We start from the raw sequence: 144,179 nt of genomic DNA on the forward strand, positions 1-144,179 counted from the left end.
GCTTTAGGTGTCGTATCCTAAATAGCATTGCCAAGACCAATGTCAAGAGTTTTTACTCTATTTTTTATAGGAATTTTATGGTTTCAGATCTGAGGTATAAGCCCTTAATCCATTTCAAGGTAATTTTTGTGAGTGGTATAAGATAGGGGTCCAATCTCATTCTTTTGCATGTGGATATCAAGTTTTCCCTAAGCCATTTATTGGAAAGAATATACATTCCTTATTGAGTTCTTGGCTTCATTGTCAAATGTTAGTTAACCATATCTACATGAGTTTATTTCCAGGCTCTCTATTCTGTTCCATTCATCTATGAATCTGTTTTTATGCCAATACAATACTGTTTTAATTACTATAGCTTTGTAAGAGTTTGAAATCAGGAAATGTTCTTTCTTAGGATTGCTTTGGTTTTTTGTAGTCTTTTGTGGTTCCACGCAAATTTTAGGATTGCTTTTCTTACTTCTGTGAAAAATTCCATCAAAATTTTGATAGAGATCATACTGAGTCTATACATCACTTTCAAGAAATGAACATTTTAACAGTATGAACTCTTCCAATCCATGAACATGGGATATGTTTCAATTTACTTTGTCTTCAATTCCTTTCATCAGTGTTTTTGCTATACAGAAATTTCACTTCCTTGGTTAAGTTTATTTGTATTTCATTGTTTTTTATGCTATTATACATGGGGTTGGTTTATTTTTCAGATAGCTCATTGTTAGTGTTTATAAATACAACTGATTTTTGTGTGTAGGTTTTGCCTCCTGAAATTTTATTGAATTTATTATAGTTTAACAGGTGTTTTGGTAGGGTCTTTAGGGTTTTCTTTATAAAAGATTATGTCATCTGCAAACAGATGGTTTTGCTTCTTCCTTTCCTATTTGGATGGTTTTTATTTCTTTTTCTTTCCTGACTACTCTGGCTAGAGCTTTCAGTAATATGTGAAATAGTAGTGATGAGAGTTAACACCCTTGTCTTGGTCCTGATCTTAGAAGAAAAGACTTTAGCTTTTCACCACTGAGTATATTAGATGTAGGCTTGTAATATATGGCCCTTATTATGTTGAGGTATGTTCCCTCTATATCCAGTATGTTGAATTTTTATCATGGAAGATGCAAATGCTTTTTTTTTTTTGCATCTATTGAGATGATCATGAAATTTTTATCTTTCATTTTATTAATGTGATTTATTACAATTTATCAATTGGCATATGTTGAATCTCAGGTATGAGTCCCACTTGATCATGGTGTATTATCTTTTTATGTGCTGTTGAATTTAGCTTGCTAGTATTTTGTTGAAAATTTTTGCATGTATATTCATCAGGGATATTGGACTCCATAGTTTTTTGTTTTGTTTTGTTTTTTTAACAGCTGTAGCTCTTTCCCTCCATTTTAGGCCTATCTTCTAGCTATTCCTAGCCTAAAGAACCCTATTGGCTTTTCTGCCCACATATTTATAAATATTCCCCAGATTGGGATATTGGGATCCTGGCTAATACAAGTGCCCATGAGCTTGGTGTCTTTGAGAAAGAGTAAGATGAAGTGCCTGGTGAGGAGATAAGAAATGCAGTTAGAGAGGATGGGGCCAGATCATGATGGCTTTGAGGGTTGTGTTAAGTTTGGACTCTGGCATTTTTTTTTTTTTGAAATAGAAAGATATATTTTAACCAAAGGACAAAAAATATCCATCTAGACTTTTTTTTAAAATGGTTACTTGGGGGGGATCCCTGGGTGGATCAGTAGGTTGGGCGTCTGCCTTTGGCTCAGTTCATGATCTCAGGGTCCTGGGATCAAGCCCTACATTGGGATCCCTGCTCAGTGGGTAGTCTGCTTGTCCCTCTCCCTCTGCCCCTCACCCCAGCTTCTGCTCTCTTTCTCACTCTGCTCTCTGTCTCTCAAATAAACAAATAAAATCTTTTTAAAAAATAAAATGCTATTGGGAATGCATGTGGGGAAAGTGGGAGCAAAAGGAACAATTAGGTGGTCTAATAGTGATTCAGGTGAGAAATAATAGTGCTCTGGATAAAGGTAATTATAGAGAAGGTTGATGAGAAGTAGTTAGATTTAGGATAAAATTTGAAGATAGTACCAACTAATTTCAAGGAACAACTTGGAATTTTTGATAAATTTATGTGGGGCATGCGGGAAAGAAGAATCAAGGAAGACACTTAGATTTTTGGTCAGAGTAACTGTGAATAATGAGACTGTTAACCAAGATGACAGAAGATTCAGGGGAAAGCACACTAAAAATCAGATAGGAGATTTACAGTTTTGTTTCATATATATTTGGAAAGATTTGCATTGTCTATTAGATACCAAAGAAGATGTGCTAATTTGGCAATTGGCTTAAGACCACCTACCAACTTTGGAATCACTGAAATTTGATTTTGAATCCTGACACCACTATTTTCTACCTGTTGATTGCTCTTTTTCCTGTGGTTCTTGTGTTTGCCCCAGTGACATCCAGCCAGAAGATGGTGGAAGAGAGAATAAAGGATTTTTTGAAAATGTTTTAACAGGGTAAACCATTTAATATGAATTCAAACCAATATGAGTGACTCATATTCCTTTGGATTGAAAAATCTAACTATAAGTGAGGTTGAGAAATGTTGTCTCACTGTGGACCCAGGAAAAAGAAATGAGTGTGGTGATTAGTTAACAGTCTCGTTCAAATTCACCCTTCTTGTTACCAAATACCCATTTTTATCTTTCTCCCCACTCATAGAACACAGCCTCTCTCCCCACAGGTAAGAGCCCCAAAATCCCATCTAGTTACAGCTTCCAACTCTAAGCTGAGAATATCTGGATGAAATGTAGTCATCACCAACAGGTTTGAATATGGTCCAACTTCCGAACCAAATGATAACATTTTTGACAGCCTATCCATACAATTTATAGTTACATAGAAGGCACAGGGCACTTCTATTTGTAAAGAGAAAAGAATAAGAATTGCAGAGCAATTATTGATACAGTAGTTGGTGAAATCCTACAGGGCAGGTATCAGGAGATCTCTCTGCTCTCACATTGCACAGAGTTCCTCCATTAGACTTAATTCTTTCCCCTTAGAAATGCCTTCTTGTACTGTCTTCCATAATCCCTAAATTCTTCCTTGTCAGTGACCACATCTGTGGACATGAAGGAATCATTCTATAAAAGGATTGACTGTGGGGGAAAAAATTTAAGGATTCTGAAAGTGATGAAAATGGAAAATTCTTTAAGAACATTTTTATTCTGTCCTTCAGCCCATTTACAAAACAGCATTGTAATCTCTGAGAGTGACTCAGTTAAATTCTCAGCATAGTTGTGATGTGATAACTGTTTATTTTGTTTTGTTTTGTTTTTGGCCCTAAATCCAATAACAACTCAGAACAAAGGGTCCTTCAGTCAGACTGACCAAAGCCCAAATAGATGAGTCCCAGAATTAGTAACTGATAAAAGAGATATTTCAAAGGGATCACACTGAACCAGAAGTGGGAAAGAGTTATCACAAATATACCATCTACTTCTGTATTATAGTTGTGCTCATCAAACACCGATTTTATATCAGCAATAATTTGTAAGCTGTATTAAATAATATTTTAAGGCTTATAAAATTCAGAATATATAAAATTTAGGAAAGCCTTCTCACTTTTCTTATTTATGGCACCTTAAAAAACTAGTGTATCTTAACAATTACTTAGCTCATTTGACTGGCATATGGTTGTATTCCTACCAAACTATGAAAGCACATACAATATAAATTAAATAACAACCAATTATTTTGCAAAATAAGTAATACCTTTTTATAACTCTTAAAAAATACATGATATTTTAAAATTATTCATAAAATGTACCTATGTTTAGAATCATAGACTGGTTACAACTGTAAGAGACTATATAAGCTACTCAGTTCATATTTTCATCTTATACTTAGTCCCATAATATGTTATCTTTTAGGAAGAACAGTACCACCAAACTCTTCATCTAGAAATACATTTATGTGAGGAATTATAAAAAGACACATCGTTGTTATAAATTAGATCCAAATATATGCATCATAAAAGGCAATTAGTTTTTTATGTTCATAAGGCACAAATATTAGTTAATTAAAGCATTCAGATATTTGAATGTCTTTGAAGCATCAGATAAAGACTTAGAAACTTGTAAGTGAACAAACATAAATGATATTTATGATATCATGTGGGTCTATGTGCAAAAGAAGAACTGAACCATAGCAGTAATTTGTTGATTTTGAGCATGTCGGTAGATCAGCGAGGTTCAGCACACAACTTATTTGGCATTATTATACCAATCACAAAAATAGTGAAAAGGAAGAGAAAATATAGCTGTGCTCAATTCCATGTGACCCATTGCCACCTGAAATACAGGTGCACTATCTACTTCAGCCATTTACAGACACTTAAAATGTCATTGATAGATTCCATTTAAAAACTAGAGGTTTCTACCAATCAGCAGGGTAGGAAGATCCTGAACTCTCCTCAGACATACCAAACCTATAGCAGCATATGCATCAATTCTCTCTGAAAAATAAATTTGCAAAATAGATGAACTGCTTCTCCATAACAAAGGATAAAAAGACCACACTGAGATTGGTAGAAGAGGGAAAGACATGGTCTGGCCATAAACCTCACGTCCAGTGAAGTAACACACAATAGGGAGGCATCTCACTAGTTCAGAACTTGTCCCAGAAGAGCAAGAAGTTGGTATACCCCAACCCCTGGCACCTGCACCAAAGGTATAAGCCCCCAAAATGTCTGGATTAGGTAACCTATGGGACTGATGTCCAAGGGACCAATGTGCTAGAGGAAATGGAGTGTCCGCTTTCAAAAGGCTCGCATGCAGACTCACTGGCCATGAAAGCCAATGATAAAAAACAGCACTTTGAAAAGTACCAAAATAAAATTCAGAGGAAGATGGAGATAGGAGGATGCTGAGCTCACCTCCTCCCACAGACACTCCAAGATCTGGGCAACTCATTCTGAAAATGACCCAGAGACTGACAGACTAGACCTTCAACAGTTAATAGTAGAAAAGAGGCCCCACTGAAAAGAGTAGGTGGAGCAGAGATCCATTTGGGAATCAAACTCCAAATGAGACTAACCACAGTTGAGAAGGGAGAAGATCAGACCCCACACCAGGTACTCCAGGTACTGTGGGCCCACAGGGAGATGAGTCCCCATAACATTTAGCTTTGAAAATTCGTAGACCTTGGGACCACTGGGTGGCTCAGTCAGTTAAGCATCTGCCTTTGGTTCAGGTCATGATCCCAGGGTCCTTGGATGGAGTCCCATGTCAGGATCCCTGCTCTATGGGGAGGCTGCTTCTCCCTCTGTCTCTGCCTTTTCCCCTGCTTGTGATCTGTCTCTCTCTTCCTCTCTCTCTCAATCTATCTCTGATAAGTAAATAAAATCTTTTTTAAAATTTTCTTAAAGGACTATTAAACAAAAGAAAATTGATAAGGCTTAACTTCACGAATTTTTAAAAACAGTGGGGCTTAACTCCAAGTACGTTAAAAATCAGTTCTACCATAAGAGAGTTGGCGGGTAATAGGAAATAATCCTTGCCCTTAAAGAGCCCACATAATAACTAATCATTCAGAAACACAACATAGAAGTGGCAGTTTGAACACTGAATGGGGCATGTATATGTGAAAGAAATTCATTTACTAATCTCAGAATGCACAGTGGAGGAACAGGGATCTTCAGGAGACTTCAAGTACAAAACTGTTGGTGGATACAATTTCTCTTCCCCTCCCACAACCTAGATAATCAGACATTTGCAGGAACCAGCATGAACACTCCACCTATCTTGATACACTGTGTGCTCCCTCCCCAGGTTCCCTAGCTGTCCTGTCCCATACAACCTGACAGCCTCCAAAGCAGCCCCTGCCCTTGTCACACCTGGCAAGCAGCCCCAGCAGTGACTAGTGTCACTTCAAAGTGACTCTTGTCCCAGAGAGAGGGAGAAATAACCCCACACACCAGGACACCTGTAGTTCCAACAGGTAAGCCTCTTACCTGGTTGAGCAGATTAGTGCCCAGGAGGCTGTGGCAAAGGAACTGAGTGCAAACATCTAATCTGATTGCCAGTTCTGCTCACCAACAAAAACCCCTCAAGAGGCCACATAGGGAGAGCCCTGTCAGTAGTGAAATTGAAGCTGTGGCAGACAGCTAGCCTGACTGCTGACACCACATACCTGTAAGCCAAAGGCTACCTCAGATAGGCACCCCAACAGTGCAGGGGCCCAAACCTGCCCAGTGCACCCTGCAGGTCACTGGAGCCAAGTGGACTTAAGGCAAAGATGGCTTAGTCATAACATTAAGGCTCATGTCATCTACAGAGGAAATGCTCCTGGAGTGCTAGGTTCTGGTGACTAGAGGACATTGTGCTACAGGACACCAAAGACCTCTTCTACACAAGACCACTCCTTCCTATACCAGGAGACAGAGCTGAACCTATTATATAAAAACAAACACAGAGTTAGAAAAAAATGAGGATATAGGAATAGGTCCCAGATGAAAGAACAGGACAAAATCATAGCAAAAGAGTGGAATGAAACAGAGATAAGCAATATGCCTGATAAAGAATTCAAAGTGATAGTTATAAAGATACTCACTGGATTTGGGAAAACATTGGAGGAGCTCAGTGAAACCTTCAACAAAGAGATAGAAAATGTACAAAGGGACTAGTCAAAGATGAAGAATTCAAAAATAGAAATAAAAACACACTAGAGGGAATCAGCAGCAAATTATAAAATGCAGAGGAATGGACCAGCAATATGGAAAACAGAATAATGGAAAGCAACCAAGCTGAACAACAAAAAGAAAAATAATAATAATAATAAATGAGAATATAGTAAGAGAACATCATCATGGTATTCTCATTGTAGAGATACCAGGAGAAGAGAGAGAGAATTATCCCAGTCATGCTTACGTAATAGCCTAAATAAGAGCAGCAATCTATAGCCCATATGCCAAAATCCACTCCACCACTTCTTCTGGTAAATAAAGTTTTATTGGAACGCAGCCATGCTCATTTCTTTATGTGTTGTCTCTACAACTATACAACAGTATAGTAATTGTGACAGAGACCCTATGGCCCCAAAAGCCTATTTTGGACCTTTATCTGGATCTTTATAGTTTGCTTTCTGAAATAGAAAAGAATTAAAATTACGGGTGGAATTTTGATCGGAATGGCATTAAAAGTATAGATTGCTCTAGGCAATATAGACATTTTAATAATGTTTATTCTTCCGATCCAAGAGCATGGAATGGTCTTCTATCTTTTTGTGTCTTCTTCAATTTCTTTCATGAGTGTTCTGTAGTTCCTAGAATACAGATCCTTTACCTCTTTGGTTAGGTTTATTCCCAGGTATCCTATGGTTCTTGGTGCTATAGTAAATGGAATTGATTCCCTAATTTCCCTTTCTGTATTTTCATTGTTAGTGTATAAGAAAGCCACTGATTTCTGTACATTGACTTTGTATCCTGCCACGTTGCTGAATTGCTGTGTGAGTTCTAGTAGTTTGGGGGTGGAGTCTTTTGGGTTTTCCATATAAAGAATCATGTCATCTGCAAAGAGAGAGAGTTTGACTTCTTCATTGCCAATCTGGATACCTTTTATTTCTCTTTGTTTTCTGATTGCTGTTGCTAGGACTTCTAATACTATGTTGAACAAGACTGGTGAGAGTGGGCATCATTGTCGTGTTCCTGATCTCAACGAGAAGGCTGCAAGCTTTTTCCCATTGAGGATGATATTTGCTGTGGGTCTTTCATAGATAGATTTTATGAAGTTCAGGAATGTTCCCTCTACCCCTATACTTTGAAGCATTTTAATCAGGAACGGATGCTGGATTTTGTCAAATGCTTTTTCTGCATAGATTGAGAGGACCATGTGGTTCTTCTGTATTCTCTTCTTAATTTGTTCTATCACATTGATTGATTTGCAAATGTTGAACCATCCTTGTAGCCCAGGGATGAATCCCACCTGGTCATGGCGGATAATCTTTTTAATGTGCTGTTGGAACCTGTTTGCTAGGATCTTGCTGAGAATCTTAGCATCCATGTACATCAGTGATATTTGTCTGAAATTCTCCTTTTTGGTAGGGTCTTTGCCTGGTTTGGGGATCAGGGTAATGCTGACTTCACAGAAAGAGTCTGGAAGTTTTCCTTCTGCTTCAATTGTTTGAAAGAGCTTCAGGAGTATAGGTATTATTTCTTCTTTGAAAGTTTGGTAGAATTCCCCAGGGAATCCGTCAGGTTTTGGGCTCTTGATTTTTGGGAGGCTTTTGATCACTGCTTCAATCTCGTTACTAGATATCAGTCTATTCTGGTTGTCAATTTCTTCCTGGTTCAATTTTGGGAGTTTATAATTTTCCAGGAATGTATCCATTTCATCTAGGTTGCTTAGCTTATTGGCATTTAACTGTTGATAATAACTTCTGGTGATTGTTTCTACTTCCTTGGTGTTAGTTGTGATCTCTCCCTTTTCATTCATAATTTTATGAATTTGGGCTTTCTCTCTTTTCTTTTGGATTAGTGTGGCCAATGGTTTATTGATCTTATTGATTCTTTCAAAAAACCAGCTTCTAGTTTCATTGATACATTCTACTGTATCTCTGGTTTCTACCCCATTTTCTCAGCTCTAATCTAAAATTCCACCGGTATTCTTCAAAGACCTGGAGCAAATAATCCAAAAATTTGTATGGAATCAGAAGAGACCCCAAATTGCTAAGGAAATGTTGAAAAACAAAAATAAAATGGGGGGCATCACGTTACCTGATTTCAAGTTTTACTACAAAACTGTGATCACCAAGAAAGCATGGTACTGACATAAAAACAGACACATAGACCAGTGGAACAGAGTAGAGAGCCCAGATATGAATCCACAACTCTATGGGCAAATAATCTTCGACAAAACAGAAAAAAATATACAGTGGAAAAAAGATAGTCTCTTCAATAATGGTGCTGGGAAAGTTGGACAGCTATATGTAGAAGAATGAAATTCGACCATTCTCCTTCACCGTATGCAAAGATAAACTCAAAATGGATAAAAGACCTCAATGTAGACAGGAATCCATCAGAATCCTAGAGGAGAACATAGGCAGTAATCTCTTCAACATCAGCCACAGTAACTTCTTCCAAGATATGTCTCCAAAGGCTAAGGAAACAAAAGCGCAAATGAACTTTTGGGACTTCATCAAAATCAAAAGCTTCTGCACAGTAAAGGAAACAGTCAAGAAAACAAAGAGGCAGCCCACGGAATGGGAGAAGATATTTGCAAATGACAGTACAGACAAAAGGTTGATATCCAGGATCTATAAAGAACTTCTCAAACTCAACACACACAAAACAGACAATCATATCAAAAAATGGGCAGAAGATATGGACAGACACTTCTCCAGTGAAGACATACAAATGGCTATCAGACACGTGAAAAAATGTTCATCATCACTAGCTCTCAGGGAGATTCAAATGAAAACCATATTGAGATATCACCTTACACCAGTTAGAATGGCCAAAATTAGCAAGACAGGAAACAACATGTGTTGGAGGGGATGTGGAAAAAGGGGAACCCTCTTACACTGTTGGTGGGAATGCACGTTGGTGCAGCCTCTTTGGAGAACAGTGTGGAGATTCCTCAAGAAATTAAAAATAGAACTTCCCTATGATCCTGCCATTGCACTACTGAGCATTTACCCCAAAGATACAGATGTTATGAAAAGAAGGGCCATCGGTACCCCAATGATTATAGCAGCAATGGCCACGGTCACCAAACTGTGGAAAGAACCAAGATGCCCTTCAACGGACAAATGGATAAGGAAAATGTGGTCCATATACACTATGGAGTATTAGGCCTCCATCAGAAAGGATGAATACCCAACTTATGTAGCAACATGGATGGGACTTGAAGAGATTATGCTGAGTGAAATCAGTCAAGCAGAGAGAGTCAATTATCATATGGTTTCACTTATTTGTGGAGCATAACAAATAGCATGGAGGACAAGGGGAGTTAGAGAGGAGAAGGGAGTTGGGGTAAATTGGAAGGGGAGGTGAACCATGAGAGACTATGGACTCTGAAAAACAATCTGAGGGGTTTGAATGGGTGGAGGGTGGGAGGTCGGGCTACCAGGTGGTGGGTATTATAGAGGGCAGGGATTGCATGGAGCACTGGGTGTGGTGCAAAAATAATGAATACTGTTATGCTGAAAATAAATAAAAAATAAATTTTTTTAAAAAAGAAAAGAATTAAAAGTCACTATTTTTAATTTTTGAGATGGAAAAAGAAAAAAGAAACATCTGTCTGCAAGTATTTCCAAGATATCATACCCAAGAGGGGACCTGGAGGCAAGTAACTTCAGTTATGGATCCTGAAACTTCAAAGAAGCCTTGAAGGAGTTTCACACCCAGACACCCTCTTTCCCCTCCATGAACTAAAAGCCCAATTCCCCACCTCTGTTTGTGTTCCTAGGATCAGATTCTGAATTTGCCTTACATCTGAATAAGCCAATGTTCTTAATCTGCTCCCCCATAAAATCTTTAATAATTGTTACACAGAGCGACTGACATGGTTAATCTCAATGATCATAAGACACAATGATTAGTTCCTATACTATGCCCAATAATATTTACTCAATAAGCCCCACAGTCCTACTGAAAGGTCTGTGCTCTGAACTGCTAATAAAATACCAGCCACTTGGGGGTGATATGGTGTGTGGAATCAATTTTAGTCCATATTTTTAGGCCATCTTTTGGCTACCAAATAAGGTCTTCATCTAAAATGCAAGATTAATTAGTAGCTCAGATACTTTGGAGCCCTCTGCTAGTTGTTTTTGTAGTCACTTAGAAGCATGGAAAGACGCAAATTCTGACTATATAAATCAATCTGCTATCTTTACCAGGTTCACAGAGGTCCTGTGACATCCATCCTACCAAGTGGCAGGTTACAAATGCAGTGGCCAGGACTGAAAACAGTCTATATACATGAAAAAAAATAGGATTTGATACAAGGCAATCGGTATTCTCTGGCCCGCACATCTATCTATCACTTCTTCCATATCTACTTCTTTCATGGACCCTCAGTGTTAAAATCAGAAAAGCCAGGTGGTTGTTAACAAGTTTTGTCACTAAATAGTATCCACTTATCTACCTCACTGTTAAGTTTTTATTTGATCACAAGAAATACTCAGTATGTTTCAATATAAGTTTCATAAATTAAATAATGCATTCATTCTTTCAACAAATAAGCATTAACATTCCTACACTATTCCCCAGGCACAGGACAGAGTGATGAACAAGAATATGTCTCTATCTTAGGGACTCCTCCATTCAGGTAGTAGACATTAAACAAATAAACCAATAAATACAATTTCAAGAAATGGTAAGTGTCATGAAGAAAATAAAGCAGGATACAGGGCAAATATCATTTTAATGAAAATGGTTAGAGAAGGGATCTCCAAAGAGAATGATGAGAAATTAAGTGCAAATAAGGGTGGAAAGCATTAAAAATAAGGCTGAAGACTACTGGGTATTTACCCCAAAGATACAGATGTTGTAAAAAGAAGGGCCATCTGGACCCCAATGTTTATAGCAGCAATGGCCACAGTCGCCAAACTGTGGAAAGAACCAAGATGCCCTTCAATGGACGAATGGATAAGGAAGATGTGGTCCATATACACTATGGAGTATTATGCCTCCATCAGAAAGGATGAATACCCAACTTATGTAGCAACATGGACGGGACTGGAAGAGATTATGCTGAGTGAAATCAGTCAAGCAGAGAGAGTCAAATATCATATGGTTTCACTTATTTGTGGAGCATAAGTAATAACATGGAGGACAAGGGGAGATGGAGAGGAGAAGGGAGTTGAGGGAAATTGGAAGGGGAGGTGAACCATGAGAGACTATGGACTCTGAAAAACAATCTGAGGGTTTTGAAGGGGTGGGGGTGGGAGGTTGGGGGAGCCAGGTGATAGGTATTAAGGAGGGCACATATTGCATGGAGAACTGGGTGTGGAGCAAAAATCAATGAATACTGTTACTCTGAAAAGAAATTTTTAAAAAAAGAAAAAGGAAAAAAATAAGGCTGAAGTTATTGATAGGACAATGGGAAGGAGTTTGAATTTTATTTTAAACATGCTAAAAAGCCATCAGAAAATTTGGAGCAGGAAAATGACAACTGACTTGCACTTTAAAAGTATTATTCTGGAGGGAAAGGCAAAATGGCTGAAGAGTAGGGGAACTCATTTCATCTGGTCCCTTGAATTTAGCTAGGTAACTATCAAACCACTCTAAACACCTACAACTTCAACCTGAGATATAAGAAAAGAATTGCTGGAATTCTACAAATAAAAAAACCACCACTCTTTGCAAGGAATGAGGTGCAGAGAAGTGAATCTAAGGGTATATCAGAAGTCAAATGGCAGGGGGTGGGAGCATCTAAAAGCTACAACCATAAAGTGATATAGCCCTCGAGTTCAAAATCAGAACTTTTTGAAATCTGCTCTAGTAAGGCATCCCTGCCTGAAAGGTGCTCAGGTAGTGAAGCAGAGCAGAATCCTAGGTGGGACAGTGTGGTCTCAGGATCCCTGGGTTCTCAGAAAGAATGGAATGCTTGAACTGGTAGAATCCCCAAGCACTGGAGCAGGGAAACTGGCTATGGTCAGCGAGTCCAGGAGGGGGATCTCAGCTTGGTTTGCCATAAACCACAAACCACAGCAGGACTGGGCAACCACTCTCCATGCAGGGGCCCTGCAAAGGGCAGAAATGCCACAACAACCCTCCACCTTCCCCTGGGAGAAATGGCACCGAGGTTATCACAGGAGGCTGCAGAGTTTGGGGCATATCTCTTGGACATCATTGCCTATTTTCTTCCCCAGATCAGGGAAGTTCTCAGCTATGATTTGCTTGAATACACCTACCATCTGGCCTCTCTTTCTCTCTTCAGCCTCAAGCACCCAATAATTATTTACTCATTTAGTTGTTCTTCATGCAATTAACAAAAATCTGATAATTTTTAGTTATCTACTCAAGTTTACAAATGCATAGCATCTCTAGCTAGTGCACTAATGTCACTGCATCCTTATCTTTAGAGCAGAGCCCTGGCCATGATAAATGGGCAGAAAAGTGAAGCCAGAATACTGCCTCTTGTGCTTTTGGGGGAACTTGCCTTTCTAAAGCAAATCTCTTGTGTCCATTTTGGTGACTAGAAACTAAATTGTCTCTGGCTCCAAGGCTCAGACATCCCACCCTCTAAGGAATATGCACCCACCCCACACCAAACCCTGCCATTTATGAAAAACAAGGCTATCTTCAGCTATAGCTTTGAGGGGGAAACTCTCTGGGCCTGCCTCAGCTCCAGCAATCTTATTAATGATCCACCAACTGCCCTCAGCCTATTCTTACCAACTCCTTCCTCCTCCTTCCAAGGTTCTTTTTTTTTTTTTAAGATTTTATTTATTTATTTGACAGAGAGAGAGATCACAAGTGGACATAAAGGCAGGCGGGGGGAGGAGGCTGGGGAAGCAGGCTCCCTGCCAAGCAGAAGGCACAATGTGGCGCTTGATCCCAGAACCCTGGGATCATGACCTGAGCCGAAGGCAGAGGCTTAACCAACTGAGCCATCCAGGAGCCCCATCCTCCCAAGGTTCTTTTAAGAAAATCAACTTTTCAATAGTCCTCCCCCACTATATTGTTTTTAATATCTTTGCTTTTGCCAAAACTCCAATCCTTTCCTTTATATCTTCCAGACATCCCTCCTTGCTTCTCTTTTTACCAATAAAATGTGCTTGCTTTCCCTACTGTTAATCAAGGCAAGATCTGGAAAGGAGTAGAGAGGTGAACTGAGTCAGTTAGCCATCTTGAATCAGGTAGCTGTTCAGCATTTAAACACACTAAAGTCCCTTTTGTTTAAAAAACACTTAGATTTGACTTTTAAAATAGTTGACTGCCTGCACCTTCTTTATTTTTTTTTTTATTTTCAGCATAACAGTATTCATTGTTTTTGCACCACACCCAGTGCTCCATGCAATCCGTGCCCTCTATAATACCCACCACCTGGTACCCCAACCTCCCACCCCTCACCACTTCAAACCCCTCAGATTGTTTTTCAGAGTCCATAGTCTCTCATGGTTCACCTCCCCTTCCAATTTCCACCAACTCCATTCTCCTCTCTAACTCCCCTTGTCCTCCATGCTATTTGTTATGCTCCACAAATAAGTGAAACCATATGATAATTGACTCTCTCTGCTTGTCTGATTTCACTCAGCATAATCTCTTCAAGTCCCGTCCATGTTGCTACATAAATTGGGTACTCATCCTTTCTGATGGAGGCCTAATACTCCATAGTGTATATGGACCACATCTTCCTTATCCATTCGTCCACTGAAGGGCATCTTAGTTCTTTCCACAGTTTGGTGACCGTGGCCATTGCTGTTATAAACATTGGGGTCCAGATGGCCCTTCTTTTCACTGCATCTGTGTCTTTGGGGTAAATACCCAGGAGTGCAATTTGCCTGCACCTTCTTAACTCTCTTCCCTTCCCTTCTCATGACAAATGCAGTCAGGCTTCTGTCCCCAGAAGTCCACCAAAAGTGTTACTGCCAAGGTCACCCAGGAGCCTCTTGCCATTAAATCCAATGCCTGATTTCTCTGAAGCATTTGACAGTGTAACCATCATCACCTTCTTGAAATGCTCTCATCTTTCAGCTTCTCTAATAACAAACATTCCAGATTTCTCCTCCCACCTTTCTTTTCTTTTCTTTTCTTTTTTAGATATTACTTATTTATTTGACAGACAGAGATCACAAGTAGGCAGAGAGGCAGGCAGAGAGGAGGAAGCAGGCTCCCTGCCAGGCAGAGAGCCTGATGTGGGGCTCTATCCCAGGACCCCAGGATCATGACCTGAGCCAAATGCAGAGGCTAACCCACTGAGCCACCCAGGCGTCCTATCCTCCCACCTTTCTTAGAGTACTTTCTCATCTGTTCTCATCCTCTTCTTCAGTGATTCTAAACTCTCTCCTCTTTTTTCACCCACTCACTCCCTGGATTATCTGACCCTCATTCTCTCCAGTGGCACTTGGATATGTATATTCAGGTGAAATCTTATTCTTGAGCACATCAGTCTACCATTGGATATCCCATTGGCACCTCAAGTTCAACTTACACAAAACTAAGCCCATGACCTTCCTCCACTAAATCTATTTTTTTCTGGTTTCTTATTTCATCAAATAGCTCACCACACTCCCAACTTCCAAGGCCAGACACCCACATTTCATCCTAAACTTCTTCCTTCATTCCCCATAACATCACTAACACATTGCCACCTTGATATTTCTTAAATCCTCCTGCTTCCTTCCATCCCCAATGAACATTGCTGACATTGCTGGTTCCATACCCAGCCACTATGCCAACTCCACCCCTTTGCCATTCACTGCTTGTGCCTCAAGGGAAATTGATCTCACCCCTTGCTCCAGTAGCTAGTCTGATAAATTAAATATAATCCCATTCCCCTCAGCAGTGATTAGTGTAGGAATTAGCATAGAATATATTGTGGCCATGCAGAGGTTTGCAGAGAATTTTGATTTGCAGGAAATTTCTCACTTGTCTCAGATGCTTCAAGAATTTATCTTCTCAGGGACACCTGGGTGGCTCAGTGGGTTAAAGCCTCTGCCTTCGGCTCAGGTCATGATCCCAGGGTCCTGGGATCAAGCCCCGCTTTGGGCCCTCTGCTCAGCATGGAGTCCACTTCCCTTCCTCTCTCTCTTGCCTGTCTCTCTGCCTACTTGTGATCTCTGTCAAATAAATAAATAAAATCTTAAAAAAAAATGTATCCTCTCACTTCCTTTGGAAATTTCATGTGTAGGAGTTGAAGTTTGAACCTGTTGCAGCAATTTTGCTGACACACCCTAAGAATAAAATAATTAAAGAAAAGCAAGGCCAATAAATTCATTTCTTGCCTGTCCAGACAGTGGATCATCTCCATGACTAGGCCAATGATAACAGATATAGAGAACTATGTTCTAGAAAATAATCTAAATTTTCCTCTATAAGAGCACAAAACCAACAACATTTGTAAATAATACAATGCTATCTAAACAAGTCAATTCAATTTAAAAACCAACTCCCAACAAGAGAAATTCAGCTAGTCAGAAGAGACCAACTGAGGAGAGACAAAAATTAAACTGAATTGTTCTAAACTTACTGGACAACCAAACGAACTGTCTTTCAGCATGTATCTTGTCCAGGTGAGTAAATGGTGTTTATTTTATAATAAAATTTATAATCAGAAGCAGAACAAAAATGACTTGCATTTCTTTTCTTTTGATTGAACAGACCTGTACTATGTATAAGTAGGTCAAGCACCATCAATATGTACCTATGACTTACTTAAATAAACAATAGCATCATTATGCAAAGAATGCAGTGTCTTGGGTAGAACAAAAAAACCTGAATAACAGGTTCTTGTGGGAGTCAGGTGTCCAGGGATTGAGAAAAGAATAGTTTAGTATAGATTTTAGTTTAAGGCAAAATCCTGGACCAAAGGATGACAACACAGTTTGGGTACTTGGATAAGCATCCCGAAGCTTCTGAGACTGAATTTGGAAACTGATGATCAAAAAGTCTCTGTATTAATTCTGTGCATGAATTCTATGTTGTTAGCAGGCAGAGTTTTCACCAGTAGACTGGAATTATCATTGGTTCTAGAACTGTATTAATTACTGAATTTAGTAGCCTATATTCAGCCTGTGCCAACACAATAACATAAATTGAAGAAATGAAGTACAGAATGAGGTAAGGCAAGGGACCCACTGTCTTTTATAACACATTAGATACTACATTTGATGCATCTTTCACAGTGTTGGACTGAAATGTATACATACATGTTCTCAAACAAGAGACTCCCCAAATGTCCTGAAGGCAATGAAGGAAGTAAACTAGCTTGCAACCATCTAGAAGACAGTTGTTCACATAAAAGGACACTATCCCTTCTTAAAATTCCAACCATCCCATTCGTCTTCCCCCCAAAACAGCTTGCATTGTTTATACCATTTTCTTTTTAACCATTAGTCCAGTTCTTCAGAAATGCTTTTCTCTTTTTGCCCAAATTTTAAAGTCATACACCATCTCCAAATACCACACACAATTTTAGATAGGAAGGTATTGCAATAATTACCAATGTTTCTTCTTAGGACTACATAAAGTCCACTTAAAGGACAAATATTTATTGAGAACCTACTATGTGCATTACATAGTGTGAGGCCATCCCAGGTGTGAAGAAACATTAAACAAGTCCGACATGGTCCCTTCCTTCATGGCTGCAAGTGGGGAGGTTCTTGATCTTATTAGGAATCATTATAATTACAAACGAAACCAATATTTTAAAAGTATATAGGACCTAATAAGGATGCAGTTTGTTTTATACTAAAGTTATACATGTAGAATGAAGACAATAAATTTTCTTACCCTTAAATAAAGACAAGCTGTGATAAAGCAGAAAGATAAGATTTTAAAAGTTTGAATCCCTTGCTCCTAACAGAAGTTCCAAAGTAATAAAAGTTGAAATGCTTGCTTTTTTCCTTTATTTTGAGGCAGTGCACATGAGTGTACTTAATCTTAGCTTAAAGATCCCTAAAACACTGGATATGGAACTTTTGCTTTCCTAAGCCACATCAACCTGGGGAAGAGCTATCAAGGAAAGGGGGTGATGATTCAGAGAGTGACTAAACGAACTTTGCCTCTGAACCACTTTATTACACCATGGCTTTGGGCAACTTACTTGTCTCTTACCCTGTGTCCTCCTCTTTGAAATAGGAACAATAACCTCAATGAAGAGTATGGGCCTTGAAACACTGAAGTATTTAGGAAAGAAATGATCATATCTATAATTTGCTCTAAAATATTACCCAAAAAAGGGGCACATGTAGGAAAATGGAGAAAAACAGGTTAAACAAAACCAGTCATGTGTTGATAATTGTTGAAGCTGGGTGATAGGGGTACATGAACATTCATGCCTATTTAACATGTTTAAAACATATGTTTATAAGTTTCCATAATAAAAGTTAAAATAAATATATATAACACTTGGGATGCCTGGGTAGCTCAGTTGGTTGGATGACTGCTTTTGGCTCAGGTCATGATCCCGGAGTCCGGGGATCGAGTTCCGCATCAGGCTCCCAGCTCCAGGGGGATTCTGCTTCTCCCTCTGACCTTCTCCTCGCTCATGCTCCCTCTCAGTGCCTCTCTCTCAAATAAATAAATAAAATCTTAAAAAAAAAATATATATATATATATAAAACACTTAATACATGTTCTAGAGTTAAACTAGGTTTAATCCTAACTCTTCGGTTTATAATTTTTGTGACTTAAGCAAGCTATATAACCTCTAAATTTGTTTCCACTTCTACCCTACACCAACATCCCGAATTTTGAGACTTCTCTTCTGAGATCAGAGTGTGTTCTTTTCAACATTTATTATTTCCACACTCTTAAGAAACCCTCTCTTTGCTTTCTTTGCATCTCAATTATATGAGTCGCTCTTTCTTTCCCTATCTTCGTCTCCATTTGGTTTCATTACCTAACTTGGGCTCTACGGTTTGGCCTTCCAAAGGTGCTTTAATCACCATGCTGGAATCCCCCCTTTACTGTTTGTCAGGTCCAGTTTTTGAAACTATAAAGTTGTACAGTTCTCTTTTCCCTCAACTCCACTTTCCATTTCCCCCTCCTATTTTGAGCTAGTAAGACTTGCTAGATAGAAATTATAAAAATTAGGCGATTCATAGACCTGTACCCCCGGGGGTTAATTTAAAAGAAATTATATGTTAATTTAATTATATGTTATATGTTATATGTTAATTTAAAAAGAAATTATAAAAGTTATTGTGAGACTCATGACGTTCTTCTACCTAATTTCAGTTGAAAACTCATTGCCTCTTTGCATTCCTTTCAGTCTTTGCTTATGAACTCCTGTCAAACTTTTTTCTGCAGCTGTTTCAAACATTTTCTACTCTTTTCAAGTCTCAAACCTACTGGAAGCCAAAGACCTTGCCTCCCACTTTATCGAAATCAAACTACAAATGCCCACAACCTATTTTCCAGTAGGGGTCAGGATATCCCCCCTGTACTTGAGACTTACACATCCAACTGCCTTTGTGACCTCTCCCTTTGGATTTCAATGGCACCTACCAATATCCTACACAATTACTGATGTTCCTGAATGCTTTTTATTTCCCTACTTTTCCTTGAGAGAAGAGACTGTATTTATTTATCTTTGGATCATCCAATTGTATACAACACATAATTAGTTAAGTAATTAACAAAATTCCTGATCTTCCCCAATCCTACTCTTCCCACAGTCTTTGCCAGTTCAGTAATTGAAAATATCATCCTTCTGTATGGAACCATCCTTCTGATGGATGGATGGATGGATGGATGGATGGATGGATAGCAGATGGATGATGACCCATCCATCTGCTAAGATTAAGTACATTCATGTGCACTGCCTCAAAATAAAGGGAAAAAGCAAGCATTTCAACTTCTATTACTTTGGAACTTCTGTTAGGAGCAAGGGATTCAAACTTTTAAAATATTATCTTTCTGCTTCATCACAGCTTGTCTTTATTTAAGGGTAGGAAAATTTATTGTCCTGGTTCCATGGGTGTTTGCTTTTCTGCACCACTCACCTCTGCCTGCCCATGCGCTGAGCAGGTTCTCACTACAAAGGGATTGTGGAGAACCCCTAGGGCATGAAGTGAGACGTACAGGAGCACAGGCCTGGCAACATGCCATCAACCTATACCTGTGCAGAGGTGGTTGAAGCCTGCATGATATCAATGTCTGCATCATGACAGAAATTAGACTGAGGCAGAAAGGATTTGAATGCTGTATGTCAAGAACTGAGGGTTTGTGATTTTACCCTACTCATAAGCTCACTAAGTAAGCCTGCCACAGTTTTACAGATCCTGACAGAAGATACCAGACTCCTAGGTCAGAATCCAAGGACTTTTTAAATTTACAACAATAGCAATAGCCAGAGTAGCAGTGTTTCTCTAAACCCCCAGCTCTCATAGGGCAGCGCAGAGACAAATTCTTAGCAGTGGGCTATATTATAAATGAGGACCTGAGCTTAAAAAGCCTCAATTCTTTAATGGTCAGTAAACATGCCTGACATCTTCTTCAGTAAGAGACACCATCTCTATCTTTTAAAAACTTTTCACTATTGGGATGCCTGTCTGGCACCCTTTTAAAAGAGAGATTGACAACCCATAAAATTACATAGGGCCTGAAAGATAAAGGTCCAGAAAAGTAAGTCACATAGAAGCAAAGATACAAATGAATGTGGCTTCACTTAATAAAATTTCCATGCCTTTAGCCCTGGAAATGAGATTCACCAAACATCAAAAACCGAAAAAAAGAAAAAAGAAAAAAGAAAGAAAGAATCTGACCAAGAGCTCTGACTCTCTACCCTGGGTGCCCCTTCTCCCATGAGGATCTCTCACTCTGCTTCCCACTGCCACAACTACAACACTGCAGGGACTTGCCCCTTCTCTTCATAGTCTGGTCAACTGCTTGCCAAAAATTCCTCCTTTGCTTCTCCTGATTATAGCTGAGACAAGCCTTGTTCTAAAAAGACTACAAAGGGTTAAGGAAAAAAATCTCAAAGTTTAAAAAGGAGAAAACCCCAAGGAAAACAGATGAAGCATAGAAGGCAGGTCAGTTTGCACAGATTAGTGTGTTCCTAAAATAGTCCGTTAACTCTGAAGGTCACAAATTATGGCCAATCTCTGTGTAACTGAAAGTAGCAACACTCTAGGCGCAAACAATATTACAATATTGCCAGAGGCCCTCAGTTTCTCAGTCTCCACAGGGTAGGTAATTTCATTTCTGCAGAGATGGCTGATTCCTTTCCCCATTTAAAGCCATAACTGGGGCTTCTGGCTGGCTCAGTCGCTAGAGTACATTCTTTTTAAAAAAGATTTTATTTGGGGGGTACTTGGGTGCTGGGGTGCCAGGGTGCCAGCAGTCAGTTAAGCTTCTGGCTCAGGTCATAATCCCAGGGTCCTGGGTCAGGGTCCAGGGATCAAGCTCTGAATCAGGCTCCCTGCTCAGTGGGGAGGCTGCTTCTCCCTCTCCCTCCGCTGTTCCCCCGATTATACTCTTGCTCTCAAATAAATAAATAAAAGCTTTAAAAGAAAAAAATTTAAAGATTTTATTTTTAAATAATCTCTATACCCAACATGGGGCAAGAACTTGCCATCATAAGATCAAGAGTCACATATTCTAGGGAAGACAAAGAAACAGATGGAGCACAGGGGATTTTTGAGGCAGTGAAACTATTCTGTCAAACACTGTAATGGTGGATAAATTTCATCATACATCTGTCAAAATGCATAAAATGCCCAAAACAAAGAGTAAACCTTAATATAAACCATGGGCTGTAGTTAATAATAATGTATCAGTATCAGTTCATTAATGGTAAGAAACCCTACTAATGCCAGATATTAATAGGATAGATGATGTTGGAGATTCCAGTCTGGGTCTGAAGGCCTGGGAATAAGGAGCACTGGTCTGGTCCAGGAGATCAGTGCCCCACTCAAACAGTCAGGCAGGAAGGGCTGAAATCTTTTCTCTACATTTTTATTCTATTCAAGCCCTCAACAGGTTGGAACATGTCTACCCACATTAGGAAGGGCAAAGTGCTTTACTGAGTCCACAAATTCAAATGGTGAGTTCATCTGGAAACATCCTCCCAGACAGTCAGAAATAACTTTTAGCCAAATATCTAGTCATCACATGATCTAATCAAAGTTGACACATAAAATAACTATTGCACTGAGTATACCTTTTTTTGAGAGCCCTGACTTTCAAAACTAAATTAATGTTTCACATGGATGGGAAAATAAAAATGTAATATAAATGGAAACAAATTACTCTCACCATATCTCAAATGAGTAATGAAACCACATTAACAAAAAAAGTGACCCAAGTAAATTTTGAACATAGTATTTTATCTATGTAAAGTAGAAAATTTTGAAATCTACATAGTAGGTTTATTTCTCACAGTAGTATGGGCTAGAAATTCTGAAACCATTTTCTCTTAATTCAATTAATGAGCAAGAAACTAAATATATGGTAGATAATGAGGTCAGGTTATTCGCTATGAGAGAGTTAATGAAAGTGGAAAGGAGGAATCCAGAATGACTCCTGTGTCTTGGAATGGAACTTGTTGTATTCATATGAATTCAATTTTCACTAAATAGACAAAGAAATACATATCAACATATGTATGCATAAATATATGTACTTATAGATATATACATATATAGACACATATGTATCTTCCCTAGTTCTGTATTAGTTTTCTTTTTTTTATAAACATATAATATATTTTTATCCCCAGGGGTACAGGTCTGTGAATCGCCAGGTTTACACATTTCACAGCACTCACCAAAGCACATACCCTCCCCAATGTCCATAACCCCACTGTATTAGTTTTCTATTGCTGCTATAACAACTTATCACAAATTAGTTATTTGAAACAACATAAATCTATTATCTTAAAGTTCTGTAGGTCAGAAATCCAAAATCAAGGTGTTGGCAAGCACCTTCTAGACACCTCAGAGGAGAATCTGTTTCCTTACCTTTTCCAGGTTTCAAAGGCCACCTATACGCCTTGGACAACAGTCTTCATCCATCTTCAAAGGGGGCAGCACAAGGTCTTTTCTTCTCCCTGACTTCTTACTTTCCTCTTACAAAGACCTGGTGATTATACCAGACCCACTCAGATCACCCAGAGTAATTCTACTATCTCAAAATCTTGAATCTCATCTGTAAGGTGTCTTCTGAATGAAAAGTAATATATTCATTGTATACCACAATGTCTGTATACATATATGTACCTGTATACACACACACACACACATGCATACATGTATTCCCTAGTTCTTACAGCTGAGAGGGTCTAGGAGCAATAACACCCAGTAGCAATAATTGCACACTGTTTCCCCAGATTCTGGCTGCTAAACACCACACTCCATTAAAAGGAACTAGAGCGCCTCAAAGAAATGACTGATTCCAGGACTAGATCAGGGAAAGTATAAGGTCTAGAATATCTTTTTGCAACAGAAAGTAAGAAAGGGCTCTAACAATGATATGGACATGTCTAAAGAACAGAGGAGTTGGCTTAAAAAGTTTCCTATTAATGAAATCTAGTACAATTCGCACATCAAAAAAATAAAATTAATATTGAATTATAATCCACAGAATTTTAAAAAATGAATCCACAGTGTTAGAAATAAATCAAATTAAATAGTAAATAAATAGAGGTGAAGGAAAAGTTCCTACATTAGTAGAATGTCTAAAAAAAAAAATGTAGGAAGAACAATGGAATTAGAAACTTGCCATAAAAGTAATGAGTGGAGGGGAAGCAAGATGGTGGAGAAGTAGGAGACTGAAATAGCATTAGGTCCCAGGAGTTCAGCTAGGTAGTTATCAAAACATTCTGAACACCTACAAACTCAACAGGAGATAGAAGAGAAGAAGAGCAGCAATTCTAGGAACAGAAAATCGACCACTTTCAGGAGGAAGGACTTGAGAAGAAGTGAATCCGAAACATGAAAAGATAGACCGCAGGGGGAGGGGCGGGTTCCCAACAAGCAGTGGAGCAGCGGAGCACAAAATCAGAACTTTTAAGAAGTCTGCATCACTGAGAGACATTGCTCTAGAGGCTAAGCAAGGATGGAGCCCTCATGGGAACAGTGTGGTCTGAGGACCCATGAGATCACAGAAAGACCAGGGATGTCTGAGTGCAGCAGAGCTCCCAGGTATCAGAGTGGGGAAGCCAACTATAGAGATGGAGATGAGCAGTGGGCTCTCGGGTCAGGGTTACCTTAAACTGTGATCTGAGGCACAGTGAAGCCACTGCTCTTCAGGCAAGGACCTGACAAGTGGCAGATCCAGGGAAACTCACCTTCCTCCTCTGGGAGGATTGGTGCGGGAGTGCATGGCAGGAATCTGCTGGCTTTGGAGACTCCAAATGGGGCCATGCACCAGAGATGGAAACACTTGGTCACAGGCCAGGTGAGCATGGAGTGCAGCCAGAGACCAGGGAGACAGGAGCAATTGACTGCTTTTCTCAGGGAGCACTGAGGAGTCGGGCCCCAAGCTATCAGCTCCTCCAGGCCAGAGATTGGGAGGCCACCATTTTCATTCCTGTCCTCCAAAGCTGTAAAGAAAGCATTCAGGGAACAAAAGCTATGGAGAGTAAACCTGAGCAGACTACTTAGCCTGGCTCCTGGCAAGGGTGGTGTAATTCCTCCTCCAGCAAAGTGATTTGAGAATCACTACAACAGGCCCCTCCCCCAGAAGATTAGCAAGAACATCCAGCCAAGACCAAGTTCACTGATCAACGAGAACTGTGGAACTCCAGAGCTGGGGGTAAGCAACACATAGATTTCATGGCCTTTTTCCTGTGATCCTTTAGTCTTGCAAAGTTAAATTTTTTTAATTTTTTAATTTTATTTTATTCTTATTCTATTTTTTAACTTTTCCTCTTTCCTCTCAACGTTTTTTGATTATTTTATCTTATCAATATCTTTTTTAAAACATTTTTAAATTTTCATTATTATAGTCATATTTTATTCCTTCATTGTATTTAACCTTATTTTTTGTATACATCTAGGTTTTTTTTCTTTAAAATTCTGGGAAATAATTTCTTCTAATAGATCAAAATGTACCCTAAATCTACCTCCAGCCTGATCACATTCTCTCCTCTTTTTTTTCTTTTACCAACCGACCTATCTTATCAATTCCTTTTTTAGAATCTTTTTTAATTTTCATCTTTACAATCATATTCCATCCCTTCATTATGTTTAACTATAAATATATATATATATATACACTTTTCTTTCTTTGAAATTTTGGGAGGTAGTTTCTTCTAAGAAACCAGAGTATACTCAAAATCGACGGGTTGGTTCTGTTTTATTCACCATTCATATGTATGTGTGTGTGTGTGTGTGTGTGTGTGTGTGTGTGTGTATAAAATTCCCACCCCCCATCAAAATCCTTGAGGAGAACACAGGCAGAAACCTCTTTGACCTCAGCCACAGAAACCTCTTCCTAGAAACATTGCCAAAGACAAGGGAAGCAATGGCAAAAATGAATTATTGGGACTTCCTCAAGATCGAAAGCTTTTGCACAGCAAAGGAAGCAGTCAACAAAACCAAAAAATAACTGACAAAATAAGAGAAGATATTTGCAAACAAGATACCAGATAAAGGGCTAATATCCAAAAGCTAGAAAGAACTTATCAAACTCAGCACCCAAAGAACAAATCCAATCAAGAAATGAGCAGAAGACATGAACAGACATTTCTGCAAAGAAGACATGCAGATGGCCAACAGACACACGAAAAAGTGCTCCACATCACTCAGAATCAGGGAAATACAAATCAAAACCACAATGAGATACCACCTCACACCAGTCAGGATGGCTATAATTAACAAGTCAGGAAACAACAGGCATAGGGAAGGATATGGGGAAAGGGAAAACCTCTTACACTGTTAATGGGAATACAAGCTGGTGCAGCCATTCTGGAACACAGGATGGAGTTTCCTCAAAAAGTTGAAAATAGAGTTACCCTACAACCCGGTAATCGCACTACTAGGTATTTATCCTAACAATACAAATGTAGTTATCTGAAGGGGGAAAATGCACCTGAATGTTTTTAGCACCAATGCCCACAACAGTCAAACTATGGAAAGAACCTAGATGTCCATCAACAGATGAATGGATAAAGATGTGGTGTACACACACACACACACACACACACACACACACACAACGGAATACTATGCAGCCATAAAAAATGAAATCTTGCAATTTGCAACAATGTGGATCAAACTAGAGGGTATTATGCTAAGTGAAATAAGTCAATTAGAGAAAGATAATTATCATATGGTCTCTCTGATATGAGGAATTTGAGAGGCGGGGCAGGGGGTCATGGGGGAAGGGAGGGAAAAATGAAACAAGAAATGACTGGAGGAGACAAATCATTAGAGACTCTTATTTAACTCAGGAAACAAACTGAGGGTTACTGGGGCGTTGGGGGGTAGGGATAGGGTGGCTGGGTGATGGACATCTGGGGGGGTATATGCTATGTTGAGTGCAGTGAATCGTGTGTGACTGATGATTCACAGACCTGTACCCCTGAAGCAAATAATATATTATATGTTAATTAAAAAATTAAAATATAATGCTGACTGGCTAGAGTACATTCATGTGACTCTATAATATTTTTGTATCATGGAGAGGAAGGTATTACACTAAAGGTCAAGAATCCTAAATTCTGAAGTAAATGGAAAGATATTCCATGTTCATGGATTAGGAGAAAAATATTATTAAAATATTGATACTACTCAAAGCAATCTACAAATTTAAAATTTAAAACATTCTCAATCAAAATACAAACAGCATTTTTCATACTACTAGAGCAAACAATCCTAAAAATTTGTACAGAAGCACAAGAGACTCTAAATAGCCAAGGCAATCTTAAAAATAAGAACAAAACTGGAGATATCACAATAATAGATTTCAAAGTATACTACAATGTATATCAAAACAATATGGTACTGTCACCAAAACAGACATAGATCAATGAAACAGAATATAAAACTGAGAAATAAACCCACAATTATATGGTCAGTTAATCTGTGACAAAGCAGTAAAGAATATGCAATGGGAAAATTAGTCTCTTCAATAAATGGTGCTGGGAAAACTGGACACCTACCTGCAAAAGAATGAAACTGGACCACTTGCTTACACAAAATATACTCAAAATGGATCAAAGACCTAAATGTGAGACCTGAAACCATAAAAATCCTAGAAGAAAGCACAGATAGTAATTTCTGTGACACCAGACATAGCAACATTTTTCTAGATATGTCTCCAGTGGCAAGGGAAACAAAAGCAAAAATGAACTACTGGGACTTCATCAAGATAAAAGTCTTCTGCACAGCAAAGGAAACAGTCAACAAAATTAAAAGTCAACCTACAGAATGGGAGAAGATATTTGCAAATGACATAACTGATAAAGGGTTAGTATCCAAAATATAAAAAGAATTTATAAAACTCAACACCCCAAAAACAAATAACCCAATTAAAAATGAGCAGAAGATATGAATAAACACTTCTCCAAAGACATACAAATGACCAGACACATGAAAAGATGCTCAATATCACTCATTATCTGGGAGGTGCAAATCAAAACTACAATGAGATATCACCTCACACCTGTAAAAATGGCTAAAATCAAAAACACAAGAAACAAGACGTGTTGGTGAGAATGTAGAAAAAAGGAACACTTGTGCACTGTTGCTGAGACTGTAAACTGGTTCAGCCACTATGGAAGAGAGTATGCAGGTTCGTCAAAAAATTAAAAACAAAATTACTGTGTGATCCAGTAATTCCACTATTAGATATTTATTTATCCAAAGAATATGAAAATGCTAATTCATAGCATTATTTTTAATAGCCAAAGTATGGAAGCAGCCCAAGTGTCCATCCACAGATGGATAAAGATGAGGCATATATATATAATGAAATATTACTCAGCCATAAAAAAGGAATGAAATCTTGCCATTTGCAATAACTTGGATGGATCTAGAGAGTATAATGTGAAATGAAATAAGCAAGTCAGAGAAAGACTAATATCATGTGATTTGATTCATATGTGGAATTTAAGAAACAAAACAAATGATCAAAGAAAAAGAGATGTACAAAAAAATAGACTCTAAGCTATAGAGAACAAATGGCTACCAGAAGGGAGGTAGGGGAATTGATGAAATGAAGGCTGGGAATTAGGAGTACACATATTATTATGAGCACTGAATAATGTATAGAATTGTTGAATCACTATATTGTACACTTGAAACTAATACAACACTGCACATTTATTATATGGAATTTTATTTTTTTAATTAAATTTATTTATTTTCAGCATAACAGTATTCATTATTTTTGCACCACACCCAGTGCTCCACGCAATCTCTGCCCTCTATAATACCCACCACCTGGTACCCCAACCTCCTACCCCCCCACCACTTCATTCCCCTCAGATTGTTTTTCAGAGTCCATAGTCTCTCATGGTTCACCTCCCCTTCCAATTTCCCCCAACTCCCTTAATTGAAAAAAAAAAGAATCCTCAGTTCTGGTTCCAATATTCTCACTAGCCATTTTATGGCCTCTGACCAATATCTTAAACTCTGGCCTTAGTTTCTTATGCCCATTTATAAATAAATGGGCAAGATTCACACTGACTTTAACAAATATAGCTGAGGATCTAATGGGGCAAAAACTAATTTCTTGAACTAAAACTTTCTAATGTACTAACAAAAGAAAAGATCAGATGTCACTCAGAACCCTAAGTAACAGGTGTATTGTAATGAGGCCCTTCTGGAAATAATGCCCCACCTTTGTCATCTAAATCATATGAGGAAATGATAGTACCACGTCAACTCATGAGGAAGTTATATTTACTTAAACAGGGCCTTTTAATATCCTCAAATTATATTATTTGAATAGTGCTGGTTGACACAAAGCAGTCTCCTTCTAGCATTCAATGTGCCCAGTAACATAGCACATATTATTGACAAATATGAAGACAAATGTCCCTACTTTATATTTCTATGACACATTCAAGGTGATTTTTATTTTCTTTTTGAGATTTTCCTGTATTTTCCAGATGTTCAATAATGAACCTATATTACCTGTACAACTGGAAAGAAACACATCATTAAACTGGTCAGAGTCTCATTATGCTACTATGTGTCTTAAAAACATGAACTCATCAGTCCAAAGAATGTGAAATATAAAAGATAGTTTTTCTAAAATCTAAATATGGGGGCGCCTGGGTGGCTCAGTGGGTTAAAGCCTCTGCCTTCGGCTCAGGTCATGATCCTAGGGTCCTGGGATCGAGCCCCGAATTGGGCTCTCTGCTCAGCAGGGAGCCTGCTTCCTCCTCTCTCTCTGCCTGCCTCTCTGTCTACTTGTGATCTCTGTCAAATAAATAAACAAAATCTTTTTTTTTAAATCTAAATACATATTTACTATGGACTTAAGAATATCAGGAGATCTCAAAGGGTGCACAATTTATAAATATCAATTTATAAATATCTTTAATTCACTTAAGAACATATGAAAGATAAATATATTTGGGGGATTTCAGTGCTCACTATAACTAGTGAGATAAGAAATTAAAGAATTTTTTTCCTTCAGAGGAACAAGAGCAGAAGTTATCAAATGGTCAAGGATATTATGTCCATCTCTGTCATCTCAGAGAATAAAATTCTTGCACAAATGATATCCAGAAAGACGGGTGGCAGTGAACTGGAAGTGAGTGAGGTATTTAGTTGTGAGGTGGCCTGGGGACATTGTTAAGGATGCACTGACCCTTGTCCCGCTGAGGACTCCATGCTGCTCTACCTAACCTACAATTTATAGACAGTGTTACTCAACTCAATGCCAATAGAGGGGACAGGATGAGGAATGCAGGATTGAAAGGAATAAAAGAAGTCTCTTTTTTTTTTTGGTGTCAGATGTGAGAAAAACAGAACTGTACTGTAACAACACCAATTCTTCTGCAGCTATTCACATAGCTGCATTCCTGGAATGTAACTATTTCTTGCTGTGTTTCTCTGAAAGACCTCTACAGGACTGGAGTGAGCACAGTGTCTTGTGAACCTGCTGTTTTACTGCAAGTAATTTACCTATAGAGATGATGCTGCTTACCTTCAGTCATGAGGAACGAAATCTGAAGAGGGGTTAGATTAGAAGAGCTGAAAAAGGATGGAATGATTTAGCACAAGAAGGATCCGTTAGCTGTAAGTACATAGTTAGAGCATCTCAGGAAGTTTCCATGAATGGCAAGCAGAAATGAGCATTAGTGGAACAGAAATGGAGATTAAACCAGCTGACCTCTAAGGTACCATCCAACCTGGAGAGCTAAGCACCAAAGGCCTGTGTTAAAAGAACATGGCCAACTACAGAGCCAGCTTGAAGGGGTTCTCATAAATCAAAAATGACACAGTTTGAACATCAGAACAAAGAATAGCTGCAATAGATTGAAATTCATGTACCTGTTCTTTTAAAGATTTATTTATTTGTTTATTTTAAAGAGAGAGAGTGGGTGGAAGGGGCAGAAGGAGAGAAAGAAAGTCTTAAGCACACTCCATGCTGAACATGGAGCTCAACCTGGGCCTCAATCCCACAACCCCGAGATCACAACCTGAGCCAAAACCAAGAGTCAGATGCTTAACCAACTGCACCACCCAGGTGCTTCCATCAACTGTTTTTAAATCCAAGAATGTTGAATGGTTACAAGAGGGAAAAAAAACTAATTTGTCAATTTGGGATGATTATTTAGAAATCCATTGCTTTGAAAACTAGTTAAGTAAAGTGAGAATCAAACGCTTACCCTCAAGATAACAAAACAGTTAATGATAGGAACTTCTTCCTTGAGGAATCATTTCAGCTAATACATTGAAGAATGATAGGATCTGAACATCACCATTTTGCAACTCCTAATGATCTAGGCAGTGATCATCAATGACTGCTCACATCACAAGACAACAGATTTTATATATCTCCTGATGGAAGTACATAACATCCCTTATCAAATACTCTTCACATACACATGCACACACACACAAACTAAGTCTGATCAAGCCTCTAAATTTAACTAGTACTTTATAGGAAACCGAGGAAAAGAAATATAGTAAATGGGACACAATACAAAATACGCAATACAAAAAATCCAACTGTAATGGTGGGAATGCAAGCTGGTGCAGCCACCCTGGAAAAGGGCAGGGAGGTTCCTCAAAAAGTTGAAAACAGAGCTACCCTACAACCCAGCAATTGCACTACTGGGTATTTACACTAAAGATAAAAAAGTAGTGATTTGAAGGGGCATGTGCACCCAAATGCTTATAGCAGCAATGTCCACAATAGCCAAACTATGGGAAGAACCTAGATGTCCATCAACAGATGAATGGATAAAGAAGATGTGGTATATCTATACAATGGAATACTATGCAGCCATCAAAACAAATGAAATCTTTCCATTTGTGACGACATGGATGGAACTAGAGGTATTATGCTAAGCAAAATAAGTCAATCAGAGAAAGACAATTATCATATGATCTCTCTGATATGAGGAAGTTGAGAGGCAGCATGGGGGGGTTGGGGGGTAGGAAAGGAACGAATGAAACAAGAAGGGATCGGGAGGGAGACAAACCATAAGAGACTCTTAATCTCACAAAACACATTGAGGGTTGCTGGGGGGAAAGGGGTAGGGAGAGGATGGTTGGGTTATGGACATTGGGGAGGGTATGTGCTATGGTGAGTGCTGTGAAGTGGGTAAACCTGGCGATTCACAGACCTGTACCCCTGGGGCTAATAATACATTATATGTATTTTAAAAAATTTTAATTTTTTAAAAAATCCAACTATAAGAAAATGCTTAGGATAAACTACTCCTTTTCTTTAATAACTGAAAGGAAAAGGGAAGAGATGGAGTGGCCTATAGATTAAAAGAGACTTGAGAGACATATAAATCCAATTGCAATGTATGGCTCCTAACATTCCAAGAAAATCAAACTCTAAAAAGAATATTTTGTTTGCTGCCTGGGTGGCTCAGTGGGTTAAAGCCTCTGCCTTCGACTCAGGTCATAGTCTCAGGGTCCTGGGACTGAGCCCGACATCAGGCTCCTGCTCAGAAGGGAACCTGCTTCCTCCTCTCTCTCTCTCTGCCTGCCTCCCTGACTACTTGTAATCTCTATCAGAAATAAAATCTTTTTTTTATAAAAAGAATATTTTGTTAAGAAATTTAACAAATATGAACATGGGGCATGTGGGTAGTGCAATCAGTTAAGCACCCATTCTTGGTTTTAGCTTGGGTTGTGATCTTAAGGTTGTGAAATTGAACCCTACATCAGTCTCTGCTCTCAGTGCAGAGTCTGCTTGAAATTCTCTTTCCCTCACCTTCTGCCCGTCCCACTCATGCTCTCTCACTCTTTCTCTCTCTCTAAAACAAATAAATCTTTAAGAAAAAGAAAGAAAGGAAGGAAGGAAGGAAGGAAGGAAGGAAGGAAGGAAGGAATCTAGCAGGGGCACCTGGGTGGCTCAGTGGGTTAAAGCCTCTGCTTTCGGCTCAGGTCATCATCTCAGGGTCCTTGGATGGAGCCCCACCTCTAGCTCTCTCAGCAGGGAGCCTGCCTCCCTTCCTCTGCCTCTCTGCCTACTTGTGATCTCTCTGTCAAATAAATCAACAAAATCTTATCAAAAATAAAATAAAATTTAAAAATAAAAAAAGAAATCTAGCAAATGCGAACATTAATGGGATATGCTATGGTATTAATAATTTATTTTTATATGATAATAGTATGGTTTTACTTACCTTAAAATGTTTGTCTTTTACAGATACATTCATAAATATTATAAATTAATTATATGCTCTCTGTGATTTGTTCCAAAATAATGTAGGATAATTAGGGAGGTAGTAAATGTGAGTAAAAGTGAAATAAGATTATGCATTGTCAATTATTGAAGACGGGTGATTTATATACATGAGGGGGTAAGCATATGCTTGAGAGAGAAAGAGAAAGAAATAAAAGGATGTGGCAATCTTCCAGGCTACCACAATGGAACAAATGTCCCAAATAAACAAAACCAACTAGAATATCATCAAAGAGTACACAGAATAGAAAGAGAGAGATAAAAGGGACATAACAAGAACAGAGGCACTTTCAGAAGTGTAGGGGGCTGAAGCGCACGGGTGACTCAGTCAGTTGAGCACCTGACTCCTGGTTTTGGCTCAAGTTATCTCAGTGTTGTGAGATAACGCTCCACATCAGGCTCTGTGCTCAGTGGGGAGTCTACTTAGATTCCTCTCTTTCTCCCTCCATTCTGCTCCTCCCCTGCTTGTGCATTCTCTCTCTCTCTCTTCCCCTCAAATAAATAATTAAGTAAATAGTCATCTAAAATTTAGAAAAGGGAAGTATAGGGGTCTAAGGAATATCATATTTTTTAATACTAAATACTTATATTTTATTGTATGTTAAGATAGAACAATATACTCCCCTTACATGAGATACATCTTTACTGAAAATTAAGCCCTGTTTATAAAGTGATATGAATTAGAAGTTTACTGAGAAAATCATATTTTTAATTTCACCAGACTTGTTATATTTTTACAATAAAGGCATAGCAGTGTTTTAAAAACAGAGGGTTTTATTATTATTATTGTTTTTATTATTACATGTACAGAGAGTTGATAAAGGGCATCTATATCAAACCTATAGCTAAAGAGAGTCAATTATCATATGGTTTCACTTATTTGTGGAGCATAGCAAATAGCATGGAGGACATGGGGAGTAAGAGAGGAGAAGGGAGTTAGGGGAAATTAGAAGGGGAGGTGAACCAAGAGAGACTATGGACTCGGAAAAACAATCTGAGGGGTTTGAAGTGGCAGGGGGGGTGGGAGATTGGGGTACCAGGTGGTGGGTACTATAGAGGGCACGGATTGCATGGAGCACTGGGTGTGGTGAAAAAATAATGAATACTGTTAAGCTGAAAATAAATAAAAAATAAATTAAAAAAATAAAAAATAAAAATAAAAAGGCCATTAAAAAAAAACCTATAGCTAACATCATAATTAATGTTCAAAGACTGAATGCCTCTCCCCCTAGGTTGGATGGAGGCAAGAGTGTACAGTATGAGAAGTCTTAGCCTGTGCTATAAGAAAAAGTAAATAAAAGGCATACTTATGAAAAGGAAGAAATAAATTTGTCCCCATTCTTAAGATGACATGATTGTCTATATAAAAAAATCTAGGGGGAAAATATCTATGAAAAACCTTCTCAGGGACGCCTGGGTGGCTCAGTTGGTTGAGCAGCTGCCTTCGGCTCAGGTCATGATCCCAGCGTCCTGGGATCGAGTCCCACATCGGGCTCCTTGCTCCACAGGGAGCCTGCTTCTCCCTCTGACTCTTCCTTCCACTCTGTCTACCTGTGCTCGCTCTCACTCACTCTCTCTCTGACAAATAAATAAATAAAATCTTAAAAAAAAAAAAAAGAAAAAGAAAAACCTTCTCAAACTAGTAAGTGCATTAGAAAGCTTATAAGATATAAGATGTTGAGAGGCAATTCTGGGGTGCCTCAATGGCTCAGTCAGAGGAGCATGAGACTGCTTTTGGGGGAAAAGAAAGAAAAGAAAAAGAGAGGCAATTCTTCTTGGATTTCTCATTATTCTGTGCATCTTTCAGGCAGAGGCCCTCACAGTTTTTGAACTAGACTGTTTTTTCAAAGATCTTGAGCAGCTGAAATAAATGGTGTCAGCAATGGGGATCTAGAACTTTTAGAGACTCAAAAACATTAGATGCATTTGGTTCAGCTCCAAGCAGCCACCACTCTACTCAGAACAAAATGTAATATAAAGTCTTGTTTACTGGCATGTAGCTGCCCTTTCCTTCTCAATCCTGATCCCTCTCTTCGCATCCATTCCTTCTACCCAGATGCTTTTAAAAAAAAAAAAAAGACTAGGGTTGGGTGCCTGGGTGGCTCAGTTGGTTGAGCTATTGCAGCTCAGGTCATGATCCTGGAGTCCTGGGATCAAGTCCCACATCAGGCTCCCTGCTCAGCAGGGAGTCTGCTCCCTCTGACCCTCCCCACTCTCAGGCTCTTTCTCTCTCTCTCTCTCAAATAAATAAATAAAATCTCTTTTAAAAAAATAAAAATAAAAAGACTAAGGTTTAAGCAAAGATCTTCCTCTCTGCAAGTTGAATATATAAGTCTGTATGTGCCCACCTGAATATGCTAGGGAACCTCAAGAGTGAGAACCTCAAATTTTTATGACCATCCTACCTGGACCCTTGTAAGGGCTCCATCAATTGATGGAGTCTGAACAAGGTTCATAATGCAGGAAGGAAGCTAAAGTGACCTTATGGGAGGGGCCTTCTTAGTTGATTCAACTGCTACTGTTTCTATATCTGAATTTTAGGTAGGAACTTATGGGTTGTGTGCTGGTGGCTCCCCAACCCATAAGTGCCAGAGGGCATCTTCCCAATAAAAAAGAGCCTCACATAAAAATGGGTTAGTGGGAGAAATTCTTCTACCATTTGCTACCAGTGGGTGGGTTAGGATTTAATGCAAATCCCTCTCTTCTCTCATGTCCAAAGGCATTCACCATAAAGATGATGTGCATTTGGGTGGTTAGCAAGTTAGAAGCCTCAATTTCAATGGCCCTGATGGGGAGTAACACATGCCTTCTAACAGAGAAGGCTGGTAAATCCCAGTAAAAGTCAGGGGGTTGGTAACAAGTAAAGTTTCTTGGAACTATGAATCAAATGATTCCTATTCACAGAGCTCGATCCTTCTGAAAGTCAAGGAAAAACTGTTGTCTCTCTGCTTCCCTCCCCCAAAATGGAAGCCTTATTCGGCTCTTTGGAAGCAGGGGATAGTACATGCTTCATTTGGGCATTCTACTGGCCCTTTCTATAGCTGTCCCATAAACTGATATCATTTGAGCATTTGAGTGTAGTACAAAACAACAGACTTCAAGGAAGCTCTATGGCAGGCTTTGGCATTCTCACTACCTTGGGGTTCCATATCTCTAACAACCACTTTGGACCAAAAGTCTCTGTGACTGACGATTTTGTTGACAAAAGCTTCTGGGAAAGGGAGGCAGCCTCCATGAGGAAGTGCCTCTGGGGTTCTGGACTCAGTGCCCCCCATCAGGGTTACCAGGTGCATCCCTTCTGAAAAGCAGCTATTAGCTTGCTACAGAGCTGTGGTCAAAACTGAATGAATGGCCCATGTAAGCATTATAAGTCTCTGGCCCAATATCTCATTTTTGGATGACTCAACTCAAACTCTATGACTGAAAATGTGAACAAGGCTCACAAAACCAAGGTTTTTGATGATACATCATCAAATGTAAAAGATATGTTCAAGAACAGCCAGCCAAGCCCCACAGACAGCCAGGCTTCACAGAAAAAAAAAGAGGCAGCTATCTCTCTGAGGGAAATTTTGCCATCCACTCAGTCATGTGAGCTATTTTACTGGCTCATTGGACCCTCAATTCACAGACTCCCCTGAATTCTGAGCCTGGTTTGGCTCTGCTAAAACTCAGTGGTTTCCACTGACTGCAGCTACTGTCCAACCTCAGTGCTAGCACTGCAACTCCAAAAAGGAACATGGCACTTCCACCCAAAGGACTGAACTCAAGGTCCTTCTCAGGGCTCTGGCTAATACTGCCTGATGAACCTTGCTTTGTGTTTACTGATTCTTGGGCTTTTGCCAGCGGCCTAGATATCTAGGTCTAGACCTTTTCGAAGATCTGCCACTTCGAAAACTACAGATTGATAAATTAAAGACACCTCTTTTGAGGCTATGAACTGTGGAAACAAATTATAGCTGCTGACTAAACTTTCTGGGGCCCTCATGTAGGTGCCCACAGAAAGGTCCCATTCTCTGATGGTTCTACTCAGAATCAACTACTAACTGGGCCTGCACTTCTCTTGCTGCTATTATCATGCTGCCTGGAGCCATCATAACACATCCACCATCACAAAAAAAGGCACTGAGGGAAGGGCTCTGTTTCTGTGGAGGCTCCCTCTGCATTCCAGACCTGTGACTCCTGTCTAAAGTTGGCCTGGCTGTCTCTGGGCCAACAGACATTCAACATCCTTGCCTCACCCCCTCCCATATCTCATATCATTTGAGTGTAGTACAAGTTATTTCTTGATGATGCCTCATCCAGATGACACTTTATCAGGTTATGGTGCTGTTGTTTCAGCCCAATCAGCCAACCACAATCACTCTGTTGTGACCCCCGAGACCACTATGTGTCACATGTTTGGTTTTGTGGACAATTTGCAACTTGACCATAGTACACCATTTATTAAAAAAAAAACTTATTCACAATGGGCTGATGAGGTATTCAATGGATCTTCTGTACTCCCTGCAATCTACAGGCATTTGGTATTCTTTTTTTTTTAAGATTTTATTTATTTATTTGGCAGATATTACAAGTAGGCAGAGAGGCAGGCAGAGAGAGAGAGAGGAGGAAGCAGGCTCCCTGCTGAGCAGAGAGCCTGATGCGGGACTTGATCCCAGGACCCTGAGATCATGACCTGAGCTGAAGGCAGAGGCTTAACCCACTGAGCCACCCAGGCGCCCGGCATTTGGTATTCTTAAGCAATGAAACAGCCTTCATAAACATCGACTTGAAAAGGTTTTTAACCACTTCCTTGGTATCCTGGTCTGCATACCTTACTAAGGCAGATGGTCACTAAAATGTGGCTGTCCCTGGAAAAAAGATCATTTCTTATCTTCCACATCCTAGATAAAGATCAGGATGAAAGCTTGGCAGTTTCTTAAAGAGTTAAGCATATGCTTATCATAGAGCTCAGCAAATATAACTTGTAGGTATGTACCCTAGAGAAATAAAAACTTGTGTTTTCACAAAACCTGTACATGAAAGTTTATAGTAAGCCTATACATAATCACCTAAAACTAGAAACCCAAATGTCCTGCAGTTGGTGAATGATAAAAATTGTTATATCCATATAACAAATAAGTATTTATCAAGAAAAGAGAACAAATTATTGCTAAATGAAACAATTTGGGTGAATCTCAAAGGCATTTCGCTGAGAAAAAAAAAAGCATTCTCAAAGGTTTCATTCTGCATGTTTCCACTAACATGCCATTCATGAAACAACAAAACTACAGTGATGAAGAATCAACATGGAGGTTGCCAGTGATTAGGGATGGGAGGAGTGTGTGGCTAAAGTGGAGTAGAATGAAGGAATTTGGAGGGATAGCAAAACTGTTCTCTAGCTTGACTATCCCAGGGATTCATAAGTCTGTACACGTATTAAAATTCGTAGAACTGTGTACCCCCCAAAAAAGTCAATTTTACTCAATGTTAATTGAAAAAAAATAAAATAAAAAGTGGGGAAGACTATAGTCATCAAAAAAAAATCTCAATTTTTTAAATTCTTTTTTTAAACTGAGATAGAACTCTCATCATATATATTAGTTTCAGGCATGTAATATAATGACTCACTATTTGTATATATTGTGAGATGATCACCATAATAAGTCTCATTAACATCTGTCAACATTAACAAAAACAGTTCTTGTGATAAGAACTTTTAAGACCACTCTTTTAGAAACTTTCAAATATGCAACACGGTATTATTAAATATAGACAACAGGCTGTACATGATCTTCCCATGATATCTTATAACTGGAAGTTTGTACCTTTTGACCACTTTTACCCATTTTACCCACTCCCCACTTCCTGTCTCTGGCAACTACCAGTCTGTTCTCTGTATCTATGAGCTTGCTTGTTTGGGGGGTGAGGCTGATAATATGTCAAAGATATAAAATAATTAACCAAAATGTCAATTTTTAAAAAGACCAAGAAATGTCTGTGGAAACGTTCCAGATTAAAGATGACTAAAGAGATATGACAATTAAATGCAATATGATCCTAGGTAGATCTCATACTGGAAGGGGAAAAATATAGGTAGAATGCTTTATATTAATAAAAAAAAATATATCACTGTAGTTGCAGGTCTAAGCATACTCAAGACCTAGAAAAAATTGATTAGTGAACTTAAGTTCCATTCTGCTAACCCTTTCCTATATCAATTAATAGATTCAATTAAGTATTCATAATGTGCGTTTATATACAGGGCAACAGAAAGTCCTCTTTTTCTCCAAAGGCTGCCCCAAATCTCGAACTCTTCTAATTCTACCTGCAAAAGTATCTACTCACTCCTCTTCAATAGTTTGCTGCCATAGAAACATTAAAATGTTTTATGGCTTTTAAGAGTTACTTGCTAGTTTTTTAAAAAGTTGTCTGAGATTATTTTTCTAGTCCCCACGAAAGTCATACATTTTATAACATTGTACAACATCCAGATTTATGGATATATTCTCAAGTCAGCTCATCTTAAAGAGATAGTTTGTGTTTTTCTCAAGCTGGCAAACTTTTCCTCCCAAGATATGTATAATGCTGTTACAAGGAACAGTAAATCCCAATGCTAACTGGCTCACTTAATAAAGATCAGTTATAGACTCATTCATCATAGATCGATCAGCACTTCAGCTTTATTCTTCTGTGACTGTCTTCGTTCTGCTTTTCTCCTGATAATCCATTTTGTCCTCAGGCTGCCTTCCATCATAAGAGGCAAATGTCTATCAAAAGCAATCAGGGCTATATGTTTCTTCAATCATATTCAAAGAAAGAGAAAACACTATCATTAAACCAAAATATTAAGCAGAAGTCCCAAATGTCACTGACTGTATACCTGACATCATGCACTATCTTTGAATCAATCTCAGCCAAAGACTAGGTACTACACACTACCAAAGAAAAACAGATGTTGGGGAGGACATTATGTTGTCTGCAATAATTTTTTTTTCTCTATTATAGATCTCTCTCTTTACTTAGTAATGATTAGCCACCACTTATTTCATACATATTGTAGGCTGCCTCTTCATATCCTTACAGCCAGATCAAACTCCAGGGAACGAAGTTGTATATTCCAATTACTTCATTTAAGGAGCTTTGTTGTAAACATTATTGGAAAGTAGGGATGACGGTAAACCATTTCACCAAACAGGAGGGCCAGTCAGGACACAACAGCAGCTCGGGCCACTCAAACAGCAAATGTAATGGTTGTGTCCTCAGAAGTAAGGATTCTTGCTCCCTTCTCCTGTTTGGTGTTTCCCCATCTCTGTCCCATCTCCCTGAGAGAGGCCCTCTCTTTTGCTTCCTACCACACCAGCATGGGTTCCGAGCCCTCTAAGGCAGAGCTCCCCGGGGGACCTCCTCTCAAGAGCCAAGAAATGCCTACTTCAGGAGAAGCTCCATCCTTGGCTTCCTCAGCGTCCTAGGAAGCTCACACGAAACCCTGCCGGACAACATCGGCCTTAAGAAACGCCTCGAAATCAGCGGTCTGTCTGACAGGCACTCTGAGGCTTCCCCTCAACAGCAAGGTATCTGGCCTTTCGGGGGTGCCTACCCCCTGTACTCCCATCATCTTTACTGGATTTTAAGATGAGGAAAACAAGGCCCTGAGGGGTAATTTCCCCAATTCTCATAGCCAATAAATGGAAGTGGCAGGATTCAAATCCATCAGGGATTGTGTCACTCAATACCAGAGTCTGACCCGCCCGGTGACCCCGCGGAAACTTTCTTCTGCGTCGATTAGTCAGCCGCCGGTAGGCGCCCGGGAAAGCGGAGAGTTCAGCAGCGGGTGACAGCACGCGGGGACCCTCCTCTCGGAGCAGAAGCGGAAGCGGAAGCGTCAGCGGGCTGTAGCTATGGAGACGCGAGGGGTGGGGCCTCCCTGAAGAAGCACGACCTTTAACCTGCAGCCGAGGGTACGTCAGAGGCGGCCGCAGACGGAAGTGCGGAGGCGGCGGCGGGGCTGCCGGGCTGCCGGGCTGCGGGGCAGTGGCGCTGCCGGGCTGCCGGGCCGCCGGGCGGCGGGGCCGCGTGGTCACTACGGGCCGGCTGCCATGGAGGTAACGGTGCCGGGGCGGCTAGAGTGGGACGCGGGCCTACCACCTCCCTGCCGGGCCTTCCCGCGCAGCGGTTCGGGACTCAGGGGTGGGCGCAGTGTGAGGGCTTGGCAGCCTCCCCTCCGCGCCCCGCAGCCCGGCTCTGCCTTCGTCTCTCCCTCTTGCCCCAGACTCAGCCCCTCGCGATTATCTGGCTCTTTTACAGCCAGCTTGTATACGATTTCCCACACGACAGACCCCTCTTTTCTAGTTCTTTCTCACGTAGGAGTTTCCTATGCTTGATTCCACGGAAAGGCTTTTACCTATAAAGATTCCAGCGTTCCGTCTGGGATTAGGAGAAGAGTTCTGACGTCTGGGTTTGATTTTGTTTTGCAGGATCCTGTTCAAGATGGGGTGGCTTCACCAGCCACCCCTGGGACCGGGAAGTCTAAGGTGAAAAGAATACAGTACTTTAATAGCTGGCTCACCGAAGGGTGGAGGGGTGATGAATGGAGAACTTTGGCATGGGTAGGGGGGTGGCCTATTTAAAAGAAGTCCTTCTCCAAGGGATCTCAATTTTAATTCACACAGTAACCAATCTGTTGTTTTTTCGTTTTGTTTGTTTGTTTTTGAAGTTCCCTGCTATGGAAAGAGTTGACTTTTTGTTTACTTCCTGCTCCTGGTTAGCACTGCTGAGAGATTCTGCAGTTTTTCAACCATTAAAGCGATCTAATTTATGAGCATTTATATAGTGTAGTGGAAAGAGCAGTGACGTAAGTAGGATTCAAGGGACTCTATTCTGTAGGCTTCTCCAATTAAAAAAAAAAAAAAAACCTGAATTAGGTCATTTTTATGGTCCCATACATTTAATACTCAATGAGTCTTAACCACTAATGGTTTATTGCTTGCATACTAAGTCTTTGGCACTTACCTGAACACTTAATTACTTCATTTAAGCTCAATGGTAAGCTTAAATGGTCAGTCAGGTACTTATTTATCCAGATTTTACAGATGAGAAAACTGAGCCCAGGGCTTAAGTAATTCCCTGATTTCTTAAAAAGACTTACTACACCCTAATTCTTCTTGTTACTCTAATTATGCTTATGTGTTTTCATGTAGCCAAAGACTGATTTCAGCCTTGAATAGGATAATTTTTACAGCTCCAAGGAACTATAAGTAGAATTAGTCCCAGTCCCCTAATTTTACAATTAAATCAAAACCCAGAACGTGTCTTAATGTAAACAAGAATATATGTACAGAAGAGGGTATGTGTTGGTTTTTTACATTTCATAGTAATTGCTTAACTAATAATTGTTTAGTTGAAGTTGCATTTGCTGCTGCTTCAAAATATGGTTTAACTGACAAAGATTTATTCAGTAGGATGTTTTTAGGAGGGCATTATGTTTATTTTGTGTGTGTATGTGGTATAATAGAAACATGAGTTATAACAAACTGGTAACATCATTACACCTTTCAGCTGGAAACATTGCCCAAGGAAGATCTTATCAAGTTTGCCAAGAAACAGATGATGATAATACAGAAAGCTAAATCCAGATGTACAGGTATTGAGTTGAAAATACTCATCTTCACCACGATCTCATTGAAACACGGTTAAAAATAGTGGGTTTTTAATAGTATATTAGCTTATTTTGTTTACCGGTATATCCAATAAAATCATAATTATAATGAATCTATATTATTTAACATTTTAACCATTTGCCTGTGATTTTTTTTCCCATTTCACGTCTCTAAACTGTAGTTATCTTTGAATTATTAAAATAAAATCAGGGAAGAGGATCTTGAAAAAAATTGTTAAAATTAAGCACATTTTTTTTTTACTTCATTTGGATTGTATATTGATCTGAAAAAGCATTTTTTCCCCTAGAGCAATCAGTTGAAATGTTAGAGAAATAAGGTTGTGAGCCCAAAGAGGCAAAAAGAGTCCTCAAGTAAAATAATAAAAGATTTCCATTCCTGGAATGTTGAAGTATATTTATTTGCTGAAGTTGATTGATTGCTATTCACCCTTATATTCCAAAAGGATGTAGATATTAGTATCCTTTTTAATATGTGTGGTGAGGACATGAATTTCCAATGATTAACAAATGTTAACTGCCCAGCCTTAAAGCCAAGATTTATTTTCTACTGGAAAAGGTCAAATTGTGTTTAGGGAGGTTGGATCAGCTTGTGTTAAAGAGAGTAATGGATTTAGAAAAGTGTTCTAGGCTCCAGACCTAGACATGAGTTAATGAAATAGGTTAGCATTTATGCTTAACAATGAGGTTAGTTGTTGCTTTAAGATTATACAGTAAGAAGTTATTTACAACTAAAATAATATGTCTGGGATTTGCTTCAGAAGTATCAGGATGGGTAAGAAAAAAGGAAAAGGGAGAAGTAAATATAGGTCGGGATGAAATAAGAATCCATGTAATAATTGCTGAATTAAGGTGTTGGGTGTATTAATCATGAGTTTTTCGTAAGAAAAAGGAAAGTAAAATGTCATACTAGGTAAAGTTAATACTTTCTCAAAATATCTGCCATTTAGAAACAAGATGGGATTGGGAGGGAGACAAACTATAAGTGACTCTTAATCTCACAAAACAAACTGAGGGTTGCTGGGGGGAGGAGGTTTGGGAAAAGGGGGTAGGATTATGGACATTGGGGAGGGTATGTGCTTTGGTGAGTGCTGTGAAGTGTGTAAACGTGGTGATTCACAGACCTGTACCCCTGGGGATAAAAATATATGTTTATAAAAAATTAAAAAAGAAAAAAAAATCTGCCATTTAAATGTATTCTGATTTACAGTATTTTTTAAGAATGTACTTACCACTTCAGATAATAATTTCTTCATTTCTGAACTGGTTTTTTTTAAATAACTATTTAGAACTGGAGAAAGAAATTGAGGAATTGAAATCAAAGCCTGTTGCTGGAGGAACTGATGATATTATTAAGGTAATGCAGCGGTTGCAAATATCGCTTTAATCTTTATGTATTTAGTTAGAGGAAATGTCTAATGACAAACCAGATTTCCTTTAAAGCTGTCAGTCTGCCAGAGCCGTCTGGCTTTCTGTCCCTGTTTTTTTACTCCCTCCCTGCCCTTGGTTAAGTTTTTTACCTCTGGTTGCCTGTCAAAAGAGTTAAATGACCCCTTCGTCCCTTTCTGTTCTAAAATGAGTGTGTGTTCCTCTCGTCTTCATCCCACATACTCTGTAATTAGGGGTTTGCCTTAATCACAGCCCTGCTCTTCCCTCCCCCCCTCAGAAGACCCATGCTCAGGAATTTGATGATGATTTTTAGGTTGATAAATACATATAATCTATTACATATAATAGACCTATATCCCTGGATGTGACTACTGACATTTATAGCTGTTTGGGGAAAGAAATATTCACCCATTTTTCTTATCTTCATATTCAGACCAAATCCCCTTGCCTGGACAACCAGTGGCAGCACTGTTCTTCAGGACTTTTAACTTTAGAGACTCTTCAGTTTTCCTGTTTCCTTTATCCTCTACATGTGTCAGCCACCAGTGACTTCTCGTTCTTTCAGGATAGTGCTGCAATTTATCAGTATGCTTTTTTCATTTCTATGGCTGTATGCTAAATGCCTCATGTTATACTTGACTTTTTTTGATACCTCCTTAACCAGGCTCTCTTTTCTCTGTTAAGTTTTGAGTGCTCTTACCAGATCATAGGGTACTATTTTTATTTTGGTACTCCCTGTCAAAGAAGGTTATCCTTATTTATATGCCCTTAATCCTGACTGACAGCCTCCTCACCCCCAGTTTGGCCTAACCTTCTTTATAATTTCTTTTACTTCTCAAAGCTCTGCAGTAATTATCTTCCTTTTTTGTATTTATAGTTTGAGTCTTGATACCTGTTCTTTGATTATACATTTATAAATAATCATATTCTTTTACTAATGGCCTGTGAGCAGTGTACAACTGAAGGACTCCCAGAGAGTTACTGTAAGAAAGCTTTAAATCCCGATGCATATTATGCACTTGCTTTGTTCTTTATTTAGCTAAGACAGTATATAAAGCTTGCACAATGTGCACAAATACCATTTGGATTCACAGTGTACTGATTTACTTAAGTATTACTGAATTCATAGTAGTTTTCTTTGTTTATTTGGTCATTTTGTATTTTCTTAATCAGTGATAGCTAAAGTAAAACTACTTGATATTTACCTAAGAGTGTTGACTCTAGAGCCAGACAACCTGATTCAGATCTTTGGGTCTCTGCTCTGCCATGTACTACCTATATGGCCATAGCTAAGTTTCTTCCCTTTTAGCTCCTTCACCTGTAGACTAGAGAAAATAATAATACCTACTTTTCATAGAGGTGTTGCATTTTGAGTTAATACATGCTTAGCACTTAAAATTGCATCTGTCACATAAGTTCTCAATAATTAATTATAGGGACACCTGGGTGGCTCAGTTCGTTAAGCATCTACCTTTGGCTCAGATCATGATCATAGGGTCCTGGGATCAAGTCCTGCATTGGGCTCCCTGCTCAGTGGGTAGCCAGCTTCTCCAAGAACTCTCTGTGCTTCCCCTGTTTGAGTTCCCCCCACTTTGTACCTACTATCTCTCACTATCTCTCTCTCTCACATAAATAAATCCTTTTAAAAAATAACTTATTGTAATTATGTTACTGGCATATTTTGTTTGTTGGTGTATTTAACACATACACACCAAAAGGGGGGGTTTGTATTTGAATAGAGAACCACGGAGGCTTCTTTCTAATTTAGTATCAGTTAACTCTTAGCCCTTGAAATACTTGTTATACACTTGCATTCCAGAATATCTAAATATCTGCTCCGTATTTTCTTCTTATCCCCAATTGGTGTATTCTCCCTTTCTGTCAAAACTACTGAAGAGGAGATTAGAAAATTTGCCCAAATTAACGAGCTTTACTTTTCAGGTTAATTTCATATTAAAGCATGTTACCCTCACCATTCAAGTTTCAGAAAGTAACTTAGTTAAAATTTATGGGAACAAAACCTTTGGCTTGTAATTCTAATGAGAGAAGTACTTCGGGGAGTGATTGAAAGAGATATATATCAGTTATTCCATTGCTATCTGTAATTTTTCTGTTTTAGAAAAATCCTATACTGTGATGTAATGTATTCTCTACACCTCTGGAAAACTTCTTGCCAAGTTTTATCTCTTCATTAGGAAAAGTACCCTGAAAAAATGTGGCTCTGCATACAGAATTTTCTGTTTTTCATATAATCTTAAAAATTTGTCTTTTAAAAAAAGTTTTAATTATAATTAAAATTTCTGGAAATCATCTTATTTCTGGTAGTGATCTTCTAGTGCATTGGGATACATCTAAATTTTTATTCAAAGCTGAATGTTTGACGTTTATTTTAAAAATAGGAATTATGTCAAATAGGAATCCATGTCAAAATTTGAATTTAAAAATAGGAATTATGTCAAATAGGAATCCATGTCAAAATTTGAAGTGAACTTACATGCTGCTTCCAAAGGCAAGGGGAAGGTGAAAACTGCATGTTAAGAGAATGGAATTTCTAGTACAGTCATCTTTGTTACTATCTCTTTGCTGGAATCAAATCTATGTTGGCTGTTCTCAGTTAATGGCCTCTCTGTATCTCCTAAATTTAATAAATGTATTTAGGCTTCCCCTGATATTTAGCAATCAGAAGTTTATATTGCAATGCATTATGTAGTGTGAAAAACTAATTTTAAAACTAAAATTGTTTTAACCAAAGTAATATACGCATGTATTTACAAGTAATGCTAATAACTAAAGAGCTTATTGTGATACTAAGTAACTTGTGGGTATTATTTCTGTTTCTAAATAATATGGTTGTACTGCTATTCCTTGATTTATTCGCTTTAGCCATTTAGTTATTAATTTGCCATTACAGCAGATGAAAATTTAGCTATCTTTCATAGCAACTCCTACTTTAGAATGGTCAAAGCGATCAGATAATCTTTCCCATTTTTTTCCTGGACCACCTCCTTCTAGAGCCTTCTGTCCTGCACTAATTTGTTCTTGTCATTCTCTGTGTCTGCCGCAGTGTTCCTGGAACTGGCCTTGTGCCGTGATCCTGTGAATTTCTACACTGCTTTCCTGTATTGGCCCCTATTTGCTAGGTGATATGTCATTGACTTTCTTGGTTAACCTCATCTTTGTAAAGCATGTCCTTCAATCGCATCCTAAGAAGGGATGGAAAATGTTGTCAGCCCATATTTTAAAATAGCTTTAATCTGCCCTTGTCTGAATAATGGCTATAACTTGATAGAAAGCTCTAAATTTTCTGCATGTTTTTTTTTTTTTTTAAGATTTTATTTATTTATTTGACACAGAGAGAGAGATCACAAGTAGGCAGAGAGGCAGGCAGAGAGAGAGAGGAGGAAGCAGGCTCCCTGCTGAGCAGAGAGCCCGATGCGGGACTCGATCCCAGGACCCTGAGATCATGACCTGAGCCGAAGGCAGCGGCTTAACCCACTGAGCCACCCAGGCGCCCCTGCATGTTTTTTTTTTTATTAAAGTTTTTCTTTATTTCATGTAAGTTCAGAGGCAGGCAGATCTAGGGTGATAGTGGACTAACACTTCATATTTTAACATTTATCTAGATTTTAACCTTTAGAATTAACTTTATCTGGATTCATGGTGAATTAGACTTATGATTTTCCTGTTTGTAAAGTCCTTGGATATTTGTATCAAGTTATGCAAATTTTATAGAATAACTTGGAAATCCCTTCTTATTTTGTCTGAACAAGTTCATATGTAATTGGATAATCTGTTCTTCGAAAATTTGATGGAATCCACCTGTAAAACTTCCTTCTGTTTGGTAGACAACTTTTAAACCACTAGTTTGATTTTTAAGTAGTTGTAGTATTAATTGTGCTTTTTAATTTTTTCCTTGAGTTACTGAAGCTGTATTTTTCCACCAACTTTTATTCCTTTCACTTCACTTTTTGTTATTGTTGCCAAATAATTGTTCATAATATTCTAACTATTGTATCTCTGATTTATATGTAGATATGTTTTATTTTTATTTTTATGATTGTGACTTATGTCTTCTCTTGGTCAGTCTTATTAGTTGTTTCATTAGCATTTTTTTTTTCAAAGAACTGACTCTTGATTTAGTTTCTGTTTCATTAACTTCTGATCCTGTTTAATTTCTGCAGAGAACAAACCTGTCTCTGAGGAAGACAAGACACGGGTGATTTCTTGCCCATTATTCTAACCACTTCCTGTTGAGATTTTCAACCTATCCCCAATTTTTTAATCCCATACATTATACTTACCTTAACAGTATCTGGGGCCTCCAGTTTCCGAGCATTTAGTTTTCTAGAGTATTTGCCAGCTTCTTATATATGTTTCCTTGTAAAGGTACTGTAAGTTATACTTTTCCTCCTTCTAATTCAGTTCATCCTTCACTTTTCAGTTTTCAAAAAATATGGTGAAATTTTCCATACCCTCACCTCTTTTCTCCTTTTCTCTTTGTTCTTTTGTGTAGACCTTTTTAAGTCTTTTATCCTTACGTTAGTGTGGTTTGGAAAAAGTGAAGAGAAAATTATGCATGTGGTCAATCCATCATATTTAACCTCAGGCAAACAAATCATCCTGTTCCAAAACAGGCATTGACTGAACGTCTGGATGCCCTTCTTCTGGAAAAAGCAGAGACTGAGCAACAGTGTCTTTGTCTGAAGAAGGAAAATATTAAAATGAAGCAAGAAGTTGAGGTAAGGTGACCATTTGAGGTTAGTTTTTTTAATTTGTTAACTAACATAATCATGAATTTTAGAGCTAAGACCTTAACAAGCATCTGATCTGATGACTTAATAATTTATAAGGAAACAAATTGATAGCTAAAAAAAATAAGATCACCTGGCTACCTAGAAGTGGACCCAACATTGTTGCATTGCTTAATCTTCCTTATTGCTATAATGTCATTCTTTATTAAAAATTAATAAAGATTACTTATTTTGTGAAACAAATACTTAAGTATTTGTTTCAAGTACTTAAGTAACAAGTACTTAAGTAAACAAGTACTTAAGTAAATTGATTCTCACACATACTCTAAATATCATTATCTATTCAGTTCTAAGATACTGGGTCTGGGCTCACTTTCTCCAGAAGTTCCTTATTATTTTATTCAGGAGATACTAATTAGAGTCTTGACTTAATGCAACTTACATAATTATCACTTTTTAAAAGGAAATTAAACTCCGATTTCTTATTTCTTAGTTACTACTTTGTGTTATTTTTTTTTTAGTCATTACTTTGGATAGCATATTCAGTACTGTTGATATGCAGTATATTGTCATACTTAAGGTAGTCACAGCCTGCACAGACTTCTTGGAATCTCAGTATCATATTTCTCTATGTACATTTTTGCTCACTTCCTTTTTTAATTGGCCTGTGGCTAATATTTTTCCTGAAAGCAGGTGTTTCTTTTGTCTTAAATAATTGTTGTGTGCTTGTGTTTATAATAGGATTCTATAACTAAGATGGAAGATGTACATAAGGAGTTTGAAGAATCGCAAAGAAACTATGTGAAAGAAATTGAAAATCTGAAAAATGAATTAGTGGCAGTACATTCCAAGCATAGTGAAGATAAAGCTAGCTTGCAAAAGGAACTGGAAGAAGCAACCAAAAAACAGTTAGAACTTTATGAACAACTTAAATTTCAGGGTGACTCTGAAGATAATGTTAAAAAACTACAAAAGGCGATTCAGAATATTAGGCCAGCCTTTGAGGAGCAAATTTTATGTCTGCAAAAACAATTAAGAGCTGCCACAAATGAAAAGGAAAAAGAAATTACTCATCTCCAAGAAGTCATTGAGGCTAATTCGCAGCATTACCAAAAAGATATTAATAGTTTGCAAGAAGAGCTTTTGCAGCTGAAGGTTACACATCAAGAGCAGGTTAAAGAATTGATGTGCCAAATTGAAGCATCTGCTAAAGAACATGAAGCGGAAGTAAATAATTTAAACCAGTTAAAGGAGAATTTAGTCAGACAATGTGAGGCAACTGAGAAGGACATTCAAGAGAAATATGAATGTGAATTAGAAAACTTAGAGAATGCGCCAAGTGCAAACCATGAAAATCAGATGTGTCCTTTGGTCTTACAAGAGGATGCTTTTGTAGAACAAGTAGTAAACGAAAAAGTCAAACATTTAGAAAATACTTTAAAGGAACTGGAGTCTCAACATAGTATCTTAAAAGATGAGGTAACTTATATGAATAATCTCAAATTAAAACTTGAAATTGATGCACAACATATAAAGGATGAGTTTTTTCATGAACGGGAAGACTTGGAATTTAAAATTAATGAATTGTTGCTAGCTAAAGAAGAACAGAGCTGTGTAATTGAAAAATTAAAGTCTGAACTAGAAGATTCAAATAAACAATTTTGCTGTACTATAGAACAACATAACAAAGAAGTACAGAGTCTTAAGGAACAGCATCAAAAAGAAATATCAGAACTAAATGAGACATTTTTGTCAGGCTCAGAAAAAGAAAAATTAACATTAATGTTTGAAATACAGGGTCTTAAGGAGCAGTGTGAAAACCTACAGCAGGAAAAGCAAGAAGCAATTTTAAATTATGAGAGTTTGCGAGAGATTATGGAAATCTTACAAACAGAACTGGGGGAATCCGCCGGGAAAATAAGTCAAGAGTTTGAATCAATGAAGCAACAACAAGCATCTGATGTTAATGAACTTCAGCAGAAGCTCAGAACTGCTTTTAATGAAAAAGATGCTCTTCTTGAAACTGTGAATCGTCTCCAGAGAGAAAATGAAAAGTTATCCCAACAAGAATTAGTACCAGAACTTGAAAGTACCATAAAAAGTCTTCAAGAAAAGAATGAAGTATGTTTAGTTAGTCTCAGTCAGAAAGATAACATGTTACAAGAACTTGAAGCAAAGATAAGTTCTCTTACTGAGGAAAAAAATATTTTTGTAAGTAAAATAAAATCTTCTCATAAAGAGATGGATAATCTCCATAAAAAATATGAAGAGGAAGAAAAATTAATTAAAGAACTTAGGGAAAAAGTGGAGCAAACTAGCCAGTACAACAGTGAACTAGAACAAAAGGTAAATGAATTAACAGGAGCACTAGAAGAAACTTTAAAAGAAAAGGATCAAAATAGCCAAAACCTAGAGAAGCTTAAGATTCAATTAAAAACTATGTCTGAAGACAAAGAAGCACTGTCATCTGAAGTGAAGTCTCTTTATGAAAAAAATGAAAGATTAAGTTCAGAAAAGAATCAGTTAAATAGGGATTTAGAGGCTTTCCTGTCCCAAAAAGATTTTATGCTTAAGGAACACCTTTCTGAATTAGAAAAGAAACTTCAGTTAGTTGTTACAGAACGAGATAATTTAAGTACACTGCTTGAAAATGAGCATGTTCAGAAGTTATCTGTCAAAACTCAGTTGTATGGTTTTCTTAAGCAGATGGAGTCCAAAATTTCTGAAGAAAACAAAGAGCAAGATGTCACGAATGTTCTGCAAGCTATAGGTGAATCCTTAACTAAAATAAATGAGGAAAAACACAACTTGATTTTTCAATATGATAAAAGAGTAGCAGAGTTAGAGAAAAAGATTGAGTGCCTTCAAGAAGAAAACGTGGTTCAGTATGAAGAACTTCGGTCTTTACTAAGAGACCATGAACAAGAGAAAGTTCTCTTAAGGAAAGAGTTAGAAGAAACACTGTCACGTAAGGAGGTGTTGCAGTCAGATCTTCTAGAAATGAAGAATGCTAATGAAAAAACAAGACTTGAAAATCAGAATCTTTTAAGTCAAGTTGAAGAAGCCTCTCAAAAATTATGTAGCAAAGATGAAACCCATGGTGTAAAAGAACAATGTTTTGTAAAGGAACTTGAAAATCTGAGGCTGTCACTAGAACAAAAAGAAGCTGAATTAGAGGATGTGAAAGCAGAGTTGTTGTCATTAAAGGTATTATTATTTCAATTTTATTAATTTAAATAAATTCTTAATTCTAGTCCTAGATTCTACAAAATATGTACATTGAATTTTTATTTGAAGTTAGAAGTAAATTTTCATCAGTTAAGCTCAAGTGACAATTTTCTGAAAGTACATTACATATTTTCATGTTGTATATCCTTTGTCCACATTGGTCACTTTTTATTTTGATCACTTTAGAATCTTGATCTTGCATAAGATTAAATGATTAAGGGGTTAAATGTCTTGGTCAAAATCATCCATCCAGTCACCATCAAAAACTAGAACATGAAAAGAATTTCATTCTTGTGTGACATACATAATACTTTTTTTTTTTTTAAAGATTTTATTTATTTATTTGTTAGATCACAAGTAGGTAGAGAAGCAGACTGGGGGTGGAGGCGTGGGAAGCAGGCTCCCTGCTGAACAGAGAGCCCAATGCGGGACTCGATGCCAGAACCCCAAGATCATGAGCCAAGCCAAAGTCAGAGGCTCAACCCACTGAGCCACCCAGGCGCCCTACATAATACTTTAATTCTTAAAGAGCACTGTTGAGCAGGAAACTGGGCTATTGCAGTGTTTAACTTCAGCCAAAATTTTAGATTTTTCTCCAAAAATTTATGAAAGTATGATGAACTATAATCATTTAATCTTTTCCTTATTGCATTATGTGTTTTATATGTGTCAGGTTGTTCATCTTGGCCTTGGATACTACTGGTTTTTTTTTTTATAGTAAATACTGTATGCATGATAAAGTCAGTATTACCTGGTCTATCAAGGTAAGAAAAAGACTTCATCAAATTGCTTTTTATGTGAATTTTCTTTAATGAGAATATTTTCATGCATGACATGATAGTTCATCATGGGGATTGAAGTGATTTTTTTTCTTGTTTTTCCTATAAAATCTAGGATACCTTAGAGAAATCACCTGTGGAAAATAATCAATCTTCTTTAGTAAAAGAGCTGGAAGAGAAAATAGGTAAGTGTGGTTTTGCCTATGACGTTGCAGTGAATTACACACATTCTTCTAGTGTTAGAGTCTATTAAGAAATGTGGTAACCAGTTAATGAGTTGTTAAATCTTAATAACTAGCTGTCTCTTTCTTTCTTTCTTTTTTTTTTTTTAAGATTTTATTTATTTGAGAGAGAGATCACAAGTAGGCAGAGAGGCAGGCAGAGAGAGAGGGGGAACAGGCTCCCCACTGAGCAGAGAGCCCAATACAGGGCTTGATCCCAGGACCCTGAGATCACGACCTGAGCCGAAGGCAGAGGCTTAACCCACTGAGCCACCCAGGTGCCCCTAGCTGTCTCTTTCTAATGTCCCCATTCTTGCTTCTTTGCCATCTGCTTGCCTTCCCTTCCAAAATCATATCCTATGTAATCCTATGTAATTTCCTATGTAATCCAAAGGACTGATGTGACTCCCTTTATAAATGGTTCTATGATTGTCTTGGGACTTTTCATTGATTTAGCAAATTTTGTTTGAAGGCCAGGCTATGGTAATAGCAGAGTGACTAAGATGCAGACCATGTCTTCAGAGAGTTCAATGCCAGAAGGGGCTGTCATTGCAGTAGTTTGAGGTGTGGACAAGATACAGTGCTGGCACTACAGGAAGGCAGGATTAACTGTGTGTCTTGAGTTAGGAAAAACATCACAAAATAGGCTATACTTTCGTTGTGTCTTGAAGAATGAGATATTTGACAAGAGAAGAGGCAAGAGGGAACAGGCGCACGTATGTTAACATATATAACATCAGGGAGCATACCAAGAAATTCCTGAGGGAGAGGAGTCCCATCACAAAAGCAGTAGAACGTGTGCAGAGCAGTTGGGACTTTCTCCTAACGCATCTTCATCAAACTAACATTATGGGTTAGCTATTTTATTCCCCTTTAGAAATGAAGAAACAAATACTTTTAAGTGTTAAGTAATGTGACCATAATGCTTCAGTTTAGTGCCCAGTTAGTCTGGTGGGGGAGAGGGAGAGGAGGAAGTTGAAGATTTTATGATGAATCCTATTTTTCTTGTGGTGGATGATTGGAGCAAGTAGAGTTAGATGAGATTAGGAACTCAGTTTGAGACATGTTTAAATAACACCCCAAATGGAGATGTCATGTAGATTGCTAAATATGCAGGAAATGAACATTTTTTACATTGTTTGCCTTGCTTAGGTAATGAATAAGCTTTCACTTTAAAAATATTAATATTTTTGCTACTTATTTCAGTACTTTTAATTCCAGATTACAGATTTTATGTTCCTGATTAAAGGTTAATTTCTAAGGCCAAAGTAAGTAAATAATTTGGATTTTTTTCCCGTTAGAGTTCATGTATAATTCTTTCATTTTGTGTTTTTAGGATATCTGGAAAAAGAATCCAAAGAGAAGGAGGAAAAAATAAATAAGATAAAACTGGTTGCTGTGAAGGCAAAGAAAGAACTAGATTCTAGCAAAAAAGAGGTAAGGGGACTTACAAATGCAAGATTCAAGAATCTTACATGTTAGAAAATTTAATTTTTCTCTCCGTAAAAAACTTACCATATATTTAAAATAGGCTCAGACTCTACGGGAAGAGCTAGAATCTGTTCGATCAGAAAAGGATCAGTTGTCTACTTCCATGAGAGATCTCATTCAAGGAGCAGAAAGCTATAAGGTAAAAGTAGTTATTTTAATAGCAAGTTATGTTTGTAACTTCTAAATTAAGGAATATTATTAGAAATTTAAAACTCTTGTCCATAACACAGTCACCTTGTACTTTTCAGTGAATCCTTTTTTTCTGTTGTTTTTGTGTAATGTGGTAGCATCCTAGTATCAAGATTTTAAGTGTCTAAGCTTTAAAGTTCTTTCAAGCTATTATTTTTTAAAACTAAAATTCTGTTTTGGGATTTCCTAATAAAATAAGTAACAAAAAAGATGGCTATTATTACTGTTATTATTTTATATTCTGGCCAAGTGAATAAATTGAAAGCTCAAATAACAGGTTTAAAAGGAAAATGAATGAATTATTTGGAGGTAATAATGCTTGTCAACCTAACATGAGAATCTATTATAAAAATATAAAATGAGACTGTAATGACATCATTAACTGTAAAATAAAAACCATTGCGTTCTTTTATGTATCTATTCAGCAAATATTTGTACAGTCAGGCCAAATACTGAGTTCTAGGGAGATGCAGCCAACCAAATACACTAATTTCCCTCCCACTTAGGACTTAAATTTCAGTGGCAATAATAGACAAGTAGACCAAAATTTAAGAAACTTACTGTGTAGAACAATAAAAGAGGGTGGTAGGGATAAAAGGATAAGTGGGACTAATTGAACGAAGAAAATTCCATAGTAGCCAAAAAATAAAATTTTGGAAGAACGTTAATGAGAAAACTTGGCCTTCATGAAGAAAACTGCAAAACACATATATGGCAACTATTATTATTTGAAATACTAGTTTTCAGGTTGGTTTATATGCTCCAAAACAATTTCACTAAAAATCTAGGATTTTTTTTGATCGGGCAATCTTGATAATTCTAAGTTTCAAATGGAAAATACGCTTATAAGAGTAGTTAATACTTTTTAAAATGAAAAAGGAAAATGGACATCTTGATTTAGCAGATGCTAAAATTTTATTAGGAAACCATAATAAAGTGATACAGGTCTGATATAAAAATAGGACATTAACAGAAGATACAGAGACTTCTATCTGACAACAAATGCTTCTAGGCCAGGCTCCCTTCTAAGCACTTTACTTTTCTTTATCACACTTAATTCTGGAAAGAACCCCAAGAAATATGTTACTAACGTTGCCAGGTTACAAGTGAGAAATCCAAGGCAGAAAGAGATTAAGAGACTCAAATCACAGAGCAAGTAACATAGTAAAGCCAGGATTGGATTCAGGCGGTGTGGTTCCAGATCTGTTCTAATACCAAACTTGGTTGGTATACTAGACTTTGCTACATACTATTCCAGTGAAATTTGAAAACATAGAAGCCAACAAAGAAGGAATTAAATAACTACTTCAGAATAATTGAGTCAGATTTTTACTTCACTCCCACACACCAGAATAAATCCTAGATGGATTTAAAGAATTTTGTCAAATGTGGAAGGGATTTTTAAAAACCTGGTATAAGACACTTAAATCATTTGAGTGCTGGATATGAAATACATTTTCTTTCTTAAAAACTTAAAGCAATTAAAGAAGTTACAAAGAAAAAGATAGACTGCACTATAATAAAATATAAAATTAACATGAAAATATGACAAGAGATTAATATCCTTAATATATAAAGGTATCTAACAAATTCATTTTTTAAAACACTTATTTGAAGTTTAAATATAGGCTTATTTGTCTTTTATGAGCCATTAGTAGCTTGCTTCTTTCAATTTTAGGAATCCCATAACGTATTTTATTAATTTCCTGCATGGGTGGACCAGGTATGCCAAATTTTTTGTTTAAAATATATATTTCAAAAGACTGAAAAAAGAACAGACTATCAAAGAACTGTGAGACAAGAACTGAAAGTGTAACTGCATTATGAGAATACTCATAGGAGAAGAAAGACATGCCTTTCAACAAACGTAAAAAGTTCTTTGGAAAATGGTACAGGTCAGACTCAGAAAAGGCAACACAATATTGAAGAAGAACAAAACAGGAGGATTAATCTGACCTCAAGACTTAGAATAACACTACAGTGATCAAGACAGTGGCTTTGGTGAAAGAATAAATAAATAGATCAGTGGAACAGAATAGAGAACCCAGAAATAGACCCACATAAATATAGTCAACTGTTCTTTGACAGTGGAGCAAAGATAATCTTTTCAACAAATGGTGCTGGAACAACTGGACATGCACATTCAGAACAAATGGAATCTAGATACAGACCTTGTATCCTTCACAAAAATTAACTCAAAGTGAATCACAAACCTAAATGTAAAAACATAAAACTGTGATATGCCTAGAAGATAGAAGAATGAAACCTAGAAATGTGGGTATGGCAGTGACTTTTTAGATAGAACACCAAAGGCATGATCCATGAAAGAATTGATAAGCTATATATACTTCATTTAAATTACAAATTTCTGTTCTGTGAAAGATAATAGAATGAGAAGGCATAGACTGGGAAAAAATACTTGCAAAGGACATATATATGGTGAAGGACTGTTACCCCAAAATACACAAAGAACCACTGAAACTCAACAGTAAGAAAACAGAAACCTGATTTTTTAAATGGACCAAAAACTTCACCAAAAACACACTAAAGATGATAAAGAGATGGCAAATGAGCATATGAATACAAATGAAAACAATGAGATAACCTATAATCTCATATCACACCTATTAGAATGACCAAAATCTTAAACATCAACACCATCAAATGCTGACAAGGACTTGGAGCAATAGGAACTCTCATTTGGGAACTCTGGTGGTGATGCAAAGGAGTAAGTACAGCCATTTGGGGAGTTTTGCAGTTTCTTACAAAACTAAAGCTACTCTTCTTACCATACAATCTAGTAGTAACCATTGATATTTACCCAATGCAGTTGAAAACTTATATCCACACAAAAATCTATACATAGGTGTTTATAGCAGTTATATTTATAATTGCCAAAATTTGGGGAAAACCAAAGTAGTCTTCAGTAGGTGACTAGATAAGCTGTGGTACATTCAAACAGTGGAGTATTATTCAGCACTAAAAAGAAATGAGCTATCAAGCCATGAAAAGGTGTGGAGGAAACTTACATGTATACCACTACTAAGCAAAAGAAGCCAATCTGAAAAGTCTATATAATGTATGATACCAAATATATGACATTCTGGAAAAGGCAAAAGACGGTTGAAAAAAAAATCAGTGGTACCCAGGGGTATGTGGGAGAAATGGATAAATAGGTAGGGGGCGGGGAATGGAAAAAGGAGAAATGGAAATAGGTGGGAAAATCCTCTATAAATTTTTAGCTTATGGTACTGTCTCTATGATAATCTGTAATGGTGGATGTATGTCATTTTTTAAATTTGTCCAAACCTAGAGAATGTATAACACCAAAAGTGAACCCTAATGTAAACTCTGGATATTGGAGGATGACATGTCCTTGAAAGGTCACCGGTTACAATAAATAGACCACCATGGTGAGGCTTATTGCTAATGTCAGAGGCTCTGCATTTGGGGTGGAGGGGTAATGGGAAATCTCTATACTTTCCTCCTAATTTTGGTGTGAAGCTAAAACTCTAAATTTTCTCAGTCTTTGTGTAAATTGAGTAAAAATGAGTTCCATTTGTGATGAAACATCAAGATTTAAGATTAAATCAGCAATGCTGATATGTTTAAGGATGATGATCATTAAAAGCAAAACAAAGCTGGAAACATCACATCTGGACTTCAAGCTATATAACAAACTGTAGTCATCGAGACAGCGTGCTACTGGCACAAAAACAGACACATGGATCAATGGAGAAGAATAGAAAACCCAGAAACAGACCCACAACTAGCTGGTCAACTAATCTTTGAGAAAGCCGAAATGAATACTCAATGGAAAAAGTCTCTTCAACAAATGATTTTGGGAAACCTGGACAACTTACAAAAGAATAAAACTGGACCACTTTCTTACACTATACACAAAAATAAGTTCAAAATGAATGGAAAACTTAAATGTGAGACAGGAAACCATCAAAATCCTAGAGGAGAACAAAGGCAGCAACCTCTTTGACCTCAGCCATCTCAGCTTCTTACTAGACATCTTGTTGGGAGCAAGGGAAACAAAAGCAAGAATGAACTATTGGGATTTCATCAAGACAAAAAGCTTCTATGCAGAAAAGGAAGCAACAGAACTAAAAGGCAGCCTATGGAATGGGAGAAGGTATTTGCAAATGACATACCTGGTAAAGGGTTAGTATCCAAAATCTGTAAAGATCTAATCAAATTTTAAAAAAAAATAAATAATCCAGTTAAGAAATGGGCAAACATTTTTCCAAAGAAGACATCCAGATGACTGGCAGATACTTTTTTTTTTTTTAAAGATCTTTATTTATTTGTCAGAGAGAGTGCCCAAAGCACAAGCGGGGGGGAGCGGCAGGCTCCCCACTGAGCAGGACCCTAGGATCATGACCTGAGCCGAAAGCAGAGTGAGCCACCCAGGCATTCCTAGCAGATATGTTCTAAAAAGTTGCTTAACATCAGTCATCCTCAGGGAAATACAAATCAAAACCACAATGAGATGCCACCTCACTCTTGTCAGAATAGCTAAAATTAACAAATCAACAGATGTTGGTGAGGATGTGGAGAAAGGGCAACCTCTTAAACTGTTGGTGGAATGCAAACTGATGCAGCTACTCTGGAAAACAGTATGGAGGCTCCTCGAAAAGTTAAAAATAGAACTACCATAATACCCAGCAATTGCACTACTAGGTATTAACCCAAAGACTACAAAATTAGTGATTCAAAGGGGTGCATGCACCCTGATATTTATAGCAGCATTATCAACAATAGCCAAACTATGAAAGAGCCCAGATGGCCATTGACAGATGAATGGATAAAAACGATGTGGCGTATATATACGATAGAATGTTACCCATCAGAAAGAATGAAGTCTTGCCATTTGCAACGATGTGGGTGGAGCTAGTTTATTGTGCTAAGCACCATAAGTCAGAAAAACGCAAATACCTTATGATGTCACTCATATGTCAAATTTAAGAAACAAAACATGAACAGAGGGGAAAGGGAAAAGACAGGAAAGCAAACCATAAGAGACTCTTAAATGTAGAGAAAAAACTGAGGGTGGGTGGGGGACAGGCTAAATGAATGATTAGTATTAAGGAAGGCAGTTGTGATGAGCACTATGTATTATATATAAGTAATGAATCACCAAATTCTACACCTGAAACTGATTTTACCATATGTATTAACTAGTATTTAAATAAAAAATGAAATTTTTGCACTACTGGGTATTTACCCTAAAGATACAAACGTGGTGATCCAAAGGGGCACGTGCACCCGCATGTTTATAGCAGCAATGTCCACAATAGCCAAACTATGGAAAGAACCTAGATGTCCATCAACAGATGAATGGATCAAGAAGATGTGGTATATATACACAATGGAATACTATGCAGCCATCAAAAGAAATGAAATCTTGCCATTTGCGACAACATGGATGGAACTAGAGCGTATCATGCTTAGCGAAACAAGTCAAGCAGAGAAAGACAACTATCATATGATCTCCCTGATATGAGGAAGTGGTGATGCAACATGGGGGCTTAAGTGGGTAGGAGAAGAATCAATGAAACAAGTTGGGATTGGGAGGGAGACAAACCATAAGTGACTCTTAATCTCACAAAACAAACTGAGGGTTGCTGGGGGGAGGGGGGTTGGGAGAAGGGGGGTGGGGTTATGGACATTGGGGAGGGTATGTGCTTTGGTGAGTGCTGTGAAGTGTGTAAACCTGGCAATTCACAGACCTGTACCCCTGGGGATAAAAATATATGTTTATAAAAAATAAAAAATTTAAAAAAATAATATGTAAAAAAAATGAAATTTTAAAAAAAGAATGATAATCACTTTTTATTAAAAACAGACTTGTAACTGAGCTCCGTTAGGCTCCTTAGGGAGCATCAATATTAGGATGCTAAGTAAATTTGTGGATTACTTACAAATTTGGCCAATTTCTTTTTTCAGTGTTCATACCGCTTACAATAATCATCTTTATTAGTTTTTTTAAAGATCTAACATGCAACAGTTCTGAAGGGATGATAATTCGTAATTACTTTTTGCTGATTATAGTCAGAATTTCCTGTAGAGAGCCATTATTTACTAGAGACTGCTTTGGTATTCAATTTTTGCAGCCCTTGACAACTGTTAGAACCATAGCAAGTAAAAACAAAGACGACCAGCATAAAGAGCATAAAGAGCTCTGATCTATAGAGTTAAAGGAATCTGCACAAATACAAAACAAGCATGGAATCTTCTCTCTGTGGAAAAGAACACAAATGATTTCTCAGTATGCCAGGATGTAACAGAATCCTCAGACAAATAAACATGGACAAACAAATTTTTAAGCCAGATGCTAGATTCCCAATTCCTGCCTTTGTCACAAGATGAGTAGACCATAAAGTTGAAACCCAGATTCTAACACTCAGCTACCAGTGTGGAGAACAGTTGATTATATATAAATCAGAATTAGAAACAAAATTAGATTTGTCCAAGAATCAGATTTGGCGGGGCGCCTGGGTGGCTTAGTGGGTTAAAGCCTCTGCCTTCGGCTTGGGTTATGATCCCAGGGTTCTGGGATTGAGCCCCACATCAGGCTCTCTGCCGCGGAAAGCCTGCTTCCTCCTCTCCCTGCCTGCCTCTCTGCCTACTTTTGATCTCTGCCTGTCAAATAAATAAATAAAATCTTTAAAAAAAAAAAAAAAAGAATCAGATTTGGCAAGCAGGAACCAGAAAGAGCATATAATTGTCCACACGAGACCTCAGAGGAGACTGGGAGGGGGAGCAAAGGACTCAAGAGGTCCTGGTTTGGATGAAGGCCACTTTTTAGGCTTCCCAAAATAAACTTTCAAAGAAAACTCAGATTTTGTTATTCTGCACACAAATTCATTTATGTGAAGAACAAGTCAGTAGTTCTTCAGGAACAAAAGTGAAAACGGGATTTGTAAGGGAGAAAAGAGAGGAAGGAAAAAAAAATCCCACTTACAGTCTGGAAACAGTGAATCTCATGTACATATTTTGGAGGATAACCTGATTTGCTAGTATGTCATGAAAAGGCCAGTCTGGGCACTTTGTTCTTGAGTAGGGGCAAACCAGAAATATTAAAGAAAATTCTGTTGGTTTTAGAGTTCAGAAAATGTTAAACATTTTGTCACAGAGTTTAAGAGACTGTTTTTATAAAATATCTTCCCATGTTCTTCCATTAGCACTTCTGCCTTTTATTAGGCTGGGCCTGAAACATTTCCCTCATCAGAATTCTTTAGGTAGAAGGCAACCAGGTTAAACTTTCTCTCCTCCTTCTCTAAATGTTGCTCATGTTTCAGAAGTTTATTTTTGTTGATGACTAGAATATTTAACTTGCAGATACTATATTGTATAAATGTAAAATCCTTTTGCCCTTTAATAGTTCCCCCATACTAAAAGTCATCTGAATTATACTAATTATATAATGACAGTTAGCTACTCAACCAAATGTTGAATTTAAATATTTTAAGCTTTATTCATAAATGTTCTCATGGACTCGTGAACTCAATAGACTCATAAATGTTCTTTCAAGATGGCTTGATAACATAGTCTGACTGGTTGAATGTATAATAATTGCCTGAAGTTAAATCCTTTTGTCTTTTTTTGAAGAATCTTTTATTAGAATATGATAAGCAGTCAGAGCAGTTGGATGTGGAAAAAGAACGTGCTAATACTTTTGAGCATCACATAGAAGACCTTACAAGACAATTAAGGAATTCAACTTTTCAGGTAAAATTTTTGAGATATAATTGACATATAACATTATGTTACTTTAGTTTCAGGCAATACAATATCATGATTTGTATATAGTTAATACCTGTCACCATACATAGTTAATTTTTTCTTGCAATTAGAATTTTAATATTTTACTTTAAGGAAAAAAATTTTTTATTACTTCATCGAGATCAAAAGCTTCTGCACAGCAAAGGAAGCAGTCAACAAAACAAAGAGGCAACCCACAGAATGGGAGAAGTTCGCAAATGACAGTATAGACAAAGGACTGATATCTAAAATCTACAAAGAACTCCTCAAACTCAACACACACAAAACAGATAATCACGTCAAAAAAATGGGCAAAAGACATGGACAGACACTACTCCAATGAAGACATGCAAATTGCTAACAGACACATGAAAGAATATTCATCATCACTAACCATCAGAGAGATTCAAATCAAAACCACATTGAGATACCACCTTATACCAGTTAGAATGGCCAAAATTAACAAGACAGTAAACAACACGTGTTGGAGAGGATGTGAGGAAAGGGGAATCCTCTTAAACTGTTGGTGGGAATGCAAGTTGGTACAGCCACTTTGGAAAACAGTGTGGAGGTTCCTTAAGAAAGTAAAAATAGAGCTTCCCTTGACCCCGCAATTGCACTACTGGGTATTTACCCCAAAGATACAGATGTAGTGAGAAGAAGGGCCATCTGTACCCCAATGTTCATAGCATCAATGGCCACAGTCACCAAACTGTGGAAAGAACCAAGATGCCCATCAGTGGATAAATGGATAAGGAAGATGTGGTCCATATACACTAGGGAGTATTATGCCTCCATCAGAAAGGATGAATACCCTACTTTTCTAGCAACATGTTTGGGACTGGAAGAGATTATGCTGAGTGAAATAAGTGAAGCAGAGAGAGTCAATTATCTTATGGTTTTGCTTATTTGTGGAGCATAAAGAATAACACAGAGGACTTGAGGAGATGGAGAGGAGAAAAGTTGGGGGAAATTAGAGGGGGAGATGAACTATGAGAGACTGTGGACTCTGAAGAACTAACTGAGTTTTGGAAGGGAGGGAGTTGGGAGGTTGGGTGAGCGTGGTGGTGGCTATTATGGAGGGCACTTACTTGCATGGAGCCCTGGATGTGGTACATAAACAATGAATTCTGGAACACTGAAAAGAAATTTAAAAAATAATTTTTTTTATTGTGTTATGTTAGTCCCCATACAGTACATCATTAGTTTTTGATGTGCTGTTCCACGACTCATTGTTTGGGTATGACACCCAGTGCTCCATGCAATCCATGCCCTCCTTAATACCCATTACAAGTTCACCCATCCTCTCACCCCGCTCCCTTCTAAAACCCTCAGTTTGTTTCCTAGAGTCCATATTCTCTTGTGGTTCATCTTCCACTCCAATTTCTCCCCCTTCATTTTTCAGTTCTCTTAATGTCCTCCATGCTATTCCTTGTGTTCCACAAATAAGTGAAACCCTATGATAATTGACTCTCTCTGTTGGACTTACTCACTTATCAATCTCCTCCAGTCCCATCCATGTTGATACAAAAGTTGGGTATTCATCCTTTCTGATGGCTGAGTAATATTCCACTGTGTATATGGACCACATCTTCTTTATTCCTCTATCTGTTGAAGGGCATCTTGGCTGTTTCCACAGTTTAGCTATTGTGGACATTGCTGCTATGAACATTAACTATAGCACCATGCTGTACATTACATTTCATTATTTATTTATTTTACAAGTGTAACTTTGTACCCCGTGACTCCCTTCAGTGATTTCACTCACACCCCACCCTGTGCCTGTGGCAACCACATATTCTCCCCCTCTCTCTCTATGAGTTTAGTTTGTTTTTTTTTAATTCCACATATAAGTGAAATCATACAGTATTTGTCTTTCTCTTTCTGACTTATTTTACTTAACGTAATGTCCTCAAGGTCCATTCATGTTGTCACAGATAGCAAGATTTCATACTCTGTATGGCTTAATAATATTCTTTTGTATGATACACCACATTTTCCTTATCCATTCATCCATCAGTGATCACTTAGGTTGTGTCCTTATCCTGACTGTTGTTAGTCATGCTGCAATGAACATGGCTGTACATGTATCTTTTTGAGTTAGTGTTTTTGTTTTCTTTGATCAAATACACAGAAGTGGAACTATTGGATCATACAGTAGTTCTGTTTTTAATTTTTTGAAGAACTTCCCATACTATTTTCCACAGTGGCTGCACCAATTTACATTCTTACCAATGGTACACAAGTGTTCCCTTTTCTCAACATCCTTGGCAACACTTGTTTTTGGTTGGTATATTTTTTTAATAATAGTCATTCTAACAGGTATGAGATGATATTTCATGGTGGTTTTGATTTGCTTTCTCTAATGACCCATGATGTTGAACATCTTTTCATGTACCTATTGGCCATCTGTATGTCTTTGGGAAAATGTCTGTTTAGATATTTTTTCCGTTTTTAAATCGAATTCTTTGGTCTTTTGCTCTTGAGTTGTAGGAGTTCTTTATTTAGGATATTAAGCCATTATCAGTTACAAGATTTACAAGTAATTTCTTCTTTTCAGTAGGTTGCCTTTTCATTCTCTTGATGGTTTCCTTTGCTTTAAAGAAGCCTTTGAGCTTGATGCAGTCTCATGTGTTGATTTTTGTTTTTGTTGCCTTTGCTTTTGGTGTCAGGTTCAAAAAATCATTGACAAGACTAATGTCAAGGAACTTACTGCCAATCTCTAGGAGTCTTATGGTTTCAGGTCCTACATTTAAATTTTGTGCCATTTTGAGTTAATTTTTGTGTAAGATGTAAGATAGTAGTCCAGTTTCATTCTTTTGCATCTGTCCTTCCAACTTGCCCAACACCATTTATTGAAGAGACTATCCTTTTCTCATTGTATATTCTTGGCTCCTTTGTCATAAATGAATTGATCATATATACATGGGTTTATTTGGGGGCTCTTTTTTCTGTTTCATTGATCTGTGTGTCTTATTATGCCACTACCATACTATTTTGAGTGCTATAGTTTTATAATACATTTTGAAATCAGGGAGCATGATACCTCCAGTTTTGTTGTTCTTTTTCAAGATTGCTTTAGCAGTTTGGGCTCTTTGGTGGTTCTGTACAAGTTTTAGAATTTTTGTTCTAGTTCTGTGAAAAATACCATTGGATTTTGATAGGAATTGCTCTGAATCTATAGATTGCTTTGGTCAGTATAACAATATTTGTACTTTCAGAAAATATTGATTCTTCCAAACTATGAACATAGAATATCTTCCATTTATTTATGTCATCTTCAGTTCATTTCATCAGTGTCTTATAGTTTTAAACATACAAATCTTTCACCTCTTTGGTTGAATTTGTTATTAGGTATTTTTTTTTCTTTTAGATGCAGTTATGTGGGATTATTTATTCTTAATTTCTCTTCCTTATAGTTTGTTATTAGTGTATAGAAACACAAGAGATTTCTGTATATTGATCTTATATTCTGCGGCTCTACTGAATTCATTTATTACCTCTCGTATTTTTTGTGGAGTCTTTAGAGTTTTCTATACATACTATCCTGTCATCTGCAAGTAGAGTTTTATTTCTTCCTTTCTATAGCCCCCAAATAAACCCATGTATATTTAGATCCCTTTTCTTTTTCTTACTTATTGCTGTGGCTAGGACGTCTAACACTATGTTAAATAAGAATGGGAATCTTCTCTTGTTCCTGATCTTAGAGGAGAAGATTTTCATCACTGAGTATGGTGTAGCTGTGGTTGCATCATATATGGCCTTTATTATGTTGAGGTACATTCCTCTACACTCACTTTGTTGAGAGGACTTTTCAGGTAATTTTAAATTGAGTAAATGCAGATGTGAAAAAATGTAATAAGTGTATTTCGATTTCAAAATTTTGCATAAAAATTAAAATTAAATTCATTAAAATTAATAGAAGCAATTTCATTTTGTTCTTCCCATTGTTGGGATAAGAATATGATAAAAAACTGGCAACTTTCCTGTCTTATCTATTGCTCTAATCTCCACTCGCTGGGTGTTTTGGTTTGCTTTTTGTTTCTTTTTGCCTTTTCCTCTGCCAGTGCGCCTGGTCTCTTGTAATGTTTGCCAAATTTATTTTAAAAGTAATAACGTTTTAAACTTATTCTTGATTTTACATTATGTGGAATTGTTTTTGAAATCTTTATTTTTCATACCCTGCCAGTAATCTTATAATGTATCATTTTATTCTCCCTCCCCTATACATATTTTCTACATGTTTACAGTAGTGAATCATTTGTCATTCTAGTGCGAAAAATTAAATTCTGATAATGAAGATCTCTTAGCTCGTATTGAGACACTGCAGTCTAATGCAAAGTTATTAGAAGTAGAGATTTTAGAAGTCCAAAAAGCCAAGGCAGTGGCAGACAAAGAGCTGGAAGCCGAAAAACTTCAGAAAGAGCAGAAGATAAAGGTAAAAACAGTCCTGTGGGATTAGTTCATGTTATATAGTGATACTTTCATCATATTATTTAAGTGAAGGAAAGACTTTGTAATGAGTAACATTTGTGAATACAAGAGTTCATTAATTCCTTAATATATAATGTATGTCAGCTATGAAGTTGAGAATCCCAAGCTATGATTTTGGGATGTGTGTTTTTTAAATATTAAAAGATTTTCGAGGGGGGGCACTTGGGTGGCTCAGTGGGTTAAAGCCTCTGCCTTCGGCTCGGGTTGTGATCCCAGGGTCCTGGGATGGAGCCCCGCATCAAGCCCTGCACTGCATCAGGCTCTCTGCTCCGCAGGGAGCCTGCTTCCCCCTCTTTCTCTGCCTGCTTCTCTGCCTATTTGTGATCTCTGTCTGTCAAATAAATAAAATCTTTAAAAAATAAAAAAATAATAAAAGATTTTTGAGCTTTTTATATTACAGTATGTCAGATTTATTCTATAGACCCTTGCAATACATTTTTAATGTTGGTTTGTTTGGGGGGTGGAGTGGTGATATTTTTATTTTTAATTGCAGGAGCATGCCAGTTCCATAAATGAACTTCAAGAACTTCAACTGCAGCTTCGGAAGGAAAAGAAACAGCTTCAGAAAACCATGCAAGAATTAGAGCTGGTTAGAAAGGTAAAATAAAACACCAGATTCAAAACGCAGGTCAATATTCAGTGTTAAACAATTCTGATAGTTTAGAAAGGAAATATTTCAAAAATGAGGTTTTTGAGGAACTAACATAATCGTATATAAATTGTTAGCCTCGAAAGAATGAAAGTTTAAGATTTCTCTCAGTCCTATCTTCTCAGAAGAATCTAGGCTCACAGATGGTTTGATTCTTCATTTTTTTTTGTCCAGGATTGTTATAGGACACATGAAGATTTAATTAATGTCAAAAGTTGAAATTCATATTATACTTAAACCTTTGACTAATTTTTCTCTGCTTTATTCAAAGATGAGGTGTTTTAAGGGTTTTAAGGGTTGCTTAAATGTTAATGTTTTATAAATGAGAACTCCATGAGTAGAACTGTCAATTGTGCTTAATGAAAATTCTGATGAAATTTGATGAAAAGAAAATACTTTGTAAAAGTACAAAAATAGAAGGTACCAACTGTAGCTTCTTCATATATGTGTAAACTTACTGTGTTACAGAAAAGCATTAATAGAAAGTGTTTATTCCTTTGGCATAATTTACAGGTATGCAATTAGCAATATTATAAATAAGATTAACTGATCTACTATTATGTGGATCTTTTATTTCTCATACGTGCAGGATGCCCAGCAAACCACATTGATGAATATGGAAATAGCTGATTATGAGCGTTTGATGAAAGAACTGAATCAAAAGTTAGCTAATAAAAACAGCAAGATAGAAGATCTGGAGCAAGAAATTAAAATTCAGAAACAGAAACAAGAAACCCTGCAAGAAGAAATGAGTGAGTAAAACAAAATTTAATTTACCTTACCATAATTTCGTTATAATAGAATACAGGTGAGCAGTATTAGTTGTGCATTTCACCAGTCTTTGACTGCCAGCAGATCTTTCACACAATGCTAAATATTCTTAAGGACCAAGAGGGTTGTAAAACCATTTTTTGTTGAGATGTGTACAGTCTGTGTTGGTGCATAATGCAGTCATTTATGTAAACATTTCTTTGCTGCATGAGTGATACAAAGATTTTTTTTAAATGGTCTTGTCCACAATTTGCTGGTTGTCAGCAGAGTGGGATCATTTAAATAGCAGTGAAATCTTTTTTTGAAGTGATTATATTCCATTCTCTCCATAAGATAATTTCTAACTTCAAGCATCTAAAATTATATATCCCTTTAGGCACCCTTAAGCCACATCTCATAAATTGGTATGTTGTACCTTTGATTTTAATTCAGCTCAAAATATTTTAAAATTCCCTTTGGATTTCTTCTTTGACCCATGGGTTATTCAGAAGTGTGTTGTTTAATTCATTTAAAGGAATTTCACTTGTCTTTCTGTTAATGATTTCTGTCTGAATTCTTTTGTGATTAGAGAACATACTGTGTATGATTTCAGTCCTTTTAAGTTTATTGAGTTTTGTTTTATGGCCCAAAATAAGATTTCTTTTGGTGAATGCTCCTTAGGCACTTGAAAACATGTTCAGTATTAGTTGTTGGATAGTGTTTTAACTAATGTCAGTTAAATCAAGTCAGCTGACAATTCAGGTTTTCTATATTTTTAATGATTTTCTGACTACTGCTCTACCAAGTACTGAGAGAGATACATTGAATTTCCTGAACATAACTGTGGGTTTCTTTCTCTTTTCACTTCTGTCAGTTTTGACTTCATGTATTTAGGAACTCTGCAGTTAGCTACATATACATTTAGAATCATTACTTGCTCTTGGTAATTTAATTTCTCTATTACTGTGAGGTGTGTTTTTTATTACAGTTAATATTTCTTTTTCTAAAGTCCACTTTGATATTAATATAACCACTCCAGCTTTCTTTTGTTTCTTGTTTACATGGCATGTTTTTTTCCCATCCTTTAGCTTTCAACCTAAGTCTGTATTGTTTCTTTAAGATAGCATATAGTTGAGTCTTCCTTTTCTCTCCAAGCCGACAGCCTTTGCTATTTAAGCGGAATGTGTAAGTCATTTATTTTTAACATAATTATTTATGTGATTAGGTCTAAACCTACTACCTTGCTGACTGTTTCTATTTGTCTTATAATTTATTTCCTTTTTCCTCTTTTTCTGCCTTCTTTTCAATTGAGTAATTTATATGATGCCATTTTTATCTCCATTATTAGCTATTAGCTATACCTTTTGTTAGTTTTAGTGGATGCTTTAGGCGTTATGTCATGAACTTATTACAGATTACTTCTAAGTAAATTGTACCACTTCATATGTAGACTAAGATTCTTAGTAATACAACTTATTCCCCCTCTTTTGTCCTTTATGCTTTTTATCATACATTTTACTTCTACATGTGTCATAGACATAATAATTGTGTTATTTTTGTTGGAAGAGAGTTATCTTTTAAAGAGAGATCAACAGACCCAAGACCCACAATAGCTGTGTGTCATATGAAGGTTTTATTGAAACACAGCTTTGTCCATTTGCATCGTCTTTGGCTACTTTCCTGCTACTCAGAACGGTTGAGTAGTTGTAACAGAGACTCTATCACTTACAAGCCTATCATATTTATTATCTCACCATTTAAAATGTTTTCCAATCCCTGTTGGTTTTTTTAAAGATTTATTTATTTATTTGAGTGAGAGAGAGTATGAGAGGAGAGAATGTCAGAGGGAGAAGCAGACTCTCATCGGAGCTGGGACCCCGATGCGGGACTCGATTCCAGGACTCCAGGATCATGACCTGAGCTGAAGGCGGTGGCTTAACCAACTGAGCCCCCTAGGCGCCCTCCAATCCCTGTTTTAAAGAAATGAAAAACCAGAGAATTTTTTTTTTATATTTGCCCACATATTTACCATTTCTGGTGCTCTTCATTCATCTATAGGCAAATTTCATCAAATAAGACTTTCCTTTTGCTTGAAGAACTTCTTTTAATATATCTTTTTTTTAAGATTTTTTTTAATTTATTTGTCAGAGAACACAAGCAGGGGGAGCGACAGGCAGCAGGAGAAGCAGGTTCCCCGCTGAGCAAGAAGCCTGTTGTGGAACTCAATCCCAGGACCCTGGGATCATGACCTGAGCTGAAGGCAGACACTTAACCAACTGAGCCACTCAAGTGCCCCTAACATATCTTATAATGTAGGCTATAGGCATTGAATTCTGTAATGTTTTGTTTGCCTGGAAAAAAAGGTCTTCATTTTTGAAAGATAGTTTTGCTGGGAAGCATCTGGGTGGCTCAGGCAGTTAAGCACCCAGTTCTTTGTTTATCTCAGGTAATGATCTCACAGTTGTGAGTACTGAGCCTTGTGTTGGGCTCTGTGCTCAGTGTGGAGTTGGCTTCAGATTCTTTCTCCCTACCCCACTGACCCTCCCTGTACATGCAGTCTCTCTTTTTCTAAAATGAATAAATCTTTTTAAAAAAAAAGATAATTTTGCTGAGTATGGAATTTTATGATGTGCCTTGGTGGTTCTTTTTTCACTGTTTATATCCTGCTTGTGTTTTGTAGAGTTTCTTTGTTGTATGTAGTTTTTCTAGTTATCTTCAAATATATCATATTTTTCACCATTATTTACTTTACTGTTTTTTGGTCTAAATCCTCTTCCTTTTTTTCCCCCCCAAGACTCCCCATTACACACGTTAGACCACTTGATATAGTTTCATAGGTTAATGATGCTGTTTATTTTTTTCTTCACTTCCCTCCTCTTTTTACTTTTATTAAATAGAATATAGTTTCGAATCTAGTCATTTCTTATTATTAAATAGCCTTTAAATTCTCTCATCTTCAGGGTCTAATATGTTATTACCATCTAGTGATATTTTCACTTTAGATACTGTATTTTTCATCTCTGGAAATTCCATTTTGTATTTTCCATCTGGAAAATCCATTTGTATTTTCTTGTTCTTGTTTTTTGTTTTTCATTTGTCTTTTCATTATGTTCATGTTTTCCTTCAAATCCTAAAGAATATTCTATAACTTCTCATTCTAATTCTACTGATTGTATTTTTTCCTGTTATAAGTAATATTTTCCTGCTTCTTTGCATGGGAAATAATTTTTTAAATTGGTGTGAATTTTACATTGTTGAATGCTAGATTTCTTGTATTCATTTACAGAGTTAAACTTTGTCAGGTCATTTGTGGATCACTTTTATTCTTTAGTGGCTTGTTTTTCATCTTTTTTAAAACAAGTGTGGCATACACTTCCTATAGATTTAGTTCAGTCCCTCAACTAGGTGGAGAATCTTCTGATGTGTACTGAGTGCCTGTATATTAAACGAAATCTCTTTACTTTGGCCGGTGGGAACGATTTATAGCCTTCTGTGAGCCCTGGGAATTGTTCCAGTTGCAGCTCCGTATTCACTGTTTTTTCCCCAGCCATAGTTCTTTGCATCTCGTGAAGACTACTGCTCTATTTGGGATTCCCCTCCTGTTCCACAGTCCAGAAGTTGCCTCCAGACAGAAAGCTAGAACTATAACAGGGCTCACCTTATTTACCTTCTCAGAGATCACAGCTAGATTTCAGGAACTTTAATCTAGTTTGTTCAGTTTTCTAATTGTTTACAGCAGAAGGTATGTCTACCTCTTGTTACTCCCTCCTGAAGAGAAGCTGAGGTTCCATAAAATGATTTTCATTGGCTGCAAAGATATTACTGTACAAGATTTTAGATACATAAATGATGAGGAAATGGGATAAAAGGAAACATTGAGATATAGGATGCTATTGTAGGACACTATTGTGAAGTCAGATATAAGATGAAAACATAAAGTATATGTTTGTGTACTTTTGCTATCACTAAGGTCTCCATAAATTGGCTTTGAGCTTCCCAGAAGCCATGCAAATGTGATGCTTGTCAGCAACACAGCTTTTCCTGGTACTTAGATGTGTGAGAGAAGTTTTTTAAAAGACATTATTAATAAAAGGACCACTGTGTCATATGCAACAGTGCTCCCAGACCTAACTTAAATATCACCATGTATCCACAGAGCTTTTTGGAAAGCCCAGGCACAATTGTGAAGAATCAGAATCTTAAAAAGGTGGGGCCTTGAAATCTGTGTTTTCAAAAGTCTTATATGTGATTTTTGAAGTTAATGCTACCTTAGGAATATCAAACACCCAGAAAAAGCAAAATTAAAGCCACCATATCACCAATGTAAGAATCTATTTTACATATAAAAACAGACCATGAACTGGGAATTTTCAAATTCAAAGACCGATAGCCTAGAATGGTTTATAAAGTGAAACGAGGGACCCCTGGGTGACTCAGCTGGTGTTGGTTAAGCGTCTGCCTTCAGCTCAGGTCCTGGGACCAAGTGCCGCATTGGGCTTCCTGCTCAGTGGGGATCCTGCTTCTTCCTCTGCATGCTGCTCCTCCTACTTGGGTGCTCATTCTCTCTCTGTCTCACACACACAAATAAAATCTTCAAAATAAATAAAGTGAAACAAGCAAATTTAACCTTTACAATGATTGCTTATTACAGTGGGGGTTTTCCAGATGACAAGTCCACTTACTTTGCAGAATGAGCTAAATTTTCACTTGCGTGACTTAAATGGTTTTGTCTGCTCAGGCAATTTTCAAACCCTCTGTCCATTTTATATTTAATTTTAATAGAAACCACTGATAATCTGGACTTGTATTCTCAGTGGCATTTCCGCAATAAATAAAGTAGCACATCTCGCTTGACTACTTTGTAGTATTTCATTCAGCCTGTAGCCAAATCAGTAAAGGTGATTCCATGAATAAACAAAGCATTGAAGCCCCATATGCAGAATTCTGATGATCTACATGCATCCAGGGGGAAAATTTAGAATACTCAGGTAATTGAATGGATTGTAGAGTTTCCAGACAATTCATTATGCATATAGCTTTCATTATGCACATATCATATCTTCCAACTATTTTCTTGATGCAAATTGAATAGTAGAGCTCTAGGTTATATTTAGTGAATGTGTATATTTTTGATCATTAACTGAGCTGAAAGAGAAGCTATTGATACCCTAGAAAAACTAAAAAGGCAAGCTTTTTCAAGAAGGCCATCCATGTCTCATTGATAACTAAGTACAGAAATGAGTGGTACAAGCAGTGAGTGCTCTTTAAGAGTTCGGGGGAGGGGGGTGTTGCCTGGGTGGCTCAGTGGGTTAAAGCCTCTACCTTCAGCTCAGGTCATGATCCCAGGGTCCTGGGATCGAGCCCCACATCAGGCTCTCTGCTTAGCAGGGAGCCTGCTTCCCCCCACCTCTCCACCTAGTTGTGATCTCCTTCTGTCAAATAAGTAAATAAAGTCTTTAAAAAAAAAAAAAAAAGAGTTCAGAGGGGGAAAAGATTCTGTAGACTGAAACAATCAGAAGTTGGGGCTCAAAGTAGATCTTAAAGGTAAGGTTTGGAGAGAAAAAGCAGACTGAAAAAGGGTATTCCTTTCTGCAGCCATGAAATACAGCAAAATGAATGAGCAAAATGAAACATAGTATAATTTTAGAAGTCTTGACCCCTTGGAGTGAAAGACTTGACCTGTTAGGGAAAAGTGAAGTATAATGAGGAAGACATTTTTTTTAAGACTTTATTTATTTATTTGACAGAGAGAGAGAGAGAGAGATATCACAAGTAGGCAGAGAGAGAGGAAGGGAAGCAGCTCCCTGCCTAGCAGAGAGCCCGATGTGGGGCTCGATTCCAGGACCCTGGGATCATGACTTGAGCTGAAGGCAGAGGCTTTAACCCACTGAGCCACCCATGTGCCCCGAGGAAGACATTTTTGATCCAATTTGTGAAGTACCTGAAATCAACCAGAATATATTTGGGTCCTTTCTGAAGACAATGGAGAAAGATTGGTCTGCCAGCATATCAGATTTATTGGAATGGTATAGAATCTGTCAAAAGCCACCAGGCTCATGGGAGCAAAGGTCTTGGAAGCCTGAGTTAAGGAGTTGCAGTGGAGTAGGAAAAAGATAGGAATCATTGTGGACAATGTTCTGTGAAAAAAGAAAAAGAAATGTTGCCTAATAAATGAGCAACACACATTTAATCTGAAACCCCTCCAACATCTGACTTTCCACCTTAATTCTCATTACTCTCTCACAGATAGAGGACTGCTTATTTTTCCTGAGACATGATTTGTTGTGTTTTTCTGTAACTGTGTATCTCTTCTCTAAAGGAAATCTTTCATGCCCTCCCCCTCCTACCTCTTGCCCACCCTTTAGAATCCTTCCTAATCTTAAGTGTTTCCTGTTCTATGAAATTTTCCTTGTCCTTTGCAAACTTTGTCTAACCTTTAGCCCCTGTAGACACCCCACCCAGTAGCCTTTTGTATTTCTTTTGTAACATTTATGTTTTGTTTTATGTTGTTATGTGAAATATTATCCCCTAATTTCATTTTTATCCTTTGAGCTCAGGAACTAACTATATCTAATCACAATTCCTGGAGCACTTAACAAAGGTTTTGTGTATAGTTTGTGCTTTATAAAATGCTTTTCAGAATTGAGCAAATAGTTGCCCGGAAATAACTAAATTAGACTTATCATAAAAAGGCATAGCTAAAATAATATTCTTACAGTATACCTGTTCATGTTTACCAAGTAATAAGGTCTGTATACATGGGTTTAACTACATAAAGTTAATCATTGCTTATAAGATATTTTAGTAGCACAATTACATAGTGCCGATATAACTGGCCTAGACCAGGTGTCAAGCACACTTTTTCTTGAAGGACCAGGAAATCTTTCTTCATGGCTTCACAGGCCCCATGGTCTCCATCATATACTCTTTATTTCTTTCACAACAGGCTGTGGCCAGATTCTTGGGTACCTATGATCTAGACCATAAAGCTACTCACTCTTATATGATATTTGTTCGTTGTTGTTTGTTTGTTTGTTTTACCTTTGTTAGCGTTAAAGTTTTTTGTTTTTATCATGGTTCAATTTTTCCTTAGTGAACTGTCACAGTCCCATCCTATGAAACAATTAGTATCACAAAAACAACCAGGTATGTACCTCTGCAGTGATGTAATTAGAAATACATGGTACCACTTTTGAGGAACTTCTTAAAACTAAAGTGTTTATCTTCTCGATATATAAGTATGTAACTTCATTTTAAAGGTACATACTGAAATATTTACAAAGGATTTCTTGTGAAGAACCAAAAACAAACAAACAAAACAAAACCAGGAGGGCACAAGGATTAGGTGAAGGTGTAGGTTAGGAGTTGGCAAACTTTTTCTATCAAGGGCCAGACAGTAAATATTTTAGGCTTTGCAGGCCATCTTGTAGTCTCTATAATCATCATTGCGCTAAAACAGCTATGAACAGTATGTAAATAAATAAGTTTGACTGTGTTCTAATAAAACTCTTCACAAAACAGGCAGCAGCCAGATTTTAGCCTATGGGCCACAGTCCTGTTCTGGGTAGTAAGATTGGCCATGTATTGGTAATTGTTAAAGCTGAATGATAGGTATAGTGAGTCTGTTTTACTGTTGTCACGGCTATCCTGTATTTTGAAATATTTCAGAAAAAAAAACTAAAACAAGTTTCTTTTATTTTTACTTTTTTAAACAAGTTTCTTTTGAAGATAGGTTAATACCAAGAAAAAAGTCTTATCCATTTATTTAAATTCATTCATAAAAATTATTTAAGGGCACGTAGGTGGCATAGTCATTTGAATGGTTGACTCTCTGGTTTCATCTCAGGTAATGATCTCAGGTCAGGGTCATGAGATCAAGCCCCACATTGGACTCTGCGCTCAGCACAGAGTCTGGTTGAGATTCTCTCTCTCCTTCTGCCCCTTCCCTTCCTGTGCTCTTTCTCTCTCTGTAAAGTAAATAAATCTTAAAAAAATTGTTCAGGGGTGCCTGGGTGGCTCAGTGGGTTAAACCTCTGCCTTCTGCTCAGGTTATGATGTCAGGGTCCTAGGATCAAGCCCCGCATCAGACTCTGTGCTCAGCCGGGAGCCTGCTTCCCCGCCTCTCTCTCTTCCTGCCTCTCTGCCTACTTGTGATCTCTCTCTCTCTCAAATAAATAAAATAAAATCTTTTAAAAAAAAGTAAAAGCTGGATACCTTATTAAAAAAAACTGTTTAATCTGTTCTGAAATTATTTCCTTTGTTAGCTTCACTACAGTCTTCAGTGCAACAATATGAGGAAAAAAACACCAAAATCAAGCAGCTGCTTGTGAAAACCAAAAAAGAACTGGCAGATTCGAAACAAGCAGTATGTTAATTTCCCAATTCCATATTTCATTTTATGTATTTATCAATCACTTCTTTTTTAAATTTAATCAAAATTCTTATTCTGTAGGAAACTGATCACTTAATACTTCAAGCAACTTTGAAGGGTGAACTGGAGGCAAGCCAGCAACAAGTAGAAGTCTATAAAGTAAGATTCTTTTTACTTTTTAGGATTTATAAAAAAATTTCCACATAGAAGTAAGCTATTATGTAGGGAATTTTCTAAATATCTTTATGTACATATTTTTATACACACACATTTTTTCCCCCTACATATCCTTCATTTGAAAAAGTAGAAGCAGTAAGTATGGGATATAACTGGAGTATCCCCTTAAGATTTAGCTTAAGCTAAAGGGGATTTTGGAAATCTTTGAGGCACTAAAAATAGATACAACATAAAATATAAAATAAACATGGCCCCAGACCTGCATCTGAGCTTTTTAAATGATCTGAGTTTCTGAAAGTCACAGGAATAAAAATGGTTTTATATTTGTATGTTGTATACATGTTATATGTATATTTATATTATTAATATATTTTTATATCTAATTATAGATTTTATCTATAATATATATTTATATCTATTTATAGTATATATATTTATAGCATATCTATTAATAATATATATTTTTATATATCTGTATTTCTGTATCTATAATTTATATATAATATATATTTTACATCTATTTTATAAAGCTTATTTATATCATATCTATTTACATATAGTTTTATCTATTAATATGTATTTTTATACCTATTTTTATATTTTTATCTAGATACCTATATATTTTTATATATATTTATAAATCTTTATATCTACTTATACTATTTGTATATACTTTTATATGCATTCAATAAATGAACTGTAACAAATAGTCTGGAATTTTTTTTTAATCAGGGTTTTAATTTAAGGAAAACTGAAATAATTTATTGAGAAAATGTTCTCAATACTCTTTCAGCATATTCCCAGTACTCTTTCAGTAATAGTAGTTTTTTTATCGCTTATATATACTCATGATTCAAAACTCAAGTATAATTTTAGGGGCACCAAAACTCAAGTGTGTTTTTAGGGTGGCTCAGTGGGTTAAAGCCTCTGCCTTTGGCTCAGGTCATGATCTCAGGGTCCTGGGATTGAGCCCCACATAGGGCTCTCTACTCAGCAGGGAGCCTGCTTCCTTCTCTCTTTCTGCCTATCTTGCTACCTACTTGTGATCTCTCTCTCTCTGTCAAAGAAATAAAATCTTAAAAAAAAAAAAAAAACTCAAGTTTTATGTTTTTAAGGCAAGTTTCTTTAGCCAGTTTACTAGAGCTTAATTGAAAGGTTTTGCCCCAGATTCAGCTGGCTGAAATAACCTCCGAGAAGCACAAAGTTTACGAACACCTGAAGACCTCTGCGGACCAGCACCAGCGCACACTGAGCGCATACCAGCAGAAAGTGACAGCCCTTCAGGAAGAGTGCCGCGTTGCCAAGGTACGTTCCTCACATAGACCCAGCAGACAGATGTTACCACCTAGCATGCAGTTCTCATGAGGGCTGTGGTCTTGCCTTTTAGGATTTGCTGTTGTTTAAGAGCACTTATTAAAAGTAAGTACCTGTTGCAGCTCATCTGACCTGAAACCCAACCCCATCCAATCCTGTCACTTGTATAACCTTTTTTTGTTAAAAGGGAAGACATGGGTACACGTTTCCATTTTAAACTTGTTTTGCAATTTCTGTGTGTAAGAGTTATTTTCTTTTAATTTTATGCTTTATATAGTGCTTTCTGAGGGCCAAATGATTATAAACTAATATTCCAATAGAATGGTTGTGAGGGCCTACTTTCTTCAGCATGCAAAGCAGACCCAGTACAGTAGCTTTGTGAGAGGTGCAGCTCTGATATAAGCCAGTTTGGCAGAAGGGTCCCAGGAGATCACGTTGGGAAAGTAGAAGACCTAGAATTTCATTTTTCCTGTCTCTTTGAAGTTCGAGTGGCTTAATTTCTTTGAATTTATTTTTCTTATATTTATGAAAAGAGGAATTCCTCTCCATAAGTGAAAATCTTTCTAAGGTTTCAAAGACAAATAAATAGTGCCATTACGAAATTTATGGGTACTGACACTACCAGGAGGAAAACATGGTAGAAACATCTTTTGTCAAACAAAATTCTATCATTCAAATGCTTTTAAAAGGTTATAAGACTTGGGCACCTTGTGGCTCAGTTGGTTAAGTGTCTGGCTTTGGATCAGATCCTTATCCTAGGGACCTGGGATCTCGCTGGTGTCTGGCTTCCTGCTGAGCAGGGAGTCTGCTCTCCCTCTGCCCCTCCCCCTGCTTTTGTTCTCTCTCTCTCTCTCTCTCTCTCTCTCTCTCTCTCAAAAAAACAAATCTTTAAAAAAAAAAGTTTTAAGGCCAACAGATGCACACTTCTTAAAGGAAGTTAAGGAGTAAGGAGTGTTGGACATTTTTACTCATTTTCTAAAACATTTTCATCTTAAATCATTACTCTGAAAGAAAATAGGATTATGTTACAATGAATCTGCAATAGAAAAGTCATTCTTTCTTTTAAATGTTGTAGGCAGAACAAGCTGCTATAACCTCTGAATTTGAGAGCTACAAAGTCCGAGTTCACAATGTTCTAAAACAACAGAAAAATAAATCTGTGTCTCAGACTGAAACTGAAGGAGCTAAACAAGAAAGGTAAGGTCTAAATTAAAAGAAACATCCAGGGTTCCCCCCTTTCCTCTAAAACAGATTCTCTACCAAGTAGGCTGAGAATCCTGCTTTGATTTCATTTGACTGAGGAATTTTACATGTAATGAGAGCAGAGTTTCTTGGCTTCACTGTTTCTCTAGGCAGTAACAGGGAAACATCTCTATGAAGGGCACTGTTACAGACTCATAAAACTAATATGTAAGCAGCAAAACCAGAAAATAGGCTAAATAGTGTTATCTTGTTGTAGCAGGAACCGGTCAGAGCAGAAATACAGACATTAAAATTACATTATGATTAGTTTTTCCAATTTTGAAAATTGAGAAATAGAAGAATAAAATTGCTTCCTTGACATACCCACTTTTAATTAGGCTAAACAGAATTGCTTAAAAACATTTTATTTATTTCAAAAAGTTTTAAATTCTGTACTAAATTCTAGCCTAGAATTACATTTTTCTTCTTAAATTTATGGCTGTCTCAATTATGTTTCAGTGGTATCTTGTTTATTGTATCTTTAAAACTAACATACACATAATTTTTAAATTATTCAAAAATATACTAGGAATATGAAATAGGATAATCTATAGCATGTGTGCTTTGTTTTTAAGTAGAGGTTCAGTATTCAAAGTAATTTTACATCTGCTTCTTACTGTTCTAAGTAGGACTAAATATCTGCAATGTTTGTATGATACTTTTCATTCAAATATCTATTAAATATGGGAACTGTAGACTGAAAAAGGTATTTTCTCTGTTAATAGCTCAACCTCAAATTTCAAAGTGAAATTGAATATTGACACCTTTAATATGAAAATGTCAGCATTTGCAAGAGCCTTTTTTGATTATGCTGGAATTTTGGATTCATATTATTTTAATGTAAATGTTTTTTACATTCCTTCTATTTTCTTATGCGTAAGATGGTTTTTTCTAAAAAAGTAAACTCAGTGAATTGTATCAGTTGAAACAGAATGAGGGGCTTTCACTATTTGTTTTTTATAGCATTCTTCCCCTAATGGTTGGCTTACAACTATGTAATTTTTTTTAACTAAAAGCATAGTGCTATAACACAGTAGGCCATTTTGATGCTATCTAATAGTTTCTTCTCCATTTGAGTATGAAATTTATAAGTTCAGAGATGTTTTTTAAAATCTGCAGGGCCTAGGGTTTAAAATCTGACTACTATAACATATATTTAATCCTAGTCTCCGAATTCTCCCAATTATTCAATTTCCTTTAGAATCATCCATAATAATAGCAAGTGTGTGACATTAAAGATGAAACGATTAAAGTAATAAAATTTATTTGAAACCACAAAATCAGGTTTACCTCTTCTAAAACTTTTTATAAAACTGTTTGTTTCAGAGAACACCTGGAAATGCTGATTGATCAACTAAAAATCAAATTACAGGACACCCAAAATAACTTACAGATTAATGTTTCTGAACTTCAAACACTACAGTCTGAACATGATACTCTCCTAGAACGGCATAACAAGATGCTTCAGGAAACTGTGTCCAAAGAAGCAGAACTCCGTGAAAAGTAAGGTTGCTGGCAGTACTAACAGTGTTTGCGCTGGGCAGCAAAATGTTTCTTTGTGAAATTCCTAATGTGTTGTTCCTTGGGATAAATAAAAATTGAAAATAAGAAATAGATATTTCTAGGGGCATCTGGGTGACTCAGTTGGTTAAGTGTCTGAGTCTTGATTTCTGCTCATGTCATGATCTCAGGGTTGTGAAATGGAACTCCTGGGATCTTTTTCCTCTGCCTCTTTTTCCTCTCTCTCTAAAAAATAAATAATAATCTTTTGAAAAAAAAAAAAGAAGAAGAAAAAGAAAAAGATATTTCTAGAGGCTTAGTAACTTTGTTTTTCTATCCCATTTTGATTGTTTTTATACTTTACTCTTTTAACAACAGTTAATTTTATCTGTTCATCCAGTAATCTGTTTCTCCTTTGGCCTTCATGGCCAGAATTTTCTTTAAAAAAAAAAAGAAAGAAAGAAAAAAACCCACTTTCCAACTCAGGTGTCAAATTACAAGCATTTTTCTTTCTCTCTAGTGGAAAACATTCACACAGCTGCTGAATCACAAAGAATATGGCACTTACCTTTGCAGCTGTTTTCAACTTGTCACAGTGTTACCTTTCGTTAATCAGTATTTTATTTTATTTTATTTTTTTTTTTTTAAAGATTTTATTTATTTATTTGACAGACCGAGATCACAAGTAGGCAGAGAGAGAGAAGGGGGAAGCAGGCTCCCTGCTGAGCAGAGAGCCCTATGCGGGGCTCGATCCCAGGACCCTGAGATCATGACCTGAGCCGAAGGCAGAGGCTTTAACCCACTGAGCCACCCAGGCGCCCCTCGTTAATCAGTATTTTAGATAGGCATCAGGGGTATTGGCAGAAGGAACAGATTGATGTGAACAAGGATATTTGAATTCCTGTAATGAAGAAATTGGGTGGTAATATCTGTTGTACCTTAGACTAAGGAAAAGAGTTCTTCATTGAGCATCAAGTGTGTTGGAATACTTTATATATTTCAGGTATGCTTTTAATACTTACCTAATTGATGGTAATCTTGAAAGCTTCATCTTCCTGGCTTTTTAATCTTTTAATAGTGTAATTTATATATGTTAACCATGTAAATCAAAAGTTTCAGGGAAGATCTACCAGTTTTATAGCTACCTATCACTAGGGTTTACTGGGAGATTTGCTGAAACACAGCGATGCTTGCTATTTATATCAGAAATTTCCCATATTGATTTTTACTCTAGAAAAGTTACTGCAAATTATATTGCTAAGACAAATAAATTGCAAGTGATGCCTCTAAAGTTTAATGACTATTTTTGGCGGGGCCTCTACTATGTGCCAGTCTCTCTTAAATACTAGAAATTCACATCATTTTCAGGTATCTATAGAGGTCTTATTCCCCTTCTTAGAAATATTAAGAATAATGTTGTTACTGTCTGTCCCCCAGTGTGAAGAAATAGCCTTTTCTTTATAAATTCTCTTCTTTTTAAGCATCTTAATACTCATACTTTCCCCATATGAGATCATAAAAATGAGATTGTAAAAATTATAAAAATAACTAGACTGACCAACTAATACTTATATTGCCGAGGATCCAGCTATATAAACACCCCAGTTACAGCTGAGACATAGTAAATTTCCATCAGCATAGTCATTCTGGGTCCATGTTGGGGTTCAGGCTTTTAGCTCTTAGGTAGGTAGAGTCAGATGTACCACTGAGACCACCTGCAAACTACCAACCTTACTTCCAACCTAGCTCTAAAATGTAGCGATTATCTTCCTTAGGAAATTGTTGTTGTGTCTGCTGATGGTTTTTCCTTTACTTTTGTACTAGTGTTTGAACATAATGCTCACAGAAAAATGCAGATTTGAGGAGTAACATATACAGTAGCATTTTCTGAACTCATTGATCGGTGTAAACTTGACGCTTAAGAAACCTTTTCTTAAACATACGATATTTTTATTGTATGTCACTTTTAGCCACTAAATCTTGTCTTAAAACCTTAATATAGTGTGCATATGTGTAGCACATAGATAAAAAATCTTGGAATGCTATGTGCTAAACCATTAACAATGTTTACCCCTGGAGCTGGGATTTTATACTGCAAGGGATGGGAGTGAATAAGAGAGAGCTCTCACTTTTTTCTATAATTGGTTCCATATTATTTGAAATTTTATGAGAGTACTTGTGGTACTTGTGGCTCTCTGGCATAAAAAGAAAACTGTTTTTCCTTTTTTTTCTACTTTTTACTTTTTTTTTTTTTTTTTTTTTTGTAACCAAAGCCAAACGTTAAAAATCAAGACTAAAATAGAACCACGGAAAACAGTGGTTCCCAAATGATAGTTCCACTGACTAGTACCAAGCTGATTAAATAAAAATCACACGGAAAACTGTTAAAAGTAGGCGATTTCTAGGACCACCTTTGGAAATTCTGATTCTGTGGCTCTAGAATGAGGACTAAATGTATTTTTAACAAGGGACCCAATGATTCTAATGTGCAGTGAGATTCAAAAACAGCCATAGTAAACCAAGCCTTTGTGTTTCAGAGTGTTACATTAATTGGCTCAAAAATGATTCAGGAAACTTCCTTTCAAGCTTTCCTTAAGACTTCATTTATGAGTCGAAAGAACATATTCTTTTTCCTGTTTTCAAGGTAATAAAAAAAAGATACCCTATGCTTATATGAGCATCCACATAAGATAACCTGAAAGGGGCACTGATATAAAGTATGTATTATGCTCTAAATTTAGTCCTATTTTCTGATAAGTGATGAAGGAAGTTCCTCATCTGAACCATTGTAACATAGTTACTCAAACAAGGTTTCTTGTTACAGAACACAAAGATGATTTGAACGAGATGAGTCCCCAGATGGTTAACACAGTGAATACCATTATAGACGCTTAGCAGTTAATTCATACATTTAATAGATATCTCGGGGCTAATTATCAAGTAGAACCCAGTTGAGAAAAGCTGAGTCAACATGTCAAGTTGAAAGATCTGCTACGAAATTAAGTTCCTCTCACCCTTCAGGTTGTGTTCAATACAGTCAGAGAACATGATGCTGAAATCGGAACACACACAGACTGTGAGTCAACTCACATCCCAAAACGAGGTCCTTCGCAGCAGCTTCCGTGATCAAGTGCGCCATTTGCAGGAAGAGCATAGAAAGACCATGGAAACTTTACAGCAGCAACTGTCCAAGGTGGAAGCTCAGCTTTTCCAGCTTAAGAGTGAACCAACCACAAGAAGTACGTGTGTGTGCATGAGAGCATCCGTCATTCACCTTTGCTCACATAGTTATGTCACTTAAATACATTCATCACAAATCCCTAAGAAAAAAGAAAATTTACTAGGTGACAACCAGTGCCAATTCTGTGATTAAAGAATTTTGGTTTTGCTTACTGAGAAGATATTTGAACCATTTGACCCCTTCCTGGTTATACTTATAGCAGCCTGTATCCTCTTCCAGTACTGATTTTCCTGTATCTGTTCCCCTCCATGTAATGCCATTTCCTGTTCTCTGACTCAGACGTACTCTGCAGTCTCGTGACGTGTGTCCAAATTCCAGTATTCACTGAATCCGTTTGGTGTTCTCCATCGTTAGTCATCAAATCTATCTATTTTGTAATTAGGAATATTAGAATGAGAGGCTTAGAAATACCCAAGCCCCACTGAACTTATAGGATTGATTGGTTAGTATAGCTTCTTTCCTTTAAAATTTCTCCTTAGTTGGAGATTTAGTTCAGCTACCGCTGGTATCTTCCATTCTCCTCCCTGGAAGAGATGGAAATGTGCCAGCCGAGATGAGGCTACATCATCTTTAAGGTATCAACTTTATACTTAATACCATTTACCTTGGAAAATGTCACCAGGACACTGGCAGCAATGGGTTACTCATCAGGCTGTGAACCCAGCTTCAAGAAATTCAGCCTAGGCTGCCTGGGTGGCTCAGTAGTTATGCCTCTGGCTTCAGCTCAGGTCATAATACCAGGGTCCTGGTAACAAGCCCCACATTAGGCTCCCTGCTCAATGGGAAGCCTGCTTTCCCTCTCCCCACTCCCCCTGCTCATGTTCCTGCTCTTGCTGTTTCTATCTCTGTCAAATAAATAAATAAAACCTTTAAAAAAAAAAAAAAAGAATTCAGCCTATGCCAAGAGTCATCAAAGGAAGTAATCAGTCAGGGAAACACAGTCACATGAGAGATTGTGATCTAGGAATCAGCAGTGGAATAAGCAGTTGGCACAATATCAGAAATCCTGGAAAGTGATTCAGCAAAGGCAGCTGGAGGCTAATGTTTGAGAAAAATGAGGCAACATCATGGAATGGAAAATAAATGAAATTGGAAGTTAAAAGATATGGCATAGAATTTGCTTCCTAACCCTGCTAAGATGCCTTGGGCAAAGTCATTTAATTTCCCTGACTTTTGTGTTTCTTGGGATTAATCAAGTAATGTGTTTGAAAGTACCTTATAATTCTTACAGTTCTATCCAAGTGTTCACTATCAGCAAACAGGACAGCCTGGCTGGGGGAGTAAAACAGATTAGTTCTCTGGGGCACCTGGGTGGCTCTGGGTTAGGGCCTCTGCCTTCGGCTCAGGTCACAATCCCAGGGTCCTGGGATCGAGCCCTGCATTGGGCTCTCTGCTCAGCGGGAAGTCTGCTTCCTCCTCTCTGCCTGCTTCTCATCTCTGTCTGTCAGATAAATAAATAAAATCTTAAAAAAAAAAAAAATAGATTAGTTCCCTGCCCTGGGTGCTAGGCATTTCTTGGTTGAACACTGATGATGTGAGGGGGCGATGGAAGGACCCAACAAAGGTGAAGATGTAAGGTAGTGATGAACAAGTACATCTGCTCAGCAGAGTTCAGCAAGTGTATTGTGTTCAGAAAGTACGCAGCTATCTGAAATACCTAATCCTCAAAAACAGTCTAGTTGAGAATTTCTGCCAGTATTCTGCAACTGTATAGCCCTCCCTGTTATGGTATCTAATAATAGAGCTTATCTAGGTGGTAGCAAATAATTTATAGTTTCTATTGAAATTACTTAAACGATTAAAAGTTAATAACTGTTTTTAGGGCAGTCTTAGAAATTCTTTATGCACCATTTATTGGTCTTCTAGTTACTGAAATTCGCTGTCATACCACTTAACATTCCTATGATCATTTTAATTTCATTGTGTATCTCTGTGAATGCAGAATCCATGATTTTGAACAATCTCACACTTACTTTTTTAAAAAAAATTCAATAGGCCTGGCTTCATCTCACCAACCTTTGAAGAACCTTCGAGAAAGGAGAAGCACAGATCTCCCCCTTTTGGACATGTATGCCATTACCCGGGAGGAGGGAGAAGGAATGGAGACCACCGACACAGAGTCTGTATCTTCCTCTGGCACTCACCCACAGTCTTTAGAGCAGCTGCTTAATTCTCCTGAAACTAAACTGGGTATGTTTTTCCTCTTTAGCTCTACTGTCTTGTCTAATAAATCCTAACTCTTAAGTTTTATGTGCTTTTTTGAGCTACTCTAAGAAAATTTCTTTCAGTGTTCTACTCCAAATGGAAAACTCTCCTGCAGAATGAAACAGTTGAGTGTTTTAAAATAAAATGCTAGTTCTGCCCCAAGCTTGAGCCAGAAATAGATGGTTGGAAGTCCTATAGTGGTATCAGAAAGTAAGATGAACTATTCTCTCATCCTTCTAAGAGTTTGACAGCTTTTATTTATTCCTCTGTTAGATTTATTAGACATACTAAAGCTTCAGTGTATGTTAGTTTTACCTGTCATGAATGTTCACAATTCAGGGTGAATTCTCTTCTCTCCTGAAGCTTCAGGATCTAGAGTAAAGACTGTTTATGTCTTTGGTCACTAATCTTGGTGTGGATGGAAACTGCAGTCCCACCAGACAAGGTTAGTAATGATCACAAGAGAGTGACAGCAGACTCCAGAATTACATCTGGCTTTGTGATTTTTGCCAGATTACTTATCAACTCTGAGCCTTTTCCCTCATCTACACAATTTGAATAATGATACTTACCCACCTCCTATAATATTCTTATGAGCATCCATGATATAAATGATTGGTAAATGTTATTATTCCCCTCGTTTATAAGTAAAACAACATAAACTCTTGGGATATAGAGGAGTGCGAGAATAGTCTAGAAACACAGGGCAAACAAATTCTAGAATTGGGGCTTGTAGAGCTTGAATTCAATTAGATTATATACTTTACAACATAGATTCTGCCTTATTTGTGTCACGTTCGAAGTATAACCTTTCAACTGAGATATGTTGAACAGAAGAATGACAGAGAGTGGGCCTGAGTAATACTGTAGAGTAAGAGATCTGTGCTTAGATATATTTCTTACTTAGAATCAACATCTGTAATCTCAGATTTTGACACTTAATGACTGGAACAACATCTTGCAGAGCCTCCTCTATGGCATGCTGAATTTACCAAAGAAGAATTGGTTCAAAAGCTCAGCTCCACCACAAAAAGTGCCGATCACTTAAATGGCCTGCTTCGGGAAACAGAAGCAACCAATGCAATCCTTATGGAGCAAATTAAGGTAAGATCAATACTGCCACCCAGAAAATTCTCTCTGCAACAGGTTGGTTTTCTTGACCCCCCCCCCACTCTCCAGATGAGACACATCCATCACATCTTCATTCTTTACGATGTCACGTTCCTGAAACTGAGAAATATAAATTGCTTTGGATATATATTATATAAAGACTAACTAAATTACTATCTTTTCTTAGAAACTATGATAGATTTGAGAATGGATTAGAATAGGTTCATAAGTCATTGTTCCACATATGCTTAGGGAAAACTTAAGTGGGTATGAGCCCTTATGCTCTAAAGATAAACTAGGGACACTTCTCATTCAGATCATTCAGCTGATGTTTATGGCACTAAACTTATCACAAATTGTGGGTGGAGATAGTAAAGTACCATAGGAAACTTTCCTACTTAAATGTGACACTAGAAACGTGTGGCCATATGTAGATAGTAGAGTAGTTGAGGGTTACACAATCCACCGTGGCTCACAGCTAAGTCACTTCTCCAAACATAGTCCTGCTACTTAACTGAGCAGTTCTTGTGAGCCAGGCCCTGGGCTTTACATATATCATCTGTCTAATCCTCATTCTCACTGGTGAGAGAATGCCTGAAGCTGATAAATGGTGGAGCAACATTCCAGCTCATGTCTGTCTGGAAAGCACATGGTTCTGCCCTCTGCATCCTTCTCCAAATCGACTATCCTCCCTCTGTGCAGGGCCTCAGCTATCCTTCTTAAATTAATTTTTTAATGCTGAATTACTTAGCTGTTCATAGTAAATTATGTATATTGTGACATTCCACCTCTAAATATTTTAGTATGCATCTATATAAAATAACATTTTCCTACATAGTCAAAACATTACCACATCTAACAAATTGCTAACTAGCCCAGTGAACTAAGTGACTATTCAAATGCGGTATTTCCACAAATTTCCATTCCTCAAACACTTTAGCATTCTACTGTCTTTTGCATATCCTGTTGCCCCATTTTTCCGGTAGTATTTTAGATTGTCTTATATTCCTGAATTTTCACTCTATCATAGACTTGGCTTTTGTTTTGGTAAACAAAACAGCTGTGGTGCATCAGGTAAATATAACTTCCCGCTGGACACCGTAACTACCTGCAGTCTGTGAGCAGGGCAGGAAAGGGGTTAGTGGTGGATGTAGATGTTTACTTTAGTCCCTGGTTTCAAGCTCTGCTTGCCCTCTGCAGTGTGTCTTATCCCACAGCGCTGAGCCCACTGGTTTACTTTCTGTAGAGAATAGGAGGTGAAGGGAGCATCATGGTAGTTGGTACCATGACAGGCTGACTATGTAGACTTGACATCAGTCCTCAGTCTTCAACTCCATTTCCTGTACTCCTTTATACTTTGAGGCAGGAGCTTCTTGGTGTTTCTGCGGGATCCATTCTGTCAGTGATACTTAGTGTGCCACTGGGCTGAGTCTCTTCCACTTTATCTCCTTCCCATCTTATAGGAATTTCTTGATATTTCTCATCTGTTTTTTTTCCTTCTCTCCTAATCACTCCTTTATAGTCATTTTTTGGGGCATTTCGGGAGGAAGAGAAGAAGAGTGCATATGTTCAGCCTGCCATGTTTAACCTGAAGCTCCTAAAACTCATTTTTAACTCATTTCTCCAACATCAGCTCCTCAAAAGTGAAATAAGAAGATTGGAAAGAAATCAGGAACGAGAAAAGTCTGTGGCTAACCTGGAGTACTTGAAGAATGTCTTGCTGCAGTTCATTTTCCTGAAACCAGGTAGTGAGAAAGAGAGACTCCTTCCAGTTATAGACACAATGTTGCAGCTCAGCCCTGAAGAAAAGGGAAAACTGGCTGCAGTTGCTCAAGGTTGGTGAAGGAAAGTATTAAAACTCTTGTTGGATAACTTACACTAAATGTTGGACTTATGGTTGAAATTCTGTGTGCTTACAATCTTGCTTGTGACATTGTGACTTAAAACATTTAATATTTGGTTCATTTGAGTGAGTTCTATCATATATGTAACCTGTGACTAGATTTGAAAAGCTAACGTTTTAATACTTCAGGGCAATTATAGTACATAATATAATTTTAAGATGCAACAAGTACAATAGTGTTTAGTTAGATCTTTGAAAGTTAGACATGTAATTCTAGCCTTGAATTCTATCAAAGTGGTTTTATTTTATATCATAATTAACATGCATTAGCTTATTCTTTCCTACTCACTGCCCCCCACCACCACCTCACTCTTACTCCTTCCCCTGCCAAATAGTCTAGAGGCAGCAGAGTCATATGACCCAACAGTTGGTCCATATCGTACATGACAGTCCCATTTCTCAAGGCAGACTCTGTTTTAAAGCTGTCCTGTATTTGGTGCTTAGATTTTTGTGGCAAATAGATTTAACACTGTGATTTTATAAACTCCTTTAAAATGATTCTCATATAACTGCTGTAGTTACCTGATTTCAGACTACTCCTTAAAGATCATGGTTTCATTTTTGTTAATATAAAATGTTTTTTGTTTTTTTTTTTAAGATTTTTATTTATTTGTTAGAGAGAGAGATACAGAGCGCAAGCACAGGCAGACAGAGTGGCAGGCTAGAGGCAGAGGGAGAAGCAGGCTCCCTGCCAAGCAAGGAGCCCGATGTGGGACTCGATCCCAGGACGCTGGGATCATGACCTGAGCCGAAGGCAGCCTCTTAACCAACTGAGCCACCCAGGTGTCCCTAAAATGTTTTTATTTGTGACCTTTTCAAGCATACAGGCAGAATGCTGGCATGTCCTTTGTAGCTATCATCTTTAACAATTTTCATAATCAGACTTCTTTTGAAAGGGGAAGAGCAGAGCTAGAGATTTTTTTTTTTTTTTAAGATTTTATTTACTTATTTGACAGAGAGAAAGCACAAGCAGGAGGAGCAGCAGGCAGCAGGAGAGGGAGAAGCAGGCATCCTGCAGAGCAGGGAGCCCGATACAGGGCTCAATCCCAGGACTCTGGGATCATGACCTGAGCTGAAGGCCAATGCTTAACTGACTAAGCCACCCAGGTGCCCCAGGGCGAGAGATTTTAAAGCAAATCCCACACATCATATGATTTTCCCAGCAAACACTTCACTGTGTATCGGACTTCTCTGCCATCTCTACCCAGTTTATGCGCGGTGTTCCGATTATTGCAGATGTCTTTGTGCAGCATCCTAATAGGGCTCACACATTGCATTTGGTTGATGTCCCTTAAGCTCTGTTTTGTTTTTGTTATCTATAGCAGTTCCATGTTCTTTTTATAATATGTCAATTATTAGTTGAAGAAACTGGTCATTTATCCACTAGAAGCTCAGTTCTGGATTTGGCACTTTGAGATAGCATGTAAGTTATTCCATTGTTGCCTGTAAATAGGAAGTCAGGTCTCTGCTTAGACACAGGTGCAATTGGAGAGGGTGGGAGATAAAAATCCCTCATAGGTGTATTGAAAGTACTGTGTACTTTCTGAGACATCACATTAGTAGGCCCAAAATGTCTGGTTGTCCCGCTTTTGACTGGTTTATCTCATCATGTTGGTGTTTTGGGGTTGTTGTTTTTTTAAGATTTTATTTACTTGAGAGAGAGAGAGAGAGAATGCACAAGCATTAGGAGGAGCAGAGGGAAAGAGACAAGCAGACTCCCTGCTGAGCACAGAGCTGGACAACAGGAGTCAATCCCAGGACCCTGAAATCATGACCTGCACTGAAGTCAGACACTTAACCAACTGAGCCACCCATGTTTGTGTTCTTCAGCACATTCCTTTATTCCCTAAAAATCCTGGCTACGCTAGTAATGCTGGAGAGTGATCCTCAAGATAGAGCAGGTGTCAGAATCATCTGGTGAGATGATTAAAACTCAAATTGCTGGCCGCACACTCCCAAGTTTCTGATTCAGTAAATTTAGTGTGGAACCCAAGAGTTTGCATTTTTATTTTATTTTTTTTTTTAAAGATTTTATTTATTTATTTGACAGAGAGAAATCACAAGTGGGCAGAGAGGCAGAGAGAGAGAGGAGGAAGCAGGCTCCCCGCTGAGCAGAGAGAGCCCGATGTGGGACTCGATCCCAGGACCCCGAGATCATGACCTGAGCCGAAGGCAGCGGCTTAACTGAGCCACACAGGCGCCCCAAGAGTTTGCATTTTTAACAAGTTCCCAGGTGATACTGATGCTCTTGGCCATTATTAAGCTAGTGTACCTTTGAAAGATTATTCACTTCTTATCTCTTAATTACATGAGAAAACAAAAGAAAACTTTTAAAAATTTGAATTAAAAGTGCTGTGGTCTGGCAGCAGATAGAGATATGGCTTAAGCAAGAGTTATTGAACTGAAAGATCAGAAGGAATCATCAGAAAAAGAAACAAAACAATGGAAGAAAAAATGAAAGAGTGGGTAATAGACACAGAGGGTATACTGAAGATAACTAATACATATTTAATAATTGAAGTTCTAGAAGAAGAGGAGAGGAAATAATGAGGTAGAGACAGGATTTGAAGAGAATGAAAATTTCTCAGAGCCGATAAAGGACATCCATCCACACATTTGAAAAATCTCAATACAATTTCAAGTAGAATAAATAAAAGGAAGTCTACCTCTTCGCATAAAAGTGAAACTGCCCCCCAAAAAGGACAGAGAAAAGTCTCAAAAGAAGACACATTGCCTCTTTACCTCAAAAGGAGTGGTAGGCTCACAGTGGACTTCTCAGCAGCATTGGTGAAGTACTATCTTTAGCATGCTGTAAGAAATAACTGTCAGCCTTCAAGAAATATTTTTCGAGATCCTTTCTGATAGAAACTTTAAGAATTTGCCTCCATTGGAAATCTCAGCAACATACTCCATGTAAAAGGAAAACCTAAGTGAAAGGTCTGAGGTGCAAGAAGGAATGTCATGTACAGGAGACTTGTCACCATGCTGCAGATAAGAGTCCTGAGCCTCACCAGCCAGACCAAGGATATTTCTTTACCAAGGCCTTCAGGACAACAGACCACGTCATACATGTCTGGGGTGCAGAAACGAGGCTAAAAAGAGGGCTACTCTTCCTGGCACTGAAAAGAATGGAAGCATAAGAGCAGAAAACACAAGTACCTCGTGCCTCCTTCATCTCCTTTGAAGCAGTATTTACATTTTCTGATTTTGTATGGAGTTTATACCAGTATTTTTCATTCAGGTTGCTAACCACTACTGGATGTTGAAATTAATTTGGTGAATCACATCCAGAATATTTTTTTTTAATGGAGAGAATGAGACAGACATCAGAATACATTGAATCTTATAGGGATAAGAAGTGTTTCATGAAACTCTCTGGGTATATGGGTAGATGTTGGTATCTGTCTGTATCAACTCCTGATATAAAATGTTTGTCTTTCTATGGGTCTGGGTCACAAATATTTGAGAAACATCAGCTTAGGGGATAAACTAGATTATCCAACTCTGACAAGTGATGTCAAACTTCCTGTAATAAACACCGTTTAAGGACCCAGCTCACACCGCAGGCAAGTATCAGGAGCTGCTCAGAGCTGCCTGTGGCATTGCTACATAAGGCAAAAAAACACAGAGCACTGCATTAGTCTCAAAACAAGTAATGTGAAGAAGACACTGCAAAAGTCAGTTGTTGCTGTGTGTGTAGTTCACATGTCAATTCCCCCTGCTTCCTGCATGTTAGATCCCACCACTGTTCACAGACTGCATTTTTCTTTTCTTCTTGAGACACAACTTGAGGTGAGCAGAGTTCGCTCCCTAAGTAAGTCAGTCATACAGTGCTTCTCTTTGTAAGACTGGAATCTCAATTTTGCTACTCAAGTAGGAGCTGAAAGTTGCTTCTTTACATTTTTGCTCCCTAACTAGGTTATAATTTACAGAGCTGTGTGTTGTTACTTAGTGTACAAAATTACTAAAGTCTAATACTCTGTAGAAGCAAATAAAGAGGAAATAGACCTGAAGTTAATACAAGGTTATATGCCAATTTTACCTCAATTATGTACAAAAAAAGAGAGAGGAAAAAAGGCAAAGACTTACCAAGCATTTTTTGGTCATCTCCAGGAAGAGAACACACTCATACTCACTGTAAGTGTCTAATTTGGTTTGCAGAGGACTCAGAACCTTATCAGAAAAGAATAGTTACTCAGAGCAGGTGCAGATGCATCCAATCTCAGCCTTTCTTGTGGTCCTCATATACCTAAGGACATGAACAGCTGCCAGGAACATTGTCTGCATAGGGCAGAATCCTGCCAGATCTGGGACATGGCTGAATTTTTGTTGTGTCGCAAGTCTTATACTCAGAGAGCACCATTCATTCCAAACGCAGTTTCTGCGTTTCATTTAGGAAATGCAGCCCCCTGGCTCTCATTCTTGGGAGCAAGGCCACTGCCTCTTCTAATGGGAGAAAGCAGAGTCAGTGCCCAGTTTTCCATCCCTTAATGTCACTTCCTCCAGCTTTCTGTGGAAAGACTGACTTCTAAAAAGTCTTCTGTCACTACAATGTCCTCTAGACATTCATGCCTTTATGTAATCCTCTCCCCTTGAGTGGCCATTAGACTGGCCTCGTGATTTGTTTCTAACTAGTAGAATACAGCAAAGGTGACAGGGTGCCACTTCCATGATTAGGTTAATTGTGACTTCTATCTCATTAGCAGACTCTACCTTCTCCACTTACAAGCTGACATTATTAAAGAGGCCACAAACCTAACCACTAAAAGGGAGAATCTCATGTCGATTATTTCTCAATAAATTTTTTAAAATTAAAAACCCATACATAAATGTTTAGAGCAGCTTTATTTTAAATTGGGAAAAACTAGAAACAACGGAAATATCCTTCACTGGTAAATGAGTAAAACAAACTGGTGCAGCCACACAGTAGAATCCTGCTCAGCTATAAAAAGGAATGAGTCACCGATACCCACAGGAACATGGACAGTTCTCAGATGCCTCCTGCTAAGCAAAAGGAACCACACTCAAAAGATACATGACGGGGGCGCCTGGGTGGCTCAGTGGTTTAAGCCTCTGCCTTCGGCTCAGGTCATGATCTCAGGGTTCTGGGATCGAGCCCCACATTGGGCTCTCTGCTCAGCGGGGAGCCTGCTTCCCCCTCTCTCTCTGCCTGCCTTCTCCCTACTTGTGATCTCTATCAAATAAATAAATAAAAATCTTTAAAAAAAAAAAAAAAAGATACATGACGTGGCCCAATTTATATTACTTTCTGGAAAAGGAAAATGGTGGGCATGGTGGTACTGCACCTTAAGAGGATGAAGTACTGTAAGCAAATTATACCTCAATATATACCTGATTTCAGAGTGATTAAAACCAGTTGTTTTTGTTTCTCTTGGTTTAGTTTTGAGGTTTACCACACAACTGTTTAGGTTCTAAGGCTTCCATATTAAAAGAATATACAAATGTACAAATTCCCCTTGTTGTCAATAATTCTAGTTGTGCTGGGGTCTTTATTTTGGAATTGTCTAATGGAGAAATGCAAATACTGAAAGGTCAAGAACAGATTTGTAATGTCAAAGTATGTTCTGAGAAGATTAATGCATTTTTTTTCTTTTTGGACTCCCCAAAGGTGAGGAAGAAAATGCTTCCCGTTCATCCGGATGGGCATCCTATCTGCATAGTTGGTCTGGACTTCGGTAGATTGATGGGAAAACATTATTTATTAACCAAATAGAATCCATGTGGCAAAAAAGAAAGTTTCACATATATTGCTGTCATTCTTTTGTCCAAAATGTGTGTGTATATGTTCACATCTACATATATTTGTATATACGTCTGTCAGATGTATTTAAAAAGTCTCTGCTTGAAGTAAAAGTATGAAGTTAAAGTACAGCAGCCTGAAGGGTTGATACCAGTCCACAGCCCTCTGACTCTGTGACCTCCCAAGAGTGCTGCCAGATGAAAACACCAAGAAACAACACCACTCCCTCCTTCTGTGGAACCTCAGGACCCGCCTGTTTCTGGGCAGTACTGTGAATTTCGAAGTTAAATTTTGGTACAGTACCAACTGGAATTTAGGTTTTGAAAATAATGTTACAAGACTATTTATTGCAAGAGCAAACTTGCAGATAGATTATTATTATAAATTTTTGAAATGTAATTAGAATATGAAGTAAAATGCTTTGTGCATAACATTGACATGTTTATTAGGGGATTGTAAAGCAAATATGTACAGTTAATTATGAGACTAACATTTTACTTAGTAACTTTAAAATGAACTGTTCTGTTTTTGGTTTTTTTTTCTCTACAATACATTATCTCAAAACTCATTATGTTGTCAGAAGCCCTCGTGTTGGCTGGTGTAACACAGAACATGAACACGGGACCAGCTCATTACCTTGGGGTGATTTTGTGGTGTCTCTCCAGGCTCTTGAGAGGGTTCATCTACTTTTAAGCCATAAATCTGTTTTAAGAATTCTTTCCATCTCCCCCATTAAAAACTTATCAGAACATCTACTGCGTCATGCAGCCTTGTATCTAATAGGAGAGTGGTGCTTCCCGTGGTTCAGCAGACATGCCGTTCTGTATGCTCTCCATCCCAAGGAACTTCAGGAACACATCTTCGAGGTCAGTGTCACATTTTCACAGTCTTGTGGTGTTACCTGCCTTTGATGCCTCTAAATATATTTTATTGACAAGATCAGAATTGTGTTCTTAAATCATAAATTTGAGAATTCTATTTTTAATATTTATTTGTTAAAAAAATCACCACACAGTATCCTCTGTAAAAGTTCCCTTAAGCCTTCCAATTTATACTTTGATTTTCATTCTCAGCTGGTGAACTGACTTGGTTTACTCAGAACATTCATTTTGATTCCAGTTTAATTTAACTGAAATTTGCTGCTGACGTGCTGAGTTTGTTCTTTACAAAATATCTCCTATATCTCTTTCCTCCAGTTTTAGAACAGACCTAACTAGTGAATGTAATAATGAAAATGCATCCGTTTCAGAGCTGACTTTAAGTTTAGTAGTTTTTTTACTTTGTAAACTGTGAATATGCATATACCAGCAGCATACAATGTAACTGTAATAGTATTTAAATAAATTTCACTGTAAGTGTAGACCTTTTTGAAGTCTGTATAAACTTATTTTGAAATACAGTCTTTACTTATGAATGTAATAGCAAAAATACCATTTTGCATGATAAAAAAGTTAACTTTGATTACAAAGTGATATTCTTTCATGATTTCAGCAAGAGGAAATATACTGATTATTTTAGTATTTCTATTAAATATGTTTAACTGCATATCATATTTTTATGCCTACTTTTTTTCTGTTAGACACTGTCTCTTTGGAGTTTTTGAGTTAGTCTATGAATTGGCATTACACATTCCCTTACTACTGTCTCTAGACAGTTGGGACCTAGAGTATCAGGTACTTGAGAGAACATAGATTGACCTTTTGTTAGGTGTTGTGTGGATCATGATACCTTTTATGTCTGACATCTACCTTCCACCTGGAAGTGGGAGCCACACTTAGCCTTTCTTTGGGCTCCTCGCAAGTTCCAGCCTCCTCTGTGATGTATACAGTGAGCTTTGCTTACGCCCCAAAGAGCATATGATCAAGAATTATATTCCTTTAAACAAACTTTGAGCATTGCATTCCTTTAAACAGACTTTGGGAGAAGTGTCACTGAACTGCTTACTAGCAAAGCAAAGGCTTGCTAAAGGCAAGCAGTGTTTTGTGTTCTTTGTAAACCCCGTGTTAGCTGGTGATATCACTGGAAACCTATAGTATTGAGTGTACAGTTTCCAATAAAGATATAATTTGGTATTGGGCAAATAGCATGATGCAAACAAAAAATTACACATACTGTATGATTAAGTTGGAATGTAGTGGTCACAACTTGGTGTAAGACTATTCTGCTTTGACTTGGTATCTGAAAATCTACTATTGTTTCAAAATAAATGCACACTAAGGTAAACAATCTGATATAAAGTTGCAGGTGACTTTAAGCTCATTTTTACCCATGAGTGTTAAAAAAGCATTTCATTATTTACATATAAGTTATATACAGAAGAAAAATCTTTTCCCCCTGCATTCATCATATGACTACATGGAGAGAAAATCAAGTTGTGACCTTCAAATTGTTGCTTTAAAAAAGATAGAAAGGTGCATGTTAATAGAACATTGAGGGTGCCTGGGTGGCTCAGTGGGTTAATCCTCTGCCTTCGGCTCGGGTCATGATCTCAGGGTCCTGGGATCGAACCCCGCATCGGGCTCTCTACTCAGCAGGGAGCCTGCTTCCCTCTCTCTCTGCCTGCCTCTCTGCCTGCTTGTGATCTCTCTCTCTGTCAAATAAATAAATAAAATCTTAAAAAAAAAAAAATAGAACATTGAGTATGGTGAAGAAATATGTTTTCAGTTTCAATTTCAAATATGCAGGTGACCACCCCAGGTTTCCTTCAGAGTGGGCTCACTCAGAGCCCACATAGTGGCTACCTCTCCAGATATCTGCCTAGAATTGAAGATGACAACAATCCTCTCCGCCCCTTTCTCTGGTAACTTTTCCCCCACCACCATACCAAGAGGCCAACAGAATCAACTGAACCAGGCACAGAGCCCTAACCCAAGCCAAATAGATTAGATTCAGGAACATGGATTTGGGACCAGAGTCAGGCTCACATCTCTGTGTAACTGGAATTGTGGTATGTAATGACAGGAACTCTGGAATGCCCAGAAGGAGCAGAGAAAAGCCCACCCATAAAACATGAAGGAGGCTAAGCTGACATGAGGAGGTTAACAAATATGGGGTGAGGGGGAAGGGGCAGCTTCAATTCTGCTTCTAACACCTGAGACAGGTACAGTGGGCTCCATACTCTGTCCCTTGCATCCTCAGTAAACTTCTACATGTGCTTCGAGAGTGACTGACAGGTGTCTGGAACACAGTGCTGTGGTGAGAGGAGAAACTCTACACTCAGACATGAAGAGCATGTCTGCTTCACTACTGATGGACTCGGGCTTTGCTCTTGACTGTTTGAGCCCCCATCTCTCTCTCTGCAAGACATGGACATCATCACCCCAGCATAGTGGGCACTCCAGTGCTGTCCCCCTTTTCAGTCTTACCTTCCTACTTCCACAGCCTGCAGCAAGGTTTACCAATTCGCTTTTCTTTTTGTCCCCTTTATTGTCCTTCAGTGCCCAGCACATAGCACTAAATAAGTGTGCTTAATGAGTAAGTGATTTCAGTAATCAAGTGAATATAACATTTAACTGCACATGCCTCTGATAATCACCTCTTGTCTTTTAAAACTTTACAGTCTGCCCCAAGCTAGGATTAGAATCCAGATTTCAGGGGTGCCTGGGTGGCTCAGTGGGTTAAGCCTCTGCCTTGGGCTCAGGTCATGATCCAGGACCCTGGGATCAAGCCCCACATCAGGCTCTCTGCTCAGCAGGGAGCTTGCTCCCTCCTCTCTCTCTGCCTGCCTCTCTGCCTGCTTGTGATCTCTCTCTTTCTCTCTCTCTCTGTCAAATAAATAAATAAAATAAAATAAAATTTAAAAAGAATCCAGATTTCATGAAACATGATCAGCTCATTAATGAAAATGAGTAATTAAAAATGTACAATGATCTCTTGGAACTAAAGTTCAAAAAATTATAAGGAAGTAAACAAAATCAACTATTAAAAGGAGGAAAGGAGATTCTAATCTAGGATGCTCAGGATTTAATAGGAGTCTCTGGTCTCTGAAAATAAAATAGGAAGAAATTTTCAAAGAAATAATACAAGTTTACAAAATTAAAGGCAAGAGTCTAAAATAAAAGGCTTATCAGAGATCCAGTATAATAAAGGCATAGTGATACAACTTTTAGAATAGAAAGTGCTCCTAAAAAGTTTTCCAATGACAGGGATGCCAGGACAGGGTGAGAGTCCTGACTCTTGGGTTTTGGCTCAGATTGTCATCTCAGAGTCACGGGATTGAGCCCCACATCAAACTCTGCTTAAGTTTCTTTCTCTGTCCCTCCCCGCCTCCAAATACATAAATAATTTTTTTTTAAAGATTCCAAAATGAAACAAGATGGGATCGGGAGGGAGACAAACCTTAAGAGTCTCTTAATGTCACAACAAACTGAGGGGGGCTGGAGGGAGGGGGGGTATGGAGAGGGTGGGGAGGGTATGTGCTATGGTGAGTGCTGTGAAGTGTGTAAACCTGGCGATTCACAGACCTGTACCCCTGGGGCTAATAATACATTATATGTTTATAAAAAAATTTTTTAATTTTAAAAATTAAAAGATTCCAGTGACAGATGGTAACTATACTTCTCATGGTAAGCTTTGCATAATTTGTAGAAATGTTGAATAGCTATGTTGTATACCTGAAACTAACAGTGCATGTCAACCACAATTTTAAAAAATAAGAGAAAATACATTTACAGTATTGCACTGCATTTAAAAAAAGTCCACTTGTAAGAAGACCTATGCAGTTCAAACCCAGAAATTTAAAAGAGAAAGAATCTTTTTGGATGCAGTTAAATGGTATACATGGAGAGAAAATTGTGTTATTTAGTGTAATAATTGCTAAATGTTAAAATAAATTTGACAAAAGAAGAAATTTTCCAGAGACGAAAGCAAGTTTCAGACACAGGAAGGGAAGGAAGATTGCTTCAAACCTCTCAAACAGCAGCACAGCACACCAGAAGACCTCAGAGAAATTCCTTCAAAATTCTGAGTCAAAATGACTTGCAACCTGAAATTCTACAAACAACAAACTTCCAATTAAGTGGGAGAAAACAGACTTTTTCAGATCCCTAAGAACTGGGAAAAAACGACTTCCCATGCAGCCTTTCCTGTTGAGAGAATATGCTCCAGAAGGCTGAGAGAAAACAGAAGTAAAAAAGGAGCAGCCAGGAAACAAGACTGAACACAGGAGAGTGCTGAAGGGTGATCCCAGGATACCTGCTGTGCTTGAAGAGGAAGAACCAGGAACTAAGAATCCAAAGGGGGATTCTTCAGGAAGGAAAGAAAAAAAAAAAAAAAAAAAAAATTGGAACTCGTGGGTTACTTGATATAGCTGAAGTGTAAAATTTTATTAAAAGATGTTGGAAGTAGAAATGTAAACACTGACAAAATATTTTATAATAAGGAAATATGTTTAATTTGTTTTGTTTGATAATGTGTCTATGATTAAAAAGTTATTTTTAAAACATGCTAAAACATTTATAGTTAAGATCATATTTGATCCAAATTAATATGGGAGGGACAGTGTGGGTGGGAGTGTGAGTGAAAGAAGATTGACAAGGAGTTGAGGGTTGCTTTCTTATCTACTCAAACATCTTCATTCTGTGTTCTTTCCCATCTACACTACAAGCATAAATCTTTTCTTCTGACGTCATGTATACATTATTTTGTGTTTTACATATTTGTTGACATATTATTTATATGCCATAAAGCTCCCTCGTTGAACATGTACAATTCAATGATTTTTGTACAGAGTTGTGAGCCCATTCCCACAATCTGAGTTTAGAAATTTTTATTACCTCCCCCCAAAAAACTGCCTACCCATTGGCAGCCAGTCCCCCATTAGCCTGCCTCAACCCTGAGCAGCCACTAATTCTCTGTCTTTGAGCTGCCTATTATTCTATACTTTTCATACCAGTAGAATCATAAATCTGTGACTGACTTCCTTCATTGCCATAATGTTTTTAAGGTCATTTGCATTGTAGCATGCAGCCATACTCCTTCTCTTTTACTGCTGAATAATCATCCTTTGTATGAAATGCCATGTTTTACATATTCATCCGTTGGTGGATATTTTGGTGTTTCCAACTTTTAGCTATTAAGAAAATTGCTGCACAATGTCCACAATAGCCAAAGAATGGAAAGAGTCCAGACGAATGGATAAAGAAGATGTGGAGGTTGTGTGTATGTACACACACACACACACACAGTGCAATATTATGCAGCCATCAAAAAGACCGAAATCTTGCCATTTGCAACGTGGATGGAACTAGAAGGTATTATGTTAAGTGAGATAAGTCAATCAGAGAAAAACAATTATCATATGATCTCACTGACATGAGGAATTTGAGAGGCAGGGCCGGGGGGCTGGGGGAAGGGAGAGAAAATTGAAACACGATGGGACCAGGGAAGGAGATAAACCATTAGAGACTGTTCATCTCAGGAGACAAACTGAGGGTTGCTGGGGGGGAAGGGGTAGGGAGAGGGTGGTGAGGTGATGGACACTGGGGAGGGTATGTGCTATGGTGAATGCTGTGAATTGTGTAAGACTGATGATTCACAGACCTGTACCCCTGAAACAAATAATATATTATATATTAATAAAAAGAAAATTGCTCTGGGACACCTAGATGGCTCTGTCGGTTAAGCTCCAACTCTTGATTTTGACTCAGGTCATGACCCAGAATCGTGAGATGGAGGCCTACATCCAGCTCCATGGGGAGTCTGCTTGAGACTCTCTCTCTCCCCCTCAGTCCTCTAAATAAAATAAAATCTTTTAAAAAGGAAAAAAATTGCTGCTAGGAAAATTTGCATGCAAATTTTTGTGTGGATATATGTTTTTCAGTTCTCCTGGGAATGGAATTTAGCATCCTATGGTAATCACATGTTTAACTATTTGTGGAACAGCCCAACTTTTCTAGAGTGACTACTCCACTTTACAATTTCATCAATAAGGTATGAGGTTCATTTTCTCCACATCCTCATCAAAACTTATTGTCTGCCTTTTTGATGATAGCCATCCTAGTGGATATGAAGTGGTATTTCACTGTGGGCTTGATTTGCACTTCCCTAATCGCTAGTGATATTAAAAGTGTACTTCGTGTGTTTTGTATATCTTCTTTGGAGACATGTATGTTTAAATTATTTGCCCATTTAAAAAATTTCATTATTTGTCTTTTTATTATTTAGTTATAGGTGTTCTTTATATACCATTTTACATGATACACAATTTTAGATACAAGTCCCTTATCAGGTATATGATCTGCACGTGTTTCCTACCATTATGTGGTTTGTCTTTTTAAGCTTTCTCAATGATATCATTTGCAGCACAAGTGTTTCTCATTTTGATGAAGTCTCAATTTACACTTCTACTTGTCACCTGTGCTTTTGAGGTCAGATCCAAGCTTCATTGCTAGAGCCAACAATTACAAAGAGTTATTCCTATGTTTTCTTTGAAGAGTTTTATAGTTTTAGCTCTTATATTTAGGTGTCTGATTTGCTTTGAGCTAATCTTTTTAATATGATACAGAAAGGAGTCCCACTTCATTCTTTTGCACATTGTCATCCAGGACTATTGAAAACACGATCCTTTCCCTACTGAATTGTCTTGGCACCTTTGTTGAGAATCATTTGACCATAAATGTAAGGGTTTATATCTGGGCTCTCAATTCTAGTCCTTTGATCTATATATGTGTCCCTATGTCCATCCCACACAGTCTTGATTACCACAGCTCTTTAGTAAGATTTGAAATGAAAAAGCATGTTTCCTCTAACATTGTTTTTCCTTTTCAAGACTGTGTTGACTGTGGACTCTTCTGGGTCCTTTGCATTTCTATATGAACTTTAGGATCAGATTGTCAGTCTGTGAAAACACAAGTTGAAATTTTGATAGGACTTCATGTTGTCTGTAGATCACTTTAGAAATTATTGCCTCCTTAACAGTGTATCCATAAACATAGGGTGTCTTTCCATTTTTGCGGGTCTGTTTAATATCTTTTTACAATCTTTTGTAGCTTCCAGTATACAAGTCTTTTATTTAATAGTTAAATTTATACCTAAATATCTCATTATTTTTGATGCTATTGTAAATTGAATTGTTTTCTTAATTTCATTTTTGGATTGCTCATTGCTTATGTATAGAAATATAATTTATTTTTCTCGATGCTAATTGTATATCCTACACTCACACTTAAGTCTTTATCAGTTCCAGTAGCTATTTATATGTGGATTCCATAGGAATATATGCAACTATATTCCATAGCTCATGTCATATCATACACGAATATAGTTTTACCCCTTCCTTTCCTTTTTTTTGATGCTTTTTAATTACTTTCCTTGCCTGTTTGCCTGGCTGGAAACTCTAGCACAATTTTGAAGAGAAGGGGCAAAACAGGACATCCCCAGCTAACATCTGCTATTAGGGGAGAACATGCAGCTGTTCACCATTAAGTAGGATGTCAGCTCTGAGATTTTCATAGATGCCCTTTATCAAGTTGAGAAAATTTATTTCTACTTTTAGTTTGTTGAGTGTTTTTATCATGAAAGTGTTGAATTTTGTCAAAAATTTTTTAAATCTCTTTTGAGATAATTATGAGGGTTTGTCTTTTATCATGTTAATATGGCATATTCTTACATTGATTGGCTTTTGGATATTAAAATAACCTTGCATTCCTTGACAAAAATTGATATTTGGAGCTAAATAATGAGGGCTGGAGAATTTATAATACTATTCTCACCATGTGCTCGCTTCGGCAGCACATATACTAAAATACTATTCTCACCATTTGATATATGTTTGAAATTTTCCATAATAAAAATTTACTAAAAATTGAAGTCTGGTTTTTTGTCTCCTTTTTTCTTTGTTCATTTGTTTTGTTTCTTAAGTTCCACGTATGAGTGAAATCATATGGTATTTGTTTTTCTCTGATTGACTTATTTCACTTGGCATTATACCCTCTAGCTCCATCCACGTTGTTACAAATAGCAAGATCTCATTCTTTTTTATGACTGAGTAATATTCCATTGTGTGTGTGTGTGTGTGTGTGTGTGTGTGTGTGTGTGTGTGTCACATCTCCTTTATCCATTCATACATGGATAGACACTTGGGCTGTTTTCATATCTTGACCAGCATAAACAATGCTGCAATAATCATAGGGATGCAGAGAAAAAACTGGTGGTTACCAGATGGGAGGTGGGTGAGGGATGGGTGAAGGGGATTATCACAATGAACACTGAGTAATGCATAGAATTATGGAATTCATTATAAGTATACCTGGAACAAATATACACTTGTGTTAATGATACTACAATTGTTTTACCTAATTTTTAAAATAAATAAAGAATAGAAAGTTGTTAGAGAATTAGTGAAATGTAAATAGGAGACTAGGAACATGGGTGGGGAGAGTCGATGTTAACTTTAGGAGAACTACAAGGTGAATGACAAAGAAGATAGTCATAATACACTTGTGGTTCACTGGATAACAATATAAAGTCAAAAGACTATTTGCAAAATATTAAAACATCATATTGGGAGAATGGGTATGAGTGAAGTGAGGATACACAAAGCCCCTAAATTCTCACCTAATATAAAAGTAAATCAAAAAGATAAAAAGTGGATTTAATAGGGTTGCCTAGGTTAAGTGTCTGTCTTTAGCTCAGGTCATGATCTCAGGATCCTGGGATTCAGCCCCGCATCAGACTCCCTGTTCAGTGGAGAACCCGCTTTACTCCCTCTCCCTCTGCCCCTCCCCACCCCCAGCTCATATGTTCTCTCTCTCTCAAATAAAAAAAATAAAATCTCTTTTAAAAAATGGATTTGAAAGCAAGGGATATTTATCCCAAAGATACAAATGTAGTGATTTGAAAGGGCATGTGCACCCCAATATTTATAGCAGCAATGTCCACAATAGCCAAACTGTGTAAAGAGTTAGTTGTCCATCGGCAGATGAATGAATAAAGATGTGAGATAGAGATATATATATATGGAATATTATGCAGCCATCAAAAAGTGAATCTTGCCATTTGCAATGATGTGAATGGAAATAGAGGGTATTATGCTAAGTGAAATAAGTCAATCAGAGAAAAAACAATTATCATATGAGCTCTCCAATACGAGGAATTTGAGAAACAAGACAGAGGATCATAGGGGAAGGGAAGGAAAAAGGAAACAAGATGAAACCAGATAGGGAGACAAACCATAAGAGACTGTTAATCTCAGGAAACAAATGAGGGTTGCTGGGGGGGGAAAGGGGGATAGGGCAGCTGGGTGAAGGATACTGGGTGGGTATGTGCTATGATGAGTGCTGTGAATTGTGTAAGACTGATGACAGGCCTGAACTCCTGAAACAAATAATACAATATATGCTCCCTAAAAAAAAGAAATATACACTAAATTTATCATTTTTTAAAAAATGGATTTGACAAGTCAGCATATTATTTAGAAATATGAAGGTAAATACCAGAAGAAAAAAATTATTAAAGTGTTTAAAGTCATTGCCTTTGGAGAAAAGACCTAGGGTCAGAAAAGTAGAGCAAGGGATTTGTGTTTTTCTTTTATAATACTTTAAAACTAAAGCAAATAAGTGGTACATTTACATAATGAATAGGAATCCAAAGATACCAGAGATATTGCTCTAATACATGTAGTTAAAGACTGAATCATGCCACCCAAATTCATATGTGAAAGCCTTCTCTCACAACATGACTGTATTTGGAGATGAGGCCTATACGGAAGTAAGGTTAAAAGCGATCATAAAGGTGGAACCCTAACCCAGGAGGATTGGTGTCCTTAGAACAAGAGGAAGAGACCAAGCTCGTTATCCTTCTCTCTACATGCATGCACCAAGGAAAGACCAGGTGAGGACATAGTGACAATGTGGCTGTCTGCAAGCCAGAAGGAGTGCCCTCATCAGAAACAAAACCAGTCAGAACCTTGAGCTTGAACTTCTGGCCTCCAGAACTGTGAGAAAATCTATTTCTGTTGTTAAGGCCACTCAGGTGGTGGTGTTTTGTTATGACAGCCAGAGCTGACTAATACACATGTCAACACAATACTATGTTAAAGTTATATTTTTAAGATCTATAATTATTGTCCATTTTTTGTTGTGTTTACTAAATCTACTGATCTTGAATAACAAATATCAATAGAAAACATCAATAATTGATAGATTAGTAAGACTCATTTCTCACTACCGTAAGTGAAAGGATTTTTGTGACTATTTTTCCTTCTATTTCATTATACAATACTATATTAGTTGGGGTTCCCCAGAGAAACAGAACTAAGAACTCCCATGATCTGCTTTCTGCAAACCAAAGGATCAGGAAAGCCAGTGGTATAAGCTCTAGATAACATAAAATTAATGTTCATAATTACTATATGTAAAAATAACTTGTGAACTTAGCAGTTCTAATCAAGACACCTAAATACTTCCACATCCTATATTTCATGGGGTAAGCCTGGATAAACTGAAAGCAACCCACTAAGCGCTGTAACTTGATTTTTCTCTTCCAACGTGCCTTACTATTTATGTTGTGTGGTATGATGTTTTCACAGCATTCTATATTAGAAATAAATTCTTAATGCAGGCACTTAATCCAGATTTTTTTTTACTAACACTAACCTAATTTCATTGGTTGGATATAAATATATTAGTTAGAAATACATCTTAGAAAAAATGATATACTACTAATCTTTTATTTCAAGGTAGTAAATTCTATAAGCAAAATGTTCTATGCAAAAATCTCATGATTTCTGCAGTTAACTTCATCCTGTCTGAGAAGGCAAGGTGGTGAATAGGAGCACAGGGCTTGGAGGCAAAGTGCCGGGTTTCAAGAGTTCCTTCACTGATTACTAACTACATCACTCTGGGTAAGTTAGTTATCCCTATTGCACATCAGTGCCCACATCTATTAAATGGTGTGGGAACACCGTAAGTTGGCTAACCCATCAGCCATTCCACCTTCTTCTCTCCTGCTCCTCCCATTCCAGATGTTTGAAGGACAGACACCTTGCCAATTTTCCTCAAAGCTAGGCGTGACCAGGCTATGGTCAGTCTTATTCTTCTTCCTGGTGAGTGAAGAATAAGACAAGGAAGGCTGCTAGAGGCCACCTGAGAAGGCTTATGAATTTTATGAAAAAGAAAAGAGAACCTTCTTGGACCACTTTCCTCCTTTTTCCTGACTGGAAAGTACATGTGTTGCCTGGAACTGTGGCAACCATATTGTTACCCTGAGGCAACAATTATGCAAAGAATGGTAGATTTAAAAACAGAAGGAAATGGGTTAGTTCTTGTTAATAAACTATCCCTGATTTATCCAGACTTTTTGTTACATGAGAGAAAGAAGCCCTCATTAGTATAATGTCTGTTACATGTACTGACTCACTCCATGTTTTCAAGTAAAAATAGTAACCTCATAAGATTAAATCAAATGATATAGGTAAGAGACTGACTCCGCATAGTGTCTGGTACACAGGTTATATATGAAAAATATTAGATATATTTTCCACTCCAAATATGTAATTATAAACTAGTTCCCTCTCCTTAAGAAGATTAACACCAATGTCACCCAGTCAAATAATTGTGGCTACAAATCATTTCTGAGGGATATACTCAATTCTAGATATAAAATTAATATTTTAGAGCTAAAACAATAGTATCTAGATCATTCCTGTTGCTGCTTTCTTAATTAGTGAAAGCAATTTAAAATGCAGTTTATCCAGAATATTGAAGTTTCTGTTAGTTTTGTTGCTTGAATCCTTCTTGGTAAGTTGGGCAAAAATAGGTGTTTGGTTTTTCGTTTGTATTTTGATCAACTTTGCTAAACACTATGCTCACTATTTCTCAGCAGTGCTGTTGTTGGCCTGTCAAGAGTATTCTTTCCTTTGTGGGCCTCTTTTGAGAACTGGCTATCCCTTCTTGGCTCTTTTTCTCACCCCAGTGGATTACCAGGTCACACTCCTTTGAGAGACCCTTCCGTTTCCCCTTCAGTCTTGACCGTCATTAACTTCCCCAAGGAAAAGGATCCGTTCATTAAGGCTGAGCTGCCTGACATCAGGATATGTATTATTCAGTGTATAGCTGAAGCACTCAGTGATGTATTGTTCCAGTTACTTTGTGTGCGTGTAGGTGCGACGTTACCCATTGCACAGCTGGGTGGTCATATAAGTCTAGTGGAGAAAAGATTGAGGTTAACTGCAAGTCCCACCACATAGGGTCTCTCAGTGAAGATTCTTTTTAGCTGCTTATAAACTTATAAACATGGGAAACAATGAATGAGCCGACCTTATGGCCATACTGATAACAAATGATATACCGGGTTCTAGAAAGAATCTTCCTTTTGTAAGAGCACTGCTTGCTAATCACCACCAATGGTTTTCAGTGTCTTGTTTGTAGACAAAAGCATGACTTTTACTACTTCTCTCTCTCTCCTATTTTTTTAGAGAGAGAGAGAACATGCATGTGTATGAATGGGGGTGAGGAGCGGGGAGAAGCAGAGGGAGGGGAAGAGAGAGTCTTAAGCAGATTCCATGCCCAGCACAGAGCTGGTATGGGGCTAAATCTCACACCATGACCAGAGCCAAAACCAAGAGTTGGAGACTTAACCAACAGGGCCATCCAGGTGCCCCACTTCTTCTCTTAAAACCAAAGTGGATGCCAGATTCAGAGCTGCTCTGAAAAGTTTAATAGTTTATATTTATTTTAGTGCAGTTTAAGATTACAATATGATACAGTTCCCGAAAAATGGAATATAATTTTTAACAAAGTTTGGATCTGAGGTAGTCTATAAAACAATAGCAACATACTTCCCGCACTAAGCATAATCAGAACGTCTCTACATATGGTGGTATAATGTAATCTTATTGTAAACTAAAAATTCATGTTGAATATTGGACATTGTCCAGTGTTTAATTCATATGATTCATTCTGAGTTTCTGACTGAAATCATTCTCTCTGGCCTTGCCTATTTCTTCTGGGACCCATAAACTATGCAGCTGACTTAATTTCATGACTACATTATTTCTGCTTCCTTTCCTAGAAAAGGAGAAATCATTCAGATCAGCTTTCAAACTGCCTTATAGACAATGACTGAAATATTTTTAAAGGAACTCTTTTGTTCTGAAACTGCTCTAATACAGTAGCCACTAGTCATATGTGGGTCTTTGAAAGATGAAATGCGGTTATTTTATTTTATTTTTAAGATTATTTATTTATTTATTTGACAGACAGAGATCACAAGTAGGCAAGAGGCAGGCAGAGAGGGGCGGGGGGGAAGCAGACTCCTTGCTGAGCAGAGAGCCCAATGCAGGGCTCGATCCAGGGCTCGATCCGGGGCTCGATCCCAGGATCCTGGGATAATGACCTGAGCCGAAGGCAGAGGCTTTTACCCACTGAGTCACCCAGGCACCCTGAAATGTGGTTATTTTAAATTCAGATACACTATGGCATATAAAATACATACTAGATTTCAAAGACATATGAAAAAAATACAATAACACATCTCCTTAGAACTTTTTATAATGATTACATGCTGAAATTTCAAAATTGTGAATATTCTAGCTTAAGTAAAATATATTATTGATAAAATATATTCATATGTTCTTTCATATTTTTTAAAGATTTTATTTATTTATTTGACAGCGAGAGAGGGAACACAAGCAGGGCATGTGGCAGAGGGAAAAGCAGGCTTCCTGCTGAGCAGGGAACCCTATGTGGGGATCGATCCCCGGACCCCAGGATCATGACCTGAGCCAAAGGCAGATGCTTAACGACTGAGCCACCTAGGCACACCGATAAAATATATTCTTAAAATTAATTTCACCTATTTCTTTTTCTTTTTTAAGGATTTCGTTGATTTATTTGTCAGAGGGAGACGAGACAGCAAGCACAATTAGGGTGAGTGTCAGGCAGAGGGAGAAGCAGGCTCCCTGCTGAGCGAGGAACCTGATTCAGGACTTGATTTCAGGACCCTGGGATCATGACCTGAGCCAAAGACAGACATTTAGCTGACTGAGCCACCCAGGTGTCCCTAATCTCACCTATTTCTATTTACTTTCTATAATGTGCCTACTAGAAAATTTTTTAATTATTTGGAAGGATCTTATTTGTGGCTTATATTACATTTTTATTATACAGAGCAACTCTAAAGAGACATTCTGTTAAGTCCTAAAATTAACTCTAAATGCCTTCAGGAATAAAGTGCCAAGTAAGAAGCTTCTCTGAACTTCAATTCCTAAAAGTCAGCAAGCATGATAAATACGCCTTCTCTCTTCAAAAATACTCACTCTTCACCTCCAGTTACATATTACTTGGGGGCTATTAAGCTCCTTTTTAAAAATGTGAATTAACGGGGCGCCTGGGTGGCTCAGTGGGTTAAAGCCTCTGCCTTCGACTCAGGTCATGATCCCGGGTTCCTGGGATCGAGCCCCGCTGCTGAGCAGAGAGCCCGCTTCCTCCTTCCTCTCTGCCTGCCTCTCTGCCTACTTGTGACCTCTGTCTGTCAAATAAATAAATAAATCTTTAAAAAAAAAATGTGAATTGACGAAGATTAGACCTAGGTCATTCCCATCTTAGTATCAGTTATAAAATCAGATAATTAGCTTGCTCCTAAAACCTGGCAAAGATAAATGAACCTTCAGGGAACTATGGAATTTTTTTTCATAATATTCGTGAATTACAAACTAAATTAAAATCTCTCCTCTTAAAGAGTTGAACATGTGTGAAAGTTCTGTTAACCCCTTAGAGAGGCTAAACATTCATAAGCCTTGAAATAAGTGCAGGGTATAAAATTACTGCATTTTTACAAAAAAAAAAACTTAAAACTGACTTTGAGAACTGCATAAAATATTGAAAGCCAGGTTTCTTGCTGTCAGAAAGAAATTACAAATGAGCAAAAGGAGAAGGCTAGAATGAATCTCATGGTGCTGGGCTGGAATCAGAAATGTCAGTATAAATCATGTTTGTTTGTTTTGCTACACACACACACAGGTAAAAATATAGATAAGTGTATATACATGAGTTGGTATACATGTACATATTTTTTTTAGCTCTGTTGGCTAGGAGGGCATAGATGAACATACTTAGTGCCCAGCTCTTGGTTTTAAAACTTAAAATATTATCTTCCAATAAAAAGAACCGGGACTCCATGATGAAATGGTTGATGCCAGGGCTGGGTAGGGAAAACATAAACTGAGCCTGGAGCACCTTGTAGTGCTAAGAAAGTAAGGAAGTGCTAAAAAAAACCCAAAAGTATGGACACATATCAAAGGGACACAGGAACCAGTCTGAAAGAGCTCCCAGTGGCCAAAACTGGAACAATTTGAGCAACTAAATAAATAACAGTAATATTGGATTATAAACTAAAGAATAAAATAGATACCCATGAGTTCCATGCATGAACTTAAAACTGGGAGAGAAGAAGCGACTCTTCCATATAGAAGACTGTATGTTCCATACAGTTAACCTATTTGTTAGGAGTGCGGGAAATAAGAATCACTGTCAGAACACCAAAGCTAGTAATTGCTGTAAGCAAAATCAAATGAGGAATATGAAAATTAGTGTCCAAAGTTCAAGAAGGGGCAGGATATTGCATAGCTGAAAATGTCTCTCCCAAGAATATTTGTTGGCTGCAAGGAATGATAGTGACTCTGCATTGGAGAAACCTGTCAGAAACCACCATAACCAGGGAGCCAAGGCTGGTATCAATCCGGTGCTGGGTACCCCTCATTGGGTGCTCTGGAAAGGGCCCTGCAGCCTTGTGGTATCCTTCCCCCAAAATCCATGAACTATTTAACCACGAGAAAACATCCAACCCAAACGGAGGGACAAGTCACAGAATAACGATGACCAAGATCGTGAACTGAATCTGAATTAGACAGGAGACTGGAGGAAAGGCTGGTGGAATCTGACCAAGGTAAAAACTGACAAATCTTTTAGAATATGTCCTAGTTGTGGGGGGTCCCTGGGTGGCACAGCCCATTAGGCGTTGGCCTCTTGGTTTTGGCTGGGGTGGGGTCATGACCTCAGAGTTGTGAAATCAAGCCCCACTCCGCAGCTGATGTGAGCCTGCTTGAGATTCTCTCTCTCTCCCCATCTATCCCTCTTCCCTCATGTGCGTGCTCACTCTGTCTGTCTCTCTCTCTCTCTCAAATAAAAAAATCTTCAAAGTGCCCGAGTGGCTCAATCTTTTAAGTATCTGACTCTTGGTCTGACTCTTGATTCTGGCTCAGGTCGAGGTCCCTGGGTTGCGGGGACCAAGCCCCACATTAGGCTCGACACTCAGGTGGAGTCTGCTATCCTTCTCCTTCTCCTCCTCCTCCCATTCACTCTCTCTCTTTCTCTCTCTCTCTCTCAAATAAAGGGATAAATAAAATCTTTAAACATAAATAAATAAATAAATAATAAATCTTTTAAAAGGAAAAAGAATATGTCCTGGTTGCAAAAAGATAAATATAACCTTCCAATGGAGGGATACCTTTATTCTGTGATCTGAACCCCTCTACGAGTGGGGTTGTAGACATTACGTGCCTGGAAAAAATAGTATTATCTGTGAAGAATCCTTGCCAAAAATGTTTGATATAAGTATATGCAAATCTTCAGATTACAATTCCAGTTTACTGGAAATAAACAAGAGAACAGCTAAAGAAAGAACACCATCAGGAAGCAATCCAAAAAACACAGAAATTGAAAAAATTGGTCTTAGACAACTGGTTGACTATCTCCAATAAGTTCAAGATCAAGACAGAAAATGGGAGCTAGGGGGCGCCTGGGTGGCTCAGTGGGCTAAGCCTCTGCCTTCAGCTCAGGTCATGATCCCAGGGTCCTGGAATGGAGCCCCACATAGGGCTCTCTGCTCAGCAGGGAGCCTGCTTCCCCCTCTCTCTCTCTGCCTGCTGCTCTGCCTACTTGTGATTTCTCTTTGTGTCAAATAAATAAATAAAATCTTTGAAAGAAAATGGGAGCAAGTACTGTGCTTGATTTTTAAAATGTTTAGAAACAAAACAATGAAGTGCAAATCGTTCTCCTTAATTAGACCCCAGTTTAAACAAACCAGCTGTAAAAGGCATTCTGGGGTCAATAGAGAAAATATGAAAGTCGTCCAACTTTTAGGTAACATCAAGAAACAACTGTCAGTTTTGTGAGGTGTGAGAATTGCATTGTGATTATGTGGTAAAATAATTTTCTTTTTCAAAAATATACATTCTGAGGGGCACCTGGGTGGCTCAGTGGGTTAAAGCCTCTGCCTTTGGCTCACGTCATGATCCCAGGGTCCTGGGATCGAGCCCCGCATCGGGCTCTCTGCCCAGCAGGGAGCCTGCTTCCCCCACGCCCCCCCTTCTCTCTGCCTACTTGTGATCTCTGTCAAATAAATAAATAAATAAAATCTTTAAATGTATATATATATATATATATATATATATATATATATGTATATACACATTCTGAGTAATTTAGGGGTGAAAAGTTTAAAGTAAATTACTTGAAAAATAAACAAACCAGCAAGAGTTAGGTAGATGCCACCCAAGATGTTCTCTCTACTCTCTTCTTCCATTCCTGTTAATATCACTTGCTAAATTACTAAAACAGAATTCTACCTTTTCTCCTTGACCCTAGATTTCCTACTCTCAAACCACATACATATAAATATTGCCTTTGAGTTTTTCTCTATTTAAAATCATCCCTATCTACATTATACATTTATAACTGCAGAGTTGGGTGGGTTTTTTTTTCTTTTTTTCCATAGAAAATTCAGCATTCTCTGATATTCAGGACTCAACCTGGCTCATTTAATTTCATACCTTTTCCTTTAGCTGTTTATATCCGGAATATGCCACTGTCTTTCTACCTGTTCAATTTTTTTAAATTGTGGTAAAATACACATAAAATAAACTACTAGTTAGGATAGTAGTGAAGTTAGGAGTGAAGTTCAGTGAAATTAGGTATATTCATGCACTGCAACCATCACCACTGTTCACTTCCAGAATTCTTTCATCTTACAAAATGGAAACTGTCCCTGTAAAAACTTTCTCCTCACCCTCCATCCATGCAGCCCTGGTAACCACCACTCTATTTTCTATCTCTATGAATTTGACCTACTCTAGGGACCTCATGTGAGTGGAATCAAACAGTTTCAGTGTTTTTAAGATTCTGCCTGTTCAACTTTTAAACCAAATCCTGGACTTCCAGGAAGTCAGCCCTGAAAACCACCTAACCTTATTTCATTTGTTTTTGATCCCGCCTCAACTTTTCTGACTTTTCCAAACATTTTAAACCCTCAAGTAATTTCTTTATGTATTACTCTGTCTTACTTATCTCTCTCTCCATTTGGATTATTAGATCTTTCTAAAAAGCATTTATACATAAACATTTATTTGTTTGTTTTTAAACTAAGCTATATACCCGATATGAGGCTTGAACTCAACCCCTGAGATCAAAAGTTGCATGCTCTATTGACTGAGTCAGACAAGTGTCCCAATTATTAGATCTTTGACTCATAAACTTTCACTTTTCTTGTATTTACATCCATCTACCTTACTGCATCCTGGATGCCCCACAAACTCCTCAAATGAGGCAAATATGAAACTGAGTGTATCATCTGCCTGCTACTTCCTTTCCACCTTCTCGATTGCTCTCCTTTACATTATGTCTACACCATGCACTAGTTTGGACTAGTCAGGAGCCCAGAATTCATTCAACATTCTTCTACTCTTCCACTGGACTCCATACTCATGTTCATTCCATCCCATCAATATCTTGCCAACCACTCTCCCCAGTGTCACCCCTACTCCCATGTATCAGCAGACCTCACTTGGATTTCTGTAATTGCCTCCAACAGCTCTCCCAGCTCACTTTCCACATTCATTTTGTACACTTGGGAACTATGGGGCATTCTTCTCAGACAAAAACTTAACTGAGCATATAGAATATCTGAATTAATAAATTTGATCTAAGGGACATATATGGAGGGTTGCATCAAATAATTAGAATATACCTTTTTTCTCAAGAAATAGAGGACATAATTTTGGAATATTTACAAAAATTTATCATGTCAATAAAAAAACAACAAATTTTAAAGAATAAACATTATTCAAAGCTAGATCTCTATTACTCAGATTAGAAATAAAGAATAAGACAAATTAAACAACCCAGGAAAAATAGATAAATTCCTAGAAACACACGACTTATTAAGATGAATGATAAGGAAAAGGAAAATCTGAATAGACCAATTTACTCATAAGGAAATTGAATCAGTAGTAATAAAATTCCCAACAACCCATGGCTCAGAACCAGAGAGTTTCACTGATGAATTCCACCAGATATTTAAAAAAAAAAGAATAACCAATCTTCTCAAACTCTTGCAAAAATAAAAGAGGAGAGAACTCTTTCAAACTCATTTTACACAACCAGCATTAATTACCCTGATATCAAAATCAGACAAAGATACCACAAGAAAAGAAAATTACAGATCAAATCTCTGATAAACATAGATGCAAAAATCCTCAATAGAACATCAGTAAATTGAATTCAACAATACATTAAAAAATAACACACCATGAACAAGTGGTATTCCAGGGATTCAAAGATGGTTCATCATAGGCAAATCAATGAATGTGATATACCACATTAATAACACAAAGGATAAAAATCAGATGGTAAGGGGCGCCTGGGTGGCTCAGTGGGTTAAGCCTCTGCCTTTGGCTCGGGTCATGATCCCAGGGTCCTGGGATCGAGCCCCGCGTCGGGCTCTCTGCTCAGCAGGGATCCTGCTTCTCCCTCTCCCTCTGCCTGCCTCTCTGCCTGTTTGTGATCTCTCTCTCTATCAAATAAATAAATAAAATATTTTTTAAAAAATGAGATGGTAATCTTGGGGCACCTGACTGGCTTAGTGAGTAGAGCATGGGACTTGATCTCACCGCTGTAGGTTCCAACATCACATTGGATGTAGAGATTAATTTTTTAATTTATATATTTATTTGAATGAGAGAGAGAAAGCAGCCGGGAGAGGAAGAGAAAATCTGAGGCAGACTCCATGCTGAGCACAAAGCCTGACCTGGGACGTGATCTCACAACCACAGGATCATGATGTGAGCCAAAAACAAGAATCAGACACTTTACCAACTAAGCCACCCAGGCACCCCGGTGTGTAGAGATTACTAAGCAATAAAACCTTTTTTAAAAAATCATATGGTAATCTTAATTCATGCAGCAAAGACAAAATTGACAAACTGACAAAGTTGACAAAGTTCAACACCCATTTATGATAAAAACACTAAAGAAAATAGGTATACAAGGAACAAACTTCAACATGATAAAAACCATATAGGACAAGCCCTCAGCTAACATCATACTCAATGGTGAAAAGCTAAAAGCTTTTCCTCTGAGATCAGGAACAAGACAAGAATGGCAACTCTTGAGGCCCCTGAGTGGCTCAGTTTGTTAAAGCCTCTGCCTTCAGCTCAGGTAATGATCCTGGTGTTCTGGGATCAAGCCCTACATAGGGCTGTCTGCTCAGTGGGGGGGCCTGCGTCCCTTTCTCTCTGCCTGCCTCTCTGCCTACTTGTGATCTCTCTCTGTCAAATAAATAAACAAAACCTTTAAAAAAAAAAAAAAAAGAATGACAACTCTTGGAATACCTGGGTGGTACAGTGGTTCAGTCATTAAGCGTCTGTCTGCCTTTGGCTCAGGTGATGGTTTCGTGGTCCTGGGATCAAGCCCTGCATCAGGCTCCCTGCTCTGGGGGAAGCCTGCTCTCCCTTTGCCACTCCCTGTGCTTTCTCTCTCTCTCTGTCAAATAAATAATAAAATAAAGTCTAAAAAAAAAAATTGACTGCTCTTACCAGTTTTATTCAACATAGTACTGAAAGTCCTAGCCACAACAATTAGGTAATAAATAAAAATAGAACACGTCCAAATTGGAAAGAAAGAAGTAAAACTCAGCATTTGCAAACAACTCTATATTATTATATAGAAAACCCTAAAGACTACCTAGAAGCTATTTAAAACTAATGTACAAATTCAGTGAAATTTCAGGATACAAAACCAATATACAAAAATCTGTTTTGTTTTTATTCACAAATAGCAAACTATCAGAAAGAGAAATTAAGGGGAAAATCCTATTTAGAATTACATCATAAAGAAAAAAATACCTAGGAATACATTTAACCAAAGAAGCGAAAGACTTGCACACTTAAAACTATGAGACATTGATGAAAGAAATTGGAGAAGACATAAAGAAACACAAAAGAAATTCCATGCTCATAGATTAAAACACATTAGATTCCCAGAAGAAAATACAGGCAGTAAGCTCTTTGATATCAGTCTTAGTGATGATTTTTTTTTTTTTAATCTGACACGAAAAGTAAAGACAGCAAAAGCAAAAATAATCAGGTGGGACTATATCAAATTCAGTCTTCTTCACAGCAAGGAAAAACCATCAACAGAACGAAAAGGCAAACTACAAAATGAGAAAAAGTATTTGCAAATCATGTTTCTGATAAAGGCCTAAAATCCAAAATATATAAAGACCTTATACTACTCAATAGCAAATAAACAAGAAAACAATTTTAAAATGGACCAAAGAGGGGTCCCTGGGTGGCTCAGTGGGTTAAGCCTCTGCCTCCGGCTCAGGTCATGATCCCAGGGTCCTGGGATCAAGCCCCACATCAGGCTCTCTGCTCAGCAGGGAGCCTGCTTCCCCTCTTTCTCTGCCTGCCTCTCTGCCTACTTATGTTCTCCCTCGCTGTCAAATAAATAAATTAAAAAAAAAAAAAACCACCAAATCTTAAAAAAAAAAAAAATGGGCCAAAGATCTAAATAGGCATTTTTCTGAAGACATAGAGATGGACAACAGGTACAGAAAAAGATATACCACATCACTAATCATCAGAGAAAGGCAAATCAAATCCACAAGAACCTATCACCTCTCACCACCTAGAATTGCGATTTCCAAACAAACAAGAAAACAAGTGTTAGGGAGGTTATGTAGAAAAGGGAGCCCTGGTGCACTGTTGGTGGGAATGCAAATTGGTGCAGCCACTGTAAAAAACAGTATGGGAAGTTCCTCAAAAAATTAAAAATAGAACTCCCATATGATTCAGCAATTCCACTTCTGAGTATTCAGTCGAAAAAATGAAAACACCCAATGGTATGTGCACCATCACATTCACCGCTGCCATTTACAGTAGCCAAGATATGGAACCAACTTAAGTGCCCACCAAAGAATGAATAGATTAATTAAAAAAAAAAAAAACTGTCTCTCTCACACACACACACACACACACACACATACACACTGGAATATTATCCAGCCATAGAAATGAATGAAATCTTGTCTTTTGTGACATGGACAGAACCAAGGGCACGATGCTAAGTGAAATAAGACAGACAGAAGGAGACAAATACTGGATGATCTCACTTACATGTGGAATTAAAACCAAAATGAAACAAACCAAGCTCATAGAGACAGACAACAGTTTGGGGGTTACCATAGGCAACGTATTTTAGAAAGGTTTATTAAATTTATTTTATAAACTATTAAGTTTATTATTATTGTAATAAAATAATCTCTCGTTACTGTGGGGATATGTAAAAGCTTTGCTTTTTATATGTTTATTTTACAATTGAGTATCATGCTGAAGTTTCGAAAGAATGCTAGTTTTCCAATTAATTACATCATCTACAAGTGGTTATATTTTTTCTCCTTTCCCAAAGTTACACTTCCTCAGTGGACTCCTTAATTTTATTCCTCACTTTAAACACATACATAGTGCATCATAGTAAATTTATTATTGATTTCATATTCCTTTAAGCATACTGTAATAAGCTTTATCAGGGTTGTAAGTTGAATTATAATATTTTTAGACATTTATTAAGATGATTGTACAGCTTTCTTCCTTTGCAAATAGAATAAAATATATATTTCTTACCAGAAAGCCAAACTTGTATTTCTAGACTGCATGCTAGCTTCCTTGATCATGGATTAATGTTCCTGTGATATACATGTGTTATTGATTTAGTCATAATTCTTTAAGATTTTTTAATCTACTTAATTCTTTCTTACTTTCTTTGACAATTTTTGGTCCTAGGGTCATGCTAACTGTATAAAATGAATTAGGATACTTTTTCTACACCCTGGGACAGCTTACATGGCTTTAAGTATTTCCGCCTTGAAATGTTAAAACAATTCTCCTGGTGACGCCTGGGTGGCTTAGTTGGTTAAGTGTCCGTCTTCAGCTCAGGTCATGATCCCAGGGTCCTGGGATCAAGCCCTGCACTCTGGGCTCCCTGCTCAGCAGGGGTCTGCTTCTCCTTCTTCCTCTGTGTTTTCGCTCTCATAAATAAATAAAATCGTAAAAAAAAAATTATCCTAGACTTTACTTACCAACTCCTCCATCTGTACCTCAATCTCAGGGCCCCATTATTTCTCGGTTTTTAACATCAGTTAATACAATTCACCCAAATACCACTAAATTATTGCGGTTCCCAGTGTTCATCCTTTTGAAGAATTTAACATTTCACCCCATTTAATAAAGAGATTTACAACAATTATTTAAATTTATTTATGTTTAAATGCTTTCAGTTCCACTACAGTCTTTTGGTATGAGGTGGATTTAATAATCCCAACTTTCTTTCGTGTCTAAACGGGTTGGAATCATCTAAGTACCTTCTTTTCTCAAGAAATGGTATAATTTCTGAACACTTGCATATCTGAAAATGTCTTTCTTTCACCTATAAAGGCATCTTCATGAGGTATAAATTCTTGGATTAAAAACTTCCTTCTTGGGGCGCCTGGGTGGCTCAGTGGGTTAAAGCCTCTGCTTTCGGCTCGGGTCGTGATCCCAGGGTCCTGGGATCAAGCCCCGCATCAGGCTCTCTGCTCAGCAGGGAGCCTGCTTCCCCCCTCTCTCTCTCTGCCTGCCTCTCTGTCTACTTGTGATCTCTCTCTGTCAAGTGGATAGATAAAATCTTTAAAAAAAAAAAAAAAAAAACTTCCTTCTCTAAAATGCGATGGGGTAGTTTCCTATCAACACCTGGCACAGCACAAGGCTGGCTTGGTTTTTCTTCTCTTACAGGTTACTGGCTTTTGTTTGTTCTTGCCTTTATCCTCATAATTTAATACTTTAAATAATTTGTGTCTAAATTACAGGATGTATCTAATTATAGAATGCTTTTCTCAGTGATTTTTCTGGAACATGATGAGTTCTTTCAATCTCTACATGCAGATCTTTCTTTGGTCCCCCCAAATCTTTATTCATTCTATCTTTGAAATGCTTCTGCTCTGCCTGTTCTGTTCTCTTTCAGAAACATCAAACACTCCATGGTAAAGTGCCAACCTTTGTTCTACCTTCGACTGTCCACTCTCTTGTTGGTACTATCTGTAGGTGCTCTGCATTCTGAGAGCTGCTTTTTGTGTGTGTGTGACACTGATTCTATCTTCTGAAGTGTCTGCTGTGCATTTTTGCTTCTGCGTACTTCAGTTCCTAGAAGTGTCACCATGCTCACCTTAGCCTGTTCTCTCTTTATGGCTTTCTGTTTCTGCTTCACAAGTAGCATATTTTCTTATATTCTTTTGAAGAGACCAAAAGTTTCCTGAAAATTTCTCCCAGTTTCTGGAAATGAGATTATATAGTTACAGAGCATAATTTTATAAGTGTTTAGGACCATGTTCCTTCTCTTTGTTTTGCAGTATTTTGCCCAAGTCCCACCAAACTTCTGCCTCACCCAGACTTGTGGCTACTTCACTCATCTTTGCTGTAGCAAGAGATATCCCTGTCTAAGATTTTTTTTGCCTATTTTCAGATTTGTTTGTTTGTATTTTTTAACTTTTGTTGTGCATATATATTTTGGTGATAATTATTTTAAAAAATAAAACAAAAAAATTCTGTCTTTAAGTACTCTGTGAACAGCACAATTAAAAATCACTTTGTGTGAATCTAGGATCTATACAAAAGTTATAATATGAAGATGGCAAGTTAAAAGTTATGAACTTTTGCTTCTGAAAGGGGAAATTGCTAATGTATAAGAAAGAATGACAACACGAGGGGTGGCTCAGTGGGTTGAGCCGCTGCCTTCAGCTTAGGTCATGATCTCAGGGTCCTGGGATCGAGTCCCGCATCAGGCTCTCTGCTCAGCAGGGAGCCTGCTTCCCTCTCTCTCTCTCTGCCTGCCTCTCCATCTACTTGTGATTTCTCTCTGTCAAATAAATAAATAAAATCTTAAAAAAAAAAATGACAACACGATCTGATCCTCTTTCCCACACAAACACCGATTTTATTCCAAATAATCACATAATTTAAAAAAATTTCCTAAAACACTCTTACAAAAAGTAACCCCACTGTCATTAATTCTGGAAATTCCATTTTCTACATTAGTAGTACTTACTAAGTACTACTACTGATTCAGTTCAACTTAGTATATACTAAGTAACTTAGTTACTTTTGGACTGATTAGAATTTTTGGACTGATTCAGTTCAACTTAGTACGTACTGAGTAATTTAGTACGTACTAAGTTGAACTGAATCAGTCCAAAAATTCCACAGCTTCTAGAGATTTCATTTTAAAAGTTAAAAAAAAAAAAATCTAGGGGCACCTGAGTGGCTCAGTGGGTTAAAGCCTCTGCTTTCTTTCTTTCTTTCTTTCTTTTTTTTTAAAGATTTTATTTATTTATTTGACAGAGAACACAAGTAGGGAGAGAGGCAGGCAGAGAAAGAGAGAGAGAAGCAGGCTCTGCACTGAGCAGAGAGCCCAATGCGGGCCTTGATCCCAGGACCCTGGGATCATGACCTGGGCCGAAGGCAGAGGCTTTAACCCGCTGAGCCACCCAGGCGCCCCAAGCCTCTGCTTTCGGCTCAGGTCATGATCCCAGGGTTCTGGGATCGAGCCCCGCATCGGGCTCTCTGCTCAGCAGGGAGCCTGCTTTCCCCTCTCTCTCTCTGCCTGCCTCTCTGCCTACTTGCGATCTCTGTCTGTCAAATAAATAAATAAAATCTTTTTAAAAAATCTACTTTTCATGATAAATGATGCTACTGATAACTTGACTTGGTAGACTTTTAGTTACTTTGGTAATTTTCACAATCTTACAAAATAAGCAACACACATATGATATACATAAAATAATAATAAGCCAGTCTAATGGCTTGCATTGGAGGCCAAGGAGTTGCATTTTTGTCAAACCCAAATTGAAAAAAGTTTAATTTAGGTTAATACAGAGAAAGGCATGCTCTGGATGTGTTGTCCTTTGTAATTCTTGAAGCATTAGATGAATAGCAGGAAGTTCAAAGAGCTTCTTACTACTCCCCTAAGAGAATAAGTACATTAACCTAGTCACACACTACACTTCAGTCGTACACTACACCTTACCAGAAATCTTGTGTTTGAAAGAATGGGGGAAGGTCATTTCTTCAATAAGTTCATAACAGTGGGTTTAAATAATTAGCAATAAGAAATTTTGTTGGGGTAGAAATTTTTTAACACTAAATATGAGAATTTTATTTAAAATAACAAGTGTTGGCAAGGATGTTGAGAAACAGGAACACTCTTGTACTATTGGTGGGAATGCAAATTGGTGCAAACTGGTGCAGCCACTGTGGAAAAGAGGATGGAGGTTCATCAAAAAATTAAAAAGGGAACTACCATATGATGTAGTAATTCTCCTGTTGAGTGTTTACCCAAAGGAAATGAAAACACTAATCTGAAAAGATATGTATACCCCTATGTTTATTGCAGCATGATGTATAACCAAGATATGAAAACAACCCAAGTAGTCATCAAGAGATGAATGGATAAATAAAGAATATATGATATATATGGCACAGTGGAATTGTATGTGTGTGTACACACACACACACACACACACACACACATTACTTAGCCATATTACTTAGCCATAAAAAAGAATGGGATATTGCCATGTACGACAACCTGGATGGACCCAAAGGGTATACCATATAATTTCACTCATATGCGGTATTATGAAACAAAGTAAATAAAAAAGTCACAAACAAAAAACAGGCTCTTAAAGTCAGAGAATAAACAGGTGGGTGCCAGAGGGGAGGTATATGAGTGGTGAGAGAGATAAAGGGGAATAAGAAGTACAGATTTCTAGTTACAAAATAAATAAGTCACAGAGAAGAAAGCTGCAGCATTATTACAATCTTGCTGATTACATATTACAATCAGCAAGATTGTAATAATGTTGTTTGGTGATAGATGGTGAGTACACTTGTCAGTGAGCACTGAATAATGGGTAGAATCCTTGAACCATTACATTGTCCACTGAAACTAATACAACACTGTTAATCATACTGCAATAAGAAAAATTAAAAATACTTCATTTGAGTGTTAATGACAATTTACATAATCAATGGATAGGTAATAACTTTCTACTCATAAAAGCAAAAGGGGAAGAGATCCAGAAAAAAAAGATTAAAAATTTATGAAATAAAAATTTTAAATGTTTATGTAAACAAAAATTTTAAACTTAAAGGCAAAAGCTCTAAAAACTTATCAGTAAGGTTTCTATTCAACAATAGGCTATTAGTAGTTACATTTTGGGAAGTTATCTGCAGATTTTCACCTGTGTGGGAGGTCTGAGCCCCTAATACCCGCATTGCTCAAGGGTCAACTGTAGTTCTAAAAATTCTGAAACAAAACTCAATTAACAAATTCATTCCAACTATATATAAAAGAAGATGATATACCATTAAGTTGGGTTTATCCTATGTATGCAAGATAGTTTAATATTAGAAAATCCACAAATATAATTTATGACATTAATGGAGAAAAAGAAAAAAAGGCATTTGACCAAATTCAACATATATTAATATAAATTTAGTAAATTAAAAATAGAAGAAAAAATTCTTATACAAAGAAAAACTGTGTATGAAAAATGAGGGAAAAAAGTCATCCTAATTGGGTACTGGTAGAATCATTCATTTTAAAATCAGAACAGGTATCACGATGCTCCCTTTAATGACTTCGATTTCATGTGGTGTTGAAAGCCCTGTATAGTACAAGAAAATAAGAGAAATTATAGGCATAAGATCTGTAAAAGAAAAAATAAAATTGGGGCACCTGGTGGCTCAGTGGTTTAGGCTGCTGCCTTTGGCTCGGGTCATGATCTCAGGGTCCTGGGATCGAGCCCCGCATCGGGCTCCCTGCTCCGCAGGAAGCCTGCTTCCCTCTCTCTCTCTCTCTCTCTGCCTGCCTCTCTGCCTGCTTGTGATCTCTGTCTGTCAAATAAATCAATAAAATCTTTAAAAAAAATAAATAAAATAAAATTTATTATTTGCAGCTGATATGATGGCTAACATTAAAAACACACAAACTATGGATCAAGTATTCAAAAAAAATAGAAGGACCTGGCAAGTAGGCTGATTACAAGATTAATATATTTCATTGTACTATGAACAAACAACTGGAAGACACCATTGTGAATCAGAGAATAGCAAGTACTAGGAAAAAATGTAACAAACGCAACATCCTTAGAAAGAAAGTCACAAAGCTTACTAAAAAATAGTTTAAAAACTTAAGTAAATAGAAAGACCCAGACTTGTGAGTAGAGAAAGGCAGTATCATAAAGGTGTCAGTTCTTTCCAGATTAATCTATAGATTCAAAACAATTTCAACCAAAATGCAATAGGATTTTTTTGGCACTTGATAAAATGATTGTAAAATGTACATAGGACAGGAAAGGGCAATAGGCAGGGAGATTCTGAAAAGAAAATCAAGAACCAGGGACTTTCCCTAACAAATATCAACAATTATACAACACCAAAGAGTTAAGAGAGGTCACAAAGATAGACCAATTGAATAATAGACTAGGATAATGAGCTCAGAATATAATGAGCCCCACATGTATATGTAACTTTGGTATTTCACAGTGTGTAGCAATACCAGCTCTAAAACTGTGATATATGCTATACAATAGAATATTATTCAGCCTTAACAAGGAAGAAAGTTCTAACACATGCCACAGCATGGATGGACCTTAAGGATGTTATTAAGCCAAGTGAAAAAAGCCAGTCACAAAAGGACACATACTGGGGGCACCTGGCTGGCTTAGTCAGTAGAACATTCAACTCTTTTTTTTTTTCTTTTTAAAAGATTTTCATTTATTTATTTGACAGAGAGAGAGACATACACAACTTTGAGAGAGGGAACACAAGCAGGGGAAGTGGAAGAGGGAGAAGCAGGCGTCCCGCTGAGCAGTGAGCCTGATGCGGGGCTCATTGCCAGGACTCTGGGATCATAACCTGAGCTGAAGGCAGATGCTTAATGCCTGAGCCACCCAGACACCCCAAGCATTCAACTCTTGATCTTGGAGCGGTGAGTTCAAGCCCCACATTGGACATAGAGCTTACATGGAAGGAAGAGAGGAAGGAAGGAAGGAAGGGAGTGTGGGAGGGAGGGAGGAAGGGAGGAGACTGTATGATTCTGCTTATATGAAGTACCTAGAATGACCAAATTCACAGACGCAGAAAGCAGTATGGTGGTTGATAATCCACTATTTTGGAACAAATAAATGCTTCTCCCTGTCCTCGTATTATATAGTTATCTGTTGAAAATTAATGAAGGTGGAAAAAAAGAAAAACCATATTAAATAAGTGTTTACTGTAAACACAACCTTCAAAATACTTGCAAAAAATGTGATTTGTGTGTGTGTGTGGATATATATACACCTACATATAATACACAAACTTAAAAATACCAAATTTCATTTTGAAGGCTGGGTAAGGAAAAAACAAAATTTAATGAAGCATTCATGGGGACATCTGTATTTTAATCCTGGGAAACTGAAGAAATGAGCAATAAAAAAAATAATTTACTATTCAAGACCTACAGACAATATTTTTTCCATATCTTCATGACAGACACTGGTCAACTGTGAAAGCAGTCTCCCCCATACAGTACATTCCACAGACAGGATAACTATGACAAAAATGAACTACTCCTTTAAAACTACCAACTAGAAACCAAGAAGAAGCCATACATTTTAGCCAAGTATCTTGGCATGATAGCAAGATCACAAACTATAGCATGCTGGAAGCAAGGTACTGTATAAAGGAATCTGCTTTATGAAATAGAAGCATAACAACAATTAAACAAGGCAATTGATTTCTTTTTAAAGATGAAGTAAAAGAGGGGTGTCTGGGTGGCTCAGTCATTAAGCGTCTGCCTTCGGCTCAGGTCATGATCTCAAGGTCCTGGGATGGAGCCCCACGTTGAGCTCACTGCTCGGTGGGGAGCCTGCTTCTCCCTCTGCCTCTGCTGCACTGCCTGCTTGTGCTCTCTTGCTTTTTCTGTCAAATAAATAAATAAAACCTTAAAAAAAAAAAAAGATGAAGTTAAAGAGGGAGCTTGGGTGGCTCAGTTGTTGGGCATCTGTCTGCCTTAGGCTCAGGTCATGATCCCAGCGTCCTGGGATCAAGGCCCACTTCTGGCTCCCAGCCCCACTTCTGGTTCCCAGCCCCACATCTGGCTCCCAGCCCTGCGTCAGGTTTCCCACTGTGCAGGAAGCCTGCTTCTCCCTCTTCCCCCTCCCCTGCTTCTATTCCCTCTCTCACTGTCTCTCTCTGTGTGTCAAATAAATAAATAAAATCTTCCAAAAAAAACCTGTCTACATCACAAATCAAATTTCCAAGAAAGACGAAGTAAAAGATTAATTATTGGATCATATACATCTAAAAATTGTTCAAAAAGAAGTGAGAGATAAAAGTTGTCAGGAGATGAGCTATCAAGACAAAATAAAGCCTCTAAATTTTTTGATGTTTCTTTTTCCCTCCAAAAATCAATACACATAATTTTCTGAAAAACAGAAATGTAGAAAAACATCACAGATTGTTTTTCAAACAAAATACAACTTCTAAGCATTCTAACCAACTTGTAAGTCACACACTATATAAAAAATTTTTAACTTATCCCATACGATTAATCATAGTGCATATTTTCTCATATTGCTACAGTCTTATAACAAATTTTTGATGGATATATAATACTCTGTTAAGGAAATAATAGATTGTGTGCGTGTTCTCCTCTTGCTCCTAATCCCTAGTCCTTCTACACATTCAATTCCTGTTATGTTTCTTGTATATCTTATCATTCCAGATATTTCTATAGATAAAGTAAGTGGGCGTGTGTTATGATAGCATAGTAAACAAATTTTTCTCCCTTGCTTTATTTCCTTGCTTAAATTATGTCATGGAGATCATTCTTTATTACTGCATATCATCAGCCTTATCTTTATTTTGTTAATTGTGGTAAAAGACAAATGACATAAAATTTACCAGCTTAATCAGTTTGAAGTGTGCAGTTCAGTAGTGTTAAGTAGATTCACATGGTTGTGCAACCAACCTCCAGAATTTTTCATCTTACAAAACTGAAAGGCTGTACCTATTAGTTGATAACTCCCCATTCTCCTCTTTCAACCCCTGACGTCCACCATTCTATTGTTTCCATAACTTTGACCACTCTAGGTACCCCGCATAAGTGGACTCATACAGTATTTGTCTTTTTGTGTCTGTTTATATCTCTAAGCTTAATGTCCTCAAGGGTCATTCATGTTGTATCATGTATCAGAATTTTCTTTCTTTTTGTAACGAATACTTCATTGTGTGTATGTACCCATTTTGTTTAAGCACTTATCCTGCAATGAACACTTGGGTTGTATCCACCTTTTGACTATTGTGAATAATGCTGTGAACACAGGTGTACAGATATCTCTTTGAGATCCCGCTTTAAATTCTCCTGGATATGTATACCCAGAAGTGGTATTGCTGGATTGTGGGATAATTCTATTTTTAATTTTTTGATGAACCACCCTACAGTTTTCTGCAGTGGCTACACCATTTACATTCCTTAAAACAGTGCATAGGTTTCTAACTTCTCCATAATCCCACCAACACTTGTTAATAGTAGTCATCCTAATGGGGGTGAAGTGTTATTTCATTGTGGTTTTGATGTGCATTTCTTTAATGATTAATGATGTTAAGAATCTTTTCATATACTTGTTAGCCATTCTCATTTTTTTTTAGCAGCTGCATAGCATTATATATGGAAACTGTAATTTATTTAATATCCTGATTAAATGAACTGTCTCACTTGCTCCTAAAAACAGAACTGCAATGGCTCTCATTTAACAATTTTCCGGTTTCCATTTAAAAAACCTTTTCATGGAAAAGTGGATTGGGGGAAATCAGAGGGGGAAACAAACCCTGGGAAACTGTGGACTCTGAGAAACAAACTGAGGGTTTTGGAGGGGCGTGGGGTGAGCCTGGTGATGGGTATTAAAGAGGGCATCTATTACCTGGAGTGCTGGGTGTGGTACATAAACAATGAATCTTGGAACACTGAAAAAATTAAATTAAAAACCTTTTCATTATGGAATTTCAAATATACACTAAAGTAGGCAAACTAATATGAAGAATTCCATGTACCAATGAGCCACCGAAACAGTCATCAGTTTCTGGCCAATTTTGTTTCATTGATACTCCTACCTAGATCTCCCATCCCCACATTTTATTTTAAAGGAAATCTCAGTCATTACATCATTTAGTTTATAATTAGTTTCCCAGGTATCTTTAAAACTTGTACATCTTTTTTATGTAAATGTAATACATCTGTAAAGATAAACTCCAAAATGTGTTTTTTTCTGAGTCAACTGAGCTGAATTTTACATTATGCTAGTCTTCACTTGTCCTCAGTAAAAATTGTGTAGATTTACTCTCCCATCAACAGTATATCAAAGTACCTGTGTTCCGTATACTCTCATCAAAATAACATGTCAAACTAATCTTTGCCTTTATGTGAAAAGTATTTAAAAAATTTATTTATGATATTGGCACCTTGTACTTTAAAACTCATTCCTATTTTTCTTTTTCTGTGGAAACCTGTGTATGTACCTTGTATGTTTCTCTGAGTGGCTGAACTTTTTCTGACTCCTCTTGTAATGAAGTAATTAGACCTTTTTTAGTTATTTGCCATATTTGTTTGTTATGCAAAAATTTTAATATTCCTATGTGGTTACATTTATTAATCTTTAATTTTACGATTTCTAGAGTTTATATCCTATTTGGAAAGTATCTCTCCATAGCAATCTTAATTTTTTTTCTTCCGTGTTTTCTTCTAATATTTGTATATGCCTTTTTTTTTTACATGTATACATTTGTTCAGTTTAGAATTAATTTTGGTATAAGGATATCAAAGGCACCCAGTGTCCACCCCACGCAGATATAGACGGTGGGACACAGTTTTCATTCTATAATTATAAAGTACATTTAGTTACAAATTCTGGTATCTTGAAGAGATCATTTATATTTATGCTCAGTATAAATAACCTTTATTTCATCCCTGGCAGATTTCAGGTTTTGTTAGAGGTAATGGGTAAGGAAAGAAACAATGAGGAGACAAGGTCAAAGTGTCTCAAAAAAAGGTTCACTTTTCCAAATTCACAATCTTAAGCGGTATCCTATGGAGATCCCCCGAACGTGCCGGGCTTTGTGTACAGGGATTCAATCCCGGCCAGAGCAGCCAAGGCTCCCTCCCAGAGTCCCGGGAGCTGACTCCACCCTCTGAAGAAGTCTCCTCGGGACCCCTCATCCAGATAGGGTGGAATCCCAACACCTTGGGCCCAGAGTCTTCTGGCAGAGCCATGCGGACCATCAGCCTTGCCGAATCAGAGGTGTCTCGGAGAAGGAAAAAATTGGCTGCTCCCTCCGCTCGCGGCTTGCGACGCAGTCACCCAAAAGGAGCCGCAAAGGCCAGTCGCGGTAGAACCGCCGCAAGCCAAGCCCGGGGTTCCGGGGAAACCTCCGCCTCGCAGTGGAGCCTTTGTCCCCGCCCCCAGGGTATGGTCTCTGAAGCGTGCCGGAGTTGGGGGGGTACGGGGGAATGGGTGAAACCACGAGGGGCGGGGCCGAGGCCCTATTAGGGGGGCTGGGCGGGGCTGGTAGGGGGACTGGTTGGGGCAGAGACGCGGGGGCGGGTAGGGGCGGGGCCAGACGGGGATGGGCAATGAATGGGGGGTTGCCTATCTGCGCCAGTGACTGTGCTGAGGCTAGGGAGGGGCGGAGCAGAGGGCACTAGGAGGAGGGGCGGGGCCAGGGCGGGGCCAAGGCAGGGTTTTCCCCGCCGGCAGCTCCTCCCCCGCGCCCAACTTGCCTCGCCCCTGTCCCGCGCGCGCCCCCGCGCGGCGGGCCTAGCGATTTGCCGGCTGAGGGCGGGAGGCGGCGGCGGCCTCTCCGCCCCTTGCTGGCCTCCCCTTCCTGCTCGCGGCCCGCCCGCCCGTAGCCGGCCGCAGCGCGAGGGAGGAGACGGCGGTCGCAGCGGGGCCAGCGGCCGACGTGCAGAGGGAGGACAGCCGACTGCGGAGAGATGCTGGGCGTGGCGGCAGGAATGACCAACAGGTAAGGGCGGCGCGCCACCGCGACTGGGCTGCGCTCGGCTCCCGCCACGTCGGCGGCGAACCAATTTCCCGGCCTTCCCGCAGGCCCGGGTGCCGGTCGTGGGCGGGCGGCCTCTCTCCGCGCGCTCCGGCCTCCGCCCGAGCGGGTCGGCGGCGGTGGAGCCCGGCGCAGAGCGGGGCCGCGTCCCCGAGGCCGGGCGGTCCGCTGCCACGCTTCCGCGCTACCCCCTTGGCGCTCTCCGACCCGGGCTGGCGGCCGCTGTGAGAGGTCGGCTGGTTACTGGTGACGTGTCGAGAATCGCCTAAGCACTCCGAGGGCTTAGCGCAGCACCCCACAACAGATGTTTGTTGAGTGAATAATTCCTCTTCTGCCGGTTGGAGCACGTATGCAGACCAGCGGCTCTCAAACGTTTTGGCCTTGGCACCCATCTTAAAAAGTAAAAGCACTTTTTGCTCGTGATGGTTATGCCTATGGATATTTACTGTTTGGAAAATATTGGTGAAAACTGAGACTTTTTAAATATTTAATTCATTAAAGAAACAGTAAATCCATGATATGTTAACAGACATAACACGTGTTTATGAAAATAGTATTTTCTGAACAAAAATTCAGTGCGACGAGTGGTGTTTTTACATTTTGCAAATCTCTTCAATGTCTGGCACAGTAGAAGCATAGCTAAGAGTTTCCTAAATGCTTTGCATTCAGTCTGTTGTGATGGGCGTTTTGACGGACTGAAGAAAATCTGGTCTTAGACAAATACCTACCCAGTTGGAAAGGGAGGAGTATTTTAATAGCTTTTGCAGATACTTGTGGATCTTCTTTGCTATTCCACCCAAACTACATAAATGGTAGTTTCTTAAAGATTAGTTTGGTTGTGGACTCTGAAGCCTTACCAGTGAATTTTTCACGCTCTGTTACAGTTAAAATTCATTGGTCTGTCTTGCAGTGTGAATGGACTTGTTACCCATTGTAACATTATATGCTTGTCGTTTGGAAAATATTGGTTCATAGAGTTAGGCAGATCTTCCAAATGCTGACACATTTCATTATACAATACCACTGATAATATTTGTTAATATCAACACTGATTTTATTAGAAAAGTTAAGTACTGAGAACCTGTTAAGCTCGAGGCGGGGGGAGCAAGTTTCCTACCATTCTGAATTTCACTTGAAAGTTTGATTTTTGTTATTGACAGGAAACTACTGTCAGTTGTTTTCCTCAAAGCAACAGGCTCACTTTTTTGAGTTTCAAGAAATGTCTGCCAAATACGAGTCCAAAAACCACAATTTATCACTTACTATTTCCAGTAAAAATGATATATCGTGAAGAAAGCATTTGATTCAACTCCTCAGTCAATGACACATGTGCTTTTCCTGGAGGCAACCATCTTACTTTAGTATGCAGCTGAACTACTTTATGCATGCTTCCCTTTTCATCACAAGTAACCAGAAAGTCAAGGGTCAAGATATAATAACATTAGTAATTTGTACTATTTCATCAAGGCTTTTTTTTTGTTCTTGAAAATTTTACTAAATATTAAGTTGATACAAAATTTAAGATACAAGATATAAAGAATAATGTTACATCTAAATAAAGAATATAAACTATTGCCTTTTAAGACCCTTGAATTGATCTGGTGTCCCTGCTAGATCTCATCACGTTCCCATCCTGAATTTGCTGTTAGCAATCCTTTTCTTTTCCCTTCCTCTTTTGCATTAAATACATTCATAATTCATATTGTTGGATGACCATTAAATCCACCATCCACCTATCTCCAGAGTTCTTTTCCCCTTGCAAAACTGAAACTCTGTACCCACTAAACAACTTTCTGTTCCTCTGTCCCTGCCTGCCCCTGGTATAACTCCTATTTTTTCTGTCTCTGATTTTGACTATTCCAGGTGACTTATATAAATGGAATCAATCACATAGTATTTGTCTCTCTGTGATTGGCTTATTTCATTCATTTAATATAAATGTGTTCAGGGTTCATCCATGTTGTAGTATATCAGAATTTCCTTACTTTTTAGAACTGAATAATATCCCATTGTATGTATATACTATTCATTTGTTTGGCTTATCTATTCATCCTTTGATGGTTACTTGAGTTGCTTCTTTGTTTTAGCTCTTGTGAATAATGCTGCTGTGAACATAGGTATGCATTCTTTAATTGAAATTTTTATAGGCTCACATGAAGTTATAAGAAATAATTCAGGGAAAAAAAATAATTCAGAGAGATCCAGTGTATCCTTTACCCAGTTTCCTCCAATAATATTTTGCAAAGTTGTAGTGTAGTATCACAATCACGATATTGGTAGTAATACAGTCTGTAAGTCTCATTCGTACTTCCCAGTTGTATGTATGTGTATGTGTATTTAGTTCTGTGTAATTTTATCACAAGTGTTGGTGCATGTGTCTGTCACCACAGCCAAAATATAGAACACTGAGTTCCAGCCTCACAAGGATCCCTCATGTTGCCATATTATACCCACACCCAACATCATGTTTTCTTCCTCCTTCTTAAAGCCTGGAAACAACACATCTGTTCAACATTTCTAAAATGTTGTCATTTCAAAATTAATATAAGTAGACTCATACATATATAACCTTTTGGGATTGCCTTTTTTAAAATTCAGCTTAATTCCCTGGACATTCCTCCAAGTTATTCAAGTTCCTCATCATGGCTGAGTAGTACTCTGTGCTGTGAGTATGGAACAGTCTGTTCACCAGCTGAAGGACATTTAGGCTGTTTCCAGGTTTGGGCTATTAATTATAAAGCTACCATGAACATTTGTGGTTAGGTTTTTATGTAGATGCAAATTTTCCTTTCTCTGGGATAAATGATCAAGAGTGCAATTTCTGAGTTGTATGGAAATTTCATGTTTCACTTTCTAAGAGACTGCTGGACTGTTCCAATGTGGCTGTACCATTTTCATCAAGGATATTAAAAAGGGAAGTTGGCATTCTTTTCCTGCAAGTCCCCGGAGGTGAAGAATTCATTTGTACCACTTACTGGCCAGCTCTTTTACCCACCTTTGCTTTTGCGTTATCAGTGAAAGTGCCACTACAGTGCAAAAGGCCACAGCAGGGGTTTTTTTGGAACTTCTTAGTAGTATTATGAAAAGAATTTTGATCTCCCAGACCTCTTGTAAAAGTCTGGAAGATAGATACCTCCATCACCCCTCCCTCCTCCAGGGTTTTGAGACCACATTTGGAAAAACGCTGTTAATGACATAGTCCTAAATGATGAGGGAAGTGTATATTTGGTGTATTTTTAAAAGACTATATATAAAGATTTTTCTTAAAATTTGTATTAAAGGCTTGTTATTCTGTGTGCTTTCTAGTTTGGGGGGTTTTAGTGGGACTTATTAACACTTGAAAAACCACTATTAAAAAAAAAAAAACAAACAAACAGTTTCTGCCCTTGAGGATTTTCCTGACAAGGTAGCCAGTGTTGTTATGAAAAGGGAAAATGTCATAGCAGTGAGTGTCTACCTAAACCTTTCGTGCTCTATGTCTTTTTGTATGGGTCCTCACCCATACAAAATGAATTTGGGCTCTTCATTTTTAAGAAAACCAATGGAAATTAAGTGATGGAAAGACAACCTTCAGTTCTGGTTGTTCCATGGCCTACAAGCTTAGAGAAAACAATTGATTAGGACTGCTGTCTTGAATTTTTTTTTTAAAAGTTTTATCATTGATATACAGTATTATATTAGTTTCAGATATAGAACATAGTGATTAGACAGTTCCATACATTGCAAAATACTTACCGTGATAGTAAATCCAATTATCATCTGTCACCATTCAATGTTATTACAGTATTATTGATTATATTTCCTCTGTTGAGCTTTTCATCCCCTTGACTTACTTTAGAACTGGAAGTTTGTACCTCTGAATCCCCTTCACCCTTGTTCCTGGTCCTCCACCCTGACCCCTCCCCCCCCAACCAAACACCAGTTTGTTCTCTGTATTTATGAGTCTGTTTCTGTTTTGTTTGTTCATTTTTTTGTTTTTGGATTCCACATATTATCATTCCCATCCCTTTCCTCTGTGGTGACCCCTGAACCATCTTCTGGACAGCTCTTTCTCTTGGCAAAGGTGGGTACAGCACTTGAGCTTTCCTTTCTTCCTAGAGAGGGCCTTTCTTCCCCTCCGCTGGGTCAGAAAGCAGCGGCTAAAGCAGATCTATAATGGGAGATTGCTCTGAGAGTCTCTATTTTTAATAGTGTTGTGCTTGTTCTTCAGATAATCATTTAAATAAACCCCAGTGTAGGTCATGTTCTTAGGGTTGCACTTAAATAGAAGACAAGACATCTCAGGCCATTTGTCGATTTTACATTTCTTGTAATTATGCTTTAAGCTGTGGATTCCCACCCACAGGAATGTCATCTACATTACTTGCTGGACTGTTGCCATGTTGTCTTCCAAAAACTTCAATTTTAAGATACTTGAGAAGCAAGGACTGTTCTACCTGCTGCCGCACACTGTGAATTCTACCCCACAGTGGTTTTATCTCCCCTCATATCGACATCATCTCTCCTCTTTTATTTGATTTCGTCAGACAGTTCCACTCTGGAGTTCACTGGGGAAGAGGAGGAAGCATTTTCTCTATATTAACTTTTTTTTTTTTTTTTTTGCATTAAAGGTTTTCCTGTGTAGCATATCTAGATCTACCATAAGTTTTTAACTTTAGATTTAATGGCTGTATAGTAGTTCACAGTATACATGTGGTATGACTTATATAACCAGCCCTTGATGGACATTTTGGTTTCAGTTTTTGGTTATTTCAAGTCCATTGAACATCTGTGCCAGTGTTTCTGTAGGAGATCCCTGAGTGAGTGTGTGCATGGGTGTTTGGGCCCATGTGATATTCCCAATTCTGTCCCTTCATGGCTCTATGGCCTTATCCAGTTAACCTCTTTAAGGCTTATTTTCGTAATTTAGAAAGTAATACCCCCTATCTCAGAGAGTTGTGAGAATTAAATATGAAGGCCATTATAAACATTTCTGAAAGATACAAATGAAACTGTTAATAATTATTGCCACTCGATAGGGTTTCTAGGAATCTAAGGAATTTAAGAATCTAGAATGAGAGGGAAATATTTTGACTATATACCTTTTTGTATTGATTTTTTTAACCATGTGCATGTAAAATTTTTTTAAAGAATCTGACATCATGCCAGGAACATAGTAGATGCTCAGTTAGTGGTAACTCTAGATGTTGATGTTGATTTTTCCTATCATGGTTTTTTTCCAAGCTTACAACTTCTGACTTCACTGTTAATGGCACTGATACAGTCACTTGGGATTTCTACCAAGAAATCTTTCACTCTCTATACTTCTTGCTGAGTTCCTACTGTAGAATTTTCTTTGAATCCATACTTCGCTTTCTCAATCCTCTCTTACTTTTTCTTCACTCCTGCCCTGATTATCTTTTAAGTGAATGTAAGATAACAGTATTAGGGCTGGGAAGCACTTGAGAGAATGCAAAATAAAATACACATGCATATGAAACATTTGAGGTGGAACATAGTTCTGTATGCATTCCTGTTTGTCATTTAAATGTTGATTAAATACAGATTCTTTTAAAGGTATTATAGGATTTGTGGTAGCATATTTGTAGTCTTTGCTCTCTGTTAGCATATACTGAAAAGATAATTATAGTAACTTGAAGATTAAGAAATTTGCCTAACATTAAAAAAAATGGCTTCATATGTGCAAAAGTTAGAATCCACTAAACTAATGCATTCAGTACTTCCGGATTATTGCAATAGTCCACTAAACTGTTGCTTTATTTTGTAGGTCAGGAGTTGCATAAAGAGGTAATTTTATTTACTTCTATTCAAGGCCACAAAGTGAGTTAATAGTAGAGTTAATACTAGAGCCCAGATTTTGAAGGAAGTGTGGAGTCGTCTCTGCTGTACTATACTAGTTCTGTTACTTCATTCAAATTGCATTGTTATAGTTTGTTACATATACATTTTATCTTCCCATCTATATTGTAAATGCCTTGAAGGCTGAGACTTTGATATTTCTGAACCCCATTAACTTAGTGGTTCTGGAAATGTCTGAATGAATTATTAAATGTTGCCTTATAATTGTTCTATTGCAAAGGTTCTGAGTGTCACTCTCTTTCAAGTGGATTCCTTTTGTGAAATACATTGTTGGAGACATGGGATTCATAGGCATATGTGATGGTGATTGTATTTCTTCATTCCCAGAGTCTTGGGTCTTCTCACCCACCCATGTGCATTGCCCTCACATACTACAGTCTGAGAGATTCTTTCCTATTACAGACTTCTTTATTCATGCATCAGTTAAGTGATAAATACACCAACTGCTTAAACAGATTGTAAATTATTTCTCATTGGCAAATGTTGTAGTTGTTGGTTTTGTTTTTGTGTAAACAGACAAAAAAACAAACAAAAAAGCTTTATTTTAAAGCTGGGCACATTGCTATCCCATATGGAATCTGCTTTCCTATACAGTCTGGAAGAGAGGGTGGGCAATTGCTGCTTCTGCCATAGCTTGTTGTTCCTCCTTCTCAATGCAGTAAATTCCACAGATTTTTTTAATATGCAAGGCACAGTGCAGGTGCAGCCATAGAGACCAAAAAGGCAGATAAGACAGGGTCCCATCTCTAGAGTATTAAAGTTTAACTATTCTATCATTCATATTGGCTCCCGATTTTCCTAAAGCATCACTTGGGTCATATTACTCTACCTTTTGAAATATTGAGAAGACTTATTGCCTATCACATAAAGTCCAAACTCTAGAGCCTGAAGTTTAAGGCTCTTTTTGGTCTGGCCCCAGCCTGTCTTGATAGCTTTGTCACACACTGTTTGTTGGCTTAGTCTTCACTTAACTCTCACCTACTCGCCATTTTCTGAAAATAGGATTTCTGTGTCTTTGCTCATGCTGTTCTTTTGGGCCAGAAAATCATCTTAAAAAAAAAAGACTCCTTAAAAAATTTTTCTAAATATAACTATATCATTTCACACCTGAAAAAGATTACTAACAGTTCCTTGATATTAACTACCCAGTTAGTATTCAACTTTCCATTTATCTCAAGCATCTATTTTATTTTATAGTTTTCCTGAATTGGGATCTAAGTAAGGTTTACATGTTTGACAGATTGATAAATCTGTTAGTCTCTGTTTTTCATCGGGTCCCAGTAGCATGGTCAGTTCTCTGGGTTTTCTTTTTACCTTATATATTCCAATCTTAGAGCTGAAGAATCTGGCAGTCTGGAAATGCCAACAGATACAGACCAAAAAGCCACAACAAAGGACTGCTCTCTCTAGCCAAGGACCGGGAGAGAGAAATTCTAATAAGACAAAATTTGAATCCTGAAAGGAAAAGGAAAGAGGATAAGAGTAGAAAAATACCAGAGGAAATAATGGCTGAAAAGTTCCCCAAACTGGTCTGAAACCTAAATGTACCAACTCAAGAAGCTGTATAAACCACAAACAGGATAAACCCAAAGAAATTCCGGCCAAGACACATCATGATTAAACTTCTGAAAACTAAAGACATAAAAAAAAAGAACACCTTGAATGTAGCTAGAGGAAAAAAATACATTTTTGCCTTTATAGGAAATACCCAACTCTTGGTTTCAGCCCAGGGTCATGATCTCAGGGTGGTGGGATGGAGCCCTTCATTGGGCTCCAAGCTCAGCAGGGAGTCCGCTTGTGGATTCTCTCTTCCCCTCTTCCTTTTCCCCCTGCTCATTCTCATTCTGTCTCTCTGAAATAAACAAGTCTTTAAAAAGAAAAATAATTAGAGCAGAAATCAGTGAAATTGAAAATGGGAAATAAGTAGAGAAAATCAATAAAACCAAAAGCTGGTTCTTGGAAAAGTTTAACAAAGTGATAAGGCTATATCCAGGCTAAGAAAAAAAAACCACACACACACAAATTACTAATAGCAGAAATGAAAGAAGAGATATCACTACAGATCCTGTGGAAATGAAAAGGATGATAAAGGAATAGGATGAACAACTCAATGCCCACACATTTGATATTTTACTAGAAGTGGACCAATTCCTTGAAAGACACAGTCTGCTGAAAATCACACAAGAAAAAAATAGGTGATGTAAATAGACCTCTATCTATTGAAAGAAATTGAATCAATAAATAATAAACTTCTAGGGTGCCTGCGTGGCTAAGTGGGTTAAAGCCTCTGCCTTCAGCTGAGGTCATGATCCCAGGGTCCTGGGATTGAGCCCCACATTGGGCTCTCTGCTCAGCGGGGAACCTGCTTCCCTTCCTCTCTCTCTGCCTGCCTCTCTGCCTACTTGTGATCTCTGTCTATCAAATAAAAAAAACCAACAACTTAATCAATAGTAATCTTCCACAACAACTCCAGGCCCCTATGGGCTCGCTGGCGAATTCTACCGAATAGTTTAGGAAGATTTATACCATTTTTCTACAGTCTTTCAGAGGATAAAACTAGAAGGAATTCCTCCCAACACTTTCTGTGAAGCTAGCATTATCCTAACACCAAAGTCAAACAAAGACATTACAAGGAAAGGAAACTTCAGACCAGTATCTTTTATGAACATAGATGTAAAAATTCTCAACAAAATATTAGCAAATTCAATCCAAAAAAGTATTTTAAAAATTACACATCATGGCCAGGGTGCCTTGGTGGCTCAGTCATTAGGTGTCTGCCTTCGACTCAGGTCATGATCCCGGGGTCCTGGGGTTGAGACCCACATTGGGCTCCCTGCTCAGCAGGGGGCCTGCTTCTCCTTCTCCCACTCCCCCTGCTTGTATTCCCTCTCTCACTGTGTCCCTCCCTGTCAAATAAATAAATAAGATCTTTAAAAAATATAAAGAATTACACATCATGACCAAATGGGGTTTATCTCAGGTATGCAAGATTGGTTTAACATCCAGGAAGCAACTCTATTTGTAGTGCCCAAATACTAGAAACAGCTCAGATATCCTTCAGCAGGTAAATACTTAAATGAAGTTTAGTTCCTCTGTCTCATGAAATACTATTCAGCAATAAAAAAGAATAGGCTATTGATTTTTGTGCAAGTTTGCATGGATCTTGAGATCCTTGAGGGCATTAAACTGAATGAAATTAAAAAGCCAGTCATAATAGAGGCACATACTGTGTGGTTCAATTTATATAACATTTTTTAAATGACAAAATTATAGGGATGGAAAACATTAGTGGTGGCCCAGGGTTAAGAGAAGATGGGGATGGGAACAGAGGTTGGACAGAAGTAGGGTATGGGTATGAAAGGGCAACATGGGGGATCCTTGTGGTGATAGAATGTTCGTATCTTCACTGTACTATTATCAATATTGTGGTTGTGATCTTAGTGTGCTACATTTTTGTAAGATGTTACCATTTGAAGAAATTGGATAAAGTGTACATAAGATATTTCTTAGAACTGCATGTGAATCTACAGTGATCTTAAAACATTTAATTTTTTTAAAAGATTTTATTGATTTATTTGACAGAGAGAGACACAGCACAAGGAGGGGAGCAGGAGAGGAAGAATCAGGCTCCCCGCTAAGTAGGAACCCAATGTGGGGCTCAGTCCCAGGACTCTGGGGTCATGACCTGAACCAAAGTCAGATGCTTAACTGACTGAGCCACCCAGGCATCCCAAAACATTTAATTTTTAAAAAATGAATGTTTGCCTAAATGGGCAACAGTTATCATTTTTCCACTTGTTCCCCGCTAAAACTTATATAGATTTATTATACTGCTATCATTTCCCAGACAATGCTTATTCTTAATTTTCACTGAAATTCCCTAAGAGTAAAATGGAGAGTCAATTACAGTATGGAAATAATATGTTTTGAGGACACCTGAGTTAAATTATTGTGCTGTTCATTTCCTGCATCACTTACCAAAAGCAGAGAGATATGGGAAATTGAAGTGGTTATCTGGGTAATCCAGACTCCCTGTTTTGGACCCTTATGTCTTCAAATGGAAATAGTTGAAAGGTCTTCCTTAAAGAACACTTTAGGTCTCAGATTTCTCTATTTCTGTCATAAACACAGGCTGGCTTCTCCAGATGCAGAATATCTAATTGAGAACCTAGACTGTTTAAAATTTGACATTTTGCATGGAAAGGTATAATTCTATCTCAGGTGATTCTGCAACAGAGCTCAAGAATAATCTTTTCATTGCTTCTGATGTGTTTGAAAGGCTTCCAGATTGTCTAGAGCTGTACATTGTGGCATTGCATCAACTGAGGAGACGTCAGACTGTCAGTCATGACTTGGGTGCTTAGTAAAGAATATGTTAAGAACCATTGCGTAGTTTTGTGGTGCTTTGCAATTAATTAAATATTTAGTCTTGTTCCCCAACCTTACCTTTCTAGCTCCACTTAGGATTCATCCACCCCTACCCCCAACTTCCGTGCAGATGTGTGTTCTGCACTTTCAGAGCCGTTGGAATTTAGGACTTACCTTTTTCTTTTGTTTCTTCTTGTTTTTACATACCCTGTTTCCCCAATATTTTGTGTCCTTGGAGGCATTCCTAATCTTTCAAGATTCATTTCTAAAATCATCTTTTCTGTATTGTTATCCCTGATAATACATTTCCCTCTTCCTTACCCAGAGAAATGTTACACATTTCTTTCTCTTCACTACGTTTATTATTCTTGACGGACAGTAACCCCTGTAGTATTAAACCTGTCACATAGTACGAAAGGGGCTGTTTTCCTGTATCTCCACTTTAGACTCTGATTTCGTTCAGGGAAATGATTTTTCTCCATTCACCTTTGTATTCCAAGATCCAGCAACAGTGCCTGACATTAGGTGCCCAGTAAGTAAATGAATGAGGTAGAGAAATAAGAACATTCTTATTTTCACACTAAAAACTGGAGGTTTAGAAATTTAAAATCTGTATTCAGAGTACAAGGCTGATATAGGAACTGGAGCTTGGATCCAGTAACTAACTTAAAGAATAATGGTTTTTCTACCTGGGGTGCCTGGCCCATTGACATTAGTATACCTTCCACCTTACTGAAATGAAGAGAGCCATATGTTTTCATTGATCTGTACCAATTAAACATTACTAATGGGAAATGGCGCACATGGAGAGTAAGAGCATGGATTCTGGATCTAAACTGTGCTCATATCCCAGCTTCTTACCTGTTGGTAATTGCCTGACTTTTCTCTGCCTCATGTGTAAAATGAAGGTAATAGTACTCATCTCCTGTGATTGTCATCGTTAAACAAGTTACCATGTGTAAAACATTTAGAACAGTGCCTAGAACATTAGGCACTCTGCATATTTTTTGCTGACAAAAATGGAGAAATGAAGAATTCCTTAATATGTGGAAATGTAAGAACTCTTAGCTCACAGATCATGCAAAAAATAGGCAGCAGGCCATACTTCCAGTCTAAATCATTAATTCATTAAGAGGTTGCAAAGTGGTGATACTGTTTTAGACATTTCGTGTCCAGGCTGCAGTACTTTTAAAAAGAGAAGCTTTCTCCCTGTTGACTAATTTGATAACCCACAGGCACAACTTGACAGGTTGCAAATGTTATTGTAAATAAAGTCCAGTCCCCTACTTAGCATGTGTGTGACCTTACCATACATCACTTTTGTACTGTACTAGGCATGAGATCTGTGCTCAGAAAAGTACGTTGTCCCTGGTACCTGTGTAACACTTTTGTTTTTACAAGCACTTGATTTAGATCCAGTGGATCCAGTTAGATCCACAAATTCTTGGGCAAGTGTTTTTTACCTCATTCTCAGGCTGCCTCTCTACTTCTTAAGTATGTTGCTCTTATAGTGTGAGCCCCTCTGGTTAAGGTGGCATCTGGAAACCCATTGGGGTATGGATAACTTCCTGCTCACACCTAGTGATCGCTGTTCATTGGCCATTTGCCATACCACTGGAGGATGTAGTTAATGTTTGTGTCATTTATAGCTAAATTAGCAAAGACTAGCTGTTAATTACTTAGCAAACTTGCCTCTAATTGAATGACCCTTTTTTAAAGCAGGGGTAAAAATAGTTCCATGTTGAATATCATGTAGAGTTTAAAGTGTCCACTGAGAGATACAAAAAAAAAATATCTGTAAAGAGCAAAATCAGTTGCTTATGGAGACTTTTTAAAAGGACGAGCCTATCATTTGAATGCTAATTATGTCCACTTTTTTTTTTTAAATGGAAAACAACATTTCCTGCCAAGCATGGAGCCCTGAACAGGCTCAATCTCATGCCCCTGAGATCATAACCTGAGCCAAAATCTGGAGTCAGTTGCCTAACCACCTGAGCCACCCAAGTGCCCCAAAACGTTCTTCTTTTCAATAGATGCCTTCTCTGGCTGTAATTATGACTAATGTGTAATTGAGGAGATTAAGGGACTGATTTAGAGTTCTGATTTCATTACATGATAAGGATGGTGAACTTCAGGTAGAATTGTGTTTGAAGTTAAATTTAATATACATTTTGAAGGTTGCATGTGTTAAGTGATCAACTCTTGGTTTCCGGTCAGATGATGATCTCAGGGTCCTGAGATGGAGCCCTGCCTGGGGCTCTGTGGTCAGCAGGAAGTCTGCTTGGGATTCTTTCCTCCCCCTCTGGCCTTCCCCCCCAACCTCATGCACATTCTCTTTCTCTCAAATAAATAAATAAATAAATAAGATCTTTATATATATATACACGCACATTTTGAGTAGAGGTTTTTTCCTCACTCTCTGAATTACAAATGGCAGTTAGACTCTGACTTCCCACACAACTGGTGTGCTTCCATACTTAGTGATTGTGGGGTTGAACTTGAAGTTACTGGGAAGTAAACCACTCATATTCCAGGGTGATAAACAACCAGGCAGTACTTCGTTGGGAATTGCCAGCATTCTCCACGTCATCTCTGAAGGACAGTGTCTGGGAGAGGTAGAATTTGGTGAGCTAGAGAATGTCTGTCCTTTTCAAACCCTTAGAACATGGTGGTAAAAATCTTCAGCAAAGTTTAGTTTACCAACTCTGGCTCTAAGTGGCTGGACACCCTCTTAGGCAGTGGTTCAGATATTGGTCCTGGGCTCCTAGAGACAGAAACAGCCACATAAAACAGATAAAAACAGAAGCAGTCAGATAAAAATGACATGTGCTAAGTCCATAATTAAAGAAGGGACCTTTGGCATTTTGACTTTGGCCTTCTACCCAGCTAAAGCATATAAATGTAGGTTAAAATTTAGTGTGATTACTCAGGCTTGACTTGAATGCCTCTGTATCTTATTATAGTGGGAAAGTTTAGAACAAAATAAGTATTCATTCATTACTTTCAAATTTTCTCATTTAGAGAGTGTGTGGGAAAGGATGTCCAAAATATCACAATTTATGTTCATGGCCCACGTAAATACATCCGTCAGTTCCCTTGGGTTTTAGTGAATTGCTGTCAGAATAGGTCTTTCTTTGGAATACAATGTAGATTTTGTCGCAGAGAAGCATGTTCTAGAGAATATCATGTAGTCTTCCTTAGAATTTTAAAATGGAGTAATTCATCCATCAAATGAGCAGCCTTTTGTTTTAGGAGTGTGGGTAGTGATATTTTTGTAATAGTCACAAATCCTTTGTAAATATGGCTAGAAACTAGTTTTCTGGTTTTTTTCTTTTTTTAAGATTTTATTTATTTATTTGACACACAGAGAGAGATCACAAGTAGGCAGAGAGGCAGGCAGAGAGAGAGAGGGAGAACCAGGCTCCCTGCTGAGCAGAGAGCCCAATGCGGGACTTGATCCCAGGACCCTGAGATCATGACCTGAGCCGAAGGCAGAAGCTTAACCCACTGAACCACCCAGCTGCCCCTAGTTTTCTGTTTTAAAATGAGTCCAAGAAAGTGAGAGTTTGTGAGTAGCCCAGTGATAACTGGAAAGTTCTGTTAGTACTTAGCTCATTTCAGGTGATTGAATATATTTATATGACTAAGGATAGTGATGGAAAAAAACACTGTTTAAAAATGTTTTGAAGATACATGTATAGGACATTGATTATCTGTTTTATAAGATAAAGCAGATTTTTTTTTTTAAGATTTTATTTATTTATTTATTTGTAAGAGACGGAGAGAGAGCAAGCGAGCACAGGCAGACCAAGAGGCAGGCAGAGGCAGAGGGAGAAGCAGGCTCCCTGCCAA

The 144,179-nt window shown here is 37.7% G+C and overlaps 2 protein-coding genes across 3 annotated transcripts in view; both read left to right on the plus strand.

Annotated features, from left to right (window-relative positions):
* Positions 1 to 40,350: 40,350 nt before the first annotated feature.
* On the plus strand, positions 40,351 to 96,238 carry GCC2 (GRIP and coiled-coil domain containing 2). 2 transcript variants are annotated; one of them, XM_059406382.1, is made up of 23 exons: positions 40,351 to 40,440; positions 40,957 to 41,013; positions 42,038 to 42,122; positions 43,445 to 43,512; positions 48,179 to 48,283; positions 49,037 to 51,502; positions 52,418 to 52,487; positions 53,860 to 53,960; positions 54,055 to 54,153; positions 61,824 to 61,943; positions 66,250 to 66,414; positions 66,964 to 67,068; positions 67,709 to 67,871; positions 76,134 to 76,234; positions 76,322 to 76,399; positions 77,585 to 77,722; positions 78,807 to 78,928; positions 80,300 to 80,476; positions 83,495 to 83,712; positions 85,710 to 85,904; positions 86,884 to 87,023; positions 88,663 to 88,864; positions 94,562 to 96,238. In XM_059406382.1, exons 3-23 carry the CDS (start codon positions 42,086 to 42,088, stop codon positions 94,630 to 94,632), a joined length of 4,941 nt encoding a protein of 1,646 aa, XP_059262365.1. In that variant the 5' UTR covers positions 40,351 to 40,440; positions 40,957 to 41,013; positions 42,038 to 42,085; the 3' UTR covers positions 94,633 to 96,238. The 2 variants fall into 2 exon arrangements, with proteins under 2 accessions (XP_059262365.1, XP_059262364.1); XM_059406381.1 differs by lacking the exon at positions 40,351 to 40,440 and adding an exon at positions 40,495 to 40,584.
* Positions 96,239 to 129,859: 33,621 nt separating this feature from the next.
* Positions 129,860 to 144,179, plus strand: part of LIMS1 (LIM zinc finger domain containing 1) — a 141,082-nt gene continuing 126,762 nt past the window's right edge. The window contains exon 1 of the mRNA XM_059406386.1: positions 129,860 to 130,064. Coding sequence (XP_059262369.1) covers positions 130,033 to 130,064 — 32 coding nt within the window. The 5' untranslated portion in view covers positions 129,860 to 130,032. The remainder of the gene's footprint in view (positions 130,065 to 144,179) is intronic.

The sequence above is a fragment of the Mustela nigripes genome, chromosome 7 (assembly GCF_022355385.1).
Source record: "Mustela nigripes isolate SB6536 chromosome 7, MUSNIG.SB6536, whole genome shotgun sequence".
Classification (NCBI taxonomy): Eukaryota; Metazoa; Chordata; class Mammalia; order Carnivora; family Mustelidae; genus Mustela; species Mustela nigripes.

Excerpts from the sequence above, each read along its gene's own strand:
- GCC2 (XM_059406381.1), top strand. Across the intron at positions 41,014-42,037 it reads CTGGGACCGGGAAGTCTAAG|CTGGAAACATTGCCCAAGGA; the intron begins GTGAAAAGAATA and ends TACACCTTTCAG. Across the intron at positions 43,513-48,178 it reads GAACTGATGATATTATTAAG|GCATTGACTGAACGTCTGGA; the intron begins GTAATGCAGCGG and ends GTTCCAAAACAG.